This window comes from Mercenaria mercenaria, chromosome 8, assembly GCF_021730395.1.
Source record: "Mercenaria mercenaria strain notata chromosome 8, MADL_Memer_1, whole genome shotgun sequence".
NCBI lineage: Eukaryota > Metazoa > Mollusca > Bivalvia > Venerida > Veneridae > Mercenaria > Mercenaria mercenaria.
Window position 1 is genome coordinate 80573660 of NC_069368.1, and position 126464 is coordinate 80700123.

General features: G+C 35.4%; 4 protein-coding genes and 1 long non-coding RNA gene across 5 annotated transcripts; 2 read left to right on the forward strand and 3 right to left on the reverse strand.

Annotated features, from left to right (window-relative positions):
* The first annotated feature begins 11553 nt into the window (after positions 1-11553).
* LOC128559117 (uncharacterized) lies at positions 11554-21648 on the forward strand. The gene is made up of 3 exons (XR_008372195.1): positions 11554-11727; positions 18425-18482; positions 21545-21648. It is a non-coding gene; the product is annotated as an uncharacterized LOC128559117 (long non-coding RNA).
* A 323-nt stretch (positions 21649-21971) lies between these two features.
* LOC123523256 (xanthine dehydrogenase/oxidase-like) lies at positions 21972-65856 on the forward strand. Its single transcript, XM_053550254.1, has 32 exons — positions 21972-22074; positions 24572-24698; positions 25839-25900; positions 26348-26410; positions 27424-27480; positions 28025-28166; positions 30279-30449; positions 30825-30901; positions 32104-32194; positions 32587-32675; positions 32919-33031; positions 33816-33884; positions 35351-35501; positions 35698-35890; positions 36397-36575; positions 38094-38213; positions 38847-38966; positions 39523-39685; positions 40989-41058; positions 44304-44391; positions 44631-44717; positions 45142-45333; positions 49841-49986; positions 50574-50652; positions 54276-54371; positions 54617-54745; positions 56132-56206; positions 56947-56999; positions 57507-57624; positions 58005-58091; positions 58810-58977; positions 62112-65856. The coding sequence occupies exons 2-32, from the start codon at positions 24629-24631 to the stop codon at positions 62277-62279; spliced, it is 3486 nt and encodes a 1161-aa protein (XP_053406229.1). The 5' UTR covers positions 21972-22074; positions 24572-24628; the 3' UTR covers positions 62280-65856.
* Positions 65857-79286: 13430 nt separating this feature from the next.
* LOC123565993 (uncharacterized) lies at positions 79287-102217 on the reverse strand. The gene is made up of 11 exons (XM_053550255.1): positions 101874-102217; positions 100651-100834; positions 100007-100284; positions 98772-99007; positions 97896-98049; positions 84469-85632; positions 83531-83699; positions 83116-83218; positions 82619-82793; positions 80600-80797; positions 79287-80143 (listed from the first exon to the last, which is right to left on the reverse strand). The coding sequence occupies exons 1-11, from the start codon at positions 101928-101930 to the stop codon at positions 79961-79963; spliced, it is 2901 nt and encodes a 966-aa protein (XP_053406230.1). The 5' UTR covers positions 101931-102217; the 3' UTR covers positions 79287-79960.
* A 2792-nt stretch (positions 102218-105009) lies between these two features.
* Positions 105010-108850, reverse strand: LOC123565591 (uncharacterized). Its single transcript, XM_045359450.2, has 6 exons — positions 108142-108850; positions 107407-107575; positions 106609-106752; positions 106196-106326; positions 105530-105742; positions 105010-105149 (listed from the first exon to the last, which is right to left on the reverse strand). Exons 1-6 carry the CDS (start codon positions 108427-108429, stop codon positions 105102-105104), a joined length of 993 nt encoding a protein of 330 aa, XP_045215385.2. The 5' UTR covers positions 108430-108850; the 3' UTR covers positions 105010-105101.
* LOC128559118 (lim and transglutaminase domain protein ltd-1-like) lies at positions 108827-111059 on the reverse strand. The gene is made up of 4 exons (XM_053550256.1): positions 110841-111059; positions 110394-110714; positions 109813-110048; positions 108827-109451 (listed from the first exon to the last, which is right to left on the reverse strand). The coding sequence occupies exons 1-4, from the start codon at positions 110883-110885 to the stop codon at positions 108827-108829; spliced, it is 1227 nt and encodes a 408-aa protein (XP_053406231.1). The 5' UTR covers positions 110886-111059.
* Positions 111060-126464: the final 15405 nt, after the last annotated feature.

Consider the following 126464-nt stretch of genomic DNA (forward strand, 5'->3'; position numbering starts at 1 on the left):
AGTTCATAACTCTGTTGCTCTTTTACAATATGCCCTTTTTGACTTAGAATTTTGGTTAAGGTTTTGTATGTAAGCTGGTATCTCAGTAAACCACTTGTGGGAATGGATTGAAACTTCACACACTTATTCACTGTATAAACTGACATTACAATTGCACAGGTTCACATAACTCTATTTTGCTTTTTACAAAATTATGCCCCTTTTTCGACTTAGAATTTTTTTGGTTAAGGTTTTGTATGTAAGCTGGTATCTCAGTACTCACTAATGGGAAGGATTGAAACTTCACACACTTGTTCACTGTCATGATCTGACATGTACAAAGCAGTCACATAACTTTATTTGCTTTTTACAAAATTATGCCCCTTTTTCACATAGAAATTTTTGGTTAAGTTTTTGTATGTAAGCTGGTATCTCAGTATCCACTAATGGAAAGGATTGAAACTTCAACACTTGTTCACTGTCATGACTATAAGCATTTCAGGTTTCCATAACCCTATTTTACTATTTTACTAAATTATGCCCCTTTTTCGACTTCTTAATTCTTAAGCGACAAGGCTGTTAATGTAAGCTGTGCCTCCGACGCTCTTATACTCATGACTCATCTAGTCAGACATTTGCACTTGCATTTCCAAACTTATACAATTTTTACATGAGACTTAGCCAAGTTCGATAACTAGCCAATCTTCAAGGCAGTTTTAGTAGTTCGAGCTTGAATCTCCGAACAAGCTCTTGTTACTCATGTCCGCACTCTAGTCGAACATTTCTCATCCGATCTTCACCAAACTTGAACAAAATGTGTTTGGCATAAAACCTTACCCAGGTTCGATAACTGGCCAAATCCGCCCAGGCACTTTTGATTTATGGCCCTGGAATTACTGATTGGATCCACTCATCCAGACCATCTAATTGGATCCACTCGTCTAAAACATCTAGAGAAACTAACATTTTTCATATGGGCAGTTGTGGGAGACATGCGCTTTTCTCAAAGGCATCTATAGTTTTCCTATTTTTTTTTGCGCAAATTCATGTAGAACGAGTGCTTTAGTCACATCTTTTCGCTACTGGAATACATTCTGCATGAAATGAGACGGTTTTCATGTTCATACAACCCACATGGCAAGTGTTGCAGATCGAAACCGGAAGCGTGTGTTTATTGCGCGGAGGAGAGCAAATATGCGCCATTTTTAGGGTAGCAGACCACAACTGACTGGCATTTCACTAGGAACTATTCAACCCCCTATTTTCTTTTCATTTTTTCGTTAATTTGTGATAGAACTTTCATGAAATATAAGTGTAGGAAAAAGTGATGTTCTCTAAAGATACGTAAAGACGATATGAAGTTCTCGTTTTTTATATGAAACAAAGCAGGATTTGAATTACTGACCTTTAACCTTCAACGTAGCCGCCATTTTTGCAATGGACAGGTGCTCGCACCGCGGCGAATTTATATATATTGTTATCTAATGTGAATAAAGCATTTCAAGTTATTCTGGCCTTTTGACTATATAATTAAATAAATATTTAAGTATTTTTTCTTGCATTTAACTACATAAAAGTAATAATTCAATCATTTACTTTATAAATATCTTCCTTTGTAACATGTATTTTGATTTGTTGATTTTTTCTAAAAGAACGATACGCGTTAGCGTGTATATTTACACGGTAAACTACCGATTGAAATGCGCGCTGAGCGTGTCAATTTGCACGCTCAGCGTGTATTATGGTCCCGCTCGAGCGATTTCAGACTTTTGACCCAAACGGTACGTCATATTTAAGCTCGAAGAACAGGTACAGCGATTGGACTCCCGATTTCGTAAAATTTTTATATGTAAGCTGGTATCTCAGTAACCCCTTGTGGGAATGGATTGAGACTTCACACATTTATTCACTGTGAAGAACTGACTTACACTGCACAGGTTCCATAACTTTATTTTGCTTTTTACAAAATTATGCCCCCTTTTTGACTTAGCAAATTTTGGTAACTCAGGTGGCTAAGCTGTCGGTTTTCAAATGCAGTGCGAATATAGCACAAGGTTTATTTTCTAAGGAAAAGTTTTATGTAGCCCTGCTTAATGTTTGTTTTTATTTCAGTTTGATTCTCAGTTTGTCTTCTCTTTTTTTTCTTTTTACCTTATTATATTTCTTTTTTTCTATTTTGTTTTAACTTGTTTTAATATCTATGAAATTTTAATCAGTAAAATTCATTTCATTTCCGGCTCGTCCGCTGTATCTGTTGCATAATCGTCATTTGTGTCCGTTTCAGAATTTCAGAATAATGAAATGTACACTTCAACCCAGTATCGAACTCCGGACCTCGGGAGTCATACGTAGCGGCCTAACCCATTGCTTCGTTCATCGAGTCTAAGTTTGAGATACTAATCCATATCGTCTATGCGTGATTTACCTATACTGGTAAATAATAAGGTCGGCTGCGTTTGTTTACAAATATCAAATTATCGTTCGATTACTGTATAGTAGTCGCAACTTGACCGCGATGGTTGACATTAGGCTGATTATTCATATCGATTATTTCATTAGTATGAATAAGGGGTGCATAGTGTATCCATGTATTTTATATGCAGTAAGTTTGTATACAATGCACTCCTTTTCAACAATAGGTTGTGCCTCATTATGTATTATAATACAAAGGTCAACCATCGGGGTCAAGTTGCGTCCACCTCACCTCAGTATGTTTTATAGTATATGTAGATCTGATTTTTTTCCTCATGCACTTATGATATATTTTAATAGCTTACACTGCGTTTAACAACTCAGAAAAGAATCAGTCAAGCATTCTGTTAACATGCAGACAGATGTACGGAACCCTATTGGGGCCGTTTTGACTTAGAACTTAGACTTTTTAACTTAGATCTTAGAAATTAGAATTTAGATCTTAAAACTTAGATCTTAGATCTTAGAACTTAGGTATTAAATGTCCCCATACACCCGGGAAAACGCCATATTGGACCAAGAAAGCCGGATGAATAGATGTAAGACAATTTTAGTATTTCCATGAATACGAATTTGCTGAGATATTTGTTTATAGAGAAAGCTCGAAACAGTTGAATTATCCAGCAAGTTAGTCCAATGATCAACTAATGGAAAGTCCTGTCTACTGTGCGGTGTTCTTTGAGGGTATTGACCTTAGGAAGGAAGACTGTTTCTGCTCATATCTTACAAACCAATGACTTTAGGACTTCAACGTTTATGGCTGGTCATGTTCTCTATGTGACCCCTATGGTATCTAAACTCACTATGTAAAAGGTAAAGGTAACAGTCACATCAGAATAAAAAAACATCAAACGTAGCGAAAAGATTGGTCATGGTCAGTACATAAACGCTATTATTGTTTAGGCCACTAAAATCAAAGGTTAAGTTCACATAAGTCTCAAAAACAAAAGCCGTTCCTGCTTTAGTAGATGACCCTAGTATGTTAAAGATCAAAGTCACAGTGACCTTGGAAAATTTCGTCTGACAGCACATCCTGGGGTTTGGGGTTCTGACACCTCTGTGTTGTTCTGACATCTCTTGTTATCATTGTCAGTGACATTACAAGTACTAAATGAAACATGTTTTTTTTTGCATTGTAGGAGGACGAAAAGGAACCAGAAATTACTGCTAAACAATCGCAAACGAAGGTTACAAGTACAAGTTGCACATTGGCTGTGTGAACTACCAGAAAGGAAAGTTTCGACAAGTTACATCTAGATATAGCGGTGGCACTCGAGAAGTTTTTTTAATGAGAAGGACGTTTTACAGTGAAACAATTTTCGAAATGGCAAAAAATGTTTTTCCCTCATGGCAAAAGCTGTTTTGATTTGTTGTCAGAGATGGATGCTTGTTTAAGTACATTTAAGGGTGACAAGATTGAAGCATTTCATAACATTGGTTGAAATAAGTGAAGTCTCCATGAAAACTTGAGATCAAATGGAAATTACTCTTCTCAGTTTTATGTTAGCCTTAGAACAAGGTCATTAGAAATAATTGCTGCCACCGATAAAAAAAGTTGAGGCCTGTGAAGATGAATCAGTGATGAAAAGCACAATAACACAAGGTATTGAAACTAGACATGAAATTAAGATGGATGGAGCTGATGGAAATCAAAGTGCAGATAAAAATCCATTTTCAAATTTTAAGAAGTCAAGTTTACTTGTAAATGGAATGAGACCAGGGGAAATATCAATCAAGTACACAAAAGGAAAACAGTCATCGTATGACAACTCCATATCATATTTGAGTTGCTATTCCGTGAAAGGATGTTATGAACTGACTTCAAGGAGTACAGCCTTCGAAGAATACAATCGCTTCCTGGATGGATTTCGGATGGCAAATATGCCAGTTGGTGGAATAAAGATACACAATGTACTAGCAACAAATGCCGGTGATAACACACAAAATGCAGAACCTAAGTTAGATGAAGTAGTCATGTATACCCCCATGATATACATGGCTTCGAAGCAGCTTGAGGTAAAGATACCGGTACATATTTGGTTCTTGGTGTGGTTACAAGGATTATCCCGAAAATCCAGTGATTTAGTGGTACAGAGATGGACAGGTTATAAATGTTGGACGAGATTTGCATACTAGTCTGCCCCAGACACAGATATACACTAGTCTGACCCAGACACAGACAGATAGTAGTCTGCCCCAGATACAGGCATATATCAATCTGCCACAGACACAGACATATACTAATATGCCAGTATGCCCTGACACAGACATATTCTAGTATGCCCCAGACACCGACAGATAATGTCTGCCTAGACACATACATACACCAGTCTGCCCCAGAGACAGACATATAACAGTATGCAACAAACACAGACATATATAGTCTGCCCCAGACACAGACATTTACCAGTATGCCCCAGACACAGACAGATAGTAGTCTGCCCCAGACACAGACATATACCAGTCTGTCCCAAACAGACATATACCAGTACTCCCCAGACACAGACAGGTAGTAGACTGACCAAGACACAGACATACACCAGTCTGCCCAGAGACAGATATATACAAGTATACCCAAGACACAGACATATACCAGTCTGCTCCAGACACAGGCAGATAGTAGTCTGTTCTAGACACAGACATATACCAGTCTGCCCCAGACACAGACAGATATAGACATCCCAACATTGCGCTCATAATGGGTCTTGCAGTGGCCAAAGACCATCTGTATCTGAAAGCAGAATATGTTAAAAGTTTGAATCTTGATGATGTAATATTTAGTGAGGAAAGTCAGAAACTAGATATGGGCAAAAGTATTCAATTTCATTGCAAATTGCGCAAGCTGTGGTACATCGGCATAACCAGAAACCGGCTATAATTCATCTTGACATCAAGCCAGAACACATTATTTTTTCAGAGAATGCTGATGTTGTGAAACTGCGATATAGCTCTTTCAAAATTAAATACATTAAACAATACACTGACAACATTCGAAAATCAAAACGAACTTCAGCCCGGAACACCTGCCTACCAAGTACCTGAAATAATTTTGAACCACTCACCTGCTTGTAACAGCACTGATGTTTGGAGCTTGTCATGCATCATATCTGATGTATTTTCAGAAGAGCAAGTATGGCCTCTAGACGGAGATTCTCTGAAGGAAATCACTGAACTAATGGAAAAGAAGGAAACATTATACAGTCTCAGAAAAATGTTGGAAGATCAGGCTATTCCAAGAGTGGTAAACGTGGTCAGTCGTGGCCTGAATTCCAACAGTGAAGAGCGGCAGGCAGCTATTGAATTTATTGCAGAGTTTAAATCTAGATATATCTCAGTTGTATAGGCTCACAGAGCTTAGACTCATGTTAGATTTAACAATGTCTCATAGTTGATTGAAATTGTGTGTGATTTTAGCTCACCTGAGCCAAAAGCTCAGGGTGAGCTTTTGTGACCACACCATGACTGTCGTCCATCAAAATCTTCTTCTTCCAAACAACTGGGCAAATTTACTCCAAACTTCACAGGAATGATCCTTGGGTGGCTCCCTTTTAAACTTGCCCAAAGAATTGAAATTCTTATAGAACTCTGATTGCCATGGCAACTGAAAGGAAAATCTTTAAATATCTTCCTCTCGGAAACTGTCAGCTTGATTTGAAAAATATTTTGTAGGAATGATCTTTGGATGACTCTACAACAATTGCCCAAGCCGTTCTATTTCGATGAAAACATGACCGTTGGGGCTGAACTTAGTTTCCTTATATGTCACTATAGTAAACTTCAAAATTCTTCTTCAAAATCACTTGGTATATTTACACCAAACTCTGGATCTTCATAAAATTTGGTCAGAATGTTTGTCTTTATGAAGTCTAGGTCAAGTTGAAATATGGGTCATCTGGGGTCAGAAACAAGGACAGTCGGTGAAATAAAAAAAAAAACCTTGTGTTTGCAATGGGCTGCATTTTACAATAAATCTTCATGAAATTCAATTAGAATGTTTGGCTTGATAAAATCTATGTCAAGTTTGAATACGAGTCAGCACGGGTCAAAAAGTAGGTCACCTGGTCAAACCAAAGTAAACTCTTGTGTATGAAATAGGGATTGCATTTTACACTAGATCTTCATGAAATTTTGTCAGAATGTTTGTCTTGATGAAATCTAGGTTAAGATCGATTAAAAGTCACATACTAGGTCATCCAGTCAATTTAAAGAAAAACATTTTGTACGGAATTAGTCCTCTCCAGGCCTTTCTTAGCACAAATTCCTCTCCAGTCATATTTTAGCAAGATTCTTCCAGGTGTTCTCAGGTGAGCGACCTAGGACCATTTCGTCCTCTTGTCTTAATTTCTCAGTGCAATTTTGACAATGTTCCTTTGTTATTTAAACATTGTAAGCATTTTTCTTTCTTACTTTTTAAAGTTTATAGAGTCTTATTGAAGTTTTATAAGTTTATCTGGTTTTATTATGCCTTTTCAGCTACATTAACATTTGCTTCTTTGTTGTCCAAAATTGTTAGCACTGTTCACAATTTCTCAAGCTGTAAAATGTGTTTATGTTGTTGTTTAAGCTCACCTGAGCTCAGTTTTTTTGTTTTGTTAGATTTAATGAGGTTTTCTCTGGCAAGAGAAAGTATGCTCATACGTGTGTACACTTTCACAGTCATTTGATAGTTCTAAAGTTTGTCTCTTACAAAATGTGTACAAAAATAGTTGGCCTTATTTCTGACAACTTCATTTTCGACATTTAAATTTGTTTAGAGATGTTTCGATTTCTGTGTTTAATAAAGTTTAAAGTTGTTATTGATATATTTTGATTCCTTTGTTGTAATATCTCCACTAGTATGTTTTGTTACTGATAATCTAGGTTAATGATGACTGAGTCAGTCTTTTTAAGTAAAACGAATTGCATGTAAAAGTTATTTCCCTTTCACTGCCAAAATCTCTACCAACAGCAACAAACAATATAAGGATGATTACTACCAAGAAAGGAAATATTACTTTATTAGTCCGATTTCTCTATTTCTGAAGCGTCAGTTTCAAATATTCATACGGCATTATCTTCACTTAACACATTGAAAGGTACAGCAATGGAAAATTTCTTTTTAAAACTGTCAACCAAATATGCATGTACTCACGTAGTAATAGAATTATACTGCATGTCCAGGTTTGATAATTTTGGCACATCTTTAATGGAAATTAAGTCAGCATGTTAGACCAACACAAACCATTATGTTCAGAAGAGTACATGCGCTTGCACAATTGATTATGACTACTGACTGATACATTATTTTAAGACTCAAGATGGGAAAACTAAGCTTAGGACACTGACTTTCTCCTGCAGAACAATTTTCCAGATATTCCAAGGTAATGTATTGTAGACAATTTTCAATGTTGTCCATTTCGTCTATAAGGTTTAACATAGTTGTAAACAAGTTGCAAGGGCTTCTCCGCATTTATAGTTACAGAGCAGTTTGAGAACTAGTTAACACTAAAGTTTAAAATATTAAATCTTGCAATTTCATGTATTTTATGTATTATTATTTGTGATACTATAAGTAACAGTATTATTAGTGGAAGGAGGATGGGAGACGTAAGAATTGATAAGATTTATGATTGTGTTACAAATTGTACATCTTTATAAAATGTCCAAGATCAGAAATAATGTTCTAAGCTGTAACTTCTAAGTTCCAAGTTCTAACTTGTAAGTTGTAAGTTCCAACTTGCAAGTTCCAAGTTGTAAGTTCTAAGTTGTAAGTTCAAAGATTTAAGATTTAAATAGTTTCTCAAAATTTTGAAGGTCATCTTGGATTTTGAGCAAACGGCCCAGTCATTACAATATCCATTTCTGAAACTACATACAATGTACATTTTATACATATGAAAATATTCTCGTGTTCAAAAGTGCAGTTATATCGGTCAGGGCTCTGGGACTAACTTGCAACTCTAGATTATGAACAGGACAAAACTAAAAGTTTATTTATCCCCGTAAGAGTCGAAAGTGATTAGAAATGGTCCCCGTCTGCGCGTCCGAAACGCTTTTGTCCGGAGCATAACTCAGAAAGTACTCGACGGATTTCTTTTAAACTTTATACACTGACCGAGTACATTGGGAGGAAGTGCTGTGTGCAAGAACAATAACTCTAACTTGTTGATTTTCTAAATATTCCCATTTTGTCCGGAGCATTACTTCAAAAGTACGGGGTGGACTTCATTCAAACTTCATACACTGACAGAGTACATTGGGGGAAGTGAAGTTTGCCAGAACAATAACTCCACATTATCGATCCTTATTATATTTACTTTAACATTTTGTCCGGAGTATAACTCCAAAAGTACTAAACGGATTTCCTTCGAACTTCATGCACTGAGTATATTAGGAGTAAGTTTATCCTTAAATTCACGTTTCCTGATGAGGGATTGACCATGTCTAATATGACTCTTGTTTTAATACTGATCTTGAACACAATTGTATCATCTATTAACATATGTAAGTACCACTGTGCAAAAAATTCATTTAATGTCAGGAAACAAATACATGTACATAGTTATTTCAGCGTTACATGAGCAAATTGATCGAGGGTAAATAATATGATAATATGAACCAAAATAGTATGCCAGATGCGAATAAATTACTCAAGACATAAGAAAAGTATAGTTTAATTTGTCTTATTTGTTTCCTGTTTTAAGAGTGCTGCTGATGTACGCCTTATACGTAACGCTTAAAGCTCTTAACAGTTTCAGAATAATTTGATTTCAGTCAAGACACAAGTTTGTAAACACTTTAAAACGGTTCACAAATGTGAACTTGCCGCCAGTTTAACTAACAATAAAAAAATCAACGACTGGCTTACTTGACCGTTCATCTATGATATCAGCTAAATTCATACGAAATACAAACTGTCAGTAACATGTTTGTGAATATTTATCTATCAAGTGTAGCGCTTGTGTGTGCAAAGCTGAAGCTTCTTCTGCATCCGTGGGTCTTACATGATTCAGAAAAACAGCTGAAACAGTTCTTTTGTTTCGTCTGAATATAGCTGCTTTTGTTCTCCATACAACTCTATGCATATCTCGATATCTTCCTGGTCAACGTTATGACCAAAGCCGTGTCCCCCATATATTTCAGGTACAAAAATCATAACATCTGGCATTCCACACAGATTATCAGAATGCTTTTGAGCTCGAATTTCAGGGTCATTCCATTGTTGTGCAATCATATCGAATACTGCTTGGATTAAATCCATGAAGCTGTATTTCAAACATTCATGTGCACCCTGTTTGTTATATCAAGAATATTCGCATCCACTATGCCCTTAAATTACGAAATCCACTAGTGAACACCTTGTCTACGCAATATTCCCCACCAAGATTCTATTCGCTGGTTAGATACATTCTTCCCATACATGAAGCTTTTCAAACCAGAAACACTGTCTGTACCTTCGTATCTGAAAAAAAAATGGTTGCAGCAATGCCAATTTTGCATTTTCAGTTCCTCTGTCACAACGAAGTAGCCTTGGCACAATACCTAATTCCTTTACTGTTTCTAAAAAGTAAGAAGCTATTACAGATGGTGAATTATTACTGGCATCGGTGATACCCAAAGTTACAACACTATTTACTGTTGTTATATAGACGAACAGCACTCCAAAAATTATTGTGTAGTAAGACGTCATGGCTTTTGTCTGAAAAAAAAAACAACATAACAAATGACATTTTAGTAAATACTGTAAAAGTTTAAAAAAAATAATTTTTGTAAATACTGAAAAAAAAACATAAAGATGATATTTTGTAATCAGTGTTTATTACTACTGCAACTACTGCTATTTTATGATAAGAAATTGAAGAAGAACGCCTGATAAACGTGCCGAGATGCAAAATGCACTACGATACCTGATATTTTTAAAACGTTTGCCCTAAATGGTATTACTTAGTGTTTATATCCCGTAGTATTGGAGTTGCAATACAGTAAGTTCTTGATGATTGAACATCCCTGTTTTATATTAAATTTTATGATATTCATCTTTGTGCCAAACACGAGTAAATATACCTACACCTACGGTGCCTTTTCAAGAGCTGTTGACCTGCATGGTCTGCCATATTTAATGTCCAAAAAGGGGACCAAACATCGGGTAAAAACTGTCGAAAAACTATGAACTGCAACTGTGCACAGCTGAAATAAACCACAGTAAACCTGCGAAAACTGGAAATTTTCTGAGTGCTGGAGTATTTTTGTTGAAGACAAACCTGGGTTAGCCGAGTTTAACTGTATAGGCATACACATACTTTAAGTATCTGATGTGACTGTTACCTTTACCTTTTACATACTGAGTTTAGATACCATAGGGGTCACATAGAGAACATGACCAGCCATAAACGTTGAAGGTCCTAAAGTCATTGGTTTGTAAGATATTGAGCAGAAACAGTCTTCCTTCCCAAGGTCACTACCCTCAAAGAACACCACACAGAAGATAGGACTTCTCATTAGTTGATTATTGGACAGAACTGCTGGATAATTCAACTGTTTCGATCTTTCTCTATAAACAAACTTTATCTCAGCAAATTCATATTCATGGAAATACTAAAATTGTCTTACCTCCATTCATCCGGCTTTCTGGATCCAATATGGCGTTTTCCCGGGTGTATGGGGACATCTAATACCTAAGTTCTAAGATCTAAGATCTAAGTTTTAAGATCTAAATTCTAATTTCTAAGATCTAAGTTAAAAAGTCTAAGTTCTAAGTCAAAACGGCCCCAATAGGCTTCCGTAGCATACACATACTTTAAGTGTAGTACTATCCGCTTGTATATGACCGAAGACTTGTTGAAAACGGTCGATAAACTAAACAAAACAAAATTAAAAACATCAAAAAATAGAATTTGAATTTTTACCTTGTTCTTTCTCTTCCGGCCCTCACTGTGTTTTCCTGTAAATTCACGCTGTTTTGTATTTCTAACATCTAAGCTCGAAGTTCTAAGGTCTAAGGTTTAAGTTCTAAGTCATAACTTCTAACTTTTAACTGTTTTCATCCAAGTTCTAACTCAAAACGGCCCTATTAGGCTTCCGTACTACGGAGATGTGTAAATTTAGATTTGTTCATGCATGCGAAATAATATAAGTGAATATGTGAGACGAGGCATATTGAACAGTACATGGATGAGCGTTAATATTGTACTAGTGATATTATAGATGGATATAGATTAAAGTTTAACCTTAATCGTAAATATTCTGATCATGTCAAGTGTTGAAGGATGTCTAACGTTTTTCGTCAATGGGAAAAAGGTACAAAAGTTTGTTTTAAACATAGTGCAAACCACAATTATCATTTATAACTTTTAAGGTACTTCCGCCATCTTGAATTTAGAGTGACCTTCATTTGAAGTGTGAAAATATAGTGAACAAAAACTTTCAAATGCAGCTGTTCCAGAATATAAAAACAGCTCAGTTTGCAAGACCTGAACTAAAAGTAGCTGTATAAAAAGTAACACTAAAATTTGGAAATAAACAAAGAAGATATTTTACCTGTATTTCTCCAAATTTTTGGTTAGATTTATAAATCCTTTCAAAATACTTTATTAAAAATTCATGAATGGCAAAAGTTAGTTCAAAGTTTCAATTAGTGCATAGGAGAATTGTCTTGCTGAATAGAACTAAACTTATTACAAAATCTGTTTTCAAACCTGACCACCTCATGTATTAAAACGAAAATAAATCTGTACATATTGCTATTTTCAGCATACATAAAAGTAGTGCAATGTGTGGACAATGATTTTTGTACGTATGGTGTACCAAACTGCCTAAAATTGTAAGACAAGTCTCAGACTTAATGTGAACAAGATTTGGCAACGATCCAAAATTCTTTTCAAGGATTGTGCAAGTATAAGAAAGGTTTAATTTATTATATTGGAATTTATGTACTTACGCGCTACTTATCTCACGGAAAATTTGGTGGAAATGGAATTTTCGGCACTTCCTGCGGTAACTACCGAAATTACTTGACGTAGCTTTCTCACTCATACGTGATTGTATATTTATAAATCATAAAAACAATCGAACTATTTGCTTTATCACGATATATGCAAATATTTTTATATCTTGAAACACTAGGCCAGTAGACTAGTAAATATTCGTACACATGCATAATCTCATAAACACTTCTTTAATGTATGTTCTCTGAAATGAACAAATAACTGGCTCAACTGAGACACCATACTTTAAAGTAAATTCAGTTTATTCACCACGAGGTTCAAAATGCACGGGAGTCTCGTGATAATACATGCCTTTAATTTCACATGGTTGAAGTGTAAACAAATAGTTAAACTTGCTTCGTTTTATTTCTCACGGAAAAGATCGGACGGTTTTTTATATTGGAATAATTATAGAACATTTATGCATTTAAAGTTGAAAGTTGATTGTTTTCTACAGGACGTAAAACTGAAACAAATAAGCACTTTTACTTTTTCAGCAATGTTCCTCAGGTGAACTTTGACATTGTTTACGAAGAGAAATCAGTTTTGTGTCATCTTGAAATGCGTTGTTCGGCTGATACGTATAGTTCCCGGAAAAGATCTAAAATGGTTTATTTTGGGGATTTTTGTTTTATTTATAAATTCAACACAATGTGTAATATTTCCAGTTTTTGAAAATGACTGAAATTCAACTTTATTTTAGAAAAAGTTTCGATCTACCAATAAAATTTTGTCAGCGGATGCTTACAAATTTTAAGTGAAACGGCTTTCTTGTCCAATGGAGGTGTGTAAAGCGAAAAACTATCATTACACATTGCGTTTATTCTTTAAATGTGAAGGATCGGTAACAGATTAAGGAGATCGGACAGTGAAAAACTATACTAAATGGATATCTCTAACCATGAATAAGGAGACATACATATTTCAGGAAATCTCAGGTAAAAGAACAATCATATATTTTATTCCTTGAAATAAACATGGCGGCGAAATATTTTAGAAAAACTGTGCACGTGTTTTGCGCATTAGAATGTTTAACGACATTTTCTTGAAAAAGTAACGCTCGTGTGCACTATTTTGGCATTTCTTTGATTTGAAAATAAATGTTTTATAGCAATTTAGGTTGCATACGATACCGAAATTTTGCACCAAAAATGTTCACTCATTTTCTTCCAAAGCACTGTGGAGATAGGGTTCAGCGTAGCTTTCATGCTCGCAAGTTTACCTACAGATATATCTTTTCAATTTTTATCATATATTTTTTGTGTCCTTTTATTTCGAAAGCTGTTTCGAGGGTTCTGATTTTTCACATGGATTTCTAATTTCAATTTGCGGAAATACCTTAAGAGGACACATATTGCTATATTCACAGTTCATATAGAAATGAGGTAGGGGTGCATATTCAAGAAGTTGATGGTGGGAAGATAAAAAAACATATTCCTAAATTGATATAATACTGATGGACACCTGTAATATTCAGTACTTTGTGGATAAGGATGTGGTACTACGAATGTAATAGGAAAACAGAGGTCTTTGTGAAAGTACATTCCACACAAAATATTAACCTTTTGTATAAGGAAAAAAAAAGGTTTTTTACAATACCAGTGTAACAAATAATGTTGTAGGGATGAGATTTTCTTTCTAACGCACCAGGTTTGCTTAAACATGTAAAAATTTAACGCCTCGTCATTTCAACTCTGGATTGACGGCATCTTTCTCATTGATAAAAAATGTAAACCAAAAAATCAGAGTGGGATTAGCGCCGGACGAACGGTAACTCTAATAATCAGCGGGAGAGAACTTTGGTGTCAGCAAATGTATGATTTTTTAAAAAACCTGTCGATGTTTATAATTTCTTATCAAATAACGAATCCTACTCAGAAATTCGTCTTTAATATCAGAAAATTATTATTTTCTATGGACATTTATCAAAAAATATTACTTACAGCGGACTATTTTGCGAATCGACATTACCAACTTTTAGCGATAAAGCGGGACAGATCTACCTATCATAAAAATCAATAAAACCAATAATCCAATACCATCGCTACCGGACGGATTCGTTGATTTCCGTACTAATTGTTGTTGTTGTAGTAACACGGGGGAAAAATCGCTTTGGTCATTATCTGATGCATTTACAGGCGGGCGGTTTCCTAAACAATATACTTGAATAGAATGAAGTTTTGATAATTATTAAAGTGAAAATCGGAACAAGTGGAAAATTTATATAATACTTTATTAATTGTCAAATAAAAGTAATATTTAAGAATATGTTATCTAAAATATTTAGAAATCGTTACATTTTATATATCGAACACAGATTTACTTTCTTTTTAATACATGAAACATCATGCTAACATATATCTATGTACAGAAAAGAAATATTAACGCACAAGAAACTGTCTGTAAATCATATATTCAAGAATATGAATATGTTATCTAAAATATTTAGAAAGAGTATATACTTCTTCTATACGCGCTTTCTTTCACATATTATGAACATCAGAATATGAGCTTTTGTTTCTAAACTATTTTCAAAATTCTGAATCACTAACGTTTTTCGATTTTCATCGTAAAAGGTAGTAAACTCATGTATTTCCATAACATAAAGTTTTTCAGTAATTAGTTTTGAAGCCTTCATAAGAAATATAGCTTTTTTGTCAAGATATATAAAAAGTATTTTAGTTGTCGGACGATCTGGAGGCCGGTCGCTTTAAAGAAAAAGAGGTATAGAAATAAGACTTATACTTTTAAAAGGAAATACTTAACCCTCACCATGCTGGACACGACTGGTTCTTCCTTTGCAATCAGTGTAGATCATGATCAGCCTGCAAATTCGTGCAGACTGATCATGATCTGCACTGTCTGCCATTCAGCCAATAACTGGTATGCACCCTTTTCATAATTAATGGTACTGTCCAAATTGAAAGACAGACAAGTTCATTATTGTAATTTAGCATGGTAAGGATTAAGTTTCTTATATCGTGCCTAAACAGAAATATCATATTTGCGTGACTTGAATAAGTACTGCTGACAAATACTACTACCATAGTATACTTTAACTATAAATATATTGTTACAGGAAAAAGCAACAACATTAAATAACAATTACTTCATCAATATCTCAATTTAAGAATAGCAGACTTAACTAAGTAATAACTTCAGATTTTTCTTGAAATTTGGGCCAGGATCTTTACTCAGTAAATATTTACGAATGATGTGAATTCTAAATTTGTACTGATTTTTGCTACTGTCATACGATTCATGAAACAAGGGTAAAAATCTGAAAAAACAAAATTCCTGAAAGAAAGGGAAAGGACTATGTAAAGACAGAAGAAAGTGAAAGACATATATTACAACGCAAAAACCATAAAACCATAAAAATACCTATCACTTATAGTAAGTGGGGTAACATATCTTTTATGACCCGCCTTGAAACAACACTGACCGGATATTGTTTACCCCTAGGCCATATTGTAATACACAATAAAAGTCAAAGGGTAATTTTAAGATATTTGTTACTATTAAATCATTTTATGCTTATTAATGTGATTCTGTGCAATCTTGAGACTAAAACAAATAATATATATCGCAATTTTTTAATACGAATGATTAAAGAATGTACCAAAAACATGTATTAATTTAAGAATACAGAATAATATATACATAGTAGGTTCGGAAAGAAGCAGAATTATCAGTTCATCAAGGCTATCTTTCAAATTAAAGTTTGGTCATATTATGAATAATAGAAAACGATTTTGTTTTTCAAAATTATTTAAAAAAATCCCGTATGAAGAAAAAAAAAAGCTGACCGCGTCGGAGATCGGACCTGGACCGCCACGGCAAAAAATCTCCAGATCGTTCGGCAAAAAATAATATAGGTATCCGAAAATTAATCATCGCCATATTTCTTAAGAATGCTCTGAAACTCAATTACTGACAGACTATATTTTACGGAAACACATGAGAATTAGTTTCTGTAAGTTTTTTTTGCGATGAAAATTAAAAGCATTTGTATTTTTAATGCGAACTGATCCCTAAATCCTCCATAGCGTTATTTTAAACGACAGCGGATCTAGGTTTCGGCGTTTCTGAGTTCAACAAATAATTTGTTTTAATTTGTCTAATTACAATCTCAGTTCTTTTTTTTTTTTTTTTTTTTTTTTTTTTTTGTCAGTGTGAAGTTGCCTACAATTCATAGGCTTTGAGCTATAACAATTTGTACCGACAAAGTCAGACTAGCAGACGACAATATTTTCCGTAACAGCTTCCGAGTACTTACGGATAACGGCGGAAAAAGCCTGAATTTTTAAAGAAATGTTCACTGTACACACTAAAATGCAAAAAGGACCAAACAAACCATTAAAAAATTTAAAACAAAGTACACATAACGAAAATTGAATAATTTTTCTACATTTTTAGGGGTATCGAATTTTTGATTATTTGCGGGAAATATCTCATTTTATCTGTTATATTTGAAAAAGTCAGTTTTTTTACCCGTTTCCTACAGAGTCTATATGAACTGAGGTGGGTCTATTTAAAGTCAAAAAGGACCAACTAAATATTAAAATATTTTTTTCAAAAAATATTCATAATATCCGGAATAAATTAAACTTTAATTTGCGGGGTATCGAATTTTTTATTTCCAAATAGAACTTTTTCCATTTAAGTTTAAGTATTTTTTTCCTTCTTTGTTTATATAGGCAAATTTATCGATTTTCCGATAGATCGATGTTACTAAAAGTTGGTAATGCGAACTCATTTCCGCTTTTAGTTGTGAGGCACTTCCGTTATACTTTTTGACAACAATAACAAAATACAAAATGATTTAATAAAGTCACATATAAACCGACTGCTACTCAGATCAGTGTAAGTGTAGTTGTTATTACAACATCATACTTGTTAATTACGTTATGAGATGAAGTTTTCTTGAACTGCATTATCAATTGATTATCGTTTAGATGATATTGCATTTACAACTTGTCTGACCCCGTTTTTTACGTGAATGACAGCAGTCTCGTGCAACTCGTGCAAATAGAGTTATGAAAAGTATGGTGGAGAATTCAAGGACACATTATAAATGGCATTAAAGTGAGGATAATTGTATATTCGTCCAGTTTTGATCATTGACATTCCTGCTGTGTATTACTAAGTTTGTGAATGAGATTAGAAAGTTACTTTTGCACATATACACATTGATTCATCATTGGACCTCTCAACCCAATTTCATACCTTATTTTAGGGATTTTAAAAACAATACATTTTCAAAAGTTTGTTGAATGTGTTTTGATATTTAAATGCATTGTAGTTCATGAATACCAAGTTGAAAATTAATAATGGAACCATTTCTAGGCCCTTATTGCAAGCCACTCGACTTCTGTAACAATAAATGTTTAATGTATTAAGGGAAATATACTCTTTTAGTTTTGGAATGTGGTCTTCCTTGACCACCATATCTTTTCATATGCACTACTTTGTAAACAAACTAAATACTGTGCTTACATATGCAAAATGAAAATAAAGACAGTGAACTTACTTCACTTTTTTTTCTTTAAATTAGAATCTGTAGGATATTGATAAATGTTTGAACAAGGTAAAGCGCTATTATTTTTGCACAAAAAATATTAATTGTTGACTTTGAATGTACACAATAAACAGTATGTAATCCAACAATAACTTTCTTGTTTGAGTTTTTTTTTTTTTTTTTTTCATTTTTATTTTAGTGAGCATTCCTTTGTGTACTTATAACAGTTGAAACAGTATCCATTTCATGTACCAAAACTTTGTACTTTTTTGCAGATAAATTTTATCATACCCCACCCACTTTTTTTTAATATCAAAATCTGCGTCCCCTTAAGAGTAACTCCACAACAAAAGATTTTGGAAACAATGTAAAACTGTTTCTCTAGCTAAGGTATTAGCTAAAAAGTAACCTCAAAACCATGTATTCGCATTTGCATTTAAAAACCATTTACGAAAATGAGATGATCGGTCGACGCTAACTTTCGTTTCAGATCACTGAACAAAATCCAGATCCAAGAGGAACATTGTTACAGTACCTTCGACGAAATTGTAAGATATTTTACATACTATCATGCTTGAAACAACTGATTTTGCTTTTGCGACCAGTGTAGATCAGGATCAGCCTGCACATCCGTGCACTCTGAGCGAGATCTGCACTTTTCGCCATTCAGCCTGTATCATTTTGGTAAGCACCCCTTTTAACAGTTAATGGAAATGTCCCAATGGAAAGATGGACTAATTCATTATAGAAATTTAGTATGGGTTAAATACTATTTCAGTCAACTAGATATGAAATCTAATGTTGTATTGTAACAGTACGTCTTTTAATCAATATCGAACTGATTTTAAATGACAGTTAGTACATTTTTATCTAGATTATTCAAGATGAATACATGCAATGGGGATGATCTTTTATAGATTAAGTTATAAATCAATAATATTATACTCATCAGTATGTGTCAGAACATACGCAGTTGTGTTGAGGGTTTAATGATAAATGTGTGCATCCTCCCATATATATGCACTTAGCATAACAAAGGAAAATGTAGCGAATTTAGAGCATGTTATACTTTTTATCTGTTCATCTGATCGCAACACTGTCTACACTAGTTAGTTGAACGAGCTATCTCACTTTTATGGTGGCATACCTGCATTCACTTAAGCAGATAGTTTTCGCGATTCGTACAGTTTTCGTGAAAATTTAAAACTTTTCACGAAAAGAATATCTTGTTTAATTAGTGGAAAAAATCCACGATAGTGCCAACTACTGCATACGATAACAGATACGGAATACACAGAAATAATAAAGAGAGTTTAAAAAATACGTTGATTTTGTAACCCATCTGAATGTTGTAATTAAATATCTATAAGTTTAAGACACTTAGGGGGGGTGGTCGTGGATTGAGGTGGATATAACACACTTCATTCCGTAGAGGAGACTACTGGGTTATCTTTAGGCAGCTCAGTGCACTATTTTGACATATTGTCTCGTTAACAAGATAATATTTTCACGAAAACTTTATCCTACTTTCACGAAAGATTCACCTTGAATTAATTCATATAAAATATTGTAAGATATAGTACTGTTTATACAGACATGTAATCGATGAACATGTAGATCTCTGGCGTTACCATTCACAAAAGCCAAATGTCTGATTTGATAAAACTACACATGACAGGCAGTAAACCCCTGTCGGTCCTCGCGCCAAATACTAGTACTCCTTCCTAGAGCTGAGCTGTTACACAATAACGAATGATTGGCAAGTTTATAATAGTTCAGAGGCTAACCATTTTGTAATCATTATGCAATGATCTCCCGCTGCATTGCACTTTTGTATATGCCTCCATATTCTCTATAACTAAGGCATATTCCGACATGGTTAGACAGTACTCATTACCAATGAATAGACATTTTCAGTCTCAATTGATCTTTAAAGCAGAATGCGCCGGAGTTAAAGTTACAGGGTTCCGTTTCAACATTTTATTTAATACAGCATCTAGAATATTTTTGATTTAATGCGCGTTTTTACATGTTTGATATTTCTGTACTTTTTTCTCTACAAGCCCTCAATCACTCTAACAGACGTCCATTTTTTATGAATAGTTACCTTAGAAATAACTTCGCCGACATTGACATAGAGACTTTTGTTGATGCTCAGCAAAACGATACGATACTGCAGTTTCAGTTGAAGCAGAGGTATTCGTGGCTTTTAAAATTCAATTTCTTCCAGACTGGCAGTCAGGTCCATCTCCCACATCATTAATACTTGAGAGGGTTTTTAGCTTCACTGAAGTCTCTGTCATCTTTACAGTTAATATCATCACTCACTAACTGTTACGGAACACATTTTTCATCTCTTTAATTTACTCGTACTGCAGACTGATACGCACCTGAACGAAAATAAACGCAAGGGAGTGATGCGATATAAATAAAAATAAAGATTTAATGCCGATAGCTTGATCAGTTGCAATTATCTCACGATTGACATAAAAATCATTATTTCAATTAGAGAATGGGTGTACAGACACAAAATAACGATTGTGTTCAATAAAAAGCCTTTTTAACGTACTGGATACATTTCTAACGGTTGTTGCAAAGGGCATTTAAATATTGTATTCTCAAAGTCAATAGGAAAACTACAATGTTTGGAATAGTGTGAGAAATAGTCAAGTCCTCTGTGTTGGACTCAGTGCCTGAGTGATTTAGGCAGCTGACTTCAAATCACTTGCTCCTCGCCGATTTCGAATCGTAATCTCGCATTGTGTGTAGACTTCTACACAGTCATGAGGAAGCCACCCTGCTGGCTCATGGATGGTCAGTGCTCCTATCCAGGCACTCATCCATGTCTAAAATAATACAATACTTTAATATTTAAGATTTAACAATTACTTCAGTTACTTACGGTTTATAAAATTATGCTTAAAGACTGATTTCTTGATTGTCAGCATAGTGCAGTTTAGGTTTGCAAGATGCTGTACTTTTGTTTAATCAGTTTAAGAAGAAATATTGCATTAATTAAAAAGAATAATTCAGAAGTTATTAAATGGACAGTCGAAAACCTCTTCCAGTCTTAGCGTTTGACCATCATCATTGCCCCTGTTGGAAAGTTCAGATCTTGAACAAGGGGCGTCATTTTAGCAGAGAATAGTTGAACATTTGACTAGCAAAATAACATACTGAAACAATACAAGTTGTATGTACATCATAGGTAGCAAGGCCAACGCACACTTCGGGGTGGATCAGCACTATTTGCAACTTTTGACCAAATTGAATAATTTCTCTTGTCCTTCATTGAATTTAATTTATTGTATTCAACAGAATTGATAGCACTTATTTTTATATTTATAGGAGATAGACTTTTCTTCCTTTTGATGTATAGTTCATTTTCCTGTCTTTTTTTTGGCGAAAAACATTAATACAACAACAATCCAGTTGGCAAAACTTTTATGGCACGTATATAGCGGGTATAGGTATCCGTCACGTTAAACGTTAGAACGTTAACCTTAATATACTAAAGTACCATTCTTTAAAACACACAACAAACTTAATTTAACAAAGTATTCCTTTCAATGGAACTTTATATTGAAACGGTTACATATATTTCTTTCAGTATGTTTGCCAGGGACAAAAGAAGGGTGTGGTCATGGGGGATGTGGCTCATGTACCGTTATGGTGTCAAAATACGACTTCAATAAGAAGTCTATTCAGTATCCTTTTTTTCTATTTTACGTCTCATTTCGCTTTGTGTGTTTGTTTCTTACGTGTTATATGCTATTTTAACAACATTTACGTAACTGAGGTCAAGCTTACTAGAGTTGGGGATAATCAGAAAACAAGGTCTGAACATTCAACATAGGGAAAATATATATGTGCTGACAGAATCAAGGGTACAGCCTTTTTAGCATTGTTGAATCAACAGAATCTTTAGAGCGAAAACCAGGATCAGTTATTTGAAATAGTTACTTGAGATACCATTATTACTGACTTTTAATGTGAAAAAATATTATTTTTAATTTCCTGAATGATTACATACATTATGCTGTCAACGCATGTTTGTTCCCTCTGTGTGCCACACATGGCCTGGCTGTCACCACGGTAGAGGGAGTAGGAAACCCGGCTACAGGATTACACGCCGTGCAGGTAAAATAGACTAAAAGTGATGAAATAATCTGTTCAATGGCGTGTGTTACATTTTGAAACATGCCAAAACAGGCTGAGAATGCCTAGCCAACAAAAAAGTAATACATTATGTACCTATAAAAACACATGTCTGGTTAGAATTTGATTTATCTGGACTACATTTATACGGTCATGTATTTAGGAAACAGATTATTTCTTTTTTTTTTTGTTTGTTTAAATTATCCTGATCGATAGACATGGTGTAGATAAGGTGTCGAGCACTCGGGATAAGACGTCTGTTGCTTGGGCTAAGATGTCGTGATCTAAAAATAAGATACCGAGCACTCAAGATAAGATGTCGTGCGCTAGAAATAAGATCGAAAAACGATGTTATGCGCTCGAGAGTTTTTTGGACTCGAGTTAAGAGGTCGTGATTGAAATAATGCCGTGTGAGCTCGGAAATAGATGTTGAACGTGTGCTGAAGATAATGTATAGAACAGGTTCCTAAAGAAGCCATGCAATTGAAATAAATAAGGTGGCTTGTACTCGAGATAACAATTATGTCGAGTGTTTGAGATAAATATATAGCACTTGAGATAACAAGTCGAGTGTCCGAGCTATCTTCTAAAAGATGATCATTATGGAATGCTCATCTGACTCTCATAGTTCAGAAATATATTATAAGAATTGTCAGCAGTTTGCTGCATGCTACCAGAATATATCATAGGCACAGGAACTGCAGCGACATTTGCTGAATTTTAAAGACTTCCACTTTCGATAGAAGTGATTCATGTTTTTATATAAATTATAATGTTTTACTAAAAGTGTTATAAAATGTAAAAGGAAGTGCACAAAGTGGTGAATATATCATAGCTGCCGCTGATAGGGGACTTTTATTTATGTACCCACTGCGACATTCGTTACGTCAGCAATTACAGTATCATATAGCTCTTCCTTTCTTTTTTGCGTGGGGTGGGGGTGGGGGGGGGGGGTGGCTGTTATAAATTTTGGCAGGAGAGGGATAGGAACTGTTATAAGGCTTGAAAAGGTGAAAAAGCTCTTTCTTGGCAAACAAGAGTGGGGAGCGTATATTAGGGAAGGATAAGCATTTATAATGGGGTATATGGCTGTTCATGTATATTCTAACAAGATGCGCAAGATCACTTGATTTCAAAGCCTTAGGGTAAGATGTCACCTTTGTAGCGTAAGTTAACAACCGTAACACCCTTGTTTCAAGATAAAGCTATATCGATTGCTCAATATTTTATCTTGAGCATGCAACATCTTATCCCAAGCGCACGACATCTTACCTCGGGCTTACGTCATTTAATTTAAATTGCACGACATCTAAGCTATCTTATATTATAGGTTAAAGACCACCAATTATTTTCCTATAGACTTCAATCATAGCATTATGGTGTGTATGGCCTTTCATAGATCAGACAGACAGACAGACAGATAATTTTATTCACGTAAACTATACAGTTTTTTGTGATACATGTATACATATAAATATTTGTCAACAAAATGTCATGTAATGCGGACAGTTTTAACAATAAATAAATAAATGGAGGGTGAAGAAATGATAGATCGAAATATGATCGAAATATGTATATATCATTCACATGTTTTTTCAAGAACTGTCTCAGTTCCACGAAAATATCGGACGAAAAACACCTGAATAGTGATACTTTATTTAGGTAATTTTCGTGTGAATGAGATGAAACTCTGTTTGCATCGTTGCCATGGAGGGAGAAATTCGTCTTATAAAACTTGTTTTCAGTAAACATAAAATGTAGCACGTTTTGTCAATCTAAAATACCTTCAAACTGGTAATATTCACTCATGAGCACCTAATTTTATGATTTACTCGTAGTGTTCAACACAAATACATCATGTGCAATGGATATTCTTAAAGCAGCATGCCTCCAGAATTGGCTGAAAAATAATCTTTCTTTCAAATTGAAGTTTTGGTCATATTATGAACATTAGAATATGAATGTTTGTTTCCAAAATATTTTAAAAATTCCAAATCAAGAAAAAAAAATAGATGGCCGCGTCGGGAATCGAACCCCGGACCGCCGCGGCAATAAAGACATTTTCCCGTCGTCGTAATCAATAGCGCTATAGCTGAAGTAGTGAATAATGACTGCAAAATATAGATATTTATAATCCAGACAGTTTACCTGGAGAAAAAGCGTGACAAACGCTTTTCAATTTTCATCGTAAAAAGTAGTAAAAACAGAAAATTCTCATGTGTTTCCCTAACATAAAGTTTGTCAGTAATTACGTTTAAAGCCTTCTTACGAAATATAGCATTTATTTCAAGATATCTAAAAAAAAAATTTTTTCGAACGATCTGGAGGCATGCGGCTTTAACCTTTAATATTTTGGGGATGTTAAAAATTCTATGAAAATATTTTGAAAAGATAACTCTTCATTTTATATTTTTTATATAATATGTATAATTGTATGTATACTTTCATGTTCTTGTAATGCATGCAACATGTTTTCCAGCAACGTCTTGTAGAATCACATGGTCTTCAGTGTGGCTTCTGTACACCTGGTTTTGTTATGTCGGCGTTTGCACTGCTGAGAAACAATCCTAACCCAACCCGGGAACAAGTGGAACGCGCTGTTGAAGGTAAAAACAGTAAAAGTGCATTTTAAGTCATTGGTGAATGTAAGTGCTTTATTCTATAGACAAACTAACATTGTTTTAGAATGCATTGTTAGACGGTGTCTTCTTTTTTATTGCAATATCAATATAATCATGTATGTTGTTATATGGCAAAAAAAAAAAAAACAAGGAAGAATATCCAACAGGGAAAGCCACGTTCGAAAAATGCAGCCTCCCCAAAGGCAGACACGAACAACACTCGCACACTACACACACAAAAAAAATAAACACACAAGGACAAAACAAACAAATACAGGAACACAGATGGGCACCGCCTTGGAACGGTCAGTGGCAAAACCACCACTGGAGAGTTTAAACCGGTTTATTGTGCACCTAACCTGCACCTAAAACGTTTGGGAAGACATGTCATAAACAATTTTACGGTGACCTTGACATTTGACATATTGCTTTCAAAACAATAAGAGTCTTCAGCTAGCCACAGGAAAGTGTCCCATAAAGGTGTCATAAGTTTAAGTGACCATAAATTGTTTTCAAATTAAGGATCTGTGAACTTTACCTTTTAAATTAAACCGCTAAACCAGTACGGATAGACTATCATCTTAAGAGGTTTATATTCATACGCTCAAGGTTTTTCCATTTATCGATCACAAACCATTGGCAGTCTCGACGTGATTGAGATGGTGACCTTTGACATACTGACCTGAAAACAATTTAGGTTTCATAAAAAATCCACAGGCAACCACCCCACGAAGTCGACCGAATGGCTAAACTAGATACCAGAATAATGTAATCTGCCTTCGCTGACGGAGGTGGGCTATAATTGTGCAAGCTTACTGAAATCTTTTAAGCTATGAGATTACAGCAGTGACAATGCAATTTATGTATGTTTTTTTTTTGTTTTTTTTTTTTTTGTTTGTTTGTTTTTTTTTTTCAAAGGAAAACTCAGAATGCAAACATTTAGCTCAGTGTTCCGCCAACATCTAGCGCTTTTGTCAATTGTAAAGCTATTATCGAAAATACATGTAGGCATGATACATTATAAAACCCGTTGCTTGATATTTATGATTAATCTTAAAGATGATATGATACGACATTCACGGTTAAGTATAATTAACATAATCAGTTGTTTCATTTTCTCATCAGGAAACTTGTGCAGATGTACCGGATATCGCCCTATTTTGGACGCTCTCCTTACATTTAGTCAGGTAGATTATTGTTTATCCTATATCGAAGTAAATTACCGTGATATAATGCCTAATAAGGTTATGAAATCGATAAGACGTTCAATCGATAAATTTGTTCCAGATATGTGCTTAGTCACATACAATGCAAAGTCCTTAAGCGTCGGCGTGATTTTCTGTCGAATTCAGGGACATGTAATAATATTAAGTATAGAAAAGATTTCAAATATTCTGACAATGATACACAACCTGTAGAAAAGATTGCGGCAAATAGACCGCCCATTTCTAAATGTAGAGAACTCTTCCGAAGTAGAGATACTATCTGAATTGAAAGCAGTAGAAGAAAGCTAGGTCTGAAGCCTTTTCAAACATTATTTTCAAAATATCATATATGTACTTCAGTGTTATGCTGTTACGTATGTATCTTACCATTTTCATATAGTACAATAAAAAATAAAATTCTAATTTCAGGATAATTGTCCAATGGGAGATGCATGCTGTAAAAATTCTTCTGCAAGTAGCACACGCAATGAGGTAAAGAAAAAAGTACCAGCAAACATTTATATTAAATAATTGAAACATATAACTGAATTTTCAATATAACAACGCAAATTGTTTTATCGCATTTAACAGGCAAACTATTGCAAACAGATTTTATGAAAGAGAGAAAATAGGTAACATTATATTTGTTGCCTGTATTCTGTCTTTCATGAACTCTGTTAAAAAAGCTGAAAAGTAAGTCTTCAAAGATATATCTTAGGGGCATTATCTCATGTGAATTCGGGCCCGCGATGCCTCTGCAAGAAAACATAGCATATTCTGTGCGATTTTGTAAACTACCAATGTCACAAATAGTTGTTTGAACAGAACATAGTATGAGTAAACCGTTTTCTTCGATCATCAACGTTAATGCACTGAATGGAGACCCGCCCGCTTAGCTCAGTAGGGAGAGCGTTGGTCTACGGATCACGGGGTCGCGAGTTCGATCCTCGGGCGGGGCGTATGTTCTCCGTGACGATTTGATAAAAGATATTGTGTCTGAAATCATTCGTCCTCCACCTCTGCTAATTCATGTGGGGAAGTTGACAGTTACTTGCGGAGAACAGGTTTGTACTGGTACAGAATCCAGGAACACTGGTTAGGTTAACTGCCTGCCTTTACATAACTGAAATACTGTTGAAAAACGGCGTTAAACCCAAAACAAACAAACAAACAAACAAATGCACTGAATGGATGATGTCTGAGAGAAGATGATTGCATAATGCATGATTCAGACTCTTTTACTTTCAAGACTTGTATTTTGGCATATACTTATTTGCATTGAAGGGTTGGTTCTTTAGCACGATATAAAATATATAAACAGAACTCTTATACTTTCATTTTTTCTTTATCACTCTACTTCATTTGCCATAACCTCACACAAACAGGCTCAATCCTACAAAGCCAGAAACTTTATTCTTTAAGCTTTTTAAAATTCTGTACCGACCAGTTTCGCCCACTTTGATGTATAGCACAAACATGTTGCTTGTAGTTTTATTTAATTTTAGGCATCAGATGAAAGTACAGGTGATCATCAAGTGTCGATATTCCCTCCAGAACTGCAGGTAATATAAAATGTAAATCTCTGAAATACATTTCTTGTTTCCTTGTGGCTAGGTATTACTTTAATTTGGTTACTTGGATGAAACACGTTTCTTTCCCTTACCTTATTGAATTGTCATCCGCTATCTACTTACATTATTGTTTTCAAACTGTTACATTAAAATTTCTTTACTGTTGCTTTTTTGGCCTGACATTTTTTCACTTTTTCTGTATTTTACTTTGAATACTAATTTTCTTTTGTAACAGTAATTTACTTTATCAGGTACAATATTTCCTATCGCAAAACCAATATTTTGAGACTTTAAATGTTTTAAAACGATTACGACAGCTGTCTAAACGAAATATTATTAATACGATTCTGAGGACATCATGGCATATTATTCTGTCAAGATTAGGAAAGCGACATTAGAATATTTGACGATGCAGCGACGTATGCATGGTTGCAGAATTTCGACACTTCATTGTTTTTTTGTAAAAGTTAAATTGCGACCGTATATGAGTTCGAATCATTGTATGACATGTATAAACTTGACGTTATTTATTTAGCTTCACGATGAATATTTCAACAAAGAAGTACAGTTTACCGATGGTGAATATACGTGGTATAGACCAGTGAACCTGCAACAGTTACTCGTGCTGAAACACAAATACACACGTGCTCCAATAATAATGGGGAACACAACAACAGGTAAGGTCATTTTTAACCTCATTATCCAAATAAATATAGATTTTCGGGCATAAATGTCATGAAAATTCAGTGGGGACTTTCAATGATTATACCTTATACATTAAATATACATGACTATTAAATGTGTTTTCGTCTCACTTATATTGTTCCATTTGGAGTGAAACGGAAGTAGGAGACTTTCAGTGTTCATGTAATATTGTTTTGACCACAAACGGTGCCTTAAACTAATCTTTCAATTTGATGTTTATCTGCGGACGAGTAGAATAACTGGTATTTAGAACAACTTAACACAAAATCATACTTCTCAAAATGGTTTTCCAAACGTTTGCAAAACAATGCTGCATGATTACATAACATAAATTATAATTTGTTTTATTGCATGACACCTTTACGTAAACCCATTGAATAGCAGAACAGAACAGAACAAAAGTTTATTCAGTAATTTGTACATATAATACCTCATTACATAATACACATTGACATATAAGATATGATCATGTGGCAAAGTTGTTGAAAATTTAACTTTTAATGGAGAACGGATCGTAACAAGCCTTAACGGGCTGGTCTTTCTACCCCAAGACACCCCAGAACACCCCAAAACACAGCAACCACCATGGCACCCAGCATCAAAATAATCACTTATTTGATACTGTAAGTGGGTAACTATATAACATGATAACTCAAGGGGAACAACCCAAAACCGCTTAACTGTAAATAAAGATGTAGCAGTTATTTCCCTTCCAATTGGTGCGATTTTGACAGACAAACAAACCTAAAAATGTAAACTGGGAGGTCCCGGGGCAAAAAGACCAGCGAATCGTAACGGTCTTAAAAATAAAGATGATGATGTTGCGAAGGAACACAAAAAAACGTCACAATAACAACATCAGTGATTGCTATTCAATATTGATATGGTAACATAAACTGTCTGAAAGTATGAACTATGTATAATTCACTATGACAAAAAATAACTAGTTGTTAGTACTGCTGGTATTAATGTTTCCATGCAGGTATAATTGTCAATGCTTTTATGCAATGTGGGATGAGCACAATTAATAATATAATTTCGTATACACATGAAACAATCATATCAACACTACAAACAGAGCTGCTTTTAAGAAAAGGGAATGCCTCCCACAACTGCCTAATCATCTAAATTGCAAGTCAAGCTTTTATATACAGATTACTCACAACAATTCAAGGGCCCAAATTCCGCTTTGGCTCATTATCGAACTTGTCCGAGGTCTTACGGTCAAACACATTTTATACAAATTTGGCGAAGATCGTGTTGGAAATGTTCAACTTGGAGTGCGGACAACAGCAAAAGAGCTGATTTTTCGGTAATTCAAGGGCCGTAACTCAAAAATGCCTGAACCGATTTGGCTAGGTATCCAACTTGGCCCTTTATGGTCAAACACATTTTGTTCAAGTTTGGTGAAGATCGGATAAGAAATGTTTGGCTTAAATTGCGGACAAGAGCAACAAGGCTGATTATTCGGTAAATCAATGGCCGTTACTCCAAAGTAACTCAAATATGCCTGGACCGATTTAGCTAGTTATCGAACTTGGCCGAGGTCTTATGGTCAAACATATTTTTCAAGTTTAGTGAAGATCGATTGAGAAATGTTTGACTTAAAAGTGCGGACAATCTTTGTGACAGACAGTCACACACACACAGACCGGAGTAAATCAATATGTCTCCCACACCACTGTGTGGTGGGAGACATAATGAACATGTTGCCTTATTATCTAAGTAACATAGTATTCCTTTTATCGCTTGCCAATCTGATATATCTACATAACCCTAACTGAACAGATTAGCGGTCGATAGTCAGAACTATTGACCCACGGTTCTTTGGATAGTTTTTGGCTGTTACTCTGTTACACAAGACCTAATGACTTCTTTTCTGTTTTCACTACGATGTTATATTTCTATTAAACTAAAAATAAATTAGGTAGAAAAATAATTTCAGTCAGTATAAACATTTCTGAAGACAGAAATATATCCAGATTCTTTTAACGTTGGACTTAACATGAACGGCGAATATCTCAACATACGTATCTCTTGTTCAGTAGGCTGTTTTAACACCTCTACTCTCGATTTATTTTCAGCTCGTCTCCTCACGGAAGGTGTTTTTGATGATGAAAAGGTTCTTCTATACGGATTTAATATTCCTGAAATCAATTTTTTTTCTGTAACGAAAGACGACTTGATCGTCGGTGGAGCAGCCACAGTGTCAGAACTTGCAGAATATCTGGAAAACGTTGCAGGTACATTAACAGGTAATGTGTTTTATTACCTAGGGTCTGTCACGGGTACATTTTGTTTATAGTGACGAGGGTTATTCATTCAAATGGGTTTTTAGTTTGAGTTTTAATCCATTTCTGAGAACAGATTCTAATATCATTTGACCAAACATAACACTAAGAATTACTTGAATAAAATGTGTATATGACTGTCCAAAAAAGCTTTGACATGTCGAGTTTTGTTTGTTTAAAATACTTCTCGATTTATATGTACGCAAATTAAGATTTAACAGTGGTAACATGTTTGTTTGGGATAATTTGTACGTGTTTGCTTGTCTTTGGGCTATATGTGGTCACATTCTGCAGGAATATAGCTTTAAAAGATTTCCCATTACATTTTATATGTTTTAGATGAAGAACAAAGACACATAACGGTCATTCTAGAAATGGCGTCAAGATATGGGGCTGAACAAATCAGGAACGTTTCGGTAAAATAAGCAAATGTAATAAAAGGACCTTCTTACACATTAATTTTATGCAGAAGCTGTGTCAAAGAGGTTTATATATAGCATTATTTACCTTATATCTGTTGATGATTATTTCGTATGCGTCAACACAAAATTTCATTCCAAGTATAAGATAATGGAAATTTTCAACACCTCATCGGTTTTTGATGAATAATCAATTCTGCTAACTTGTATGCAATTATTTGATCCATTAGCTCTATAGTAATAGAGACATCTTAGTTCTGTTGATACTCATTATCTGCCGTAATTGTCAGTTCTTTTGATCTATTTGAAGTTTATCGTTGTTACCTCTGCACGTGGTATTTGTTATACAATTTGTATCATACACTATTCATAGGTGTATGATGTTGTTTTTTTTTCAGAATAATTTCTTTCCTTATGTATTGTAATGGTTTAAAACGGCTACCGGCTTAGCTTATACACCAGCGTGTATAAGAAAACTCTATGTTATGTTGCGTAAGATTACACTACAATATTCTTCATAAAGTGTAGAATGCCTCAAAGTGTATGGTACATCTTAGTGGGCTAAAACAAAGTCAAAAGGAGTGAAACTTTTGTATCAAATATGAAGTTAAGTTGTTAAGTTGATATTTTTCTTCTAAAATCTCTGAGGACAGAATATCATTTGTTTTCGTCGTTAATAAACATACCCTTTTTGTAAAACGTTATCTCAATTTTTAAAGGCCAAGTGAGAATTTATTTATTTATTTATTTATTTGGGTTTTACGGCGCACCAACACAGTATAGGTTATATGGCGCCAAACAGGACTACAAATTTTGGTTCCACGTCTCATTTACCATCGAAATAAACACATAAGGTATGGAATCAAAATTTGCATACCTGCTGGAATCACAGAGTTACTGCAAAACCAAGTGTTAAGACCCTATTAGTCGCCTCTTACGATCATGCAAGGGTAAGGCAGTGGTTCCAATTCTTTTCATTCTCAGATCATCCCAGAACCACATGGGGCCCCAGTGAGAAATCTTTCCTATCGCCTAAATAGTCCTAATGTTTTTACCACTTTTACATAGTAGTTTGAAATGCGTGTTGCTCTATGAAACTTATAATATGCAAATAACTTACATATGAATTCCTATGTCCTGCTTGCAGGATATTGAATGGAACTCTCTTTATGTCACTATCACATTCTATGAATTTTTAGACTTTGGCCGGAAGTTTGATGTGCGGCCGTTCCAACTCGGATATAAAAACGTTGTTCAGAGCTCTTGGCACAAGAGCTAGAGTTGTTTCAAGTGAGTGCTTGTCTTGTTTTGTAATCATTGTACATTTTAATTATTCATTGATTAAAAAAAATAAGTGGAGTAAAACGTATGAGTAGGCATATTTATATATAAGATCATGACCTTTCGTTTTAGTTCTGCTCCGTTCTGTGCTGCAATGTATAGGCGCATGCAGCAAGAATGTAAATAGATTTCGATCAGTAGTTCGTTTAAGTAGTCACATGCATTATTTGTCTTCTAATGATACTGAAGTCACTGTCAGATGAAAAGAAAATAGTTTCAAAGATACAGTGAAAATAATGAAAATGTTGTAAAAAGAATTGTATTTCATTCATGTTTTAATATTTCATCAGAAAGTATATTGTAAATATATATTTGCTAACCATAATTGATTGCCATTTCAGTTAACGGCTCGAGAATGGTAGCATTGAATGGTCTGGACATCAAAGACGAAGAAGTGATTGAAGCAATACATATCCCACTTGCTTCAAAGGTAGGTAACCTGAGAGCACTTAACATTTATCAATTAACGATTACACAGTTTTTACGTGACAGTTACAAACGTAGCTTAAATACATTTAGATGACCGTGGGATATACTATCTGCATTTAATATCATGATGTATTTGCATTTTTGTAACCAGATTTTCATTACCTAATGATAAGAATTGTATTAACCATAATAAAAATATACGTACACTAGGTGGGCAATACTTTTAATAAGTATTTCGTTTTAGGATGAATGCAGCGCTTTCTACAAAATGTCAGAAAGAAGGTCCTTCTCCCTCGCCATAGTTAATGCTGGAATGTTTGCAAAGGTTGACGGAGAGAAAAAGATCAAATGCCTTAGGTTTATCTATTTTGTATAATTTATATTAAAAATGGAAATATTAACTATAAATTGATTAACATTTTATAAATAAAATAAAATAATCATTTAAGAATGATCATGAAAAGACTTAATCAAACCGAGTCTTCTGTTACTCATCTTGGATGCATTCTTTGCTTCCAATGGATCTTTTTACAGATTTTATTAATGTGATGACTTAAAAATCACAATTTGTATTGAGAAATCGCTCGCATTTGATTATAATTTACTACTAGTATATTTCCTTACTGCAACGTTATTCGCTCAATTGTTACATTTTACTTTAAATAGTACAGCTATTATTGCCGCCTTTTCGTCAATCGCGCTGTCATGAAACAACTCGTGTTTTATTATGAAGGCTTTTTATTCCTGCTGACACAGGAAAAAAATATGTACGAGTACACAGCCCACTTTCCAACATATTTTGTATTAAGCTTGTGCAAATTGTAATTTCCAAGTATAATGAGTGTGCTTCGAGAATGGTTGCCTTATTTTACAAACTAGGAAGCAAACAAGTACTTGCTTTTATGATATATTACACAGAAGCATACGACAAATATTATAGAAAAGTGTTTTGCCTTGTTGACATTTTTTATAGGTTATACAGTCTACATATATGCATTCAATAGGAGTTCTGTCTTTTTAACGTTAATTTCACTAGACGTAAAAACAGAAAAAATAATCTTTAATTTATTATGTGAGAGACATCTTGCATTAAGACTTAATCATCAAATTATTAACGAATTCTTGTACAAATTCTATTAAGGTTATGCTACGGCGGTATCTTCAAAGAGTCATGTATGATAGACAAAGTGTCACAGGTGGCAGTTGGAAGGTATGTATTTCCGTATCACTTTATGATAGAATGACTGAGCAGGTAGTAAATGATGTTAAGGTTACTTAAAACGTAAATTTAATAGCATTGCACCTCAAAATAGTAGCAACGCATTTGGTAGTCACTACCAAAATGCGTTACATTTAACGCAATTTGGTAGTTTACAAAAATGTAGTACCAAAATAGGTTGTATATGTACACATCCAATAATGATAATTTGGTGAATCTTGGATAAGAGCTGCTCAAGTTAGATAGCGAACAACTTTTGGGGCTTATACGTCGTATACAATTGAAGAAAAAGGCCAAAATCAGCGATAAATATTAGAGAAATACATCGCATTTATATTATATAGATAATTAATAAGATACATGACATTGTATACTTTATTGCAGAGGAAGTTTCATTTCTGAGTAAAAGATATATTTCTTACCTATCTAAACAAACATAACCCACCATTTCCATGCGTTATCCTGGGAGGATCTCAAAATACCGCTAGCATGTATACACCAAAATAAAATTCTAAATCTACGACGGAGAATTTAGTTTTTGGAAAATTATTCGAGTAAGACCACGCACACATTTTACCATTCGTTGTGTTTCAAAGATATCTATTGTGGACACTCGAAACCCCTCGCATTTAAAGGGAAAAATCTTTTTTGCCGGAAATATCTATCTAAGACCCCGAAAACACGCATAGAATTCAACATTTGTGGTTATGTGGATTTTCTAAAAATATCTAGGTGGAGGACCCACGTGCCATCCTAACATTTATACTTCGTTTTACAGATTTCAACAATTTCGTGCTATAAAAAATCTCGACGGACTATCCCTCCGACAATACTAGCACAATAAAACAAGAAAACTATACAATGTTACTGCACAGGATAGTCGTTTTAGGCCCCTTTCACACGCTCAGGAATCTTCATTTTGGTTGTTTTTATACGAAAGGGGAACTCCGAATTCCCTCGCCCGCCATTTTATAGGAGACATTCCCTCCTTTTATCTCTCTCTTTTGTGCGTAATGTAAAAAGGAGCAGAAAAAAGAATACCAAAATACATTCCATTCCATGATCCTTAACACATCATATGTACCCTTGCAACGCATTTTGGCAGTGACTACCAAAATGCATTGCTACCATTTTGAGGTGTACAATAGCATATATTAAGCGAAATTCTATGATTGCATATAATTTCGTCGAAAGCCCGTATGAACATTTGATTTACGATAGAATAAACTTAATAACTATAAAACAGCTATCTAGAAATATGTTATGGTTTAGGCAATATTAAATGAAAATATCAACAGTTTATTGAATTAACGGGACAGATATGATATTTTTACAAGAAAGGCAAATGCTTTCCCAGATTTTTTGTTAAGGAAGAAAAAATATAAGCAAGCTACTGTACGTAACAGAGAAAAAAAGGTAAATGGTGACAAGAAATAAAAATTATTCTTTTACTACAGGTCATGGGATGATACTTTATTACATGATGTCCTAGCAATAATAACTGAAGTTCTTAGCTTCGACAATGGTCAAAATGTAGATAGCTACAAATTATCCGTCGCCTCTGGGATTTGGTTTAAATTTTTCAGCAAAGTACAAGCAGAAATAAAGGTAACAGGTTAAAGGAGTTTTTGTTTGCGAAACAAAAAGGAACAATTTCTTTTATTGAAATGGTTATTATACTTGCACTTTCTATTACGACCGCAAACGTGTTTAATCTATCTACGTGCTATTTCGTCAGTGTGAAGATTAATGTGTAAGAATAGTTTGAAAAGTATTTTAGTAATTTCTTATTTATCATTTACAGTTGTGTGAACCCAATGAATCCTTGGCACGTCCAGTATCTCTGCCCCCGTACAGCGGCAGGCAGGTGTTTGATCCTTGCACAGATGACGGCCAGAAAGAGGATGATGCTCTGGGTCGAACTGTCCCTAACGTTCATTCTGAAGCCACAGTATCAGGAGAGGCTATATATGTGGATGATTTACCTCGGCAACAAAGTATTTAAAGATTTCCAGATATCAGCCAAGCTTTACTGCGATGTATTTAGTAAATCTTAGGTGGTTTAGACATACAGATTTGAATTTTACTTCTCACAGATGATAATGTCTTCTTGTATTCCAGTTTGCAAATAATATTACGGAGCAAAGCTTTCCAATGTGTCCCTGCTATCACTATTGTCTTTAGTTGCCGGTGCGGCACTGTAACGATTATGTTATATGTATTGTCTTCTATGTGTGGTCTCATGAACTGACTCTATCGTACCAAGTGAGCTGTTAATTTTCTTGATTGCTTTCTGTGTGCTTCCAAAGGAAGATTCTGTTAAACGTAACGCAGTCTACAGCACACACTATACGCATTTAAATGCGGCCTTAATCAGAATAATTTTCACAGTGCATATGATTGTTTTATCTGTTTAAAGATTACGAAAATCGCAAAGCTGCTAATTCAGTCTACAAACTGAAGTAGTGTATTCGCGTATTTGAAGCTGTATCACATATTTCAGATGAGCTGTTTGTGGCCCTTGTCATCAGCAGTGTAGCCCACGCTAAAGTTCTAAATGTTGACACAAGTAAAGCTTTGAACCTTCAAGGTGTTCACGGGTATATAGACCACAGAGATATTCCAGGAAGAAATGGATTCGGAGTACTTGTTCCAGATCAGGAGATATTTTGCTCTGGAGAGGTAAGATATACAAAGTAAGCAAGAGGAAAGTAGGTGGTAGGTTTTGTCTTTGCTAATTACCTTCTAGATACGCAGAATATTGGCGCTATCTTTCGGAGTTCTAGATCAAGAGCTCTTTTGCTCTGGAGCGGTACGCTCTCTTTCAGGATAAAACAAAATACGAGAATATACAAAGATAAAATGTAGATAAGCGGAAACATAAATTAATTGTGGGTTAGTCTTACTAATTACTGTCTGTTTTCAGACATTGAATCATCACTTGCGCTATGAAACAAAATTGACAACAGTTTTCGAGATTCGGTAGCTCGTTTAAATCCAGACTATAGTAAGGGTTCAAATCACATTACGTACCAATTAGTTTTCTTGAACTGTAATAAATTTTATGCAGTTCATCGTACTGGAATAAGAAATATGTGTAGCAATTTGTTTAATGACTTTTTTCTAATCACTTAAGGAAAGATCCCTGCTGCAATTTTGGCACCGAAATAGAAGAGCACTTCTTTTTTTCAAATGCAATTGATCTAAAAATGTAAGACCTTCGTAGTACTCGCCATTCCATTCACCCAGTTTTGTAAAACTTCAGTTTTATGTGCAGCGAACTTGAATGATAAAAAAGCAAGCAAGTAAGCAACGTGCAAACAACCTACTTTGCTTCAGAACAGCACACACTATTTTTCCTTCCATCCGTTATTCAATCACTTTTGTTGTTCTTTCTGTCTGTCTTTCGCTTGAAGATTTCTTACTTAATTTTAACGCCGTAAAAGCTATTTAGACTAGTTTTCGATAATGAATTCAAAACTTGAAAAATTTGAAAGATCTAAATTCTTTAGAATGTTTTATTATGCCAATAATATTGTTTTATACTTAAAGTGAAATCAGAGAAAATCCTTGTCATGGAAAAGGTAGGTCAAAAAGAAGATTTAAACCAAAGATATTACAAAAGTATTATTGTTTTTATTTCTAAATTCTTGATCAGCAAAGGTATATGTAGTGTTTTATAATTTCTGCGTAGATAAATGACTAGAGAGTTCCTTAGATCAAAGGTTATGTTGTACACCATGAATTGGGTTACTGCCCAACTTTAGTAATTATATATAACTCCACAAGTTCAAGGTTGTCGTCAAAACCACTTTTGTTAGTTTTCGTTTTAATTTAGTAAAACCATAACATGTATATTCTTTGAAATACAATCAGTAAGGTCATGAACCTAGCGGGGTCTAATTGACGATCTTCAGATAAGGTGGCCCAATATAAATGATACCTGTACCTCTTCTGCAATGGGGTTATGATATTCAATCTCCTTCATGTGCACTATGTATTTTATAAACGTCACTGAATCAAATTATATATACTTATTTTGTTTTCTTTATCCTTTTTATCCAGACTATTTATTTGATAAAATTTCGAGCTCTATGCTAACTGGGTTTACAAAATTAATGGCAACACGTGCAATATTCACATACATGTAGAAGTCTCAGATTATATGATTATATAATAATTTAATCATTTTTATTTCAGGTGTTGGCTGTTGGCCAGCCCATAGGTGGTATTATTGCAGAAAGCCGTGAAATAGCACTGAGGGCTGTTTCTATGGTAACAGTTGAATATGAGGAAATGACGCCAATATTAACTATACAGGTGCATTTTGTACATACTAGTAATTAAATAAATAAAAAAGTGGAAAACTAAAGTTTGCCCAAAACGACATAAACGAACATTTTGCCAGCTCGGTTTGATAGAGCCTGTTTATCATGTTCATGGACAGTAGTGGAAGTTCAAGCTGCCCTCCACGCCCTCTACACGGCTAATGATAATATTTGTACATATTCTATTAAGATGCAAGCTTTGAAAAATGTTTCTCTTCTCATTTATATCAGTTAGAAATTAACTGTACACAGGTATGCGGATATACTTAAGTAGATCACAAGGAAGCCATCCAGCTGGCTTACGGAAGGTCGGTGGTTCTACCAAGGTGCCCGCTCGTGATGAAATAATGCACGGAGGAGCACCTGGGGTCTTCCTCCACCATTAAAGCTGGAAAGTCGCCAGATGACCTATCATGTGTCGGTGCGACGTTAAATCAAAAAAAAATAAAGATCACAAAAAAAACATTCCCAAAGTAATGTGTTTGAGGTCACAACTATTCTATTTGGAAAATGAAAGAGAAATCCTCTAAAGAGCAAATAGAAATTAAGTTTCCAATATTTTCTTTTACAATGAAATCAGTTGTGATGTTCAGTTACATTTTAAAAAGATTAAATATTTTTATAGGATGCCATAGAGAACAATTCATTCTACGGAAAGCCACAGTGTTTAGTAGATGGTGATGTAGATCGCGGGTTGGCTGAATCTGAGCACGTCATTACAGGAGAATATCAAACCGGACTTCAAGTAAATCTTAAAACGTTTTATAATATGTATCTTCATTTTTTCTTTGTAACTATACTTATATGTACCTAACAAAATCCCCAAGAAGATCCTTTGGAAGCATACACCGCAGACAATCAAAGCAAAAGCGGGTTGTGTCTGATCACGAGACGTAATATAATGTGCATTATTCCTCACGCCCCCTAGCTTCAGTTTAAGCGGAATTCTATTAAAGACTGCATGAGCCCAAATGCAACGAAAATAAGTCGTGAAAGAAGAAAATGACCGTTTTATCATGCTTTGAAATATCCGCGCTGGCGAAAGGTCAAAAGATTGAATAAAGTCCACATTTAAATATCCTAATGACGTTGTGGCGGTTTATTTAAAAGTTGAGCTTTTCTTGTTAGCAAGGTACACAAAATGATAGTAGAATACTGTTCGAAGAAGTAACACAGTCAGTCTGATATAGTTTCTTAGACTAGTTAGTCCGAATTTGTCAAAATTTTAAATATGTTCTACATGATAATTGAATGTTTCGCGCTGACTATACACCTGTGTTGATATATGCATTTTGTTACAGGAACATTTTTACCTTGAACCTTATGCAGCACTGGCTATACCAAAAGAAAATCAGGAGATTGAAGTCATATGCACAACGCAAAATCTTAGAGAAGAACAAGCTCAGGTGGCTAACCTATTGAACATTGCTCAGCATAAAGTCACGTGCAGAGTGAAACGTCTTGGTAATTGTAACCTCTTGTTTTCACTCTACTGAGCTTACAAATGGTCTTGTCCGTCGTGCATAATTATAAATAGCTGCATTTTACAGTAATCTGTCCTGAAATCGCGGGGACCACTTTTTAACATAGTGAAAAATTTAACATCTGATCCAGCTAGTTCATTATTGTAATGACTGTGAAATATAATCACGTATATTATCAGTACATCTTTTATACCCTATGGATTTTCAGCCATGTTAACCTCTAATTATGTCTCCCACCACACAGTGGTGTGGGAGGCATATTGATTTACTCCAGTCTGTGTGTGTGTGTGTGTGTGTGTGTGTGTGTGTGTGTGTGTCACAAAGCTTGTCCGCACTCTAAGTCGAACATTTCTCATCCAATTTTCACCAAACTTTAACAAAATGTGTTTGACTATAAGAGCTCGGCCAGGTTCGATAACTAGCCAAATCGGTCTAGGCGTCTTGGAGTTATGGCCCTTGAATTACCAAAAATCGGCCTTTTACTCTTGTCCGCACACTTATTCAAACATTTCTCATCCGATCTTCACCAAACTTGAACAAAATGTGTTTGACCATGAGACCTCGGCCAAGTTTGATAACTAGCGAAATCGGTCCAGGCATTTTGGAGTTACGGCCCTTGAAATATCGAAAAATTGGCAGTTTTACTCTTGTCCGCACTCTTAGTCGAACATTTCTCGTCCGATCTTCACCAAACTTGAACAAAATGTGTTTGACCACGAGACCTCGGCCAAGTTCGATAACTAGCCAAGTCGGTCCAGGCATTTTGGAGTTACGGCCCATGAATTATCGACAAATTGGCAGTTTTACTCTTGTTCGCACTCTAAGTCGAACATTTCTCATCCGATCTTCACCAAACTTGAACAAAATGTGTTTGACCATGAGACCTCGGCCAGGTTTGATAACTAGCCAAATCGGTCTAGGCATTTTGGAGTTACGGCCCTTGAATTACCGAAAAATCAGCCTTTTTACTCTTGTCCTCTCTCTAAATCCAACATTTCTCATCCGATCTTCACTAAACTTGAAACAAAATGCGTTTGGCCATAAGACCTTAGCCAAGTTTGATAACTAGCTAAATCCACTCAAGCACTTTTAATTTATGGCCCTTGAATTACTAATTGGGTCCACTCATCCAGACCATATAATTGGATCCACTCGTCTAAACCATCTAAAGAAACTAGAAATTTTGCATAGGGGCAGTTGTGGGAGACATGCGCTTTTCTCAAAAGCATCTCTAGTTTTCATTTCTTTTTTGGAGTCATTAATTTCTTCATAATAATTGATAGGTGGCGCTTTTGGTGGAAAGGAAAGTCAAGCGATGTATGTAATTGGAGTTACAGTAATTGCTGCAATAAAGTAAGTTCTGAGTCTTTCTATGAAAATATTCAACATATACCTCTAACGAGAATACAAAACGTAAGTGCAAGAAAGGCCATATTTATGACCATATCTTAATGAAACTTGGTCAGAATGCTAATAATGATGATTTATAGGTCTTGTTTAAATCTGGGTCAGGTGGGGTCAAAAACTAGGTCAGCAGGTCAAATCAAAGGTAAAGCTTATTAACACTCTAGAGACCTAATTGTAAGCTTAAAACTCATGAGAATTAATATAAATGTTTATCTTGATGATCTCTAGGTCAAGTTCGAATCTGGGTCATGTGGGGTCAAAAACTAGGTCACCAGGTCAAATAGGGCAGAGCTTGTTAACACTCTAAAGATCACATTTATGACTATATCTTCATGAAACTTAGCCAGGATGTAAATCTTGATGATTTTAGATCAGGTTGGAATCTGGGTCATGTGGGGTCAGAAACTAGGTCACCAGGTCAAATCAAAGGAAAAGCTAGTTAACACTCCAGAGACCACATTAATGACCATACATTAATGAAACTTAGTCAGAATGGTAAATCTGAATAATATTAAGATCAAATATAAATCTTGGTTAGGTGGGGTTAGAAACTCTTAGCCAGGTCAAACCAAAGGTAAAGCTTGTTCACAATCTAGAGGCATTAGTTTTGACTGTATCTTCATGAAACTTGGTCTGAATGTCACTCTTAATGATTTGTAAGCCAAGTTTGAATATGGGTTATGTGGGGTCAAACACTAGGTCACTAGGTTAAATCAAAAGGAAAATCTAGTTAACCCTCTAGAGACCACATTAATGACCATATCTGAATGAAACTTGGTCAGAATGTTAATCTTGATGATTTGTTAGGTCAAGTTCCAATCTTGATTAGGTGGGGTCAAAAACTAGACCACCAGATCAAATTAAAGGTAAAGCTTGTTTACACTCTAGATACCTAAATTTAAGTTTAAATCTCATGAGAACTGATCAGAATGGTTGTTTTGATGACCTCTAGGTCAAATCGAATCTTTGTCTTGTGAGGTCAAAAACTAGGTCGCTAGTTAAAATCAAATGAAAAGCTTATTAACACCTTAGAGGCCACATTTATGACCATATCTTCACCGAACTTTGTCAGGATGTTATTCTTGATGATCTTAGGGTAAAGTTTGAATCTAGATCATGAAGGGTCAAAACTAGATCACCAGGTCAGATTAAATGAAAAGCTTGCTAACACTTTTGAGGCCACATTTATGACCATATCTCCATAAAACTAGTTCAGAATGTTATTCCTGATGATCCTTAGGTTAAGTTTGAATTTGAGCGCTAGAATAACACTCATATAAAACTCTAGAAGTCACATTTTCTACTTGATCTTCATAAAACTTTGTCAAAAGGTTTGTCTCTATGAAATCAAGGCCAACTTGGATTCTAACTTTTCAGGGGTTAGCAGTAGGTCAGGTGAGCGACACAGGGCCTTAAGTGCCCTCTTGTTTGATATATTTGCTTGGATTCTGCTGCCACAGATCGCTGGTTAACTTTTACAGAGCATTAAGATTTGACTGTATTTGTTTCAGTTTTGATAATTCTTAATTATATGCTGTATTATGTAAATGTCACTATAATAAAATATTAACTTACTTACTTACTTATAGGTCATATTGCGACTTTTCAGCTTTGATGGGGAGGAAGACCCCAGGTGCCCCTCCGTGCATTATATCATCACGAGCGGGCACCTGGGTAGAACCACCGACCTTCCGTAAGCCAGCTGGATGGCTTCCTCACTGGAAGAATTCAACACCCCGAGTGTTGCTCGAACCCACATCGGTGAGGGGCAAGTGAATTGAAGTCAGCGACCTTAACCACCCGGCCATGGTGGCCCCCGTTAACACTTAGTTATTCATGCAATAAAGTGATACTGATATATACTTTTACATTAAAGAGAGACAACGCAATTCCTTATTCATTGCCAAGATATACCAAACCCAGTGCATCTGGTGTATTACAGACGGGGAGAAAGCTATTTTCTCTACATTTCTTAAAATATAACACAATTTCTTATTTGTGTTTGTTTTATATGATTACTGTATTCTAATATTTCAATTAATACAATTTTGTTGTAATCCTGATACATTGCATTTTAGGGTAGTTGTGTGCGTTTGATAAACTGGAAGTAACGTTGTAGGGTCATTTAGATGGAAAACGTAGAATAACGTCTATTAGCCGTTATAAGGCTAGAATAAATGTATACCTGTATATTAGACAGTCGGCGTTACTGTCTTTCTTGAAGTTAATATTTAACAAATTATCAAGGCTGATAAATCACAAGAAACCTTGATTGTTTTATTCTGACATGCTCATTGACATATTTTAAAAATATTATGCTGGACTATAAGTGAAAGCTTTTCTATACACGAATACGTCATTGAAAGTGCGACCATAGAGGACCATAATTGTAAAAATTGACCGCAGGACCGATCTTGTCGAACCGGTGTAATAGAACATCAAGCAGACAATTCTATCTTTTTATGCCCCTGAAGGTGCGACCCTGTGTGTGTGCGCGCGCGCATCCGTGTAAATTCTTGTCCGGGCTGTAACGTCAACATTCACAGGGGATTTGAAAATAATTTGACCCAAATGTTAACAATATTAAGGTGTGTCGCGCTTATGACCTGGGTCTCCCAGGTCAAGGCCACAAAATAATGTGAAATTTTGTTCGTGTCCTGTCCATATTTTTTTGACATGTTCAACAATCCCAAGAATGTGACGTATCAGTAACCTGGATCTCTTGAGTCAATGTCAAGGTCACAATCTGACATATCGGTTTTCTGCATGCGGCCTTTATTTTTTTGTTGTTGTTTATATATGAATTTAGAAGTCATTTTGGCATATAACTATTTTAGCTTGAGATTATGATTGTGCGCATGATCCGAGTCCCTACGGTCAAGGTCAATGTCATTATCTATTTTTTTTTTATTTATTTTGCGCAGACAACTCTAGCATCCTCAGGCATGCTTAGGTGGCATTTTGTCACTAATAGTGACAGCTGAATTTCCTTCAGAGACAACGATTTTTTTAAAAACTATGGTTCGATCAGAAATATTGTTTTAAACAGTCATGTAACCTATTTATAACACCATTTTAAAATAGAAAAATCAGACAAGGAATCAGGCTTGGATCTTTTTTTTTTTCGCGCCCGTTTTAGATAACGTTTCCTTTGATGTTACGCCAAATTCTTATAATTTGTTTTATTTTAGATCGAAACGACCTGTACGGTGTGTGTTTCCGAGAGCGACAGATATGATGGTAACAGGAAAAAGACATCCATTTCTCGGGAAGTATAAGGTGTGAAATGTCCCTTTATGTAAAATTTGATATAAGCATATGGTATAAGCGTATGGTACATGACTGTTTATATATAGTTCTTCTGTTTAGATACATTGACGAGCATTAATCTTATGTAAACCTTTAATTGTAAATGTAGTTGTCTTAGCTTTCTAACACAATGATCCACACCATTTATATGTTCGATGCACGACACGAGTTTACAAGTAAATGCATTTAACTTTGGTTTCTAATTATAGGTTGGTTTTGACAAAAGTGGAAAAATAACGGCATTAGATCTGAAATTTTACAGCAATGGTGGATATTCGCTGGATCTTTCAAGCATTGTATGAACGCCCAAGGGCTATAAATTGTTATGATTATTATATCTGAAATGATAAATATACATATAAGCCTATCACAGTGGTTTTACCTTTGAAAGTCTTCTAATGTTAGGGTGACTGAGGTCACAAGACAATATAACTTTTAGTAGGAACAAAGCAGTAGTTAATAAAGAAGTGTCAAGACAGCATCTCTGCTTTATGACAAAAAAGTCTGCATTCGATCCAATTGCAGAAGTTTCTCCTCGTTGGTATATTTGCTACGGAAGTCTTGGGAGGCCATATCAAAGAGCAAAATATATGAAACATCTATGTAACTTGCAAAAGATATGGGTTGTATCTAATGTAAACATTGATTACAAAAGTAATGTTCAAGAAGATTTGAAAGATTTAATAATGTATATAATCTTATACAAAGTCTGTTTTTCAGGTAATGGAAGTCTCGATAGCATCGTTTGGGTCTGGTTACAAGGTCAAGGATATTCGAGTTGAGGGATATGTATGCAAAACAAACACGCCTTCTAACACGGCGTTTCGAGGGTTCGGACATCCACAGGCGGTGCTCATTATGGAAGATATCCTATTCAAAATCGCTAATTACCTAAATATTAATTCACAGCAGGTATGTGAACCCCATCAGAGGCACGTTGTCCTATCTTTTAATTGAATTAACTTGGATGTAAAATTAAGATGTACGCAGTTACAACAGAAACTCGTGTGCTATAACATTTAAATTTCTGATGTAAAATCCATTTCAAACGGCAGTGGCCACCAGTCTAGAGTAAATTACGGTAATGTACGGCAAACCTCAGGATCTAGCCGTTCCAAAATTATGGAGTCCTGTACAAATTCATTAACCATCTTCCTTGACTCTTAGCTTTCACGTTGTGGCATTACTAACGAGAGAATAATAAGATGGATGTTGTGATTTACAAGTCAACCGCACAATGTAACATAATGTATCTTTAAACCTTTATACATTATGCATTTTCCAGGCCAACATTTCCTATACATTTTATCTTACCATGTAAAGAGAAAGTTCTTCAGATAAATCTATCTTGTAAGCGTCTGTTTTATGAACTCCATTTCACTATTTCCCATGTATTTATTCTGACCCCGTTCTGTCGCTGATAGCAGCGTGTATACAAGTCATCTTGATCGCACCATCGACGACTATCAATGAACATTATTCTCCGCGCCCACGGACGCGGAGAATTTCACGGAGAGGAACTGTTACACGGGACTCGGTTATGGAAGATATTATGTTTCAGAGTTAGGATGGTACAGTTTTCCCGGACAATGTTACAGCATATGAAGGATGATAGTCACTGGCGGTGGTTTGTTCACAAATGAAATGGTAAACATTTATCTCATTTTTGCAAAAATTTAAATTATTTTTCTAGATAAATGGTATGTACGTCATTTGAGACATGATTTAACATGCGAAAGACAGTATATTGAAGTTTATCTTATAAAGTTGTACGGGAAAACAGCCGCATCTCAACTCTGTAACATGATTTCCTCTATAACCGAGTCCCATGTAATAATAGTTCCTCCCCCGTGATTTATCGGATGTCTTGTTTTGAGTGTATGGTGCAGTGTATGCTGTAAATGACGATATTTTTCCTTTCGATTTGCGAAATTTCAAATTTTCATTTTTAATGTATGTTCTGGTCCTAATAATAGCACCAGATTTAACAATACAATAAAAAAGATAATTTTCACAAGAAAAAAAAGAAGCAGCAAAGAAATCAAAGAGCAAAAAAGACAGCAATTTGTGTCGGACATCACGTGGAAAATTTCTTTCGTTTTCGGTTTAATGAATACGCCAGAAAGAAGATTACCTTTTTCGTGTAATAATAGTTATGTTTTTCATTTTATTTTAAATATTGATTTATTACATTGTATGCATTGTTATTAGCAACATTTATTCCATATAATAGCGGCCTTTTATTCCAACCGGAATTCCGGATACTGCTTTGTAAAGTTAATTTATGCTAATTTTAAACTCATTTTATTGTGTTACTTTTATTGGATTGTATAGAAGTAAGTTTTATACTACTACTTCTGTATAAGCTTTTGTTAAGGATAGTTGTGCATTTTTTTGGTATTTTTAATGTATTAATGTTGTTGTTTCTATGTATTAAGTTTATAACTCGTTTTACAATTCCTTAAATATACATTCCTCTTTTTGTAATCAACACCAATCTTTTTACACAGTACGTACGTCTTGTGTTTTTACTTTTATACTTTTTAAGTGAAGTATTTATGTGTTTTAATTAATGTTTGATAGGCATAATTATAGTGAAACGTTTTACAAATGTCACCTAACAATAAGGCAAAAACTGGCCTTTAAACCAAGGTGACTTGCATTTTAAAGTATATTTGCTCTATTATCTCAATATAGATTTCTTACAGCCTTGCCTTTAGCAATATCGGAACAATGGTCTTTCTTGAGAGGTGGCTGATTGCATAACATTGATTGTTTGTCCCTAAAAAATACCAGTTGATCGGTATATGGCTGTATGTAGTAGTAAAGATGTTTTAGTATTGAACTGTTTTGTCAATATTCATTGTTGCATTATTCAGAAGCTGTTCTCCTAAGGAAGAGATGAAGAAACCAACAATAACAACAATACCCTCTAAGTAAATCGTAATTGTCAACATAAAACACTTGGGTTATAATTTTCTTGTTCTTTTTATACTGTGAGTTTCACGCCCCTAGACGGGACAAAATGATATTTGTTGTGTTTCATTCATTGTACATCTTAGTCCTTCCTCATCATTTAATTTGAAAGTATCATACAGAGCCCACATTCCTGATTTGACAGTTATCAGAATAGTGGTCTTGACAACATATGAGCTAAGTTTGAAACTCAGTCATGTCTGATGAACAACTACGTAAGTCTGAATTTAAGCACAACCTTGTTTATGCAATACATTTCATCCCATATACCGAAACGTAGAGGTCATTTTCGCATATGGGTCATGATCAGTCAATAATTAGGTCACTAAATGCAACAATAAGAATCCTGCTCACACTACAAAGGAAATGTTTTTTCTCCAACATTTATGAAACCCCGTACACTGCTTTGTTTGGCGCGGAGTTTCCTTTTACTGTAACTTGCAGCAACTTTCGTACTTGTTAGAAGAAGTGGACCTGTCTCAATTCATTTCGTTGTTCTATATATCTACATAAGCCATAATACCGGTAATAAGATATTACAATCGTTTGTTATTATTTTTGTTTGTAAAAACGATGGTTGGTTTCGCGTAACGGAAAACTAAAAGTCTTTATCAGTGTGCAAGTGTTCATGGTTATTTAACCACAAGATTACACTAGAGAGCATCCTAAATGGTACTGATTTTCTAATGAAATACCGATCCTACTTTCATCTAAAGCATGTATTAAACATACAATGCGTTTCATTTTCACGAACCAGTAAACAATAAAATGAAACGAAAATGTGTTTCCTTACTGGAGTTATCGAAACATATCGTCATCAATAAGGAAGGTATTTATGGTATTATTACGTACGCGGTAAAATGACTGGAACCCTTATATTCATATCTCGTTAAATAATGTCATATTTATTCTAGAAAGCGGAGTCATTTCTAGCTCGACTATTCGAAGAATATGGAGAACTTTACTACTCACCCCGGCGGAAGCGTCGGCATTGGTTAAAGTTTTTTTAATCTCAGATATCTTGGACACTATCATAGATATTCAACTGAGTGTTGGAATACTTGCGTATAACGACAGTGTGCATATGTTCGACAATATTTACAGAGTTATGCCCCTTTTTAAATTGAAAATTTTCGAGTAGGTTTTTGATAAAGTCAGATATCTTGAACACTACCAAAAGTATCCAACTGAGACTTGGAAAACTTGCATATAGTGACAGTGTGCACATGTGTGACAAGGTACACTACTCTTTTAGCAATATTTTTAGAGTTATGCCCCTTTTTAACTTAGAAATTTGATTAAAATTGTTCATAATGATAACTATCCCCCACACGTCTTTAGGGTCAGTAAATATAGTCACAGGTCCAGGTCCTAGAAGTGTAACTTGTATTTTAACCAAATGATGTGGCTTTTTTATACACAGAAAATTCAGGTTTTAATACAGGGTACAATTATTGTCTGCCTTTGTAAGTACTTTGGGGCTTGTATTGAAACTTCACACATGTCTTGGGGTCATTGCATACGGTCACTTGGTCAAGTCCAATACCTCTGAATTGTATTTTTAACAGAATTATATCCCTTTGTCTACTTAGTTCGTGTTAAGGTTGCATGCAACTTAAAATCTTTCTAAGTACTAGGACTACTGGATTGAGACTACAAAGCTATGTTAAGGATCAGTGTATAAGGAGCCCGCCCGCTTAGCTCAGTAGGTAAGAGCGTTGGTCTACGGATCTCGGGGTCGCGAGTTCGATCCTCGGGCGGGGCGTATGTTCTCCGTGACTATTTGATAAACGACATTGTGTCTGAAATCATTAGTCCTCCACCTCTGATTCATGTAGGGAAGTTGGCAGTTACTTGCGGAGAATAGGTCTGTACTGGTACAGAATCCAGGAATACTGGTTAGGTTAACTGCCCGCCGTTACATGACTGAAATACTGTTGAAAAACGGGGTTAAACCCAAAACAAACAAACAAACAGTGTATTAGGTCGAATATTTTGAACTTGTATTTTAACAGAACTATGCCCCTTCTGTGCTTAATGTGTAAGTACTGCATACAAATTTCTGCAATTGTAAGTACTTGTAAATTAAAGCAGGTTTTATAATTTTGACCCTTACTGTGACACAGTTGTAATTGTACTATTATAAAATCCATTTTATTGACATGTCAAGCCTTTGAATAGTCGAGAGCTCTGTCATCAGACAGCTCTTGTTACACTTGAAATGTATTAGTATCAAATAATTCAAAGTGTATAGCAAGCTTTGAAAGGCATTTAATTGAAGAATCATTTACACGCAGACGTGCAGTTTCTGCTTAGAGTACAAATAAATAAATGTAAAGTTTGCAGTTTTAAGTAGGGAAATAATGTTACCAGGAAGGAAACTGCTAGTTGGTATGCCATAAAATTTTGCATGTATCAACAGGCACGTGTTTTCACTTCACAGGTCCGGGAGGTCAACCTCTACCAAGAAGGTGATTCTATACCGTATGGAACAAAACTTGTGAAATGCACTATACCACAGCTTTGGCAAAAATGTAAATCTGAGAGCAATTTTGAGAACCGCCAAGAAAACATTGAAAGCTTCAATAGGTAGGTAATTGATATTAGTGATCAATGTGATTTGAGCTATCATGTGTAATTTACGCGTTTTAGATAATTATGCATATATGTTTCGGTAGTCTACTGACATTACTTTTTTCCAAAAGATCATTACAGATTTTCTATGAAACTACGAAAGTAATTAAATAAGAAATCCCATACAAAGCTGAGCATAATACAGTCGATTGATGACAAATCATTATTTGTTCCCTGAAATACACATTGGCCTATACATACGAAGGCGCCTGAGGCCAGGAACGTCCCAAATATACGGGAAAATAGTTTTTGCCACAGCCGCAATCCCTTTGAAATGATATGGCAATAAAGCTGGAATTGCTAATTGTTGTAACACGGTTTAACTAAATTTGATGTTTGTTTTTAGCATAATCTTAAAATTGACAAATGGTCAGTTTTGACTTACATTCTGAATAATAATTATTATATGATCTCTTAATTAACAATTTTTTATATTTCTGAGCCAGTTATATTGGTGTAATTTATCTTGTGAGGTTATGGGACGGTTGTTTGGTTTATTCGTTGTTTATGTCTTTATTCCAAAATGTTTTCTACTTGCACAGGGAAAGTAAATGGAAGAAACGAATATCGATGACGGCCTCCAAATTTGGTGTTGGGTTTGGTGTTAGTTTTATGTATCAGGTTTGTAAGATCAGTACCAGACTTCGTAGTGCTCATTGAATAATATTGACATTCACCTTTTCAAATATGGCTGCATGTGTAAATTTATTCACCATTCAAAGCCCGCCCAGTAGGGAGAGCGTTGGTCTACGGATCGCGGGGTCGCGAGTTCGATCCTCGGGCGGGGCGTATGTTCTCCGTGACTATTTGATAAAAGACATTGTGTCTGAAATCATTCGCCCTCCACCTCTGATAATTCATGTGGGGAAGTTGGCAGTTACTTGCGGAGAACAGGTTTGTAATGGTACAGAATCCAGGAACACTGGTTAGGTTAACTGCCCGCCGTTACATAACTGAAATACTGTTGAAAAACGGCGTTAAACCCAAAACAAAAACAAAAACAAAAAAATTCACCGTTCAAATGTATATTTTTGCAGAACAAAACTTTAATTGATAAGACATTTGGACACTAGAAATATATCTATGGATAAGGACAAACTGGATGACATGTCGTGACAAAGTGTGACAGGTAATTATACAAAGAACTGCCATTTAATATATAATGTCAGTAAAACTAATGAAACAGTACAAAATAATCGACATATGTTACTCTTTAACTGTATTTAATACCCTGTCATACAACATATTATCTCACTGAATTATTATGTACGATAATACAAGAGATTAAGATCTGTGTTAGTCCCGTCTCGATGGACGCATGCAAGAGATTAAGATCTGTGTTAGTCCCGTCTCGATGAACGCATGCAAGAGATTAAGATCTGTGTTAGTCCCGTCTCGATGAACGCATGCAAGAGATTAAGATCTGTGTTAGTCCCGTCTCGATGAACGCATACAAGAGATTAAGATCTGTGTTAGTCCCGTCTCAATGGACGCATGCAAGAGATTAAGATCTGTGTTAGTCCCGTCTCGATGAACGCAAGCAAGAGGTTAAGATCTGTGTTAGTCCCGTCCCGATGAACGCATGCAAGAGATTAAGATCTATGTTAGTCCCGTCTCGATGAACGCAAGCAAGATTTTAAGGTCTGTGTTAGTCCCGTCCCGATGAACGCATGCAAGAGATTAAGATCTGTGTTAGTCCCGTCTCGATGAACGCAAGCAAGATTTTAAGGTCTGTGTTAGTCCCGTCCCGATGAACGCATGCAAGAGATTAAGATCTGTGTTAGTCCCGTCTCGATGAACGCAAGCAAGAGGTTAAGATCTGTGTTAGTCCCGTCCCGATGAACGCATGCAAGAGACTAAGATCTGTGTTAGTCCCGTCCCGATGAACGCAAGCAAGAGATTAAGATCTGTGTTAGTCCCGTCCCGATGAACACATGCAAGAGATTAAGATCTGTGTTAGTCCCGTCTCGATGAACGCAAGCAAGAGGTTAAGATCTGTGTTAGTCCCGTCTCGATGAACGCATGCAAGAGATTAGGTCTGTGTTAGTCCCGTCTCGATGGGCGCATGCAAGAGACTAAGATCTGTGTTAGTCCCGTCTCGGTGAACGCATGCAAGAGACTAAGATCTGTGTTAGTCCCGTCTCAATGGACGCAAGAGATCCAGATTTGTGTTAGTCCCGTCCCGAAGGACAAATGCAAGAAATTAAAATCTGGGTTAGTCCAGTCTCGATGGACTGGTATTATGATAGGCCGAAGCTTTCCAATCCAATGGAGTCCTTTTTTACCTGTTTACCTGCTTTCTTTGCAAGGAAATGCAAATGCATTGGCAAGCTTAGAATCAGCTGTAGTAACATTAACTCAAAGAGACTCTTTCTAAATGAAAGTTGTTATATTTTTAGCTCGACTGTACGAAGTATATGGAAAACTATCGTAATCACCCCGGCGTCGGCGTCCTTCCGCGTCCATATCTTTGTTAAAATTTTGATGCATTTTCTCTTTATCTCTCAGATATCTCTTAATCGCATGAGGGATTTGCTTCTCGCACCATTATTTCATATTTTCCCCCCGGTTTACTTAAAATTTCAGATTAAACTTTTGTTGCACTTTTACACTATTTCATTTATTACTTTCAAACTTAAACTAGTTTTTCCACATCATCACCCACATCAGGTGATCACAAAGTTCATAACTCTAGCATCAATTTTTTTCATGAATTATGCCGCCTTTGTAGGTTAATTTTGATGTATTTTCACTATATCTCTGTTATTGCAGAAGGTTTTGATTCAAATTTAAAATAATTGTTCCACACCAACAACCAATTTTACAAAAGCACCCTGACACTTGCACAATTATTTTATGAATTTTATAAGCTATCCCCCTTTTGCTCATATTCCAGGTTAAAGTTTTGGTGCACTTTCACTCCATCTCTGTTATTACCAAACAGATTTGATTAAAACTTATGACACAAGGGTCATAACTCTTGCACCAATATTTCATAAACTATGCCCCTTTTTACTTAGAATTTCAGGTTAATTTTGGTGCATAATGAATACGATTTAAACTTAAAATAGCTTTTCCAGATCATCCTCCTAATCATTAGACACATTGTCCATAACTCTAGTGCAAATATTTCATAAATATATTCCCTTTATGCCTAGAGTTTCAGTTTAATTTTTTTCACCATATCTCTGTTGTTACAACATGGATTTGGTTCAAACTTAAAATGGTTGTTCCACAATCATAATATGACACAAGGTCCATAACGCTAGTACAAATGTGGTATGTGTTTTTTTCTCTATTTACTTAGAATTTCAGGTTCAGTCAGTAAAGTACATTAATTTTGCTCTATCTTAGTTATTTCTATATAGACTTGATTCAAACTTGAAATAGATAGTTCTTCCACAATGCTAGTCACATCATGTGGCACATGTTGCATTATGTTTTCGGAAAATTTCCATAAATTGTGCCCGTTTTATATAGTGGACGCAACTTGACCCCGATGGTTGACCTTTGCATTATAATACATAATAAGGCACAACCTATTATTGAAAAGGAGTGTAGGTAAAACACGAGCTGCACGAGAAAAAGGAAATATGAATTTGAGTAAATATAAATTGTTGTATTGGAAGGTTTTAACTGATCAAATGTAAGTATAAATACTTTGATACTGCACTGTTTACAAACTAATTCCATATGAATATACACGGTTACCCTAAGCACCCTTGATTTCTATTATGAAATAATCGATATGAATAATCAGCCTAAGGTCAACTATCGCGGTCAAGTTGCGACTACTATACTTGATTAATGTTTTGATACACCTGATCTCTATCTCTGTTATTACTAAATACATTTGACGCAGACTTAAGGTATTGTCTAATATTTTCATTCGCATTGGAGTCATTAAACACTCAAGTGACAGCTCCAGCTTCCTCAGATGTACTCAATTCCACTATCCAGCATCGAAATAGTCGAGCGTGCTGCTGTCTCAAGTGACAGTATTGTTGCGTAGTTGTTTGATGTTATACCAGTATATGTTCTATTTACTTCATAGATCTTTCAGCTTCAGCTCTGTTGGACATGACAGAATAAAGCGGACCGCTGAATAGCTTTTACGGAACGCAAATCTTGAATGACACTCTGTCAAATGTTGGGACTGATGTGTGTTACATAAACACAGTGATGGAATAGTTCAGTTGTCATTGGGTACCATAAAGTAAACATGATATTGAAATATTTTTCAGGGGGCTGCTCTGGTTAATATATACACAGACGGATCTGTGTTGGTAGCTCACGGTGGGATTGAGATGGGCCAAGGTCTTAATACGAAATTAATACAGGTATATTGTATGCATATAAATTACAATTGATTTTAAGAAAAAAAAAGTTGAGAACATATCTTCTTGAAACTGATAAATAACGCCTTGTGAATTGCTCCAGGAAACATATTCATTAAAATCATGGAACAAAAGTCTCTCTATTTATCATTGTGTTAATGAACCAATGACCACCAGACCATTATGCTGTTTTGCTGGAGTTTTTTTTATTTCAAAGTTGTGCATGTCAGTGTATAGTTTGTTTGCAGGTTGCTTCACGCGTTCTTGGAATACCAAAGGAAAAGATTCACACAGTTGAAAGCAGTACAAGGGAGATTCCAAACGCCACAGTTACAGCCGGTAGTATGGGCACAGACCTGTATGGTCCGGCTGTCAAGGTTTGTGTTAATAACAAGTACTGTATACATCTGTACAGTTGAATCAAAATATTATATTTTAGATTTTCATTGATTAAATCCAATTTATTTGGAAATAATAACGTCACTCTGGTTTGACTTATACTGGTTGCATGATTTAACGTAATGGATAAAGACGCACCGATCTACATTAAGGTATTAAATGTTTGTAAGTCAGTCATGCTTTGATGTATCATGTTTCGAACGAATTTCTGGTGACTTAGATTTGTTGCACAATTAACTGAATGACAAGAGTTCGAGAAAGTTAGTGTTGATGCACCATTAACTGGGTGACAAAATTTGGGCGAGTTTGAATTGAAGCACCGTTAAGGTGGTTCTGCACGTTTGGATTGAAATTTTTTCTACAATGTAGAATTTGATTAAACTCTGATTTTTCAAAATTTCAGAATATACCTAGAAAATTCAGCAAATAAAAGGATAGGGTCGTGTGCTTGATTTTTGCCAGACTGATTTGAAAATTTCGGACCTCGCGCAAGTTTTCATAATGGGAATCTATGGAAAAATAGCAACTTTCATAACATTTTCGCGAATAGAAAATTTTCCACAATGTAGATTTAAATGAAACCTCACAGTCGATAATAAACATATGGCGTATAATTTAGTAAAATAAAATGTATAGGTCCATGTGCTTATTTCTGAGATATTTGACCATGATTAAAGTGAACCGCCTGTTTGAAGCTGATTTTAAGACATTATTTTGAATTATTTAACGTGTCAGATGTTTAATATCATATTTTAACTTTAGAACGATAGAGACTGTTACAATTTGATAAATTTATTCACAGGTTGCCTTTAATTCATAAACTGATTTTCATTTCCGTACGCCGAATCGAGGCTTTATTCTACGTTTTCCGGATAAATGACGTTACGCCATCACTTCCGGTTTATCAAACATGCAGAACTACCGTAACCGGTTTAAACTTCAAAATATTGTGTTGTCACAGACCATCGTAAGGCGGTGCTTGACAGGGTTCCTTTATTTGTTTTTTGTCCTCGTTGTCTATATGCTTTAATGTGTCCGAATGTTTCCTGTATATTCCAGCAATATACACAACCATATATAAACTGCTATAGGGTTTCGATTTGAGTGGACAACGTTCTTATAAGTGGCTTTTCTTCTTTTTTTATGACCTGAAATGTGATGGTGCGATTTGTTTTGCATCAATTCAGGAAATGAAGTTGTTAAATATCAGTAAGCACAATTATTGGCTACTATTTGAAATATGAGATGATCAGAGAAATATCAGAAAACATATTATGTATATCCAATTAGAAAATTGAATTTCACACAATTTTAGAATAGAGTGTAATTATAACATAAATAATTCAAAATTAAAACAACTCCAGGATGCTTGTGAAACACTCAACAGGAGACTCAGTCATTTGAAGGAAACGATGCCAGGAGCTACATGGGAAAAACTGGTAATACATATGCATATTTACAAACGATTAAGTGAGTAAAGGTTTTAACTAAATTGTTGGGCACGATTTCATCTCTGCGTCTGAATAACATTTCATTTTTATGTGGTTCCAAGTAAACAATTTTTTTTAGAGAAAGAAAACATAAAGCTAAGCATTGGAGGTTAAAGCAGTCACTGTCGCATGAGAATAAAAAAAATGAGGGTTGATAAACACAATAATGAGACTAGAGTGATTCTCCTAGCGGAGAGTTATTTTGTTTAAACTATCTTGTAATATAGAAACATACTGAGGATGAAGAATGAGGTTTGACACTAGTAAACTACTTTAAACACATCTGCGGTGGATTGATACAGACCGTTCCTCGGCAGCACCCTGATGTGGTGCTCCCTGATGATGTTTATGTGTGGGTTTTATTGTTGCACACATTTCTGTTCATATATATGCTCTGTTGGTGTGCACGTGTATATATTTAGTAAATATAAAATAAATATTATTTACACATACCCCTATTGCCATGCGGAGTGTTGTACGGGAGGCTGGCAGTCTGGATGTGGCCTTTCCGTCGGCCTTTGCTTGCTTTTCGTTTACAAATTTCAAAACTAAATTTTACCAGATGGTCCACTTTTTCCATGGCGGCTTTTTGCAAGTAACATTTATTGCGTCAAGTATTATCCCTGAACTATAAATGTTATGTTACAAAACGTACCGTACTATAGACATATATTTATTTAATATTACAGATATTTACAGCCTTTTTCCAACGGATACAGCTGTCGGCTACAGGATTTTACCGGTAATATAACGATGATATGGGTTATTCCCTACTAATATGGCTTACAGTATTATGTAATTATTCAGCGCCGTTTTTTTTTTCAACAGTATTTCACTTATGTAACTGTGGGCAGTTAAACTAAATAGTGTTTCTTGATTTAGTTCCAATATTAACCTGTTCCTCGCAGTTATCTGCCAACTTCTCCACGTGTATCAGATGTGGAGTGAAAATAATTTCAGACAGAAGGTCTTCTGTCAAATTGTTACTGAGAACAACCGTCACGCTCAGTGATTGAATTTACGACCCAGGGTCATTAGACTTGACCTCTCCTTGTCGAGCTCATTGTATTTACATTTGACATCTGTAATGATATAGAAGAAAACATATTTAAGATGGTCATTAGATCAGTTCAATCTGCCAACATGCTACGATATCTGTCATGTATCTTAATAACTCATTGAAATATATAGATATTTAGTTAATAAGATGCAAACAAAGTTGTGTAAATCGTAAAAATTATTATTCTAGTCCATACCAAGAAGGGGATCTTGACTTTGAAAAGAAAGTTGGAGCTCCTTTTGATTATTTCACTTATGGAGTGGCTTGCACGGAAGTGGAAATTGATGTCTTAACTGGAGAATGCCAGGTAAGTTTTAACATTATATTGGTTTACCGACCACAATCAGCTCCGTTCATACGTGTATAATTATTTGATTTAATAATGTCAACAGAATAATATTATTCACAAAGTAATCAATAGCTTTCATGTGGGATATTATTAACTTACAAAAAACAGACAGGTGTAACTTAGTAACGATTCGTAACTCACAAATAGATTGGTCGGCAATTGTATAATAAATAGTATGAGCCAAACGCACATTGAGCCTTTACCAGAATATTTTATCGTTTATAGACAGCACTATCTCACCACTAGCATAATTTAGCCGAAACAGTTAAGAGTATCCAATTTCCCATCTATTCAAAGTTAATTTAAAGGGAATTGCATGACTTTTTAATTGTATATAGGTACTGCAAGCAGATTTACATGTTGATATTGGTAAGAGTTTGAATCCTGCGCTAGATATCGGTCAGATTGAAGGAGCTTTTGTACAGGTAAGATATTTTCTAAACAAAGTGAGGTTGGTATTAAGTGCTTAATATGTTCCAGTTTGTTGTTAGTCCATATGTCGTCATATTGGTTTTGACTTGTAATATGTACATGTTCTACAAGGTTTGCTTTTTAATGAGATTGCTATGATGATTTATCGATCTGAGCAGTGGTATTGACAGAGGATGTAGCACAAGATAGATTTCTATTATCTAGTCAAACAGCCCGAACACTTTTGGAGCGGTTGCAAACATTTGCAGCAAGTTGTTCTTGAACTGCGTGTGACATACCATTTCATCTACTAATCATGTGTTCAAACCAATAAAAGTGACTATAAATGTAGATTAAAAGGGACTGGACTCCAGTTCTAAGCTAAAAATGATCTGTCTTTAAAATTGAAGTTTGGTCATATCATGAACATTAGAACATGAGGCTTTGTTCCTAAATAAGATATCAAGAAAAGAACATGTCCGTGACGGGAAATGAACCCTGGTCGCCTCGGCAATAAAACATTCTTGCCTTCTTGACCAATACATTACGAAGTAATTCGAACATAACGATGGTTAACTAATTCTCTTGTGTTTCGAGAACGTAATAATCAGTCTGTAACTAAGATTCAAAGCCTTCTTTAAAATGTAGCAAATATTTCCTGATGTCTAAACGTTTTCTTTTTTGTTGTATAATCTGGAGGTCAGTGCCTTTAATAATATTTTATTATTTCAGGGACTAGGAATGGTCACTTCAGAAAGCATGGAGATAGATGAGAAAGGCCGCATTGACAACTGCAGCCCTCTAAGCTACAAAATACCAAATGTTAAAAGTATTCCGCGGAAACTGGTGGTTAACTTGATAAAAAATCATGATGTTGTGGTCAATATCTATTCCTCAAAGGTTTGTTCACCGATTTGTGCATCTAATTATAATCTGACAAAACCTGATTAGTCATAAAATGGCTTTAGATTGTCAGATACCGAATTGTATACCATTCGAATGTTTAATATCACAACTTTTGCGGGGTTGCAAATGACGTTGTTGCATCGACCATAACGTTAAGCAGCTTCTCATTACGAATTGCAAATAATTATATCATGCTAAAGTCCAAATTATATTACAACATCAACAACAATATCTTATTAGCAAATATCGACAATAGTTGCCTTTGGCTAATGAACAGAAAAAAACACGTACAAAGTTGTGATTTGACCGACATGACATATTTTGTATAGATTGTACGTATGTTAAACCTGTATAATAATACATAGTTTATAATTATTATGTAAACCTTTGTTTAAGAAATATATGATTCTAGATGAATAAATATTTTTTACTGACTTAAACATATAAAACTTAATGCTATTCGCTGTGATTTCTCTATACCAATTCTACTAAAATGCATACCGTTATATTACAGTATTGATTAATAATGCGTATCATAACTGTTCTTAAATATACGACATAATAATAAACAAACAGTTTAAAGCGATGTAGAAAAAAATCACTAATTAATGCGTTATTATTAAAAATACTTATGTAGTAGGGTAGAGTTTAGGGTGCACTTATACTTCCTCGCTATAAAAACAGAATACTTAACTGTACATTTAGCTCAGTTGCAGAAAAAAAAAATCTCAATTATCTTTTGTCAGTTGAACTCGGCTTTAACCAGCAAACACACTATCTTTTCAATAGTCATGTTAATAATCGCAATGAACACGGTATATCAACAACTCTATCTATCTTTCAGTAACGTTGTTGTGTCCATGAAAAACTATAAAGTTCGCTGCGTATATAATTAATTTGAAGGTAGATGCTTCATGCTAACTGCCAACTGCTAAATGACAAATAATTAAATGCAAAATGCTATTTCCCAAATGTTGAATGTCAAATATTGACTGTCAGACGACAAATGCTAATTGTTAAATGCTTATTACTAACTGCTTATTAAACAAGAGGGCCATGATGGCCCTATATCGCTCACCTGTTATCATTGCACTTAAGGACAAGTCTTCAAGGTCAAAAGATCATAATAGAAATCAATCAAAAGAATTATGAGAAAATATAGTTGAAATTTTCTTTAAGTAACTTTAAAAACAAGATTTGAAAACTTTTTGTAGAGGTCCACTAGGCAATGCTACATGTCAAATATCTAAGCTCTTCTGGTTTATTTTTAGAAAATTTTGAAGATTTTTCTATGTACAATCAAGTAACCCCATGGGGCAGGGTCAATTTGACCCCAGGGGTCATGATTTGAATAAACTTTGTAAAAGTCTAATAGGCAATGCTACATGTCAAATATCTAAGATCTAGGCCTTCTGGTTTATTTTTAGAATTTTTTTTTAAGATTTTCCTATGTAAAATCAAGTGACCCCTAGGGCGGAGTCAATTTTGACCCCGGGGGACAAGGTTTGAACAAATTTTGTAGAGGTCCACTAGGCAATGCTACATGTCAAATATCTAGTCTCTACGCCTTCTAGTTTATTTTTAGAAAATTTTTGAAGATTTTCCTATGTAAAATCAAGTGACCTCTGGGGCGGGGTCAATTTTGACCCAGGGGGTCATGATATGAACAAATTTTGTAGAGGTCCACTAGGTAATGCTACATGTGAAATATCTAAGCTCTAGGCCTTCTGGTTTGTTTTTAGAAAACTTTTGAAGATTTTCCGTTGTAAAGTCAAGTGACCCCTAGGGCGGGGTCAATTTTGACCCCCGGGTCATAATTTGAACAACTTTAGTAGAGGTCAACTAGGCAATGCTACATGTCAAATATCTAAGCTCTAGGGCTTCTGGTTTTTGAGAAGAAGATTTTTTAAATATTTTCTTATGTAAAATCAAGTGACCCCTGGGGCGGGGTCAATTTTGACCCCGGGGGCCATGATTTGAACAAATTTTGTAGAGGTCCACTAGGCAATGCTACATGTGAAATATCTAAGCTTTAGGCCTTCTGGTTTATTTTTAGAAATTTTTTGAAGATTTTCCTATGTAAAATCAAGTGCCCCCTGGGGCAGAGTCAATTTTGACCCCGGGGTCATGATTTGAACAATTTTAGTAGAGGTCCACTAGGCAATGCTACATGTCAAATATCTAAGCTCTAAGGCTTCTGGTTTTTGAGAAGAAGATTTTTTAAGATTTTCTTATGTAAAATCAAGTGACCCCTGGGGCGGGGTCAATTTTGACCCCGGGGTCATGATTTGAACAAACTTGGTAGAGGTCCACTAGGCAATGCTTCACACCAAATATCTAAGCTCTAGGTCTTCTGGTTTTTGAGAAGAAGATTTTTAAAGTTTTTCCTTTCGGTTGCCATGGCAACCAGTGTTCTGCATAGAATTCAATTCTTTGAACAATTTTGAAAGGGGGCCATCCAAGGAACATCCCTGTGAAGTTTCATCAAAATTGGCCTGTTGGTTTAGGAGGAGATGTTGTTTAAAGGAAAGTGTGGACGGACGACGGACGGACGGACAGACGGACGGACGGACGCCGGACGGTGAGCGATCACAATACCTCACCCTGAGCACTTTGTGCTCAGGTGAGCTAAAAACAGAACTTAATATATCAGTGTATGAATGCATCTCTTTTGTATGGCGTTATTTAAAAAAAGTTTGTCTATATTAAACACATTTTTTACATCTTAAAGTAAACAGTTTCGGTCCAATGTTATGGTCGGTAGAACATGTTATTGTTTCAAGACAAACTGATAGAATGTTATACGTCTTCAAATAATTAGAAGTTTCAGCCATAAGGTTCAGAGATAGAAATCGTTAATTCAAAGTAGTTGACGATTAGTATTTATCATTTAACAATAAGCATTAAGTATTTGACATTTAGCACTTGACATTTAACATTAAGAATATGGCAAAAGCATTTGGTATGTAGCATTTAGCATTACGTAATTGGCATTTAGAATTAAATTAATGGCATTTAGCATTAAGTAATTGGCATTTAGCATCAAATGTTTGGCATTTTGCATTTGGCAATTAGGATGGCGCACCGGTCTTCCATTAATAATATGGTTCGTTGTGATTTTTTTGCAGTCTGCTGGAGAGCCGCCGTATATTTTATCCCTGTCGGTCATTACTGCAATTAAAGAAGCAATACTTGCTGCACGTGCTCAGATTGGCAAGATCGGATACTTCCGGATTGACTCACCAGCTACTGTGCACAGGATACAGGAAGCGTGTGGACAGCAAATCAAAGTTTAACATTAATGACGACAGTGTGCAACTAAACAATACGCATGCAAACAACAAAACAGGTTTATTATATATAAATTTATGGTGAAACAAAAGTGATTGCAGAATTTATTACATTTGAACAGAAATTTTGCTAATAAGAATAAATTTAGTGTGCTCTGAAAATCAAGGTATAAGCTTTTAATTCTTATGTTAAGATATTGCTTTAGAATACACTACGGACATACTGGCACCCGCATGTGAAAATTTAACGCAAATATTCTTCTTGCGGAGATACATACAATATATTCAACCAATAATGTCAGGCAAATAATGATTACGTTTTCTAGTAATTTCGCGCGCGGTAATTCAGTAATCTGTTTGTTGTAATAGACACGTGTATAATAATTGACTTTGTTTCTCATAAAGAATACGTATTACAACAATGCTTGTTACAGCAACAGTTTTGTGTATTCCATACTGCATATGATAATAGGAATACACAGTCAACAACCAGAAAAACACATTTAAACCTGTTACATAGTCAAGTTAATGATTTTTGTACCATCAAGCGGCTGTATATAATTGTATATTCTAGGTTGTTATATTTTTAGATAGGTTGTTACACTTTTAGATAATGCTTATCTTGTAAGAGCGCTGGAATTATACCAGTTCAACTATATTTTAGACAATGTTGATTTCGTAATAGCGTTGGAATTATTCCATATCGTTGACATAAGAAGTATTTACATATAATGGTTTTATCTAAACTGGCGTTAGTTTTCATGCTCCAACGCAGTTGATTAATATTCACCAGTTACGTAAGATGTGCGTCAGTGTGACGTCAATCGGATTGCGAAAGCTATCCGCAAATATGGAAGTGTGGTGTAACTATACGCGCCATAATATTGTGCGCTACTTATAGTTCGGTTTTGAGGTGAGCGATGTTTGTATACTTTTAATAATGGGACGGTCCGTTATTTAGGTAGTGTTATTCAGTACGATAGTATTTCTTACCTAAATAAGGCAAAGTAAATCATGCTGACTACCATAATCGGTAGACGAGTATATAAATTGAACCACCAAACTACATGCGAACTTTTGGTTTGCTTGCCTACGTGATGATAGCGTCTAAAATACTGTCGCGTCTCGTTCTATGTTTATCAGTGTTTACAAAATAAAGCGTCATATCGGTTTATAAAAGTCCACGAGAAAAACTGCAAAAAAATCGAATGTTCCCATAATTCTGGAAACTATAATCTGGTCAACCATTATGTTTCATGTAAATGTATGAAAAAGTGGCGGCATTTTGCCTTTCGGTGATAAATTATTTTAAAACTTACAAATCACAACGTTTGAGTTAGTCGCTTTAAACCAAATATTAGCAAAAAAATGAACGATAAAGTACCAAAAAGGAAAAAAAATATTTTCAAAACACGTCTAGCATCTGTCAGATTTTTTCGCGCAGCCATAAATCGTCTTTGTTTTGCTAGCCGCTGACGTCGGTGCGGGTTCAATTTCTTTCCTCTGATAAACACATTTGTTTATACTGTAGTTATTTGATATCATATTAGTATAAACCCAAGGAAGACCATATAAATCATTTTAACCAAATGAAGCGAACTAATAAAAAAATTAAATAATTGTTTGACGGTTCAAAGCAAAAAAAGTTAATAATAACCACGATTCTAATGTAATATACTATATGTGTTTACTTTTGTTTGTTTATTATAACACTTTTATACATCAGACGAAACAATGACTCTACTTGGTATTGAGTTTACAAAACACCAAAAAGCAATGCTGCAGCAACAAGTCCAAGGTCATAGACCGTATGAAATGCGCCTACATTCTGCAATGTGACTTTGTCTGTTTTCTTCAATACAAATTCTAGCGCGAATTCCTTCAAATGTGCTGCTCGATATGAATGCAAACTCGCCGTCAAACATGAAACGTTGTGCGATAATATTATAAAGTGTTTTCTCGTCTCGGCTTAGAATAAATTCAAACTGATTCAGTTCGACCTGGACACAAAGATAGAGCTTTGTGATCAAATGCAGTTCTCCTATAATATTCATACTTTTGTACACGAGGCGGTACAGCGGTTGCTCGAGACTCTCGGAAAGATTCCCAAGACTGACTTGGCTTCGATATCATTATCTACAAAGTCTATCTTAGAAGATGGCATAAAGTTTGCTTTAAGAACAATCGTGACATTGTTATGTTTTAACAACCATTCTCTCGTCACCGTCCTTTTTATATTTTGCACGATACGCCTCGGATCTACTCTTGATAGTTTTGCACTAATTATGGCTAAGTAAGATAAAGTGTCTTTTTTCTGTGACTATTTTTACCACAGTTATGGCCCGTTGATAGTTTTTGCTGTATGGAATATAGAGAAAAGTTTTGGGTATCCAACTCCTCCCACCCTGTTCGCCTGATTTGCTTTAAACTTTCATAATTGAACAAGCTTGATGTACTGATGACCAAAAATGAAGAAATATTTTCTGTAAATATTTTTACTGTAGTTATGGCCCTTTGATATTTTAAGCTAAATAGAGAAATGCACAGTATGTGGGAGCATCCGTGTCCAATGGACACAATTCTAGTTGTTCGTAAAAGCTCTTTTTAGGAACAGTTTATTTATTTAATTCAAATACCACTTAAATGGAACAACGACGGTAAATACACTTAAAAAGACTATATTAAGCAGAAACTAATTAACGCAACAATATTCATTACAGGAACAGCAGTTGCAGAAAAGTAATTACAGAAACAGTATATTCAGCAGTATTTATGTTATTATTCCTGGCAGATAACAGTGTTACTGCTTCTTATTTTAGAATATTCTGTATATGTATGCTTATATTCATGGCAGAAAAAAATGTTTATCGATACTGGTACTGATGATAAACCCGAACAGAAAATGAGGTTTTTTACCTGTAACTTTTTTATTTCTGCAAATTGAAATCAATGGTCGGTATCAAAATAAAGCTTAACCTTTGCTGAAAACTTTACATAATTCAGATTTATATTTAGTAAGCAAACTCACACGAAGTGAGGGCCTGAAAGGGGTATGTAAAAAGGGGACTGTATGAACGTTGACTGATGATAAATTCGAACACTTTGTCATTTACAAAATTTTCTTGGTATTATAATATTGAAGTTTCCCCAAAAAGCTGCAACAGTCATTCCTGAAAAAGTAATGAAAAGTTAACAAATGTCAGGCCTTCATGTTTCGACAGTGAGCATGCGCAAAAAAACACCCTCTTCCCCAGTAATTTTGGATAAGTATTTTTAATACAAATTTATGTAAGTCATTTATTTATACAGAATATTTACCAATTTTGTTTTTGTTTACACCAGATGGTGTTGTAAGTGGAAACTATTAGATGGTGTGTTCAATTTTATAAATAACCGATTGCAATCGAATATTTCCAAGGTGGTCGACTTTATCATCTGTCCGGGTTTATCATCAGTACCAGTAAATAAATTACCCAGGAATAACTAGTTTTTGATTGTTACTACTGCTGGCACAAATAAAATTAGAATTATTATTACTAATCTTTGAAGAATCAAGAGCACAAACACTAAATACACTTTTAGCGGAAACAGTAAATGTTCTCACTTCTGACAGTACAACTGCTACATCCCTGGTGGAAACAGCGATGACCTTTCATTTCAGTGATTTTCATAATACTTGAAGATGTGTAACGTTTTTAAAGTGATTAAATTTGAACTAGAAAATTGCTGTTGTTCAGTTATTGTATACGCGGCCGTATTGGATTTGTCGGCAAAACTGAGAATGATTTTACATGAGTGGTATACAATTACAATATACAAAGCCGATTTTGCTGAACAGTGCTTTAAGTTATACTTAAGCATTTCGTCTTTGCGCAGTGTGAAATGTACTTTTAGGAGAAAATTATGAGAGGGTTTTTTTTTACTACTTTTACTTTGCACTGTTGCTACAGCCAGGCGATGTAACAGTTATAATGTGGTTATTGTTGCCCAGCTTATTTCACACCAGTAACTGCTAGCATCAAATCAGTTACATTTATAATGCCGCATGCCACTGGAACGTCCGTTGCCTCTCCAAGGTTTTTCAGTCCACCATCCTGTATGAACGCTCCGTCAAGCAGCCCGATAAATCCGCCTCGAAAGATATCCTTACATTCCGGAGTCCACATGCTGCATTGCTCCTCCTTTCTGAAGGACTCAGCATTGCAAATATGACAAAATACGTTGGCATACAATTTCGGTTGTCGATAAGGCGATACAAACCCGCTTGTACACAAATGCGTTATAGTTTCCCTTGAAAGACTAGTATTTTCGGGTATTTTAAATTCAGACGACTCAGGACAGGTATCTTTGAGCGATACAAAGCATTCAAATAGTCGTATATTTTCAAGATGACCTGGAAAGATGAAACTAACAGCGCAGTCATCAGGAATTGAATTTGACTCTAGCTCGAGGACAAATCTGTTTAGATCTGACTTTATAGCTATGACTTTTTTACACTTAAGTACGGCATCCCAAAGTATGCCGTCAGTTACACCATCGGCAGTTGCACATTTCATATTCTTATATAACTGTTTGGATTTTGCAGAGTAAACGGGATATAAACTGCCCCAGGGAGCAACAATTGCATCTCCACAAGAAATATTGGATGCCAATTTTCTAGCAAGGAACCAAGGAAACCATCTTGTTTGAATGAAACAGATATCAGTCCTTTTCATCTGGTTATATTGCCATTGGGACCAGACAGGAGAAGCCTTTTCCATCCGGATTTCCTTGTTGTTGCAATGCTTCCTTGTACGGGAAGCAACAATTTCCATTTTCCACACACTGTGTGTTACATGAGCAACCTGAATTTTTATAAGATTGTGTCATTTATTAAAGTGATAAAATTTCTCGAAGGCGGTATCCTGTGTTTTTTATGTGGTTTCAAACGGCTTCGAACTTTATGCAATATTTTAACACAAACAGATTAGGTCAATAGTACTAGTATACATTTATTTCTAATTGGTATTTGAATGCATTTAATAACGCATATTTTAGTTATTTTTAAACAACAAGTAAAACTGTATGTATCTCGTTTTAATGTATCTGTTTGACTACGTCATGCTCAAATAAATTCTCCCGTCATGTGTTCTTTATTTTTAATAGAATACCTTGAATTATTTTGACGAAAGAAGGTAATCTTCCGACTGACAGTATCATTCTCTATTTGCAAATGAATAATGTGAAAATTGTGTTATTTCCGGCGTCTGTAGGTGTCGATCAATCTTATATTATTTTGATAAAATACACACTTCTATCGTTTATGATAAACTAATACAATTTTGATACAAAAAAACGAATAATCAGTACAAGATAACAAACAAATTTGTCAAAATATTGGGGTGAAATGAACAAAAAAATCATAAATTTATCAAGAGATCATTACGAAGCATAGAACACAACAGAGGAAAATGATAGAGGTTTCAGTTTGATTGAGTCTACAGTGATAGAGGTCTCGGTTTGATTGAGTCTACAGAGGAAAGTGATAGAGGTCTCAGTTTGATTGAATCTACAGAGGAAAGTGATAGAGGTCTCAGTTTGATTGAGACTACAGAGGAAATGATAGAGGTCTCAGTTTGATTGAATCTACAGAGGAAACTGATAGAGGTCTGTTTCAGTTTGATTGAGTCTACAGAGGAAACTGATAGAGGTCTCAGTTTGATTGAGTCTACAGAGGAATATGATAGAGGTCTCAGTTTGATTGAGTCTACAGAGGAAAATGATGGAGTTCTCAGTTTGATTGAGTCTACAGAGGAAAATGATAGAGGTCTCAGTTTAATTGAGTCTACAGAGAAAAATGATGGAGGTCTCGGTTTGATTGAGTCTACAGAGGAAAATGATGGAGGTCTCAGTTTGATTGAGTCTACAGAGGAAAATGATAGAGGTCTCAGTTTGATTGAGTCTACAGAGGAAAATGACGGACGTCTCAGTTTGATTGAGTCTACAGAGGAAAATGACGGACGTCTCAGTTTGATTGAGTCAACAGAGGAAACCGATAGAGGTCTCAGTTTGATTGAGTCTACAGAGTTTGATTGAGTCAACAGAGGAAACTGATAGAAGTCTCAGTTTGATTGAGTCTACAGAGGAAAATGACAGAGGTCTCTGTTTGATTGAGTCTACAGAGGAAAATGACAGAGGTCTCAGTTTGATTGAGTCTACAGAGGAAAATGACAGAGGTCTCAGTTTGATTGAGTCAGCAGAGGAAAATGACAGAGGTCTCAGTTTGATTGAGTCAACAGAGGAAAATGACAGAGGTCTCCGTTTGATTGAGTCAACAGAGGAAAATGACAGAGGTCTCAGTTTGATTGAGTCAACAGAGGAAAATGACAGAGGTCTCATTTTGATTGAGTCTACAGAGGAAAATGACAGAGGTCTCAGTTTGATTGAGTCTGTTCGTGAGAGATAATTGAAGGCATGCCATCACAACAGAGGAAAATGATAGAGGTCTCAGTTTAATTGAGTCTATTCGTGAGAGATATTTGAAGGCATGCCATCACAACAGAGGAAAATGATAGACGTCTCAGTTTGATTGAGTCTATTCGTGAGAGATAATTGAAGGCATGTCATCACAACAGAGGAAAATGAAAGAGGTCTCAGTTTGATTGAGTCTATTCGTGAGAGATAATTGAAGACATGCCATCACAACAGAGGAAAATGACAGAGGTCTCATTTTGAATGAGTCTACAGAGGAAAGTGATAGAGGTCTCAGTTTGATTGAATCTACAGAGGAAAGTGATAGAGGTCTCAGTTTGATTGAGACTACAGAGGAAATGATAGAGGTCTCAGTTTGATTGAATCTACAGAGGAAACTGATAGAGGTCTGTTTCAGTTTGATTGAGTCTACAGAGGAAACTGATAGAGGTCTCAGTTTGATTGAGTCTACAGAGGAATATGATAGAGGTCTCAGTTTGATTGAGTCTACAGAGGAAAATGATGGAGTTCTCAGTTTGATTGAGTCTACAGAGGAAAATGATAGAGGTCTCAGTTTAATTGAGTCTACAGAGAAAAATGATGGAGGTCTCGGTTTGATTGAGTCTACAGAGGAAAATGATGGAGGTCTCAGTTTGATTGAGTCTACAGAGGAAAATGATAGAGGTCTCAGTTTGATTGAGTCTACAGAGGAAAATGACGGACGTCTCAGTTTGATTGAGTCAACAGAGGAAACCGATAGAGGTCTCAGTTTGATTGAGTCTACAGAGTTTGATTGAGTCAACAGAGGAAACTGATAGAAGTCTCAGTTTGATTGAGTCTACAGAGGAAAATGACAGAGGTCTCTGTTTGATTGAGTCTACAGAGGAAAATGACAGAGGTCTCAGTTTGATTGAGTCTACAGAGGAAAATGACAGAGGTCTCAGTTTGATTGAGTCAGCAGAGGAAAATGACAGAGGTCTCAGTTTGATTGAGTCAACAGAGGAAAATGACAGAGGTCTCAGTTTGATTGAGTCAACAGAGGAAAATGACAGAGGTCTCAGTTTGATTGAGTCAACAGAGGAAAATGACAGAGGTCTCAGTTTGATTGAGTCTACAGAGGAAAATGACAGAGGTCTCATTTTGATTGAGTCTACAGAGGAAAATGACAGAGGTCTCAGTTTGACTGAGTCTATTCGTGAGAGATAATTGAAGGCATGCCATCACAACAGAGGAAAATGATATAGGTCTCAGTTTGATTGAGTCTATTCGTGAGAGATAATTGAAGGCATGCCATCACAACAGAGGAAAATGATAGAGGTCTCAGTTTGATTGAGTGTATTCGTGAGAGATATTTGAAGGCATGCCATCACAACAGAGGAAAATGATAGAGGTCTCAGTTTGATTGAGTCTATTCGTGAGAGATAATTGAAGGCATGTCATCACAACAGAGGAAAATGAAAGAGGTCTCAGTTTGATTGAGTCTATTCGTGAGAGATAATTGAAGACATGCCATCACAACAGAGGAAAATGATAGAGGTCTCAGTTTGATTGTGTCTACAGAGGAAAATGATAGAGGTCTCAGTTTGATTGAGTCTACAGAGGAAAATGATAGAGGTCTCAGTTTGATTGAGTCTATTCGTGAGAGATAATTGAAAGCATGCCATCACACCGGCTTAATCGGAATTCTGATATAAAAGATGAACATTGAATGGACTCTTAAAATAAAAAAGTACCGGGAATAATAGCAAAACTAAGTTATGTACACAGTGACACTCTACAATGTTTCTCTCCTTAATTTCTTAACATTCAACCAGACGTCAAAGTTGATATTTTATTTGACGACAAGAAGACTATGTATGAGGCGGAGGAAAGCCGTCGAAATATCTTAAGTGTCTGTTCAATAACAAAATCTCAAAGGACAAATACCCGAAGCACAAGATACGAAAAAAAACACGAAACAAATAAAATTGTAAATAAAATCGGAGACAAGGGCTAATGTTGGGGTGAGTGTGGGGCGGTTGGTAACGTAGGAGGGAAAAGTGTGTCGGGATTCCAAATAGCAATGTCAGAAAACACAAGAAACGAAAAGTACAAAATAGCAAATAATAGGGTAGATGCGGTGTATATGGAGAAAAGGAGCTAAACGGGATACCAAGAGACAATAAGAAACATAAAAAGTGTTTTCGTTTTTTGCCTTTCGTCACGGCAAGTAACAAGTATATTGACCAGACTTATCTCCTTATATGAATTTCTAATGACTTCTCAAACATTTTCTCTACATATATCTAAAATGGCGGTCAAATATACTAAAGTGACGTCATTTCGGTATTATGAGACCTATCTCGAAAACTGACTTTCCAACTTTCCAACTTTTTATAGAAAAAGTATAGAGACACAATCCACTACTCGTAGGAGCAACAAGAGATCACAGAGTGATCTTGGCGCCCACCAATGTGTCATTTTTGTGTGTTCCAAATTTCAAGACTTACTGACTAGCTCAAGGTCAAATTTCATTTCCGTACACAACACTGTGCATGTGGTCTAAATTCGAAAGCTGTAACTTGAGAAATGTGAAAGTAGGTCACTAGATCAATTTCAAGGACAAAGTTCTTTGTACACAAAACTATGCATGTGCATCAATTTTGAAGACTGTAGTTTGAGAAATTTGAAAGTAGGTCACTAGGTCAATCTTAAGGTCAAAGTTTATTTCGGTACACAAAACTATGCAAGTGGTCCAAATTTGAAGGCTGTAGCTTGAGAAATGAGAAAGTAGGTCACTAGGTCAAAATCAATGTCAAATGTCACTTCACAACACAAATCTATGCATGTGGTCCAAATTTGAAGCCTGTTCCTTCAAAAATGTGAACGTAGGTCACTAGGTCAATGTCAAGGTCAAAGTTTGTTTCGGTACACAATCCTTTTCATGTGGTCTAAATTTGAAGCCTATAGCTACAGAAATCTGAAAGTAGGTCACTAGGTCAATCTTAAGGTCAAAGTTCATTTCGGTACACAAAACTATGCAAGTGGTCCAAATTTGAAGGCTGTAGCTTGAGAAATGTGAAAGTAGGTCACTAGGTCAAAATCAAGGTCAAATTTTATTTCGGAATACAAAACTATGCATGTGGTCCAAATTTGAAGCCTGTACCTTCAAAAATGTGAAAGTAGGTCACTAGGTCAATGTAAAGGTCAAAGTTTGTTTCGGTACACAAAACCATGCATGTGGTCCAAATTTGAAGGCTGTAACTTGAGAAATGTGAAAGTAGGTCACTAGGTCAAAATCAAGGTCAAATTTTATTTCGGAATATAGAACTATGCATGTGGTCCAAATTTGAAGCCTGTACCTTCAAAAATGTGAAAGTAGGTCACTAGGTCGATGTAAAGGTCAAAGTTTGTTTCGGTACAATTACCATGCAGGTGGTCCAAATTTGAAGGTTGTAGCTTGAGAAATGTGAAAGTAGGTCACTGGGTCAAAATCAAGGTCAAATTTCATTTCGGAGCACGAAATTATGCATGTGGTCCAAATTTGAAGCATGTACCTTCAAAAATGTGAAAGTAGGTCACTAGGTCAATGTCAAGGTCAAAGTTTTATTTCAGTGCACAAAACTATGCATGTGGTCCAAATTTGAAGGTTGTAGCTACAGAAATGTGAAAGTAGGTCACTAGGTCAAAATCAAGGTCAACTCATGTCAAGGTTCATCTAGCCACTCAAAACCATACATGTGGTCCAAATCTGAATGTTGTAGGTTATTGACAAGAAGTTTTTATAAGCTTTTCCCTATATAAGTCTATATGAACCATGTGACCCCCAGGGCGGGGCCATATTTGACCCTAGGGGGATAATTTTAACAAACTTGGTAGAGAACCACTAGACGATGCTACATTACAAATATCAAAGCCCTAGGCTTTGTGGTTTGGACAAGAAGATTTTCAAAGTTTTTCCCTATATAAGTCTATGTAAACCATGTGACCCCCGGGGCGGGGCCATATTTGACCCTAGGTGGATAATTTGAACAATCTTAGTTGAAGACCACTAGATGATGTCACATACAAAATATCAAAGCCCTAGGCCCTGTGGTTTTGGACAAGAGGTTTCTCAAAGTTTTTCCCTATATAAGTCTATATAAACCATGTGACCCCGGGGTGGGGCCATATTACACCCCAGGGAAATAATTTGAATCATCTTGGTAGAGGACCTCTAGATGATGCTCCATACCAAATATCAAAGCCCTAGGCTCTGTGGTTTGGGGCTAGAAGATTTTCAAAGTTTTTCCCTATACAAATCTATGTAAATTATAGAAATAAACAAAGGGCCATAACTTACTAAATATTTGTTGAACCAGTCTGATTTTCAGGGGGACACAACTAGGGTACCAATACATCATTCTGACAAAGTTTGGTCAAAATCCCCCTGGTAGTTTCTGAGGAGATGCGATAACGAGAAATTGTTAACGGAAGGACGGACGGAAGGACGACGGACCACGGACGCAGAGTGATTTGAATAGCCCACCATCTGATGATGGTGGGCTAAAAATGTCTTTCCCTTTAAGATTTGCATGCGGTTAAACTATTTTAGATCCCTTTCATAAAAGAGAAAAAGAGATAATTGGTTATATATCACCACGGGAGCCGCAAAGCCCATGTAAAAATCAAGGTCCAGCCATTCAAATTGCCATGCGTAAATGCCAATTTGTACAAAGGCAAGGTCTTTCAAAAATTGAAGAAACATCTTAACAAACGCAGACTGACAGTTTTGCGGGTTTCAGGCTATGCATGACAATGCGTCTCCACACAAGGCGGCCTTTGTACGCGACATTCCCTACCCTTCGTATTCGCTCGACCTTTGCCCTTGTGGCCTTTTTTTCTTTTTCTAAGACTAAGACATACTGTAAAAGCAGATATTTTCGCGAGGGTTTAATTTTTCGCTCTATTCTCGAGGTCCTTCACCTCGCGAACATTTATCCTCGCATAAATATTGACTACAAGTATAATTCAATTCAAGAAAATCTAGTCATAACACAAAAAAACTCTCAACATATCAAATTGAAACGGTAATTAGAGGTGTACAAATATCCATACACATGTATTTCAATAGCTCTAGTATCGTAGATCAGTAGAATTTAACAGTTAAACATACATGTCTAAAGGGAAATGCTCTACGATGTGTAACGTTGATGTACACCAGCCTTATTAAAAAGCGAAATAGGAAGTTTCATTTTTCTACAATATCGCGAATATAAGACCTCGCGAACACACTCAATATTTCAAACTCGCTAAATTTTGACCCAGCGAAAATATGTGCTTTTACAGTACCTTGCCGGAAGAAAATATTAAACACATAAAAATCTCGATTCAGCCATTTTCAAGTGTCTGCACTATTTGCTTCTGGTTAATTATGTATTTTTGTACTGCCATATATTTGAAACCTACAAGTGACGGTGAAATACTTTAGAATGAATATTCCCTGTTAGTTCACAACTGTACAATACAAATCTAAATTCAGTTATTAATGAATAATAGATATCCTATCCTTTGAGACTTTATACAGGAAAACCATAACAAGATACGCTGAAAAGAACTCATTTCTTTTACACTTAGTGCAAACACAAATATACTTCATACGAATTAGATAAACAATTATCTCAAAGATAATGAAGTGAAGTCCATCTGTGCTGCGTATTAAAACTTTTCATATTATTACACTAATTAAGCCAGAAATATACTCGTAGATAGCACACTTGTGTTGTTTAGTTTATATCCCTGCATTTGTAGAGACTCACAAAAAGTATTATAACCATCTCCGTCATAGAAAGTGACACCATGCTTTGCTGACTGGATTTGTAATTAATCAAGATTTGTTTGCTCTCAGTCAAGACTCCTGGTTGAATAAGTCCCCAGTCCTTAATAAGTACAAAGATGTATTTAAAGGTATTGGTCTTTTTAGGGAGAATGCAAATTGCATGTGAAGCCAAGTCTAAAGTTGTCATTACAGTTAAACCCCGCAGTAATGACATAAGGGTGTGTCTGGTTCCAGACATCACAATTGCTCAATCATGAGACCACATTATCCAATGCAAACCGTGGATGATGACACAGCAAGGCTTAGTGGTCAGTCGTGGTTCTCTATGCTTGACTGTACACGTGGCTACTGGGGTTGTAAGCTGGATGATGCTTCGTCATATCTTACAACAATTTCGTCCCTGTTTTCCAGGTACAGATTTCTCAGTTTACTATTTGGAATAAAGTCGAGGCAGGATCTGTTCCAAAGAAAGATCAATGAAGCCTTTGAGTGGTTATCAAATGTAACACGCATAGTAGGTGACCTATTGCTATGGGGCCGAACTAGAGACGAGCACGATGCAATGCTTAAGAAAGTGCTCTTGCGAGCACAGTCAAATGGTGTGCGTTTTAACCCTGATAAATGCATTATAGGGGCACGGGAAGTGCCATATTTTGGACACGTTATTACTTCAGAGGGTCTCAAACCTGATCCTAGTAAGGTTAAGGCTATGGCAAACTGGAAGGACCTGATACACGGGCTAAGTTAGAGAAATATTTTGGTTTAGTTTAGTAAACTACCTCTCAAAGTTCTGTCCAAACTTTGCAAATGAAACAAGTGCCCTGAGTTGATTACTTCAGAAAGATGTCTGGTTGTATGGGATTTTCACCAAAAGCAATCGTTCCTTATGACTAAGTAAATAAATCATTATAAATGCCCCTGTACTCGGGTACCTTGATCCCAACAAACCACTTGGAGGTCGATGCCTCCGTAACTGGACTTGGATCTTGATGCTCCGAGACGGACTTTCAATTGCCTTTGCTAGCAAAGGTTTGACCTAAACGGAAATGGATTACACAAATATAGAAAGAGAAATGTTTGCTATACTCTTCGGTTGTAAACATTTCCAACAGTACACGTATGGGCGAAATGTCACTGTCCTTTCAGATTGTCGTCCAATCTCGAGTATCATAAAGAAAGGAATTTCAGCACGTCCAACATGCCTTAGTAGATTCCTTCTCAGACTGTCCCTATATAACATAGAAATCAAACATGTCAGTGGTCAAAACGTGCCAATCAGTGATTTTCTATCTAGAAATGCTATGTCAAATACATACCCATGCCTCAGTGACGGACTGAATTTGCATGTTCATACAGTGATTCAACAGCTGTGTGTAACAGACAGACGCACTGAATCTGTGAAAGATGCAATAACGTCTGACCCTCAATTCCTCAATTTGATCAAGGTTGGCCAAAGACCCGCCAAAATTGTGACCCACAAATCCTTGAATTTTGGAATCATAGAGACGACCTGTCCTATGCAGAAACGTTAATCTTTAGAGGTTTAAAGCTAGTTATCTATAGATCACAGCGCAATGAGTTATTAGGTTCGGTCTATTCCAATCACTTAGTGGTAAGCAAAACAATCGCACGTGCAAAAGGCTGTATTTTGTTTGGCCGGGAAAGGTCAAGGAAATAACAAACCTTGTACTAAATTGCCCAGTTTGTTTGACCTACAAAAACGCCTCTCATGTCCCACGAATTCCCGTCAAGACCATACCAAAAATTGGTTGTGATATTTTTACCTATGATGGTACAAATTACCTCCTGACAACAGACTATTACAGTCGCTATTTCGAAATAGATTTGCGCACTTCTATGATTATTAGAAAACTGAAGTAACATATCGATATGTCAATGAATGGTATCCTTTACATCCTTATCAGTGACAATGGTCCAAATCTAGTGTCCCAAGAGTATGCAGATTTTGCAAAACATTTGGGATTTGAACACAAAACCTCGTCACCTTTTCATCCTGCCAGTAATGAATTACAAGAGAATACTGTGTCTATTGTTAAGCGAGTGACTGATTATGGAGTCAGAAGACAGCGGTCAAGACTTCTATATATGCTTCTTGGAATATCGGTACTTTCCACTTCAATGTGGGTCTTACCCTGCCTAGTTCCTCCAAGGCCGGAGAACCAAGTCTGTATTACCCATGACCCAAGAAATGTTGAAACCCAAAACCATTAATCAAGCAATAATACAGCAGAAAATGAGTCAATCCAAATTAACGCATAAAAAGCATTTCGATAAAAATGCTAAGCCGTTACCAACCTTTAAAATCAATGACTCAGTCAGACTACAAATTGGCGAAGTCTGGAAGCCTGCAAAAGTCATAGAAATATCAGACAATCAAAGGTCTTATCTAGTGCAGACAGAATCTGATGCAATTTATAGGCGTAATAGAAAATGGCTACAGTTGCTTAAATCAAAAGAATAAGTAGACATCAATCCCTGGTAAATTAAAATGTTAGTGGAAAATATCATTCCATCAACATCTGATCTCCCTCCTATAAATGTCACGGACCAATATAACAGGATTGTTGATTTAGACCCACAGCCAATTTGCCTATATATCACACGGTTTGGTGGAGAGAGTCGCCGGAACCGACAGTATTTCAATGACGAATATGAAAACTGACATTTAATTTCATGCAAATCAAATGGTGTTGAAAATTAACGGTTAGACTGCGGAACATTAGATCTACTCATGAGTTAAGTCTAAATATGAGAGATTAAACTTCATATATATTTCTACGAAATTCTAAATCTATCATTTCTTAAGTGTACAATACCTAAATCTACATCAAAATGACATCCTTATTTAATACCCCAGTCACACATACGGCGCGGATAGCTACGTCTAGCCACGGATAGAAACGTAGTAAACCGTATCGATCCGTATCGATGCGTACCTGACCCGTACCTTAAAGTAGTAATCCGTATCAATTCGTACCAATCCGTACGGCTTAGGTACGGATCGATACGGATTACTACGTTTCTATCCGTAGCCAGACGTAGCTATCCGCGCCGTATGTGTAACTGGGGTATAAGATAAGAATGAGACCATATTTTCAGTGGACTAGCGTCAAATATACACAGTTTTACTCTCAAAGATACTCTTCAATGTTCTTTTTGTAGAGTAAAAACCTAACGTTGAGTTATATATTAACATTTAAGACCAAGAATTAAACTAAATGCCTTGTGTAGTTGTAAAGAAAAGGCAAAAGGTCGACAATTGGTGAAATGCTAGAACTTTTTTTTACCAAGTTGAGTTTTCTTTGAAGAAAAATAAGAATCGTATTTATTTTCAGTTAACTTATAATACCTAACTAAGTCTGCCAGACGTTTTTCACTCGAAACGTACTTGCGAGTTAAAAAAGCAGAGCTTACCTCATATGAAGCTGTTACTTTGTTATATGCCTTCTCTTCCTAGACCATCTGAAGCTTTTTGTCCCAAAATTATCAGTAATGTATAAATGCAAACTAGTATATTATAGTGCGGAAAACTGTATTAGAAAATGTGCTGTACATCCATTTATATGTGCCGCAGGTAGACATAAGTACATTTACCTGTCATCTTAAAAGATCAGCGGTATTCCTATTTGGCAAGGGAACGCCTTTTCTCGGAATTGGAAATGCTGTCACTGGTAACAATAAGCTATTATAGGTTGTCATTGGCAAAGAGAAAGTATATTTAATGAAAAATGTAAAGAAAAGCTCGTAAATGTCAAGGTGACAAAAGCTAATTAGTGAAAAATTGTTAATAAAAATTGATATGTTCCCTGTAGCACTCAGACATTTCATTGTGCTTTTACATCTCAATTTTTGTCAAGCTTATTATTATAATAATTTCTGTATTTCCTGAGATTTGAAATAACAACAGAATATTGTATCTCATACTGTCAGAAACTCTATGGAAAGCCATAGCTGTTGTTATAGCATTTGTTGCTGTACATATATCAGTATGTGAAGTGCGTTTACTTATATGAGCAGTGCTAACAAATATATACGATGCGTTTAATACTGTATATATCGGGTAGGCCTACTTTCATCCGTATGTGCGGTGTTTTCAATTTAATATACGGTCCTTTCAGATGTATGTGCGATGATTTCATTTGACTGTGCGGTATATATAATTTTTATTATTTTACCTGTGTCCGTTTCAACTGTATATGCTTTTAAAATTATAGCATTTCAGTTTTATATAAATATTTCAATACGGGTTTAGTGAGCTACTGTTGACATATTTCGATAAGCCGGTTACCTTTTTTTAAATTCCTGGTTTGTGATTGACAGTAACACGCACACTTCATTATAGTTAACGCATGAAGCAAGATTTGTTTCCTAATACTTTGTATATTCAACAAACAAAGAAGGTCTAAACACATATTGTATGGTGGCATATTGTACTTCTGGATGCATGCAATCTTGTACATCAAATGAGATACAAAGTCAAATTGAAAAGTGATCATGTTGGAATGTATTTATGCAGTAAAGACGGAGATAAAAACACTTAGTTAAAACTATAATTGTAAATGCACTTATTTCATGGGTTAACATTATCTTTCATTCGTATACAATTTATTTCATACTGGCATTTGTGGCGTTAGGCCACATTTTGTAGATCTTGTGCTCGCCTGTTAAAGTACATTTTAATAAAATAAATACACTCTGGAAGTGTTATTTTCCGCTTTATTTGCTTGTTTCTTTGCAGAAACAGTTCGTGTTTGTGTATTCAAGTATAAGTGATGCCACAGAATTATATAATACTATTAACTAATCATGTAAAGGCGTTATGGAATATAGGTCAATATAACCTACAAAATATATCAAAACATCATGTACATCTATATATTTTATTTCAAAGTTTTGTTCTTGAAAACTATACACGTATGCGAACATTTAAATAACTGTTCAACTAAAACAGTAGCGAAAGTCGCCACAAATGGAATAATACAATTGTTCAAAGTTGCTTCGGTAGTTTCCCTGAGTATGTAAGTAGTTACATTCTTTATTACATGTTTTTCAGTGAATTATCGAAGTATTAGAGTGAAAAATATCTGATATTTTCACTGTAGATCTAGTCAAAACAAGAAATAAAACGAAACCTTGTTTGTTTTACATGTAAGATCAAAATATCTTTCTCTCATGAACACTATATCTTACATTTTTACTTGTAGTTATGCCACTCTTGTAAATATTGCATCTGGTGTTCACTCGTGAAAGGTATTTCAATCTTGCACTGAAACAAACAAATATCCTTTCTTTAATAATTGTACCTGTGTATATTTTTGCAAACAGGTTGTGATTGCATGACCACTCTTTTCTTATATGGGATTTGTACAGAAAGTTGTAGGAAGGATTTAATGTTTTTCTTGAAAACAGTACTGTAATTTTAAAGTTGTTCTTCTTTCAGAATATCATCGACATCTGTTTGTTTTTCTGTTTGAGGAGCAGTCTCTGGTTGTGTAAGCTGATGCATGTTTTCACCTTTCACCTCTACCGCTATTTGCTCAGTGTTTGGCGAAAGCTCAAGGTCAAACTCCAAGTCTTGCAATACTGCCATCACCTTTTGTACCTAGAGAATATGAAGTGTATTTTCTGCCTAAATACAAACATTTTAGAAAGGAATAAATTGCACAGTGGATGCAATAGACTGAATGTACAAACAATCTTATTTTAGATAAATCTGGAAATCTGAATGACAAGTACAGACGAATAGCTTTGGAATTGCCAGAGTTATGATAAACGAATTAGCTTCAAAATGTCATTATTATGATCAAAATTCAATTGCAAATTGCAGTTATTGATATTCTAGAAACGTCTGAAAGAAAACTGAAAATTTGTAATTAAATAACAATTTATAACGCCATTCCCACAACTTAAAGCACATTACTACAGCTAATACAGAAGTCACAGATTGATGATATTATGTTTGTCAGGAATGTTCACTCAGTGATTTCCAAGTAATTTCATGTAAACTTGATATAAGCCTACCATCCATAAATTGTGATAGTGTATTATTTCAACATACCCAAACATAAAATTTTGCCGCAGCGACGCTGACCCGTTTTACTTGTTCAAAGCTGTATTCAGACAGTAAGGTCAGGATCTTTCGTCTTGTATTTTTGGAAGGGAACATTTCTACGATAAGATACATTTTACGAATGATTGGACCTTCGCCCTGCCTGCCATTGTCTGACTTCAATTGATGTACAATGTATTCCCAGCTCTGAAACATAAACCGAATATTAGAATTACTTTATTCTTTACGTTTTACAATTCATTTTTATTTATTTTATTTGGTTTAATGTCGCCCCGACACAATTATAGGTCATATGGCGACTTTCCATCCAGCTTTGATGGTGGAGGAAGACCCCAGGTGCCCCTCCGTACAATATTTCCTCATGAGCGAGCACCTGAGCAGAACCATCGACCTTCCGTAAGCCAGCTAGATGGCTTCCTCTTGCTTTATACAAAAAAAAATTAATTTAGTATGTTACTTTTGTAAGAGAGCCCGAAAGGTCTTTCTGATGATGCTCTGTCATTAATTAAATATTTCTTGAATAAAAAAATCTTTTTTGTCAAAAGAGGCAAAGCTGGCGATTTTATAAATATTACAGAAGATGTCCTTATATTTATATTTTTGGTATGGAGTTAAATGATATCTTTATATTAATAGCGAATGCAACATTCTACACTTCTTGAATGGATTGCCTGCCAATAGCCAAAAACCATTCAATAACTGTTTTATAAGATGTCATCATAAAGGACACCTGCAGTAAGTAATATCATTATGCTGATGACAACATTTGCTTTTTTCCGGTTCCTGTCCTGTGAATGTAAAACATAAAAAGCAGAGTATGTCACTAAACACTTGTCCTCCAATAATCACGGGAAAGCAAATCCTGAAAGTTGTTGGGCAATATCTTATGGAATGCAAACACATGAGCTTGATCTCACTTTTATTTAAGTTACTTGGAATGAAAATGAGCCGCACCATGAGAAAACCAGCATAGTGCATTTGCGACCAGCATGAATCCAGGCCAGCCTGCGCATCCGCGCAGTCTGGTCAGGATCCATGCTGTTCACTAACAGTTTCTCTAACTGTAATAGGCTTTAAAAGCAAACAGCATGGATCCTGACCAGACTGCGCGTATGCGCGGGCTGGTCTGGATCCATGCTGGTCGCAAATGCACTATGCTGGTTTTCTCATGGCGCGGCTCAATTGTTATGATAAAGATAGATAAATTGCTGTCATTTTCGATTACATGCTAAATTGTAATTCCCATAGTTCAAATGATGAATGCGAAATCGAATGTTATGAAAAATATGCAAACATTTAGGTAGGCATACAATTTAAAATTCGTTTAACATTTCAGTTATTGTCCTTCAGCATGGCAGTTCATAAAGTACGAAATCATTTTTGATTAAACTTATTTTGCTGATCCCTTTATCTAGGTTTATTATTAAAATGATGGCTGAACACCACTAAATCCGACTGTTTTTTAATTCATATAAAATCCATTTAATAACGCTTTTCTGACATTTTCTAGCATATCAGATTTTCAGAGACTTATATTCCCATAAAAAACTAGATCGCTACTTTAGAAAAGCAAAAAGAAAAGGGGGTGTTAACTTTTATATAAGAAAACTACAGTTCGTTAAATACAACCCGCTGAATTTACTATTTTTAGCTTCTTTCATTTTCTCTTTTCGAGACATTAAATTCTTACGCCGCAATATTTACCTGGCATGCGATAGGAACATGCCGATTTCGATAGAATGCAAAGTGATACATACTGAAACACGGTATGGTAAAAGTAAGTACGTTGCTGTTGAGATAAGGTACTAGGAAAGGAAAAAAGATTAGCACTATTTATATTTGGACTACTTGTGACCAGCGGAGGCTTACACTGTATAGGGTAGTGATCAGCCATAAGCAGGTATTAAATTAATTGGCTACAAGTTGAACAGGGGTGTAGATGAAACGCTCAAATACATTACTATTGCCTTTAGAAATTAACTCTTACAAATTATTGACATTATTTACTTCAATGTATTTGTCGGGTTCTTCCAGCAGTAAATATAGTGCCCCCATTGTAAGATGCACTTCTGGTGGTGGATCCACTAAATGTATCAGGTCTGCCGCAGCACGCCTAAGTTCTGGGATGTACTTCGGAAACTCTAACAGCTTCTTTAGCTGTTCTCTCAAGGTAAACAAACGTCTGGAATTAAGATTAAGTTTAAATGCCAGTTGCTTTGTCTTTGATTACAAGAATAAGTGAAAAAGTTCTTTTAATTGTCAAAAGTTAATATACTTTGTAAATATGCATAACTTTGTCATATTTTACAGACTTAAGCTATTCAAGTCTGCTTTTACTTGCAGTAATTAACTCTCTTCTGCACATATATCTCTATTATTGATATAATACTATTTATGTTGTGAAATCTATTGATATGCGTACATTTTTTAAATATTACTGACAAAAGCATTATGTGACCTTGAGAAATGCCACGTTAACAGGAGCAAAGTAAATCAAATTAAACCTTATTTCTGTAGCTAGTGCACCCTTGTGTTTATACTTGGAGATTTTCAAAAGTTCCTCGTTTATAACACGAAAGTTCCGCCGATGAATCGCATCAAACACAGCTATATGAAAATATATTTGCCATTAAGTTTGAAACAGAATAAATGTGTACAAACTAACCGAGATAATGACATATGGTATAGAATAACACGGAAAGCAGGCTTGTTATGTTAAATGAAAATACTTTGATGGAAGTCTACATAAGCTACATGTCCACATGTGCTTTATGGTAAAATGTTTTAAAGGCTCATTAAATGAAATAGATTCGAAGAAACGTGATATAGGATTATTGACATCATATTTGTCTCTTTTCATGTTTATATTAACTCTAATTAAGACGCTTTTGTTAAAAGCTAACAGTACACACAAAATACCTTTTCTGTAGGTGAGATATTCGGCTTTTGTTTGTGCAGCGGCTATTTCGTCATCATTTGGGTCTATTTTCACTCTAATACATTTGTCCACAGCATTTCGTATGGCGTTGCTGCTCTTTCCTTGGATCACGCGCTGAAGTTCGTTGCGCGCTATTTTCTGATGAACGTTCTGTATATTGAGAGTTATTCCTTTTTTAATATCCAAGAAACTGTTAACCTTACTTAGCTTTTTGGCTCGAGTTTTAATAAAGAAATATCATTGAAATGACTGAACATTTTTTATGACAACTCATTCATTTTAAAATGAAAAACAAATATCAGGATGACAACTTTAAAAGGAATCCGTGCAGATAATAAAATCTTATCAGCTATCAAAACGGTAATTTTAATGAGACAATTGCGATCCTAACACTGGATAATTTGATGTAACTAATGTCATGCCCCTTATCAAAACATTTAATACAGCTTGATTTTAACGAAAAAGAAGAGGTAGTTAAAGGTATCCAATGACCGTCATTCACTTTAGGTACTTAACTCAAATGTAGAAAATAGTCTTAAAATTCATTAAGTTTTACAAAATATATAATTAGCTGTCTGTGTAGAGCTTATCCATAAAACATGTCATGCAGCAACGGTCGAGTTTTAAAAAAAAAAACGTCTAGATTTTAGCGGCTGTACACATTTATACTTTGTTCAGGTATACCGTTACATGTATACGGTCTGTACTATTTTTTAATTGATACATATTATTGTTAATATACATAAATTGTTTATTTCATATTTACATAAACTATATATTTTAACTGTTCATGTTTTCAGATACGAAATTTGGGTTTAGTATACATTTAATTCAAGTCTTTTCAGAAGCAAGTAAAAAGTTAGATCAGTTCTTAGAACAGATCTTCTTAAATGAAAAAAAAACATATCCCCATACGTACCTCTCTGTGCGTATCATCTACAGTACGAAGGAGATATACACAAACTATGACTTCGTTACTCAGTATCTTTGTTATTCCATCCGCACCCGTACTATGTGACGCAGCTTTTATAACTAAAGCGAACTCTCCTTCATGTGGAAGATTAACGGTTATCGTAAGCTGTTTCTTTTCATCTTCTCGAATGCACTCTGCACAGAAAGTATAGTCAGGGTTATTTTCAGGATGAACATCTGCTTTCTTTCTTCTCTTTTTGGTTTTGTCTACAAGTTGCCCATTTTCATTTAGTGGAGAAGCAAGTTCTTTTGCTAGGTCGGGATGATAACCATGGACTTCCACCGTATAGTCTAAATTTCGTGACTTTTTTGCGTGGAGATTGAAGATGAAATACCTCGGTTTATATGTCGGTAGTTGTATAGTTGAGGTGAAGTCTTGGGCAGGAGGCGGTGGTTGCTCATAAACCTTCACTATGCCGGTTGGTTTAGATGGTAAAACAAGACCGTACTCTTCGCAGACTGGCCCTGGACCCCACATCAATTTGTCGGGATAGTACGGCAGATACCGGAATTTTGAGAGTCTATTTTCACACACTAACTTAAAATAACACAGTTTCATAGAATGGGACTTATTGTAGCCACCGTGAATCTCCAACTTGAACACACCTTCAACTGGAAAACGAATTTCGAAGTAGAACATTTCATTATGTCTACAATGTAATACTTGTCTTCTAAGATTCGGAATAAGAATTTCTGATTTAGCGTACGGAGTACTTAATAAATGCAATTCAAATGTTAAAACAAGTCTGTGAGCATTATTATAATCAGTAGCAATCCATATTTTACATTTTCCATCTTTCGAATACAAGACAAAGCTCGGCGTAGTAACTAATCTAAGCCCTAGTCTGAAAAATGCAGGAAAAATGAACGGCAGAGAAAGGAAGCCTTCTCTAGATTCAACTGTCAATTCTTGACTTAAAAGCTGCCATCTTGCATCGTTTGGATAATTAGAATGAATAAACACCTCAGGGGCTGGCATGAAATAATCTTCATTAATAAAACTTTTAATGATTTCTTTGACAGTTTTCACAACTTCAGATCTAGTTTTTCCTTTGCTCTCTTTTTCTTTATTGATCCAATCCTCTACACCTGTGCTTGATGCTTCAATGCCCTGCAATCATCAAGATAGAAAAAATGCAGTGTAATAATAATCAAAGAGCAAATCATCTACAAAATGATCCTTTGGAAGCATAGAAATCAACCAAGTAAATTGTATAGTTGGTTCGATTGTGTCAGTTAATGTGAGGTAATGATATTTCATTACCCTTTGTAATTACATAACACATGTTACTAGGTATTTGATACTGCTATCCTTGCGACAAGTTGGCAAGTGAAAATTCGTTTTGCGCACATCTGAAAGATGTAAAATATAACCAGTGTCCAAGTAGTTTGAAAAATGGTTTTGTTCAGTCATCCTACATAATTGCACCAAAAATAACTCTGATTAAATTCTATATATAGTTCGACAAAACACACACTTCTACCATCTACAGTAAAATCGTTATCTGAAACTGCTGGCTTCATGTAGTGACAAAGTTTTAAATGTTTTAATACAGAATTAAAATTCTACATGATACTGTATTTTGATCTTGATGTGAAACACTTATTACGAAATAGCGTTTAAGATCATTTTAATCACAACCATACTTTCTACAAAACAAATAAAGTGGTCATGTTATTTAACATGATATAGTATTCTTACTAAAAAACAAAATATCATATAATTCTAATATGCTACGAAATATGATTCCATGTATAAATAATATTTTGAAATCGTTCAGGTTTGGTAAAATCAACAACACTGAAAAATGAGAGTGTAATTATAATATGTTCGCTGGTTTCCAGTTAACTCCTGCGATTCTGTGCTTTGCAGTACATTCGAAGTGATTAAATAAAAACACCGGCATTCTTGCTATAGTCTGTGATTGACACAATGTGACACTATTTTACAACACAAAGACATTAAACCCACTCATTCACCAAAGTCTTTGCAGACAGTTTGTTTGTTTTGTGTTTAGCGCCGTTTATAACAGTATTTCAGTTTTGTTACGGCGGGCAGTTAACCTAGCCAGTGTTCTTTGATTCTGTACCAGTACTAACCTGTTCTCTGCAACTAACTGAATCAGAGGTTGAAGACGAATGATTTCACAATGTCTTTAATCAATCGTTACGGAGAAAATACACCTCGCCCGGGCATCAAACTCACGAACCTGCGATCCGTAAATTTACGACCTCCCTTTTGAGCTATTTGGTTGGAGTCTTTGCAGACAAAAGACTGCAAAATGTTATAAGGGCTCTTATTAATGGATCGAGTTTCTGGATCATTATGAACCAAAATAGACGGTCTTAGGAGTGAATAGCGGGTTGCCATTTTGAATGCTACCGTTTGAATATAGAAGACAGAAGTCCGTTCTAAGTGTTTATACCAAAGTGGATTGATTTAAAGGTGTTTAAGGACGCTCGCTACAGTTTCGTATTTTTTTTTTCTCAATAATAGATTTTGATGAAATGTTTTGTACTAAAAGATCATGTTATGACGTATTGAAAAATGAAATAAAAATACTAGGTCACCAGCATTGTTTCAATTAAATTTGCCCCTAGATATGGTGCTATTTTAACATTTTTCAAAATTTCTATAATCCTAAAATATATTTTAGTAAAGTACAATAATCAGCAAAAATTTGATATCTAAGCATTTTTATAACGGAAAACAATATATCTATTTGAAACATGCTCAAAGAAATCAAAAGAAAATGGTTTTGCAAAGAAAGGAATACTTGTTCAGCAGACCCAAGGGCTATTTTTTGCATATTTTTGTCAGTTTTAAGTTGGTACTTCTGCTATTTTATCGGGTTTCACATAATAGAATTTAATCAAACTCTTCACATACCTTTGGTTATGTCTACTAAATCTAAAACAAAAAAAATTGATAGGTCACCATATTAGATTTCCATTAAATCAAATTACAACGAGGTGGGGTGTGGCGGGCATCTATACAACGCAGGTTGGTACGAAATATTCTTTCAGTGTTTGAGCAAATGACTTAGAGATATATAAAATTATCAAACGGCAGATTTCTTAATAAGCGGATTTTAAGGTGTTTCTGAAGCATTTTGATGTCATAGAACGATGAAAGTTTCCGCCTTTCTCCGAACAAAACCTATGTTATACTTTAACGTTTACCCAGGTCATTATGATATCTAGCATTCCATCTTTCATGTATATTCGTATATTCAGTTTATACATGAAATACCTTGACCCGATCAAATGGGCATTGGTCAAACATATATTTAGAAAGAAGCTAATAATAACTATGTCCTCATGTCTAGACAGTCAAAGGTCACATAGTTGTTATAAAACCCAAAGCCCACGGTACTGTGGCGCGCACTGTTAGATAGATACTTGTAGAGTATACACATTATTTTCCAGCCACCAATTCTGCGTCAGGGTGTGCTGTATTGAAAGACATTTTGGGATTATATTACTATTAACTGTTTTATCTATTTTGACTTGTATATACGTTAATACAGAGAGAGGCTCGCGTGTGAATATTTCTGCATATTCTAGTTAACAATTAATACATTATATAAAGCCGACAGTGTGTTTGTTTATTTTCCATCTCTTCTCGTTTCACATACATATGAGCTCTTGATTACCCACCAAAGACACAACGCGAAGGAACAATATTCTATACGATCACGTAACACCAGCCGTAGGGTAACAAGACTCGTTTTGGTGGCCGTGACCAGGATTACGTAATCATTACAAGAACTGTGATGGACACAAAATTACGTAATTAACAAACAGTTTCATTAGTGTCAGTGATCCGGAGAAATATTGGACTAATTGCGGACCATCTTCGCGTAAGTTAGATTTTTTATTTGCTTGAATTTCTAGAATGGCGCAAGCTAACCAACAAGCACCGTTACAACAGGGTCTAAACGGGATAGAAAATGAAATGCAAACTCTTAATATGATGGGGGCACGGGAATAGATAGCATCATATCACCTTATGAGGGTGACCCTTCTAAATTCAGGCAGTGGATGAAGGAAATGGACAAGTATGCCATACTGTCTCCGCAAATCAAGTAAGAAGAAAAATGATTGCTTACCAGAGCAGTAAGGGTGCTGTTTCAGATTTTATTCAAAGGTATCTAGAAACAAACCCTACACATACTTGGGATCAATTAAGAACTGAACTCAGAAATAGATTCAGTGAAATCACTGACCCTCAACACGCAATACGCCTGTTGCGTGATGTGCGGCAAGGCAAACATGAAAATGTTACGGTCTATGCCGAATCCCTATTAGCCCTGGCAAAGGAGGCTTTCACAGGTCAACCAGGTGGTTTAGCAGCGGTAGAAACGCAGCTAATAGGTTTCTTCATTGATGGCCTCGCCCATGACTATCTAAAATTCAAGGTCATGCGCGAAAACCCCCAAACGTTACAGGCAGCCGTACAGTCGGCAAATCAAGAACAAAATTTAAGGAAGAGGTTCTCACTCAGATCTGGGAGAGATTATGGTCACTTTGATAGGCGACCCTCACAAACAGCTCAAAGGCATGAGGAGCCTATGGAAATAGATCATGTACGCCCCACCCGTAGATGTCAGCTATGCAACCGAAAAGGTCACACGGCGAGATATTGTCGTGTACAAAGAGCCCCACCTAATACTGTTAATGCAGTACAATACAGGCAAAGGTTAAACAGAAATGCCGACATTGAGTGCTGGCACTGTGGTCAGAAAGGACATATTCGTATAAGGTGCCCTCAGTTACAAAACACAAATAGACACGCACGACAAAACACACAGCAGCCAAAATACTCACAAAATACACAACAAGCAACCTCACATTTAAACTAGCACGCTCCTCACGCTTTGAAGCCGGCTTGGGGAGCTCTAGACAACATAAGCAACATAATTCAAAAATTACATATCAAGTTAATATAGCAGGCAATCCAAATTCATGTTTAGTTAAGATAGGCAAAAATAAATACAGAGCTCTAGTAGATAGCGGAAGTGAGGTAACACTTATTCTTAAACGAGTTTACGACTCGCTACCTTTTGAAACAAAATTATCTAAAAAGATCAATATTAATTTGCAGTCAGTCAATGGAGGTCAATTAAAAGTTTTAGGTCAAGTTAATATTCCATTTTACATTGGCGGAACAAAATTAAATCACAATTTCTATGTAGTATCTGATATGACCAAAAAATGTTATTTTAGGAAAAGATTGGATGTTTAAATTTGGCGTCCGTATTTACTGCGACTTACACCGTCTCCGTATAGGTAAAACTTATGTGCCTTTAGAATCTGACATACATATTCATTCGATTGCTAGGTTGCACAAAAAGGTTATATAAAGCCACAAACTGCATACCAATGTATAGGTAAACTTAAGAAAGATCCTAATTTTCCCCCGGCAACATACGAAATTTCACCAGTAACAGAAGGTTTCATAAGCACTGAACCGGGACTTTTGGTAACTACCTGTGTGGTTAATGTCCGTAAAGATAGGAAATTCCCGCTTGTAATTGTAAACAGCACAAACAAGACGATTTGCCTGAAGAAAAATTGTATTGTCGCAAAAGCTGAGAAAGTTAATGAGGTGGATATAATTACATTTGAAAATCAGCAAAATCAATCTTGTGAACCTGACAAAACAAAGTTTATGTCTGAATTCGCTCCGGGCGATATCAACTGTCCAGGTAAATATGCAAAATTGATTGAACCGTTGATAAAACAAAACACTGATTTATTCGCAAAGAGCGATATGGATTTAGGCCAGACTGATTCGGTTACGATGAAAATAGACACTGGTGATGCTAGCCCTATAAAAGCGAAGTCATACTTTACTCCTTTGAAAAATAGACCCATTATTGAAAAAGCAGTTAAGGATATGTTGAAGGCAGGTATTATTGAACGCTCTCGTTCACCTTGGTCTTCAGGAGTCGTTCTAGTCAATAAGAAAGATAATACTAAGCGATTCTGCGTGGACTACCGCCCCTTGAATTTTGTCTCCAAGAGAAACTCGTGGCCCCTCCCTAGAATAGATGAAATGCTAGCACGACTCGGGAACGGAAAATTCTTTACGACACTGGACTTGAAAAGTGGTTACTGGCAGGTCATGATGGATCCTAAGGATAAAGAAAAGACAGCAATTTCAAACGCCCTTAGGCCTATTTGCCTTCCGTAAAATGCCCTTCGGCCTTTGTAATGCCCCCGGGGTGTTCCAAGAGCTTATGTCAATAGTTCTGCAAGACTGCGAAACATTCGCAATGGCCTATTTAGACGACATAATTATTGTGTCTCCTACACTTGAATCTCATTTAGAACACATAAGCACTGTATTTAATCGCTTAAGGCAGCACAACCTTAAACTTAAGCTAAGCAAGTGCAGCTTTATGCAACCAGAAACAAACTATTTAGGCTTTGTTGTCAGTGAAAAGGTATAAAACCTGATCCTGAAAAAGTAAAAGTAATACGCAACTTGCCCACACCGGCTTGTGTGCGTGAAGTGAGATCATTCATCGGGATGATAGGTTACTACAGAAGAATGATCCCTGCATTTTCACGCATGGCTGAACCCCTAATTGCACTCACACGCAAATACGCCAGATTTAATTGGACCCCAGAATGTCAACAAAGTTTTCAAGCACTAAAAGATGACCTTACTGCTATTCCACATCTTGCTTACCCTGATGTTACGAAAGGTTACGTAATATATACCGATGCGTCGGATACCAGTATCGGGCAGTCTGGTGCAAACTTGTGACCCAGAAGACAGCATTCTGCCAAATGTGCCTTGCGAAAGGCCAATACACTTTTTGTCTCACAAATTAAGCCGCTCTCAGCAGCGATACTCCACGATAGAGAAGGAGGCCCTGGCATTGAAAATTGGGCTTGAATCTTTTGATGGTACATTAGAAACGCTCCAGTGATTTGCCGGACAGACCATAAACCACTAGTCCATCTACTTAGCTCACCAATGACCAATAAGAAAGTTCAAATGTGGGCGTTAGCTATTTCAGGCTATGATGTGAAAATTGAATACATCAGTGGGCGTGAAAACACATGTGCTGACATGCTATCCCGCATGCCACACCCTCCTCTCAGTCCTGAGGAAGAGGCGGCAATTGACCGCTATGTTGACATTAACGATAATACATTCCAGGTCAATGTTATTAACACCAACTTGATCAATCCAAAGGAATTTGTAAGTTATGTCCCAAATCAGCCCGAGGATGTTGCAAAACCAATTTTAGACCAAACAGACATAGACTTGTCGAAAGAGCAATTAAAGGACGAATCGTTCAATCAGATAAGAAAGCATTACGAGTTCATGACCCAGCCAAAGCTATGAACAAATACGTAGTTTTGGATGATATCTTGTATTATATCTCTGACCCAGACGGTGAACCCGTCCTCAGGCTATGTGTCCCATCCCACCTGCGAACCGCAGTACTTAAACAATATCACGAGCTAGGTCATCAGGGTGCGGACAAGTGTTACGACGCTATCAAGCGGAAATATTTCTGGTCCAATTTGTACAAACATGTACTTGAATATGTTTCAAAGTGTGTAGTCTGTCAAATGAGATCGCAAAGCACACAAAAACCTCCGCTACAGGACACAGAAATACCTAAGTACCCCTATTCTAAAGTCAGTGTAGACATAACCGGCCCACTACCTCAGACGTTGGCTGGAAACAAATATATACTAGCCTTTGTTGATTGGCTTACAGGCTACGCCGAAGTGTTCCCAATTAAGAATAAGACTGCGGAAACAGTCGCCCAAATAATTATTGAGGAGATTTTCCCGCGATACGGGACAATGAAAACACTTCTTAGTGATAACGGAGGAGAATTTGTAAATGAGGTAATGGATTACGTAACTAAGGAATTAAACATACCAAAAATTGAAACAAGTTTTTATTCTCCAAATGCTAATGGTAAGGTTGAAAGATTCAACAGAAGTCTAAAAGATATTCTGTCTAAAACAACAGAACCACAAAACTGGGATGTAGGTCTGCAAGCTGCTGTAGCAAGCTATCGCTTCAGCCCTTGCGAAACTACAGGTTTTTCCCGTTCTTTCTTATGTATGGTCGTGACCCTCAGTTACCTCTTGACAACTTACTCCGCCCGCGCAGGCGATACATGGGTGAACAAGAACATAAAATTGCCCTTGAGCAACAACACAAAGCATTCAGAGTTACTTATCAAAACATGAAAAAGGCTAAACGGAAGCAGGCAGAATATGCAAACCGTAATGCCACAGAGGTTACCTTAGATGTAGGCCAGGCAGTATTTCTAAAGAATAATGCCAGGAAAAGCAAACTTGATCATAGGTACACACCATATTATCGCATTGTTGAGAAAAAGACCCTGCTCACTTTTGTACTAAGGCATGTACTTGATGGTACCACCGTCCATGCTCATGCTCGAAACATAAAAGCGGCCAATATAGATGAATGGGAAGCACCTAAGGTCAATATTGATAAAAGAACTAGGAAATCAACGTACGCAGTACCCCCCTCAGACTCTGAATCCAACGCAGATAGCGACAATTCTATGTCAGACTCACAAACAGTCCCCAAAAAGGTGACAAATAGGTTACGTCGCGAAAGAACTGATTCGTCTGCTAGCTCTGATAGCGACCCACCACTAGCAAAATTCAAAGGAAACTACGTAGAAAAAGAGTACGGAACAGTTATCGTCCTCTGATAGCACTGATAGTGAATCCGAGCTAACTAAGCTCAAGAAACAAGTGCAATCTAAACGCAGTAAATCAATAACTAATGTCCCGACCGATACACCATACTCTTCAGAAAATGAAAACTCTACAAGCGAATCTCCCATGGAGGTTAACATGTTAAATGATCCGGAAATTAAACCTTCACTGCCGCAGTGTAAAACTACTGCTGAAATAGGACAGGTAAAATCGCCTGGAGGTGACATTAAGACAGCTTGTTCAAATTGCACGAACCAGTCGTCCGACGTAAATGACAAAAATGCTCAGGTCAAGACCATACTTGACGCTCTAGCTAAAATGTTGTAGAAAGGCTTCAGTTTATTTTGTATATATTTATGATTTCATTTTGCATTTGACTCACAGGTCAAAGTAAGACAATGGCGTTTATATACATAAGAGTATATAGCCACAATTATTGTAATTTTAGTGGTCAATTTCGACTGCAATGTATAAACTTTATACAGTATTGTAATGACATTATTTACGAATATACTGCCTTAGGCGAATTAACTTGTGAAGACGGCCGCGGATTGTCATTGATATCTTGACTAAAAATCAACATAGACCAGTTTATGTTAAATTCACTGTATAATGATGTCCTTGTGAAACCAATAGTTGACAAAACAATTCGTTTGTCGTTTCAGGTCATCATTATGATTATTCAGATATATATTGCACTTTTGCTTGTCGTATTTCCCGAAGCCAATACTATCACGTTAAGAGATAACGTGGTGTTTATGAAAAGTAATCAGGTTACTGTCACCCGTAGTGCATGGAAATTAGCACTCACCCTAGACTTAGATCCCTATGACCAATTTATCACTAACATTTCTGAAGATGCTGATAAGATCGAAAGAACTATTAGGCAAACCATATTAAAATATGACGCTATTAAAACAAATCCGAACTTCGTGCTTACACTAAAAAGTTTAGAACAGGAACTGAGTCGACTTAAGTACACTCATTTAAAATTGCGCTCTAAATTCAATAACAACAAATTCATTAGGAATAAGCGATCATTGCTTCCATTTATTGGCTCCTTATTTCACGGATTATTTGGCGTGAGCACGGATGATCAAATAAATGCTGTTAGGCGAAATGTTGCAAAACTGGCAGGAACTCAGGAAACAATTCTGCATGTACTCGATGAAAGTTTAACAGTACTCAATGTTACGAAACAAGGTGTGTCTGAAAATCGTGAAACAATTAATCAAATCCTTACATCCCTGGAACAGTTACACACATATTTGTCTAATTTCGAAGAAAATATTCACAAAGAATTAGTTAAATTCACAGAATTTGTACAAACATACCTTCAACTATCAAACCTGATTCAAAACTTCAAGGAACTAATTTCACGTGGCCTTAGCTTGTATGAACACCTTGAAATACAGTTAGATGCCGTTGCCCTGTCTCATCTCGCACCAGCAATTATTGAGCCAGTTTCTCTCGCATCAATACTATCTGAAATTCGATCTAATTTACCGCCAATGTTACAACTACCGTATGATGAAAACACTCAACTGTGGTCGTATTACCAAAATATGCTCTGTACTGGAATGTTAGTGGCCAACAAAATAATTATTATTTTGCATGTCCCTGTACTTGAACAGTATGAGCGGTTTAACATATATAAAGTGATAAACATGCCCATCGCAATACAAAGTAACAGCTGTCAAGCACCAAACACACAAACACTACTTGCAAAATACCAACTTGAGGGCACAGGAATTGCATTTAATACAGATATGACACGATATGCCGTGCTGACTAACAGTGAACTGGCCAGCTGCTCAAATAAGGCCCTAGGTTATTGCGAGGTAAAGTCCGCCCTGTACTCCATACAAATGTCAAAACAATGTATGGTTCATTTATATTTACAAAATCGTAAGGAGATAAATACTTATTGCAACAGGATAGTCATGCCAAATGTTCGCCTACCACTTGCGACGCAAATAACCCCAGGTATTTGGTTATTTATCACTGACCATGCAGTAAGGTTATCTCTCACTTGTCAAGATGTTAGAGGAGTAACTTCGAGTCCATTGATTCTATCACCGCCTGCGGGCATCACTAAGTTACAACGAGGTTGTATAGCGAAAGGTGATTACCTTACTTTAACGGCTCACTCTAGCTTTGACCTTCACCGACAAATAACAGACGAAACAGTTCGTCTTATAACCTCAAGTTTTAATATCAGTACAGAGATCCTGTGGGGTGATTTTGTAACAAAATTACCAAACTTTACAAAACAGGAACTACCTGAACACCTTAAGAGTCTACCAGAGATTCCAATGCCCTCTTTTATAAATGAATTAGCAAATTTAAGACAGGTCGAAATGCCTGAAGAGGGAGGATTACCTTTCTGGGTTTATGTTGCAATAATCTTAGTAGTGCTTTTAATTTTGGGGATCATTATGTTCATATGTTGCAAATTTGTTAACCTTAAGGTACTTAAGGGTTGGCTTCGCCGAAATTCTGGAAGTAAAGGCAATAATAAATCTGACTACATGGTTGCTTGGAAGAAAGCGGATGCTGCCGACCCCTCGGCTAAGGAAAATATCCTGATCTACAATCCAAAGTCGATTGAGGCTTCCGCTCCAACAGTTGGAAATGATTACGTCAAATTGTACCCAGACGTAGAAGAGAAATAATGTCGACATGAATTTATATGACTGATATTTTCTGTACATAGTGATATTTGAGTTACAATTGTGGATTACGTATATTCTATATGAACTTCTGTTACTATATGATTTGAACTTTTAACAAGCGGAATGCTTGTACATAATGCAATGGACATGACATGTAAATAATTTTAGTCAACGACGATGCCTCATTAGTGATGGACACTCTCTCGCAGTTTATCTGTATTTTCATCTAAGTGCGTTTTCTTCCTCCAGTTAACATTTACGACGTCTAAAAGTACGATACATTAGTTATCTGGAATGTGGACAGTACTTGTACATTATAGTTACAAATGCAGCAACAGGACTTTAGCTATGCAACGATAACATCTCCAAGCACAACCAAATTACTATTGAACTTTGGTTCAACTTTTATATGGTTTCTCCATGCAAACATATGTTATAACGGCACGTTATAACACCATATTGGTTTATCTACACGTTATTACTAAGGCCATGAGTATCGTAAACCCTGTGACGGATGTATCAGGCAGATATATGGCAGGGTCGACAGAATGTAAGCCCTTAGTCTTGGTCAAGTTCGAGCTCCAACTACTCACCACTACCAAGAAGACCGATGGACACAGATGAAGAAAAATAACTCGCGTGGATTGTATTTTTATTTAAATACTCTCTCATTTTTGTTGTTAGGTTACCTTAATATTTTTATTAGCTAAGTTAATCAAGCATATTTCAGAACTGATAATTAACCCCCGGCAAAACTTTGTCGTATTGTCAATATTCGCATATTCGCTTACCTGTAATTTACCTTATGTGCACTCAGCATAAAATTTATAGTGGACAAATACTTATTTAATTGTTTAAGGCATTTGTTTTCCGCTTAATTATTTGTTGCTCTTATTCTAGCATTTAAATTTTTGATCCGATTTTTGATTGTTTTTGCATTTAAGTTAAAAGCATTAAATCAATTAAATATGATTTAATCCTTTTTTCTAGAAAGGGGCGAATGTTATACTTTAACGTTTACCCAGGTCATTATGATATCTAGCATTCCATCTTTCATGTATATTCGTATATTCAGTTTATACATGAAATACCTTGACCCGATCAAATGGGCATTGGTCAAACATATATTTAGAAAGAAGCTAATAATAACTATGTCCTCATGTCTAGGCAGTCAAAGGTCACATAGTTGTTATAAAACCCAAAGCCCACGGTACTGTGGCGCGCACTGTTAGATAGATACTTGTAGAGTATACACATTATTTTCCAGCCACCAATTCTGCGTCAGGGTGTGCTGTATTGAAAGACATTTTGGGATTATATTACTATTAACTGTTTTATCTATTTTGACTTGTATATACGTTAATACAGAGAGAGGCTCGCGTGTGAATATTTCTGCATATTCTAGTTAACAATTAATACATTATATAAAGCCGACAGTGTGTTTGTTTATTTTCCATCTCTTCTCGTTTCACATACATATGAGCTCTTGATTACCCACCAAAGACACAACGCGAAGGAACAATATTCTATACGATCACGTAACACCAGCCGTAGGGTAACACCTATAGTTTACGAATACGGATGTACGGTATGAGTACGGTACGTGATTAGAAACAGCTGTGACACAATGCAGAGTTGGAGCGCCGGTATAAATTACAGACTCCAGTATATGTCGGATTGAAGCAATTTGAACTAAAAGTACTTTAAATGTATATATTTTGTAACCATGGTGATACTTACTCTAAACTTAAGTCAGTATATTATACATATTATAAATTAAATGCATGCGAACATAGAATAATTTGCGAATTTTTGCCGTACGCGACATTAGAATCACTTCCGGGCAATGAGCTACATTGATTAGAAACACAACCAAATTGGCACGGTGTTGGGGTAAATATCGACCCGTCCGGAAAAACTGTAGCGAGTGTCTTTAAATGAGGTGATATAATGCATTTGCACCTACCTTACACATCCAGAGTGGATGTACAATTTGCCAGTCTCCTTCTACATGGACTGCAGTCCATTGGTCAGGTTTCAGTTCGATATCGTCATTTAAAGGTTCTAGTTCACCGGGCTTTGAAAATCCGTCAAGAATCACGCACTGAAGGCCAGCCGCACTGAAAATGGTAATGATCTACTTTTAACGGACCTCCGTGACTGAGTGGTTAAGGTTGTGAAATCACATGTCTACCACTACTGAAGTGTCGAAAATAAGGTCTGGTATGGCAGAATTATTTAAAGTGATAAAGTTACCTAGCTGGATTGCAGCAGGGCTGTAGTTTTACTCGTGTATCATGTCTTTTTCCAATTTATTCTAAATTGTGTCCACGTGGCATCAAACAAACGAAGAAACCCCAACTTTTATAGTGTTATATTACTACGGTTATGCTTCATAAACATAATGTAAAGGTTAACACCGGCAACTTCCGAACAAAACCAAAACGTATTTCCAATGGTACACCAAGTTTAATCTAAGCTATGTACATCCAAAGCTGAAGTCTTAGTATCGCATCATTCCCTCTCCCACATCAGCCACCGTTACCTCATCCCCAAAGAATTTGAATTTACTATTTCATGACACTCGCTCCCACACAGACATTACCCGCCCGTATCTATTTAGTTGAAACTTTCAAAAATATTTTCTTGTCAGAAAACACAGGCGCTATTTCAGAATAGTTTCAGAGATATTGGCCCTTGAGTGAACCTCTAACAGCACTGTGTATGCAAGCCGTGAAACTCTTAGAGTGACCTAGGACCATCACGACCTCTGTTTCTTTAACGAAGTGTTTTCTACACTATTATCCTATGTCGGGATAGAAAAAAAGTAATAATATCATACCGGCATAGAACGGCATAAGCCTCTGCATGAGTTATTCTCTCTGTAGCCACAAGTTGTAACAGCCCTTTCGGTGTTGAAGTTTCACCTTTTACGAATAAAGACTTGCCCTTGTTCTGGTACGCTAACCATATAATTATTGCTCGTGCTGTCATTAAGTCTGAATATTGGTGAAATCGGATTGGTTGTTTGAGGTAATCTATCAAAGCTGCAAATGTAAGTGTATGCTGCTTTCCAGCCTGTAATAAGGAACCCAAAAATTCATACTAAATATCACAGAAATGATAAACAAAATAAGAGGGTGAATGATATTCCGTAAGAAGGTAATTGTAAATAGTATTAATTGCTGCAACAATTACCAATTATCTACGTAAAGCAAATTAACATTTTACTGGTTCCTCTTCAGGGTGTACAGTACTCCTACTAAGCATCCTTGATGAAACTGGATGTGAACTATTTTCAAAATAGCTATTTTAGGTAGATCTGCACATTTGGGCCATATTTGTCCTACAATGTAAAATATGATCAAACTGTGATTTTTCAAAACTTCAGCATATATAAACAGCATAAACAATTCGGTAAGTAAAAGAGATAGGGTCAATATATATTTTTTGTTTGAATGGTCTGAAAAATAACGACCTCGCAAAAGTTTTTATAACGGGCGTCAATGGGAAAATCCCAGTTTTGGTAAAATTTTCGTAAATAGAATTTATTTTTTCTACTATATAGATTTTAACGAAACTTCTCTCATTCGTATATTAACGTATGACCTATACTATGGTGAAATTAAATGTTTAGAAAGAAGGTCACTCTCCTGAGTCTAGGCTTTATTCTACGTTAACCGAATAAATGACGTTACGCTATTACTTCCGATTCAAACATGCAGAACTACAGTAATTAAAGGTATGTATTTAGCTGTGGAAAAAAAAAACACAGATATGATAAAATTGGATATACTATTACTGGTTGATCGTAATAGGTGTGAAAGCCAGTGTAAATTCAAAAGAATACATGCTTATTTTGAAACTGAATTAACGTATCATAACTGAGACGAAATAAACACATTTGCCTTAATAATGAACTAAGATGTTATTTTGTTTAAAATTACGTTATATGTTTATATCTGTTCAATGGAAATGTAGTGTTTGTAACGTAAATGTTTACGTAACATTAAAAAATTGTCTGAACCGATTTAAGAATGAACTAGATAAGCAATGATTGCAAGAAAAACAGCATACCTTTATTGCATGTTCATCTATTGTTATAAACGACAGTTCCCCATGCCCTGCATGTGTACGTGGGCGACGAATTGCACTATGCAGCGACACTGCCCCTGCAGAAACACTGGAGCTGCTACGTTTCATTATAACACTCCTTATACGTTCCTGATGAACGAAGGATATAGGACGCCCAGATGGAGTCACTACAGGACGGTTAGTCAGAGGGCCTGACATCAATGAGGCTGCAGTTAGCACAGATCTTGGTGTTTTAGGTGCCCTTGTGTCCCATATCGAAGCTGTAAATAAGCAGTTCTTGTCTGTTAAGTGCAGCAAACTCGTGTAGCCAACACAAACTAAATATTGATGTAATGTACTATTTATGTTTCAGTCGTTATATTTCCTACAGGATATAAACATGTAGGCCTACTTACTAGTACAGATCATGAATGAAATATCCGGTACAAGCATTTGAAGATGAAAAAAAGTTTGACGAATGTGTTTTAACTGCCGCCTTCAATCAGCTGTTGTCAATGCTTTTCACATTCAGCAGGTGATTTTAGATACACCTATGATATTGTCTTAAATACTTATTATTTATTTCATTTTCTAAAGAAATACAAACCTTGAATATAAATCATTTAATTCAATTTGAATGTATATACCACTAGCGACTGAGAACCCTCCTCCTTCGTCTGAGTGACTTTGTTCAGCTTCTATCTTAAACCAATCAAACTCGTCCTCCTCCTCGTCGTCCTGATACCACGGTATTGGAGGCCGAATATCATCAACGTTTAACATCGGAGGTTCCGGGTGACTGTAGCCCGGAATCGTCACTGGTATTTCTATCTATAAGACAATAACTTTGCTTATCGTACAAGGCGTCAATGTTTTGGCCTTTGTTAAAACAAGTGACTACAAGTATAAGACAAGAGCCCGCGAGTTCAGTACCAATCTCCTTTTTCTAAAATACTTACATCTATGTCCTGTGTATGTTATTGTTCATAAAAGTCATCAAGATAAAGCTTCTGGAATCGGAATAGGTTGGATCTTCTGTACATTGCAATATTCCTCAATACCAAAATAATAAGAAACAGTTCTAAAGAAGCCATCGGCATGGCAACCAGTGGTCACTATAAAGTAACTGATATTCACCAAGAATTTTGAAAAAGAATGGAAACTTTATTTACATTTTAGTTGTGGTTAAATACTTCGTACTAAATATTCTAACATCGCTTGATTTTTTATCAGTTAAACATAAAAGGAAGTCATGCATTGCAATTTCTGTGATAAACAACTGTTACAGTCGACGCGGGGACCGCTGATATATATATAACGTTATGACGTCATAAGGCCGCATGATGCTCGTTTCAATACCACTCAGATGAATACATGAAGTTGAGCATAATTTAAAATGACGTTTTAATGAGCATATTAGCATGATAACATGAATTGCAACAGTACCTCCTTGCTATTTACCGTCTGATTTAGCACGGTCCTTCGGTCAGATTCTTGGATATTTGAAAACTCCGGCTAACGCTCTCTTGGTTATATTCTTGCGCGGCTGAACTCTGAACTGTTTTAAGACAATAACAACGCGAAGGCATTGATTATTTTATAAATGATACACTGTAACATAAACTTACGCACTTTTCTTGCTGCATTCTTTGACTAAAACATATTGACATTACAGTAGGCTTTTAATGAAGTTTCATTTACTTTCGTCATACCTAGACAATACGAATTCGTGTTACCTAAGTGGTAAAAATGTTGTCATACATCCATTATGTTCCGCACAAACAAAGGGATTGACGCATACCCTATTGCATCTTGTAACAATATCAATATATTTAGACCTTTGACGAATAATTAAATACACGTGTCTTACCAATGCCTTTGGAGACGCTTTTGGAGAGTCGGCAGATTTGCTACTTTTATTGCCCATGGTTTCTCAATAGCTAATCAGCTTTCCAAAGACATTTTCAGAGTCCATTTTGGTAGTAAGGACACACTTTAATTAATGCCAACAAATATATTTCCAAACTACACATTTATCTTGCATGATGTCACATTCCAAAACACTTATTTGTAAACTTTATTTGGAGTTCTTTTCATTGAGTTTTCAAGATGACAACAAAACATTTCTTTTTCAAAAATAATATTTATCCTGTTAATATAGACATATGCTAAGTCTTTAAATGTTTAATTATTTTATTGTTTCCAAAAAAATCAAATGTCAAATAAAGGTGTACAGTGTTGAAGGGTTTATAAATTTCTTTGTTTATAAAGAATTGGTTTTACGGGTCAATAACTTGACTACGGGTATTTTGAGAGTAAGACAGTTTACTACACTTTTGTTCTGTAAGAAATTTAATCTGATCTTCTAAATTTTTGCCAACTGATATATGGACATATTTTTAAATACGCAAAAACGAAACCTAAAACTCTTGTGAATTTAAGTTGTCACTTAAAAGTAACTCAGTTTAGAATAAAATATAAACTACAATTAAAAAATACGCATGTCTTGTGAATTATTTTTTCGATCTGCTGGTTTACTTTTAACGTTTATTTCAGCAATAGATCTATATATACAATCATGTTGTGAAAAACTAAAGCTAATATATAGGCATAGGCCTCCAGATCGTACGACAACTAAAAAAGAGAAAATATTTAGGTATCAGGAAATTAATGCTGTATTTCTTACGAAAGCTTTTAAACTTAATTTCTAACACTGCGTGTTATGGAAAAACATTTTACTAATTTTTACACTAAAAATTGAAAAGCTGTGAAATACGTATTCCTCCGCGGTGTATTGGTAGACAGCGGGAAATTTTTTCATTGCCGCGCCGTCCGGGTTCGAATCCCGACTCGAGCAACTGTTTTTTCTTGATTTGATACTTTAGAAACAAGAACATAATTATATTCTAATATTCATAATATGACCAAAATTCAATTTTGAAGAAAGCGCATTTTAGCCAAAATCTGGAGGTCAGTGTCTTATATTAGATAGACTGTTTCAGTTCCTGTCAACACAGTGTGCCCAATCACGTGATCGCGCTACGTCATTTTGAGCTCGAAAGTGAAAGTAGAAAGGTAAACAAAAATTATAAATCAGGGCGTAAGTTTTTTATTCAATATATTGTGATTCTATCATACACATGATTCGAAACCTATTTGAAAGTGTTACCCCCGGTACTACGATTTCCCAACCAAAACCTCGTTTCAGTAACGCTATTCCGACCGTTCATTCGATTCATGCGTTTCAGTTGTAAAACTGTTATTAATGCTGTCGGAGGGCACACGAGATACCAAGAACTCGGATTAGGGCACACGAGATACTAAGAACTCGGATTGTGTGACTTTTCATTTTGGGGGTTGTACTGTTCATGCAAATTGCACACGCTTTAATGAATTTGCCATTTTACGTAATTGTTTCATGAATTACTTGATCTATATAGTGTCCAAATTTTGTTGAAATATGTACAAAGGTTAACGAGATATATCCAAAATTGTAGGTGTGGAGTTAGAACTTTTGCTGAGTATAATAGTAATTACAGAAATATATACATGTTAAAAAAGAAGTTGTTAATATTGAATGAAAACGAAAAGAAGGATTTATATTTAAACAAACAGCAACCACTTTTACAGTTTAAAAAAGAGGAGAAGAACTTTTACCAACTTCAGTCGTACAGAGATTGGCTTATTTAACAACTACTACTCAGATGTAATAAAATCATATAGAACAAGATTTTAAAATGTTAGGTATTTGATATCGGACAATAATATATTCGCGCGACTTTTTATTCAGACATATGGTAGTTGTATTTTATTTTTCATAGACATCATCAATTTGAAACAAATATCAAGGAAGCACTTTTTTGCAAGAACCATTTCAGCAAAGACTTTTTCGTCTTTCAGAACGATTCCAATATAGCTTGTTCCGTACTAATTGGAGAGGCGTAATATTTTTCTTTATTTAGTTTTCAGTTAAATTTTCTATGAAGAGTCTAAAACCTGGACAATAATCTACGTTTATTAAATATATTAAAAACGTGTATGGACATGTTCTTTTCGACATTTAACCATCCTACCGATAAAAAAAGAGTTTAACCATCCGACTTTTGATTTTGCTAGTTTTAAAATTTTTAAACGGGTTAAACTAATCTTCACCAAAAGGTAATTTCATTTACAGTTTTGACTACGCTTGATGATTTTAAACCAGTTAAAGTATAGATAACTGTTATACGTGGGTCCGGTAAAAGACCAAACTTTCAATGAAGCTATGATTGTTAAATGAACAATCATCATTAGAAGTAAATAAAATCTGCAATTTTATTATGAACGTCAATCAGAACCTAGACATGATTTAATACAATTGTCCTTAAATAAAGGTTCCATTTATGGAGTCCATTCAACATATGTGTAATAGAGTTCCGCTCAAGCCGGTGCTAGGAGGCGTGAGAGGTGTTGCACATTTCATTACCTCTCATGAACAGACTCACTCAAACCGAGTCTGCTATTATTCTTCTTGGTTGCATTCTTTGCTTCCAAAGGATCTTTTTACAGATTTTATTAACTATCACAACAGCAATCTTTAAGTGCCGTGTGGCGGCTGTAAAAAGTCTCCCCGTACTTGGATTCATTGTTGTTATATTTTCTGGTCCTTTGGGATCATGGAGTCCATTCAACATATGTGTAATAGAGTTCCGCTTAAGCCGGTGCTAGAGGGCGTGAGAGGTGTTGCACATTTCATTATCTCTCATGAACAGACTCAATCAAACCGAGTCTGCTATTTTTCTTCTTGGTTGCATTCTTTGCTACCAAAGGATCTTTTTACAGATTTTATTAAGAAACACATGCTGATGATGAAGTTCAAAACTGAAATTCGTTGGGCAACAACATATATAGCAGTGCAGTGTAGTCAAATAAAAGCGCGTAAGCCGGCATATATTTGGTATATCACGCTAAATTGTGAAGGTTTAACTCTTTTAGACGTACTTATACTAAAAAAGAAAACACTTTAGTTAGAACGGTTCTCCTACTCTTTATTAATTAGATGCATAACACAAATATGCGACAAGGCAAAGTGTTATCTTGCTCCATATCTTATTGCTGTCTACTGACTTCGGAGAACATGTTTTGCACGGTTCAACATCTTGTCGATCTGAAAAATAACATTGCTTTTTATGCCTCGGATAATGTACACGAAAATGAGATAGAAAAAGTATCAATAAATAAAAGATATTAATCATCTTGGAGAAGCACAATCAAGTATAACGAAGATCGTGTTGATACTGTCAAACACAAATTCGACTTTGTACATATTTGTTTAAGAAGTCGCTTTACAATTATAGAACATAAACAAATATACCCCTTCTTCTATATTAGATTGTTTAATTTCCCATTTGTGTTGATGAGAAGATATTTCTCGTGTCGCTGTCTTTCGAACTTCATGAAATATTTTAGTTTACTACAAGTATTTACGATTTCTTTAATCTTTAAACACCATGATTAAAAGTGAGTTCAGGCAAATAAAGCTCGTACCCATTTATAAATTGCAGCTGCCGCCAGACTGACGTGTTTCACTTGTTCAAATGGGTACTCGTGTATAATCTTGTATACCCGCTGAAGTACTTTGAAGTCCATTTTGTGCCATGGAAATGAATGTTCGGACATATACTCCATTCTTTTCAGAATTACCATCTCTGACAATTTATCAGGAGTTACTTTCAGGTGTTTATGTATATACTTCCAGTCCTTAAAGACAAATTAGTTAATTCATATTTTATTGCCCGTTTCAACCAATACACAGAGATTAGTATAGACAACTTCAGCACAAAATTAAAACAGAGGCGGCTTAAGAGTTATTTCAACAAAGCCCGTCAATTTAAAACCTGATACGACCAGAGAAAAATTAGCAAAACAGTTTGTCTCCAAATACACGTAATATTTTAAATAAGGTAAAACAGAACAGAACATAGAATTTATCTTGACTTGTACAACGTACATTATCATACATACAAGAATTTCAGTTCTTTTTAACAATATATAGGTCAAATGCAATCTTTGGTATAGTAGCATTTCAAGGAGTAAACATTTATTAGTACTGAGAATGCTTGCAAACATTCGGATATGCTTAATTATGTTAGAAAATCTAGTATATAGTATCGCTGAAATCTTTACTATCTAAAGACAACGGTTCATTTGTACCTTTACGTTACCGTCATACCCTAGCAGGATGCACAAGGCTTTCATGGTGTTGTGAACGGATGGTTTTGGCGAGGTCAACTTGTACAGTTCTTCATTGGCTTCCCGCAGTGATGGTAGCCCTTGAGGATAACCTGTGAAATCCAGATAAACACTGAATCTCCTGTATTTATTCCTCGGTATGAATATTTGAACCAGTTCCTTCGGTAAAATCCAAGATCAGACAAAACAATAAAATACGATGCATTTAAGCGGACAGGTCAAGCTGCAGAAAAATTAATATCTTTAGTCAAACTTTTTTTTTTTATTTCATTACTTACACAGGTGCGATTTCTGCTTAAAATTGTATCCATCATTATAGATTAAGTGTAAAATGTGTAACCCTTTCATGGCTAAGATTAACATAACTATGTTACCTTGAAGGCTGTGCAATTCTTTCCTGAATGCCAACAACTTCTCCACCTCTGCAACAAGCGCCTCCCTGTATCTGTAACCGACTACACGCCCTAATGTCTCGTTTACCACTGCAATATTACGCCGCTTCACACTATCAACTATAACTATAAACACATTTTTTCGGGTTAGTAACATTCTACGAAAAGTTGTAAGTAGATATGATGTATATTTACTCTCTCGAATGTATGTGAAACTGAAGGTAGAACTGGTATTCATTCGAATAAAGATTCCCGTCAATAATACCTGCGCCGTGTTTCATGTTGAGACATATGTGTTTATGTTCATACTATCTGAATAGGAATAGAATGTTGAAATGTAATAAACTTAAGTTTCTTTTTTAAGCAAAACGTATAAATGTGTTTCAGATACAATTGGTCATTTTTGTATTTTTACTTTAAAGATATATTGCGCCCAAATTTCATATTTGAAAAGAAAGTATCTTATGTAAACTCAAAATAAACATGTTTTGTGTATAAGCAATATTCCGTATGAGGTTACAAACAATACGCACTTCATAATTATTTAACTTGCTACAATATAAATGTGTACCACTGCTAAAATACTGGTAGCCTTTTTTAACAAAAGACTGTTGCTACATATCATTTGATTGTGAATGCAGCGCTACGTACACAGAAGTTTTCTATTGTAGCCAAATTAATCGCACTTGAGAATTTTCTATAGATAAAATACTTTAGTAAATGTGAACATTGCCTATCTTTTACGCCTTGTGATATATCTAACAGTGTTTTGTTATCAACCTGTTCTCAGCCTCAGATATTCTATCCTTGCCTCGGCAGCAGCTATAGTGTCATCAGTAACAGGCACCCTAAACTTCAGACATTTATCCATAGCACTCTGGATCTTGTCGACGTCATGTGTATTCATTGCATCATGCAGCGACATTTTGCACAGTTTTACTTCTGTTGGCTAATAAAAAATAGCAGAGAATATCGTACGAAAGAGATTTTTGTTTTTTACAAAAGTAGAATAATGGTTTTTGATGCTTCTACATCTTACGTTATAATGGCTATTTCAAAAATATTCAAAATAGAGCTATGGATTCTAAGCCCTTAACTTCATCTATTTACTGTCCATCTTTTTTTGATCTAGTTACAGTAATACCCAAAATTGCTTTAAAAGTGCATTGATAATTTATTGTCATACATTTTTAAAAATGTGTCAAAGTAGATACAAAAGGGAGACGATTTTAAAAGTCCAGGATGAAGAACTTGAGTCCTGTTATCATGTTATACTGACACCCTTTCAGTGAAATCAGAGTTATAGGTTTAAATCCTCCTAAACGAACGGATGAAAGGACAGACTGACGGACGGAGGAGCTAAAAAGAGTTAATATCAATCCAGCTTCCTAACACCATTTCGATGGGGTGATATAAATTAAAGAGGGACTGACTTTAAATACCCGACAGGTAGTTTATCATGATGGAAAGTTACTGTTATATATAAATACCGTAGAAAGAGACGGATGCCTTTACCTCACGAATAAAGAATGTGCTCGCATTCGATAGAAGATAGTAACACACTACTTTCGTTGATCCTTTCTTTGGTACGCGTAGGTTGTTCATTATTTCCATCTCTGTTGCTTTAATTAGCACCGCGCACTCTTCACCAATCAGGTTACCGATTACTTGTACAGTAAACTGTCGTGTAGGAACATCTTTAGAAAACTGAGCACGAACAGGAAATTCCTCCTCTGGGTATTGTTCAGGTTTTGCTTTCTTGAGCTTTAAATGAACGTCTGCTTTTAGTTCACCATTAGGCATGAAAATGGAATCGATGTTGTTCGTGTTAATGAAAACTGATGGAACAATCTCTACAGTGTATTCGTATTTCCTGATTAAAGCTTTGTTTATCTGGAAATTTAGTGTTGCTAAGTGGTAAAACACGGAGGAACTTCTTCTCACCCCGGAATTTTGCCGCGACTGCACTGTCAGTAAACCACTAGGTTTTGTTGGTAGAAGAAGACCTGCTTTTTCGGTAAGTGGTCCAGGACCCCAGCCATCATTTTCCGGGTGTAACAGGGGAACAAACCATTCACCAATACTTTCTGTGCACACCAGTTTAAATCGACATAAATTACACAGTTCTGTACTGAATCCCCCTGTTATCACGAATCGATAATTACCTTCCAACGGTAGACGGACCTCGAATACAAATCTGTCATTGCTTCTGTAATTTATAACAAGGCGCATTATTTTGCAGAAGGTTTTTATATTGAAATGTATTTTGGGTCTCATTCTCCTCGGTGTGAATTTTATAACCCAGATTCAGCGCGTGAATGTGGTCTTTAGGTGCCACAATTTCTATGATAACTGTTCCATTTATAGATGGTTGAACACAGAATGGATTACTTGCTAATGAAAGTCCGAACTTAAAAAATGGGGGAGAAATATACACCAATTTTGTAAATTCCTCCACAGACTTTAATGTCTTCTCTTCTGGAATTAAATGCCATTGTTTGTCATCAGCAAAGCATCTGTATATAAATACTTCTGGTTTAGGCATAAAGAATTCTTCATTAAATACAAATACATCCTTTTCTTTTTGTTTTTCTCTTCTTGCAACTTTTTCAGCTAAAAATGGATCGTCTTCTATTTGTACCCAACCTTCTCTCTCTTTGCCATATGTACCTCTGCACACCCAGAAAGGGTGCACGAGCTGCCAGCTCCCATCTACATGTACTGCACACCAAGTATCACGTGCACCCTCATCAATAATGTCGCCTGGTTTGTATTTACCAGCTTTTACAACGCCCGTTATTATCACCGTTGGAATTCCAGCTCCTCTGAAAATACATCTTTTCATCAGATGTGAATACGATAAATATATAATTCATGTAGCAGTTGATATTCAGTGTCAGAAAATCTTTTATATGAATGACAGAAATAGTAATAATTACTTATCAAAGTGATTTTTCCAGCCTAAGTCGAGGACGATGGGTTACAGCAACACATTTTGTTTAAATTACTAACTTAACATTTTGCAAAAATGATTAACAAGTAGAATTCATAGAATGTTAGTATCGGGTCCCGTCACGGTCACTACTTTATTTTCTAAAGTAATCTTGACTGATTTTTCGAAAGTAATGCAATCAATCAGTCTAAAGTTATGTACATGTTATATGTTACAGTTCATAAACATTCTACCTGCATATGAGGGTGTAAGCTTCTGTATACGACAATGTCTGATGTTTCAAGTGTTGGATAATACCATTGGGTGTTGTTACATCCGCGTGCTGGTATTTTGACTTTCTGTTGTCTTGTTTGGATAACCAGACTGTTAACGCACGAACTAGACAAGTGTCTGGGTGTAGTCCTTCGTCAATAGGCTGTTTGAGGTACTTAATTAACTCTTCAAACGTTACTGAATGATTAGGTAGTGCCTGAAAATGATAAATATGTGTACCATAAAACACTTTGATTCGGACAATAACTATTTAAATTAATTGTTTTACCTGCATGTTGGTTGTGACGAAAGCCTGGAGCTGCTTACACTTGAGTTTGCTTTTTAGTAAAGTTAATACAGGTTTCACATAAAACCAGACCATCGCTCCTCTGAAAACTTTTAATTAAAAATTCGAATTATAATGGGAAAAACTCGTTTTATTCTAGCCTGAATGCGTAAAACAGATATAATTTCTTTATACGTTATACTTATTCTTAACTTGAACAACAAAGAAAACAATGCTGCATAACTTTTTGAGAGTGTTAAATAATTCTTTACTTACAGACTTTGCATGTTGATCAATCGCATCAAAAGAGAGTATCTGCTTATGTCTATGCCTTTGTGCTTGACGAATTTTCTTTCTCCCAGAATCTGTCCTGTTACTTCCAATCCCAGATAAAGGTCTTATCCGGACTGTATCTACATCTGAATCGACGCCGTCCTCGACTTCCGTCTCCAGTGAACGTTCAATGGCGTACCAATCGATGCTGTGACTGTCAGGGTCATCCGTTTCTGGCGCGTGAACCAGTGGGCGGATATCCGGTAGAAACCATTTTGGTGCTAATGGGGGCGGGTATTTGCCCTTCGTTCGTGACACTCGTATCTGATTTAAACATTTAAAATGAATAAATAGTAAACAATGCCTTAAACCCAATCAATAAAGACTTGAGAAATATAAAAATATATATGCCATAATACATTCCTTCATAAACAGTCAATTTCAACTTACTGGATCAATTATAACCGAAGGTCTAGCTGAAATTCCACTACCCATTGAATGTGACTTTCCTTAAACAATGTCCAGCTTCATTTCCGTCCTATCTACATCCACGGTTTCCAATGTTAAGAAAACAAAAATCACGCCCATCACATACAAATAGTGGTGATAACTTGAACTATTATGCCCTACTGAAATATCAAAAACATCGGGAAAAAAACACGAATCACTCGTATATCAAATTACAGGTTTCACTGTTTTATTGTAGGTGAACATATTGTTTAAATTTTAACTTTTGTTTAACGCAGAATAGGCGATTGTTATCTCTGTTTTCTATGTTTGAATAATGACCCAGTATTTTACAATTGAATGGCTCTCAGTGTTCATTAAGGCTAGTATTTATGTTTAATGTTAGGGTTAATGATTAAGATAAAAAAAATATGCAGTGATAAACTGAAACTGTTTTATTTGATTATACGCCTATTTTTACGCAAAACATATTAAATGGCGTTTTACAAAAACATAAAATATACGACAAAAAATAAGATATTTTAAATGAAATATGATATAAATGGGCATAAATATCATTGTGAATAAACTATTTAGTAAGCATTAAACAAAAGATCAGGCATCAGATAAGATTAATAAAATATTAGAACATTAAGATACAGTAAGATAGCTGTTTGTTATTAAGTAAGAATAAGTTGGTTATTGCGACATGTCCAGAAGTTATTACAAACAAATTGGAATGTATTTATACAATAAAATCATCCAGTTCACGTTACTTCAATTTCTTAAAAATTACAGTCACAGTCTCTAAAAGAGTGCAAAGTAATTTCCAAAATAATGAGTTTTCAACTTCTTTTTGAAAACATCTATTGTGTCTGAGTTCCTTATTTCGAGAGGCAATTCATTCCAGAGTTTAGGTCCAACAGTACCAAACCTTCTGTCGCTGAACGTTTTGCGCTTGTTGAAAGGAACAACGAAACACCCAGTAACGGAATTTGAAGAACGCAAGTTCCTTGTCTGTGTTTGTTTTATGAGAAGTTCAGAAAGATATTCTGGAGAGTTTCCAACTGGACAATTATACATGTACGTGAGCATTTTGAATGTGATTCTGGCTTTGACTGGTAGCCAGTGAAGATCATACAGCGCTTGCTTGGAACTGTCATATTTTCTTCGATTTAGGACAAGTTTTGCACACATGTTCTGAATTCGTTGCATTTTGTTTACTTCGCTTTGAGCAATACCATACAGAATGACATTACAATAATCTAAATGGGATATCACCAATGACAGGACAAGAATTTCGGTAGCCTCTTTGGTAAGATATTTCCGGATACATTTTATTCTGAGGTAGTTGACCATTGCTGATCTATACTTTCGTTTTACATGCTCTTTTAGATTCAAGTTTTCATCCAGAAATGCATCTAGATATCGTATAAAGCTCACTGATTTCACTTCATCACCTACAATGCATATTTTGTCAGTTGAACACTTAGAGAGCTGTTGCCTACTACCAAACATGATGAACTCGGTTTTGTAAGTGTTCATTTTGAGCTGATTTTCATTCATCCAGTTGTTGATTGTTTTAACACATTGTTCAAGTTCTTGTAATGCCTGGGATTCTACTGTTGGAGATGATGGTTTAAAGCGTTTATTAGCAGTGTGGTCATCCGCAAAGCCGTAAACTGAAATCGACGGCGGAATAACATCAAACAGTGTCCCCGCATATGTCAAATATAGCCACGGTCCTAAGCAGCTCCCTTGTGGAACGCTACAATTTAATTGGCGTGGAAATGACATGGCTGAATTGACACTTACACGACAACTTCTGGGGCGCAGATAGGTTTAACACATCAACAAGAATGTCATGATCTACAGTATCAAAGGCGGCACTGAGATCGATGGCAATTAGCGCCGTAACTTCTTTCTTCTCCATAGCATCCAGTAAATCACTTACAAGACGTAACAATGCTGATTCGCAAGAATGGTTTTTCCTGTAAGCAGATTGTTTTTTTGTTGTTTTTTTTTTTTTTGTAGAAGATTGTGTTTGTTTACATGATCATTGAGCCTGAACAGAGCTGCTTTTTCAATTAATTTTGACAGAAACGATAGGTTACTAACAGGCCTGTAGTTTGCGAATTCAAGTTCCAGAGTGTGTATGTCAATGTTCAATAAAATGTAATTATTGTTAAATTTGAATATGAAAATATAACGGTGTCATGTAATAAAACACTTATTGACTAGTTCACCATATAATATAATCTGTTCCTTACAGAATGTGATTTTAGTGTGTAAACATCAGGTCTATATCAGCCAATATTTGTGTAACATTTTCACTCTAGGTGCATATGATGTGTTGTATCTGCATAGTGTTATTCTGAGACTGCAAGATATAGATATGAAAAAATATATATTCTTTTATGTAAGACCGATAACATTTAATTAAGTAATAAACCCATGCATTATGACGTCACTTTGTGAGTGTATATGAAACTGTGCCTAAATTGTATTGCTGGTTTTATCAATTATTCCTTTGCAAATAAATTTTGTTTGTTTGTTTGTTTTGTGTTTACAATATTTCAGTTATATAACGGCGGGCAGTTAACCTAACCAGTGTTCCTGGATTCTGTATCAGTACAAACTGTTCTCTGCAAGTAACTGCCAACTTCCAAACATGAAGCAGAGGTGGAGGACGAATGGATTCAGACACAATGTATATTATCAAACCGTCACGGAGAACATACGGCCCGCCCGAGAATCGAACTCACGACCCCGCGATCCGTAGATCGGCGCTCTCCCTATTGAGCTAAGCGGGCGGGGTTTTTAAACTGTCTTACACAATCACATGTAACTTGTTTTACGTGGTAACAAATATGTAATATTGTACAGGGAACAAGTACATGAGAAATGTGCATATAATTTATTTTGATATGTCCAAAAATGTCTATACAATTGTAAACACATACACTTTTCATGTTTTGATGGTGAGAATTCCAAAAGAGTCTATATGTTGGTAATTAATGTATAGTTCGAGCGTCCACTAATTAAGGTAACTTGACACGGACAACCAAGATGGCGTCACGAAATTTGGGTTGGTCACATTTATTTACTCGTATAGACGATATGCTGCTACAGAGGTCTAAAGATGCATTTTATTCATTAATACACACATATACAATTGTAAAAATGCATTTAATTTATAAAATTATAAAATCAAATGTTCTGAAACTCACCATGGAAACTAGTCATTTTTTGTGCACATTTTGCAGAAAAGTTATATATCCAAACTGAAAATAATTTATATCCTCATATCTTTGAATATGTACTTGAGGTGCTCCACCTATGCACAAAAGAACTTATGTATTGAGTTTTATGCTATTTGCTCTGGAATTTCCTTGGTAAATTATAAATTTCTATATTTGACACCCTAAAATGTTGAAACCTGCCTGGTGTATGAGGGTCATTAAAAAGGTTCCAAGTACATGTAAGTATTTTATTTTCTTATTTCGAGACTTTACATCCTCACATATTTAGAGTTTTGAGTGCTGTGTTCATTTCTTAGTAATTCTACATTGTTTGTATTTCAATTTAATAAAACTTTTACATCTTTTCAATTGTGTCCTAGTTCAAATGTGCTTGATACTGTATGTAATAACCCTCGATTTCAAATAACTTCACTGACTTGACATGGAAATTATGGAAAGTGAGGGTCTTTAGGCCACTAATATTAATGTATGTTTATGTAATTGATAAGTATTGTTTTCTGATTTTATCTGTGCCTCCCAAACAATATAGAACCAGTTGATGAGATTTTCTTTTTGAACATGCAAGGGTCATAAAACTTTAATGTAATATACCCAATAATCACTATGTTGGGTTATTTCGTTCTAGGACTGGGTGATGTTTTACGAAAACATATTTTTGGATTGCATATGCCTGTTACTGAATTTATTTGCAACACATTATTAAAGTGTTATGATTTTATACAAATTACAGAGCAATAGCTGAAACTCAGAGGATAAGTTCTTTGTTGATAGGTGGAGACACTAATGGATATATTCAATAAGAATGAGAGATATAATAATCGTATTTCAGTTTGGATACATAACTTTTTCGCAAAATGTCACAAAAATGTAACTTGTTTTCATGGTGAGTTCAGAATTTGTTAATATTTATAAATAATGCATGTTACAATTGAATATGTTTATTTAATATTAAAAATGATCTTTAGACCTCTGTAGCAGCATATCGTCTTTGAGTAATTATGTGACCAACCCAATTTCGTGACGCATTTGGTTTCACGTCAAGTTACCTTAATAATATTTGTCGCAAGCAGTCTTTGGTATATCTAAGAGCATCATATGGGAGAATTAGACCCATCGATTTTTCGCACGAGTGAAAATATTTAATATAGCGCAAAGAAGGAGCTCTTTATTTCATTTAAATTTATGGAAAAAGTATTATAGGTATTTTAGCTTTGCAAACGATGTGATAATATTCAATGCATTGTCATTCTTATGAATATTTTATTTTTAAAATGAATTTAAAAGAAAATGGTATTTTTTTGCGTATACTTTATGTCTGTCTATCTACAATTAGATACATAGTAAAACATGACCAGTTTGCTGAAATTTCTTCTGTTTAACAAAGAATAAATAGATTCTTATTTGCCTTTTAACACCATTGCAAACGACTTAGTAATCTATATTCATTTAGCTATTGTTTCGTATTAACTTCAGTTTTCTAGGTGAAGAAGAAAATGGTCTTTTTTAAGCATTTTGCAGATGATTATATGTTTTTTTCGTTATCAGCAAGACTCGAACATTCTCGAATATTTCCGTCAATTCTTACGGAATTTAAGCTCCTTAACGGTAAAAACTGATTTCTTCTCACCCGTTAAACTGCACGCATGTACGGATTTATAAATTAGTGAACGCTCCATAATATGATTTTGTTTACAGGCAATAGTCAATTTTAAACAGCTTGAGGATCGAAATCCAAAATTTCAAAAAGTAGAATTTCAAGTTTGCATCGAATTTGGATCTTGCTCGAAGCTCGAAACTAAAATGTTCAGTGTTTTATTCGAGCCAATATTGAACATCGAGTCTGTCGAAAACTGATTTCGAGCTTGAATTAGATTTCGATCGTGTAAGAGTAAAAAAGACTTAAAAATTTCAAAACGTTGGAATTTGAGGCGGCATATTTTGGGCAAGTTAGAAGTAGAAGATTGAAATTCAAATTTTCGAAAGAATGGCGTTGAATTTCGCTTACATTGAATTTCGCACAAACTCGGAAATCGGAATTAAAATTTAAAAAAAATCATCGAATTTCGAGGCAGAATTGATCGACCTGATAAAACCGATATCGACCAAGGGCGCAGCCCGAAGTTGATATCGCTTTTATCAGTTCGATGAATCCACATATCGACCGAATCCACATATCGACCGATGAATCCATATATCGACCGAATAAAACAATTGTTTTATTATCAAATCCAGCCTACTTATAAGTATAAAAATCAAATACAAATAGCTGCAACCTTTGGTCATTTTTCCTGGTAAATTGTGTACGACGTCGCATTGTTTTGACGTTAAACCGTGATGACGTAACAGCTGGAGGCCAATACGTGTAATTGGCTCCGCTTTTGAGTCAATACGACTTTTTATCATTGATCATATGACTACATCTAGACCAATGGAAATGACTATAAATATAGATTTAACAATAATTGGTATTATTTTTTTTGTTAATATTCCTACTTTTCCATCTATAATATACCCTGACGTTATTGTATACTAGTATACAGATCACTAACAGGCGGTATTTTTAACATTGCAAATATATTGTCGTCTTTAAGAATGACCATTTTTTTTTTTGTAAATGCTTGCTTCTATATTTATACTTTCCATGTACTTTCCATTTGTATTTAAAACTTGTACCGTTATGACAACCAGAAACTGTTTAAGCTAATGCATTTAAGATAACACACTTTCTGTGGTACAGAAACACTCACAAGTTTTCGATCGACTTTAGCCATAATAATGTAATAACAAGTGTAACTAGGAATTAGTGTGTAATTTAAATCCACGCACGCACGCACGCATGCACAGACACACACACATTCGCAAGCAAATCTGAACCAGTATAATCGATGTTTTAAATGCTGGACAAATTTGAACGTGCAATCACCTTTTACGATCACACTATACTCATCAAAACTCGTTAATGAATTTTAAGAACGAAGAACTGTTAGTAAAAAGTTTATTATCTTTACTGTCTTTGCATACAACAAACAAATCTGTATATATCTTTTGCCAGAATTCTCTGTCAATTCACAGTGAACAAAAAGTTTAAGTAGCAATACTCGACACTCTCTACTACTGTTATTTATCATTAGAGAACTTTGTCGGCTAACAAGCTTCATCAGGACTCTTCCAAGTAACGGATTTACAATAATACTAACGACAAATTAATGTTTAATTGTTTGCCATGATGTGTTTAAACAAATATATGTTTGCACAATGCATTGAATGACTTTTCATATAACTATGTTTCTTATGCATGGCTCTATGGCTGTGTTTAGGGTACCCTGTGCTTCCGGGATATCTACCTCTACCTTTTATGTTTTAACATACATCAGTGTTAACAAATCCATTTTTGCGCAACCCCGTGAGAAAATGCTATTTAGCCTGAAATTTTTGTCTTGAAGTTCGACAGATAAAACTAGTTTAAGTTTTAATAGGATACTTTTGCTTCCAGAAATTATGAATATATCTTTTCATAATTGTAAAAAAGTCATAATTTTTATCAGCATCAAGTTTGTGAGTTAGGCAAAGGGGAGGTTATAATAATTTTTCAAACTTGCATTTCTAATGAAGTTCGCCATTTTCTTAAACGTATATCATTTCCTATGCTACAACAAACACTATCTTTACCAAGCGTGGTGAAAAAGAAATCATGTTTAAAAGAAATCTCCAATGAAAATGTAACATTAAGTGCATAAATAAGTGATCAGAGGTTTAAGGTACGTACATATCCATTACTTCATCATAACCATGCCGACAGCCTTTGAAACATTACCATGTTTGTATATCACATGACAAAGTAAATATACTAATTACTCACCGTACCAGTATCTGCAGTAACACAATACAAAATATAGATATGCTCATGTACAAATACATAACTCAGAACCATTGGAGCCGTTAACCGCATATTGCAGAAGCCAGCATGGGTACCAAGAGAAACACCGGTAAGGGCATGACAAAACAGTACAAATATCGAACAAGTCCGTCCTTTGGGATAGTTGAAACCTAATTTTCATGAAATCCCTACGCAAAACCAGAGGGAAGTGTAGTGACAATTATAAAAATGCTAAAATGCAGTGTCTCAGAATAGTGCGGCTATAACAAATCATTTATAATTTTAATATAATAACTATGCCCGAGAACCATATTTAGAAAACTTTAATTAATCTTCTACTCTAAAATGTTCACTTTAAATTAAAATAGTTTTACTGAACTGATAGCCATGTGACTTTCTACCGAAAAAGTTTAAGAATGTAGATTTTAAATATGGAAATCCAGCGCTGAGGAATAGCCAGAAGCAGTGTGTTAAACTAATGAATTACATATAAGGGAAGCAAATACCTATTCAAATAGGTATGGAATCACATAGAATTATTTTCCTTACCTTGCATTTTCTTTTGTTAGATGAAGTTAAATAAACGGTGGATATATAAGCTACTCGGACTTTGTCTGGCTCCTCGGCTATTCATAAGGACTTTATTTTTAGATTTTTAGACGGGTATGTGATAGCAATGAATGTGTGTTGTACGCTCAGTGTAAATGCATGGCCAAATGCCCCAGTGAGATGTTTATAGGAACAAAGTGTCGTATACAATAATTTTTGTCTCCAACTGAAAACAAAATTGCTTTGTACCAGTGTATAGAGGATATTACATGAGTGACTTTTCATATTGAATTTATTAAACTCGTTGAATAAAATGATAAAATGCGTTTTATCAATTTTATTCAACGAGTTTAATAAATTCAATGTAGAGAGTAACAAATGTAATATTCTATTTATCACAAGTTAGCTTTTCCTGCCGAAACATCAAAAATTCTACTTTCTTTAACTATGATAAACAAGTCAATTTGACCAACGTCTCCTACACTATAAACGACATCGACGTCAAAGCTTTATTACACCAGTGTATTATCATTTTTATGTAATAAAAGTAAATGAGCCGTGCCATGAAAAAACCAACATAGTGGGTTTGCGACCAGCATGGATCCAGACCAGCCTGCGCATCCGCGCAGTCTGGTCAGGATCCATGCTGTTCGCTAACGGTTTCTCTAATTGCAATAGGCTTTGAAAGCGAACAGCATGGATCCTGACCAGACTGCGCGGATGCAAAGCCACTATGTTGGTTTTGTCATGACACGGCTCAAATAATTCATTGGTTCGCGCGGGACGGTAAACATGAGAGGGATGCTCATATATATTTTATCATATCAAGAAACTGCAAAGATTCATAAATCTTATTTATTGCGAGTCTGCTGCGAGATATGAAAAAATCACCACTTGGTTTTAAGGTTGCCCTTCTCGCACTTACTACGAAGAAAATATTTGTGCAGTGCATAGAAAATTATGGATTTGAAGCATATATGGTAGAGAAACAACAACAGGCAGGTACGTTCCAATAGTCGGAGTGACTTGTACGCCATTTGCCTGACAACTTCCGCACCTATTTGAAACACAGATACCTGTAACACTGTATATACAGGGAATAGTAGTTTATTTATGTTCATTTTCAGCAGTCGGTTTTGGAGACAACGTCGATTGAAAAAGACAATGTTAACAGAATAACATTCTTTCTCACTAGACAAAAGTGACAAAGTATGATTTAAAGGACATCTAGGCATTACTGAAACAGAACAAATAATTACTCAGTCCGTTTATTGAACTATAATGAAAGAAGACATATGTTCTTGATATGTAGTCCAAACGAAGATATCTGGTATAAAAATAATAATAATAATAATATCAGAAAGAACCTTTGAAATAATATCCAGTAACAAGAATTAATTATTGATTAATTAATAAGTGTGGTGTGAAGGGTATGGTATTATCCCTGTAACCTTGATCTGTCAACTGCTGGCCCCATAGTAGACAGGGAATCTTCTTCATGTGATACAGGTATGTAAAGTTTGAAAGCCTGACTGTAATACTTCCTAGAGCCAAGACATTAACAAGAGGGCCAAGATGGCCCTAGGTCGCTCACCTGAGAAACATACCATAACAGTGTAAACCTGTTTGACCTAGTGATTTAATGGAAACAAATATTCTGGCCAATATTCATTAGGATTGGACCAAAAATGTGGTCTCTTGAGTATAAACAGGTATTTTCTTTGATATGACCTGGTGACCTTCTTTTTGACCCCCAGATGACCCATATTCAAACTTGACCTAGATTTCTTTAAGGCAATCATTCTGACTAAATTACATAAAGATCAATTCAAAAATACAGCCTCTATCCATACACAAGGTTTTTCTTCGATTTGATGTAGTGACCTACTTTTTAATCCCAGATGACCCATATTCGAACTCGATCTGGATTTTATCATCAAATCATTCTGACCAAATTCCAGGAAGATCAATTGAAAAATACAGCCTCTATAGCATACACAAGGCTTTTCTTTGATTTGACCTAGTGACCTTCTTTTATACCCCAGATGACCCATATTCACCCATATTCGAACTTGATCTGGATTTTATCAAGGCAATCATTCAGATTTAATTTCATAAAGATCAATTGAAAAATACAGCCTCTATTGCATCCACAAGATTTTTCCTTGATTTGACCTAGTGACCTACTTTTTGACCCCAGATGACCCATATTCGAACTCGACCTAGATTTCTTCAAGGCAACCATTCTGACTAAATTTCATGAAGATCAATTGAAAAGTACAGTCTCTATCGCATTCACAACGTTTTTCCTTGATTTGACCCAGTAACCTACTTTCTGATCCCAGATGACCCATATTCGAACTCGATCTGGATTTCTTCAAGACAATCATTCTGACCAAATTTCATGAAGATTAATTGAAAAATACAGCCTCTAACGCATACACAATGTTTTTCTTTGATTTGATCTAGTGACCTAGTTTTTGATCCCATATGACCCATATTCGAACTCGACCTAGATTTCACCAAGGCAATCATTCTGACCAAATTTCATGAAGATCAATTAAAAAATACAGCCTCTATAGCATACACAAGGTTTTCCTTTGATTTGACCTAGTGACCTACTTTTTGACCCCAGATGACCCATATTCGAATTCTACCTAGATTTCATCAAGGCAATCATTTAGACAAAATGTTATGAAGATCAACTGAAAAATACAGCCTCTATCACATACACAAGGTTTTTCTTTGATTTGACCTAGTGACCTAGTTTTTGATCCCAGATGACCCATTTTCGAACTTGTCCTAGATTTCATCAATGTTATCATTCTGGCCAAATTTCATGAAGATCAGTTGAAAAATACAGCCTCTATCGCATCCACAAACTAAATGTTGACAGACGACAGACAGACAGACGACGGACATCGAGCGATCACAATAACTCATCTGAACATTGCTCAGGTGAGCTAAAAACAAATACCAAGAATTAAGCCCGGTCCCTTGAGCCTAGACTTTTGAGCCATCGACCACAAAATCAATAGGCATCTTCCCGTAGGTGTTATACTTTCTGGCCTGTCTAGGTCACTGTGACCTTTAATTTATTTACCCCAAAACAATATCTATCCTTCTCAAGTGGTGCTTAAAACACTAGCAACTTATGTCGGCGCCCGCATTCATCAAAGTTTTATGAGTTTTATGTTTGAAACTTATATAGACCTTTGGATCATTTTTGTTAAATTAGTACAGATTGTAATGAACTTTGAAAGCTGTATCTATTATCTAACTTCAACTCCTGAAACGGAAAATGTTGACAGACAGACGGACAGACAACGCCATTTCAAAATACGTCACATTTCTGTTTTTTCAAAACAGGTGTGTAAAAAACAAAAAATACAAGTAACCACAAAATACAGTTAATCAATAGTTTATTTAAAATATGATAAATGTTTATAAATGCTGAGTAATCAACAACACACAGTTAAACAATATGGCAATATAAAACGTAAAGCATTTCTCCTTAGGACTAGAAATACTATTACTTTGATTTGTAAGGACTGAAGATTTGATTTAAACTGTTTATACTACTAAAAGTTATGTACAGCTTAATTTATTTTTGTTCTAGATGTAAAAACATTTCAAGACTTCTGCTCCCTTTTTCTTATTCTGGACACAGTAGAGTACAAGTTATACTCAAATTTAGCCTGTATTACCTGGCTATAAAACTTTGTATAGTTTTGTCAAAATTGTCTCAAAATCTAGTTGTAGTAAAAATGCATTTCCTTCACTGAATTTCAAGTAAGTGTCTACAACACACATTGCTATACCTTTACAGTGACCTAAATGACAATGACATGGCATAATACAGATATCAAATAGCTTATTGTACTTTTTTATATATATAAATTACATTTCTTTACATTTTTAAAGACATTTATGTCTGATCATAGCAGCTGACTCTCTACAAATGCATATGTACCATAAAGTAATATCTGCTTAACTACATTATCTTGACATGTTCGCAGGCAATCATCCTATAAACATGATTAAGTTTAACGGTTGCAGGCCCAAGAATATTTTTGCTATTAATTGAAAACTGTTTGTAATTGTGACCTTGTCATTTAACCAACCAATCCACAAAAGAAAATGAATGATGAACTAACAACAGGCAATCTTCGCATAAGGTTTAATTACTACTGGCCAAAGCATTTTCTAGACCAACTTTCAGATGGACCAACAAGAGCAGCACAATATATCCACTTTCTTTCAAACAGGTTCATAACAACCAAGACAGTTCAACTGGTAAAGCAATTTCACCTTAACAAACACGTCTTTTTACTTATAACATGGACATACGTACATGTATGTACAGCTATAAAAGTTAAAACTGTAACAAACAAGAGGACCATGATGGTCCTGAATCGCTCACCTGTCCCCACATGACCAAGTTTTATACCGATTATGATGTCGTTTTTTTCTATTATTTGACATTGTGACCTAGTTTTTGAGCTCATGTGATCCAGTGTTGAATCTGACCTAGATATCATCAAGATAAAGATTCTTACCAATTTTCATGAAGATCCATTGAAAAATATGGCCTCTAGAGAGGTCACAAGATTTTTTATTATTTGACCTACTGACCTAGTTACTGACGGCACGTGACCCAGTTTCGAACTTGACCTAGACATCATCAAGGTGAACATTCTGACCAATTTTCATGAAGATCCATTCAAAAGTATGGCCTCTAGAGCGGTCACAAGGTTTTCTATTTTTAGACCTACTGACCTAGTTTTTGACTGCAGTTGACCTAGTTTAGAACTTGACCTAGATATCATCAAGATAAACAATCAGACCAACTTTCATACAGATCCCATGAAAAAACAAGAGGACCATGATGGTCCTGAATCGCTCACCTCTTCCCACATGACCCAGTTTTTAGTATGATGTCGTTTTTTCTATTATTTGACATAGTGACCTAGTTTTTGAGCTCATGTGACCCAATTCTGACCTTGACCTAGATATTATCAAGATAAAAATTCTGACCAACTTTGATGAAGATCCATTCAAGGGTATGGCCTCTAGAGAGGTCACAAGGTTTTTCTATTTCAAGATCTACTGACCTAGTTCTTGATCGCAGTTGACCCAGTTTCAAACTTGACCTATATATCATCAAGATAAACATTCAGACCAACTTTCATACAGATCCCATAAAAAATATGGCCTCTAGAGAGGTCACAAGGTTTTTCTATTATTTGACCTACTGACCTAGTTTTTGATGGCACGTGACCCAGTTTCAAACCTGACCTAGATATCATCAAGGTGAACATTCTGACTAATTTTCATGAAGATCTGATGAAAAATTTGGCCTCTAGAGAGGTCACTATGTTTTTCTATTTTTATATCTACTGGCCTAGTTTTTTGACCGCACGTGACCCAGTTTCGAACTTGACCTAGATATCATCAAGATGAACATTCTGACCAATTTTTATGGAGATCCATTCACAAGTATGGCCTCTAGAGAGGTCACAAGGTTTTCCTATTTGTAGACCTACTGACCTAGTTTTTGACCGCACATGACCCTGTTTCGAACTTGACCTAGATATCATCAAGATGAACAATCAGACCAACTTTCATACAGATCCCTTGAAAAATATGGCCTTTAGAGAGGTCACAAGGTTTTTCTATTATTTGACCTACTGACCTAGTTTTTGATGGCACGTGACCCACTTTCGAACTTGACCTAGATATCATCAAGATGAACATTCAGACCAACTTTCATACAGATCCCATGAAAAATATGGCCTCTAGAGAGGTCACAAGGTTTTTCTATTATTTGACTTACTGACTTAGTTTTTGAAGGCACGTGACCCACTTTCGAACTTGACCTAGATATCATCAAGGTGAACATTCTGACCAATTTTCATGAAGATCTCATGCAATATATGGCCTCTAGAGAGGTCACAAGGTTTTTCTATTTTTAGACCTACTGACCTAGTTTTTGACTGCACGTGACCCAGTTTCGAACTTGACCTAGATATCATCAAGATGAACATTCAAACCAACTTTCATACAGATCCAATGAAAAATATGGCCTTTAAAGAGGTCACAAGGTTTTTCTATTATTTGACCTACTGACCTAGTTTTTGATGGCACGTGACCCAGTTTCAAACCTGACCTAGATATTCTCAAGGTGAACGTTCTGATTAATTTTCATGAAGATCTTGTGGAATTTATGGCCTCTAGAGAGGTCACAAGGTTTTTCTATTTATAGACCTACTGACCTAGTTTTTGATGGCACATGACCCAGTTTCGAACTTGACCTAGATATCATCAAGGTGAACATTCTGACCAACTTTCATAAAGATCCCATGAAAAATGTGACCTCTAGAGTGGTCACAAGCAAAAGTTTACGGACGGACACACGGACAGACGACGGACACTGCGCGATCACAAAAGCTCACCTTGTCACTTTGTGACAGGTGAGCTAAAAAGGCCTTTAGAGAGGTCACAAGGTTTTTGCATTATTTGACCTACTGACCTAGTTATTGATAACACGTGACCAAGTTTCGAACTTGACCTAGATATCATCAAGATGAACATTCAGACAAATTTTCATGAAGATCCATTGAAAAATATGGCCTCTAGAGTGGTCAGAAGGTTTTTCTTTTTTTAGACCTACTGACCTAGTTTTTGACCGCAGTTGACCCAGTTTCGAACTTGACCTAGATATTATCAAGATGAATATTCAAACCAACTTTCATACACATCCCATGAAAAATATGGCCTCTAGAGAGGTCACAAGGTTTTTTTATTTGACTTACTGACCTAGTTTTTGACGGCTCGTGACCTAGTTTCAAACCTGACCTAAATATCATCAAGGTGAACATTCTGACTAATTTTCATGAAGATCCATTGAAAAATATGGTCTCTAGAGAGGTCACAAGGTTTTACTATTTTTAGACCTACTGACCTAGTTTTTGACCACAGTTGACCCAGTTTTGAACTTGACCTAGATATCATCAAGATGAACATTCAGACCAATTTTCATACACATCCCATGAAAAATATGCCCTCTAGAGAGGTCACAAGGTTTTTCTATTATTTGACCTACTGACCTTGTTTTTGATTGCACGTGACCCAGTTTCAAACTTGAACTAGATATCATCAAGGTGAACATTCTGGCCAATTTTGATGAAGATCCTTGTAAAAGTATGGCCTCTAGAGAGGTTAGAAGGTTTTTCTATTTTTAGACCTACTGACCTAGTTTTTGATCGCAGTTGACCCAGTTTCAAATTTGACCTAGATATCATCAAGATGAACATTCAAACCAACTTTCATACAGATCCCATGAAAAATATGGCCTCTAGAGAGGTCACAAGGTTTTTCTATTATTTGACCTACTGACCTAGTTTTTGATGGCACGTGACCCAGTTTCGAACTTGACCTAGATATCATCAAGGAAAACATTCTGACAAATTTTCATGAAGATCTTTGGAAAAATATGGGCTATAGAGAGGTCACAAGGTTTTTCTATTTTTAGATCTACTGACCTAGTTTTTGACCACACGTGACCCAGTTTCGAACATGACCTAGATATCATCAAGGTGAACATTCTGACCAATTTTCATAAAGACCCCATGAAAAATGTGACCTCTAGAGTGGTCACAAGCAAAAGTTTACGGACTAACGGATGGACGGACTACAGACGCTGAGCGATCACAAAAGCTCACCTTGTCACTTTGTGACAGGTGAGCTAAAAACAGGACATTTTAGCACCAACATTGGAATCCAGTATGCTGTAATTTGTATTCATTATTAAAAACTTTACAACCCATTACAACCTTATAATAAGTGATATGTACAGTCAAACACAAATAAAGACCACATGTGAAAAGAGATCAACAAACTCTAAAATCCACTAGTTTCATTTAAGATTCTAGAAAT

Excerpts from the sequence above, each read along its gene's own strand:
- LOC123523256 (XM_053550254.1), top strand. The coding sequence starts at position 24,629 with ATGTCGGCGTTTGCACTGCTGAGAAACAATCCTAACCCAACCCGGGAA. Across the intron at positions 27,481-28,024 it reads TATTCCCTCCAGAACTGCAG|CTTCACGATGAATATTTCAA; the intron begins GTAATATAAAAT and ends TTATTTATTTAG. Across the intron at positions 57,000-57,506 it reads TCGGCTACAGGATTTTACCG|TCCATACCAAGAAGGGGATC; the intron begins GTAATATAACGA and ends TTATTATTCTAG.
- LOC123565993 (XM_053550255.1), bottom strand. The coding sequence starts at position 101,930 with ATGGGCAATAAAAGTAGCAAATCTGCCGACTCTCCAAAAGCGTCTCCA. Across the intron at positions 82,794-83,115 it reads GCACTAGCTACAGAAATAAG|ACGTTTGTTTACCTTGAGAG; the intron begins GTTTAATTTGAT and ends TCTTAATTCCAG. Across the intron at positions 80,144-80,599 it reads CGGCAAAATTTTATGTTTGG|GTACAAAAGGTGATGGCAGT; the intron begins GTATGTTGAAAT and ends CATATTCTCTAG.
- LOC123565591 (XM_045359450.2), bottom strand. The coding sequence starts at position 108,429 with ATGCCTAATGGTGAACTAAAAGCAGACGTTCATTTAAAGCTCAAGAAA. Across the intron at positions 106,327-106,608 it reads AGAATTGCACAGCCTTCAAG|GTTATCCTCAAGGGCTACCA; the intron begins GTAACATAGTTA and ends TGGATTTCACAG. Across the intron at positions 105,743-106,195 it reads GGTATGACGGTAACGTAAAG|GACTGGAAGTATATACATAA; the intron begins GTACAAATGAAC and ends TTTGTCTTTAAG.
- LOC128559118 (XM_053550256.1), bottom strand. The coding sequence starts at position 110,885 with ATGGGTAGTGGAATTTCAGCTAGACCTTCGGTTATAATTGATCCA. Across the intron at positions 110,049-110,393 it reads TTGATCAACATGCAAAGTCT|GCACTACCTAATCATTCAGT; the intron begins GTAAGTAAAGAA and ends TATCATTTTCAG. Across the intron at positions 109,452-109,812 it reads GCTTACACCCTCATATGCAG|AGGAGCTGGAATTCCAACGG; the intron begins GTAGAATGTTTA and ends ATGTATTTTCAG.